The 144,179-nt window shown below is 40.7% G+C and overlaps 1 protein-coding gene and 1 long non-coding RNA gene across 5 annotated transcripts; one reads left to right on the top strand and one right to left on the bottom strand.

Moving 5' to 3' along the window:
• The first annotated feature begins 9,614 nt into the window (after nucleotides 1–9,614).
• LOC139073716 (uncharacterized) lies at nucleotides 9,615–16,936 on the top strand. Its single transcript, XR_011522698.1, has 3 exons — nucleotides 9,615–9,755; nucleotides 13,285–13,390; nucleotides 16,750–16,936. It is a non-coding gene; the product is annotated as an uncharacterized lncRNA (long non-coding RNA).
• Nucleotides 16,937–42,878: 25,942 nt separating this feature from the next.
• HTR1E (5-hydroxytryptamine receptor 1E) lies at nucleotides 42,879–116,724 on the bottom strand. 4 transcript variants are annotated; one of them, XR_011543915.1, is made up of 5 exons: nucleotides 115,928–116,704; nucleotides 68,428–68,587; nucleotides 51,386–51,505; nucleotides 46,928–48,263; nucleotides 42,879–46,252 (listed from the first exon to the last, which is right to left on the bottom strand). XR_011543915.1 is itself a non-coding variant. In XM_070633569.1 (2 exons), exon 2 carries the CDS (start codon nucleotides 48,075–48,077, stop codon nucleotides 46,980–46,982), a length of 1,098 nt encoding a protein of 365 aa, XP_070489670.1. In that variant the 5' UTR covers nucleotides 48,078–48,263; nucleotides 68,428–68,587; the 3' UTR covers nucleotides 46,737–46,979. The 4 variants fall into 4 exon arrangements, 1 of the variants encoding a protein (XP_070489670.1); XR_011543914.1 differs by lacking the exon at nucleotides 51,386–51,505 and having other exon boundaries at nucleotides 46,877–48,263; nucleotides 115,928–116,724; XR_011543913.1 differs by lacking the exon at nucleotides 51,386–51,505 and having other exon boundaries at nucleotides 115,928–116,719.
• Nucleotides 116,725–144,179: the final 27,455 nt, after the last annotated feature.

Raw genomic sequence — 144,179 nt, 5'->3', positions numbered from 1 at the left:
TATTCCTCCATCCTCCTGTTGACGGACACCTGAGTTGTTTCCAGTTAGGGGTTATTCTAAACACTGTGCTGCAAATATTCTTGTATGTCTCTTAGAACAAATGTGCCGTTTCTTCTCTGTGGGCCACGGAGGTACTCTGCTCAGATGTCCTGCAAGAGAATCTGTCGTGAATAGTGTGGCTGATTGACAGCCCCTGCTACGGCATCTTTGGATCAACGGTGGGTTCACATCAGCCCCCTTGCCGCCCCCCAGTTGCCCCCAGCCAGTGACTGAGCGCAGTGTAGGAATCAGCAAAGGAATGCTCTGAGGAAGAATTTTAGTTCAGCGCCTTCCCATCAGCCTGGCTGAGACTTCTCAGAATTGCACCGCTCTCTGAGGCTCTTCCTATCCAATCTTCCCCACCTTCCTTGCCAGACCCCGATTAGATCCTCGGTCCATAGGTTAAGAGCTGTTACAGGGAAAGGCAAGGGGAAGCATCTAAAACTGCTCTGCTGCCTGACTCCAGCCACTCATCAAGACAGTAAGACAAAAATCACATTGCATCCCAGGGGCTGGTGCCACCAGTAAGAAAGGATGCAGAGAGGGCGGTCCCTACATCTGTTTAGTTTGCTGGTATGGCTTTTACATGTGTGCAAGCTGAAAATAGACGGCAACTGCATTAGGGATGGTCTTGAGAAATCTTCCCGACTGGCAGAACCCTTCTGTCCCTTTTAGATCTTAGATCTTTCATCTGAGGTAGTTTTCCTTCTGAATAAAGTACAATCTTTAGAATTTTCTTTAATGAGCATCTGTTGGTGGCAGTTTCTCAGGTTTTGTTTGGCTGAAATGTCTCATTTTGCCTTAATTCTTAGAAGTTTCTTTTTTCCTTCTCTCCGCCGGCGCTGCCCCCCTTCCTTTCTTTCATTCTTGGATGGAGTATAAAATTCTAGGTTACTAATCTCTTTCACCCCACACATTTCAAGAGATTATTTCACTTGTTCTTGGTGTCTGCGGTTGCTGTGGAGAAGTCAATTTTTAAACTTGTAGCTCTTTACGCTGCTTTTAAGATCTGTAGTTTCAGTATGGTATGTCTGGCTGTAGATTTTTTTTCTTTTTAATTCTTTGGATTTGTTGGTTTCTTAAACCTATGGATTGTGGTTTTCCATCAGTTCTGAAACGTTCTCTGCCATAATCCCTTCAAATATTACTTGTGCCCCATTCTGTCCTTCCTCTTGAAAACTTGGAAGAAATCAGCATAGATAACCAAAGTGTTCAGATTTGAGAGAATTAACTTGTCTGAGATATTTTTATTTTGGTGGAAATATTTATAAATTGTAAACTGGAGCTCCCTCGTTTTTAGACAAGGATATGGACAACCAGGTAACCATTTACTGCAGTGGGGGCAGGAACCAGCTCTTATACACTTAGGAGAATTATTGTTAAATATTCAGGAATTTTTCAAGCTGATCGTTTACACCAGAATTCAGCAAATGCTAAAAATTAGAGCTTTTTGTTTTGTTTTGGGTTTTCTTTTCTTTTCTTTCTTTCTTTTTTTGAGGAAGATTAGCTCTGAGCTAACATCCGCCGCCAATCCTCCTCTATTTTTGCTGAGGAAGACTGGCCCTGAGCCAAGATCCCTGCCCATCTTCCTCTACTTTACATGTGGGACGCCTGCCACCGCACGGCTTGACAAATGGTGCATAGCTGGTGAACCCGGCTGCCGAAGTGGAACCTGAGAACTTAACTGCTGCCCCACCGGGCCAGCCACCTGCTTTGTTTTTTTTTGAAGAGCTAGTTTACCAGCATCCCACTGGCTATCATACTTTAACATGTTCTCCACATTGAAGCATATAGTGCAAATCTGTTGGGTTATTCCTCTTCAAATGACTCTCCTTTATTAGATGGGGATCTACATTTTTTAGCCCAAAGTGGCAGCACCAGGAATGGCTTTTGGCAGGACTTCAGCTCTTTAGAAACTCTATTAGTCTTTCTCCATCATTTGATTCTGAAAATTGATATTTTTCTTATTGATAGTACAAAGCCGCTGTATTCCCCTTACGAGCAGACTGCCAGGTGGTCTTTCCTGACTCATCTCCTTCCTCCTTCGCACCTCCCACAGATATAATACACTACATGTTTCTCTAATTCTGTACTTTTTATGTCATACAAGCTTTTTATGCCATCGCACGGCAAGCTACATAATTTGCAGGCCCCAGTACTAAATGAAAATGTGAGGCATCTATTTTCAAAAATCAGGAAAAAATAAATAAAACTTTTTCCTTTCTTCCACAGTCTCTCTCTCCAGTTGTTATAGTGTTTTTTATTTGCTACTTAATGTCATTCTAAGTAAAAAAACATTAAAATTTTAAGTTAGCATGAATTTTATCATTCATCTTTATATTGTGTGATTCCAGTTTTTAACTATAAGGGCATATATTTTGTATGCTGAATCACTGAAATTACATAATTTGTATTTCATAGCTTGCACATGCATGCATATTTGGTTCCCTTCAGTACAGTGGAAGCACTTCACAGAGATAATTCAATGGTTTTTCTTTCACTTTTTGATACACACACATTCTACGAATGCGTCCTATCTTCATTTCCTGACGAGTAAGGAAGGATTGAAACGAAAAAGAACCATGAGGCACTCTGTCTTTCCCTTTCTTTCAAAGTCATCATTTTCAGCGTAAGTGGTTGGCTAATACAGAGAAGTAACAGAAAGAAAAGACATCCTAGGGGTCCCTGGTCACTGATGTTTCTTAGAACGCCATTGCCTCCTTTCTGCTTTTGAAGCAAGTCCTGGTTGGAACAGAAAGTGTAGCCTCCTGGGGCTGTCCAAGTCCCCACCCACTTACTCAGAGATGCAACATGTTTATTTCGTACTTCCTCTGAGTCTCACTGAACTTCCACATATTTCGGATCCGCCGAAACTCTGTGCTGTCAGATAAATGCTCCCAGCAAATGGAGCAGCAAAGGATGGTGGATACCCATCGTGTGTTGTGGGTATCTCCTCTGTTCAGGTGCGTGCTCCGTTGTCCTATTGGACTTCATTTACAAGACACAAGTGTGAAAATAAAGTTATTAAGAATTTCAAGACAGTGAGAGCAGAATATTAAAGAAGTCCGGCGGGGGGGATGGCTTCTGTGGACAGACTGTGGGCCCATAAAGCCGACCCTGTGCTGTCATTTGCCTCTGGACCTTTGCACGTACTGTTCTCCACGCTTGGAATATTCTCCCTCCTGCCTCCACTTTCCCTGCTAGGTCCTACTCAGCCCTCAGGCTCTGGCGTGGACCCCAATTTCTCTGGAAGGCTTCTCCTGAGCTTCCACTACTAGGTTTTGTGCCCTTCCTCCGTGGTGCTATAGCTTTCTTTGCCTTTCTTTATTATTCTATTGTAACCAACTGTATTGTATTAAGATGACATGAATTCTCATTTCGATTAAACCTTCCTCATGAACAGGAACTTTGTCTCATTCATGGCTGTATCTCAAGCAACTAGCCCACTTCCTGGCACATACTAGATGCTGAATAAATATTCTTGACTATATAAATGAATGAATCAGTTGAGAAATTCTTTCATTATAATTTCTTCTAATTGAATGATGTCATCTGAGCTATGGAGATATGTAAGATTTTTTTGCCTTTAGATGAAATATTTTCAGACTACTAGTCTTCTGGTTTTTCTCTGTGTCCTCCCATGACATTAAAGGGCTGTCTATTAGTCCTTGTGGAAGATAGTGTGTCCACCTTTCTCCTGCTTCCGACCTGTTGAGGGCTTGGAATGCAGATCTTACACTTGGTAGAATTTTGCATGAAAGAAGGGTAAGTGGATACAGAAGAGAGCGTGAGTCTCTTCTCTGAGGAAGAGCATGAACTGTGTGGGTGAGCTGTGACATAGTTGTATTGGCTGCTCCGTGGCTTTTTGCTTATTTCCCAGTTCTTAGCTACATTTGGAGTGTGTGATGTGTTGCTCTGTCTTGAATTGCTTTGTTCAGTTCCACTCTCCATTCCTAGCCCACCTCGGGAATTTGCAGGCTGCACCTGTCGGCCCTGTGCTGTATGACAGGAGGAGGTGTCCCGGCATGCCTGACAGAACTTCTGACCCCAACCCCACGAGAAATTCAGCCTGCTTATCCTAACTCCACCTGCTACTGGTTCCTTTCCTCCTCTCTGTCTTAAGCAGCAAAGTTTCTTCTGAGTTTTGAATCTAATTTAAGACAACACAGGCCTTATGTAGGATTGTGGCTTGATGTCGCCTGGAGCACCTGTCCCTTCCTGGCCCTGTGTCCACCCTCCTCCTCTCTCTCACTGATTGGCAGCGATGTCTCCCATCCATAGCTCCGCCCCTCACCAAGCTCTTTGTGTTGTACTCAGGGATGGCTGGTCACCTGAAAAACTATGCCAGTCAGAGAAGATTAGGCAAGTTCTGATCTTTTTCTCCATCCCTCTCATGATTTTTTAAACAATGCTAAATCCTTTTATTTAAAAATTCCTGTCCTGCTTAATCAGTCAGCAGTAGAAACTCGTACCTAATAACCTAGACCACAGAGAAAGATCTTCTGTTTCCTCTTTAGTCTCTTTCTCTTCGCGTTTCTAGGACCTTTCCTCAATTCTTTCCTCTCCTTGCTCACAGAGCATCTCATTTTCTCGTGAAACCACACCTTTAGGGAGAGTTTTGAGATGGGGCCTGTTGCCTCTGCAGACTCCGGCTCCTGTTTCTGAGTGTGCACATCCTTCTCTGGATCGGCCGTCTGCTGCAGACCAAGCTTCTCGGCAGGAATTCCCCTCTAACCCCCCAGTGGATATCTCGGGTGTCTCTCAGCCCTTCCTTTAGTTTCACATACAAGATCCACTCTTCTTTTTCTTTTTTTTAACTTGGCCAACTTACTTTATTTTATGTTTCTGAAATTATTTCATTGAGATCATATTGGTTTATAACACTGTGTAATTTCAGGTGTACATTATTATATATCAGTTTCTGTGTAGACTGCGTTGTGCTCACCACCAACATCACTCTTGTGTTCTGAGTTTTTAGGTATGAATTTTGGAGCTGTCATAAACACATCTAGTTTCTCTAGTGCTTTCCTTGTTCAGAAAGAAATATTTAGCATATATTTACTGACATCTACCAAGTACCAAGCACGGTTCTAGGGACCAGGATTTTAGGGGTGAAGAAAGCAGATAAATTCCCTGCCCACTTATAGCTTATGTTTTAGTTAATATGTATATTAGTTTTGTAGTTGGTTAATATGCATATATGTCAATATATGTTAAATATATTATATATTTTATTATATATAATTATATTGTATATGATCTATATTATATACAATGTATAATACGTACCTATATATTATAAACAAATAAGTCGCTATATAGTGTGGCAGATGAGACAGGGCTATGGAGAGAAACAGCAGGATAGAGGGGACAAGGGCCGTCGGGGGAGGGTATGGAGCAGATTCATATTTTACACAGGGACTGGCAATGTGATGTTTGAGCAGAGGTGTGAAGGAAGTGATGGTCTGTATGGGGAAAAGTATTCTGGGTAGAGGGAACAGCAAGAACAAAGGCCCTGAGACAGGAATGTGCTTGTTGAGATGACATGTTTGACCCATAAATCATTTAGAAGTTTCTCAATCTTCAAATGTTTCTAAAACTTTATGTGGCAGAATTTCGAACCCAAAATACAATCACCTCTCTTTCACATTCAGCTTATCTAGAGGTAGAATTAAAGTGTCCTGTTCAGGGTTTGGGAAGGTGTTGGACTTGGGCTTAGGGAGTTCAAATGCCCCTTTGTTTTCTATGTCCCCCCAACATGAGACTTGAGCATGCATTTCTAGGATTCCATCCTTACCGTGTCACCTGGAGGGTAGTCTTAGCTCCCTTCACCCAGTGGAGTAGGATCTGGGCATTTAATGAGCTGGGTTTGGACCCCCTAGGGTGTTGGATGGGGGGATAGGATTAGCATTTGAGTACTTATTCCTTTCTAGATGGCCATGATGGCTAAGGAAGGCAGTATGGTGCTCTGCCAAAAGCCAGGGCACTAAACTCAGACTGCTGGGTTCTGCTACTTATGGCCACCTAGTCATACACCTGACATATCCCATGGAGGCTGGCGAATGTGAGTGCTCTGGCATGTAAACCATATACAAGACATGTTTTACTGAGATAAACGCAACGGGTACATCTGAAGCAAAGGATACCAGTGGACGTGAGGCTAGGGGATGTTCAGTGAGTCTCTGAAGTCAGAGTTCATATAAAAAATATTTCACAATAGAAAAGGCACGGACATCGTCAGCCCATCAGGGTGACTCTTAGAGGTTTCCTGCTGTGCAGATGTTAAATCTTTCGTGATTGGATTTTGAGGAGAGGGGAAGGGGACCAGAGGAAAGGGCTGGGGCAATGGCAGTTTATGAAAAGAGGTTGTCAGCTCTGCTTTTCATTATTCCGATGAGAAAACCACCAGATTCACAGGACCAAGGGTTATGCGTACAGGGATGGGGAGGAGGGGCAGGCAGGCAATCTTGCGGGCCACCGAGAATTGTGCCTCCCACACTGCCAGACTTGTTTTGAAGATTAAATCGTAATGTATGCAAAGTACTTAGCACAGTGCCAGGAGCACAGTGCCTATTATTGTTATTATTATTGGTAATTTCTTTGAACCTTAATTTTCTCATTTGTGAAATAAAAATAAAAATACTGGAGATATTATAAGAATTAAATGCAATAATGTAGGTGAATGCACTTTTAAAATTGTAAAGGGTTATTCAAATTTAATTGTATTAATCTTCATGTGGGGAGGAGGTTGGGTAGAGGGGGAGAGACAAGGTCTCCGAGGACTTTTAGGGGAGTTGACATTTCCAGACAACATGAGATTAAATTGCACTGACTGGGCCCCGGGTAGGAAAGGAGTATGGGAGGAGGGTTAGAAATGCCCTTGCTCACCTCTGAATCTAATGAGTGCCATGAGCTAAATTTCAAGAGTGATTCTTGTACCCTGAGTTCAAAGGGATGAGAATTAAAATTTATTTGGAAATGACTCAGTGCCGGGTCCAGTGTTAATAACAATTATAATAATAATAATAGCATTGAAAAATAAAGATAACTTATACTGAGTGCTTAGTCTGTAGCAGGTGTTTCATATACATCATGCATTATAATTTTCTCTAAATCCCTGTGGAGGAAACAGAAAACCCCATTTCGCTGAAAAGAAAACTAAGACTAAGATAGTTGTAGAATGTAGGTGTTTAAGGCTGAGTCCGTGCTCTCGCCTTTCCATTTTGTTTCTGTGCTCAGTGCTTCTTGCCCACAGCACAGTCAGACTAACAAAGTCAACCTTAGAAGTTCACAATGCTTTCCTTTTTCTTGCTTGTTTTGGTTTAATAAAATCTAGAAGTTGCAAACAAGCTGATTCACCCTGAATTCAATCACGTTGGTGGGAAATTTCTCTGTCTCTGTGCAATGGTTCCATTTAACTTCAACAGCACCGGAGAGCTGGTGCAAGCGCTTCCCACCTGCCAAAAACTTGATACGTTTATTTATTTATTGGCATTAATAGAAATAAAAAATTAAAGCTAATAGGAATCCCCAAATATAGTCATGTGTTGAAACTTATAAGCAATAAGTGATGCAAATTTCAACTCTTTTCAGAGACATTCAAAGAAGATCAAGGTAAAGCACTGGAAATGCAAATTTCATTAAGATGGGCTGCTGGCTATGATAGCAAGAAAGAAAACAGAGCCAGCGTGAGCAGTCCCAGCCAGCAAGCCCAGAATGCTGCCTGCCGCTTTCCTTGTGCTTCCTGAATTGTTAGATAAGATAGATTTGGAAATTTTATTTTTTTCCCAATGGTAGGTCTTTGATAAACAATCTGGAATCACAAACAGGCTGTATTCATTAACTTTCTACCCAGCCTCACTTTAGGAAAAGTCACTTTATTCATTTTTATTTGTAAAATAGTTCTTTCAGAAGAATACATTTTGAATGAAATAGATGAATTAGATGCATGCAATGTGTACACGTGCTCTTTCTTGTCCGAAAATGACCTGAGTGTCTCAGCATCGATGGTGTGGTGTTAGCATCTCCGTTGTGAGGACAGATTGACCCCGACTGAGCCTCATCCTCTCTTTTTGGCCTATCGTCACCATCGGATGCTTGTGCAAGATGCCCGGCTGGCAGTGGAGTACATGGTGATGATAAAAGCTCAGAGACGTAGAAAAATATAGAGGGAAAGCATTTTAGATAATATCTATCCAGGGTTTCCAAGCTAGATTAACGTATGGGCCCCTTTAATTTTTCTTTAATTTTTTTTTTTCTGAGGAAGATTGTCACTGAGCTAACATCTGTGCCAAACTCCCTCTATTTTATGTGCGATGCTGCCACAGTGTGGCTTGATGAGTGGTGCTAAGTCTGAACCTGGGATCTGGACCTGCAAACCTCGGGCCACTGAAGTGGAGCCTGCAAACTTAACCACTACACCACCAGTCCGGCCCCAGGACCCCATTTAATGGCAAAATTCTTTGGGCCCTCAGTGTTGACTGAAACTGTATTATGATAATTTTTAAATACATATATTTATAACATGAAGGCCAAAACTAATTATTAATTTAGTATGACATACTATTTTGCTAAAACAAAATTTAAATCATTGAATTTAATATAGAAATATAAAAGATGTTTGGGTTTTATGTATCATTTGTGGATCTGATTCTTTTGATCTTGAACATAGTAGACCATTATTTGGGTCTTTGTTATTATTATTGATATGATTTTGCCTTTTAAAAAAAGGAATTCATATTAAACCACCAACCTATTGAATGGACCTATCAATTAAATGATATAATTCAATATTGGAGATATAGAAACTGTTGTTCAACTGAAAAATTTCCGTGAGTGTTGGCTGCTACATACATCCTAACGAACTGTTACCGTTGATAGACATAGGCAATATATTTCCTAGCAAAGTGAATATGATTCTGAGTGCCCCAATGTTTTTTCGTTTGTTTTTAGTTCACTGTGTTCAACCCACTTTGTGATACCTGACTTCTAGTACCTCTATTCTCTATTCAAACCACTGAACCCTTCATTTCACAGTGCCACTGCGGTACCATGTAAAGACTTGGGAGAAATTGAATTGGTTGTCTATTATGTCTATATCTGTTTTCTTGCCAATTAGCCTGTGGCAAGAAACACATTATTCTGCTTTATTATATTGTTTTTGCAATGTTAAATCAATTCCCATTTAATAAGTAAATTAAGGGAATAAATTCTTATTTTATAAAAATGTCTTTAAATTGCAAAGGAGAGAAATTTTTTTTTATCTACAACTGGTAAAAAAAGGTAAATGTGGACCAACTGTAGTCATTTTGATGTTAGAATGGTGGCCATACTTGCTGACCAACATGTGCATAAGATAAATACCATGATTATGGGTGATCCTTGGGCGCTACAGGATTGTAAATGCAAACACAAATGTAAGTACTGAATTACAGGCAGTCTTGGTAATATGGTAGATAGTTATCCAGATGATTCAAATCAAGGGATTTTAACCTTGGCTAATTCAAGGATTCAAGGAATATTAACCTTGGCTAAGTTATTATTGTTGATTGCAGAGGCTTGTTTATTTATAGACACTGGAACCCTGCAATGCTGCCTCTTTCATTTTAAATGCATGGAAACTTAAGCAGTAGACTTTTGAGGATGCGGCCACACTCCGCCTACACAGAGGACAGCCTCTGGCAACCTCTGCTTCTCAGAGCACAGCCACGAAGTAGGTAAGAAGTCTTCTGAGCAGTTAACAGACGACTTGAAGTCCACACACTAAAGCTTAGAGACTTTACTCAGGGGAAACCACTTCACTTAGCTTCTCCTTCAGGTACTATTTGCACAGTCCTCTCTCTCTCCCTCACGTGCTCCTTTTTCCTCTTCTTCTGGAGCCCAGCTAGTTGTTACTATGGAGAAATCAGAATCCAAGTTAATTCCTTCAACTTGATTAAGTATAAACATTTTATTTACACAGCGGTGTGCAGCTTAAGGGCACAGACTGGAGTTCAGTTGAGTTCAACTCCAGGCTTGCCCATGTAAATTGCTTGGTAACTGTAGGCAAATTTATCTAACTTCTCTGAGCTTCAATGTCCCATGTAAAATGGGGATAATGGTAAAACCTACCTCATAGGACTAAGATGATTAAATGAATAAAATATATAGAACAATGCCTGGCACATAATAAATATTCAATAAATATTAGATACTCTTATTATGCTTTGCAAAATCTGAAATGTGAATTTATCTAAAGGGGGCAAAGCAGAACAATTGCACCGTTAGTGTGAGAGACAGATACAGCATCCTTATTGCCAACCTCTGCTCTGGAATGAGCTGGACCGCACATTTAATGGACAAGTGTATGTTTAGGAAAGGGAGATTTATAGAGAGATGTTTGTTAAGGTTTCTGTCAGTTTTATTTTTGATGTAATGATCCCCACTTTAGAGTCTTTGGAGGCAGTATGGAGAACCTGGAACTTCAGGCCACAGTTGCCTTTATTCTAACTCAACTGGTCCGGGGTAGGGTTCAGTCAGGCATGCCTTTATTATCCTTTAAAGCAGCCAGGGTTAAGAATCTTTGCGTTACATATTCTATGTATTCAGATCATTATTAGCAAAGCTAACATTACCTTTCTCTACCTCAGTTTTTTCATCTGTAACATGGGAACGTTGGATGAAATACTCTCCAATTAATTTTTCAGTTCAAGCATCCTGAGTTTGGCTAGCAACCATTAATCTTCTACGTATGAACATTTCAACAAACTTAACACTTAACCCAAGTAATTCAGCTTCATTGTAGAAAAATTAGAAATAAAGATAAGCAGAAAAGAATAAAAAGCCATTTATTGACATTATATAAGCTTTCCTTACTTTCAGAGTTGGTATATGTGTGTGTGTGTTAAACTTATTATTTTCATTAGTTGTTTGCGAGACATTTTTAACAACACCTGTCTGATATATCAGCTGAAAAACTGAGTAAATAACAGAATGGTTTACTTTGCACTGTTGGTAAGAATGTAAATTGGTTCAGCCACTATGGAAAACAGTATGGAGTTTTTTTAAAAAATTAAAAATAGAACTACCACACGACTCAGCAATCCCTCTTCTGTGTGCATACCGGAAGGAAAGGAAAACACTAACTCGAAAAGGTAAATGCACTCCATGTTAATTGCAGCATTATTTACAACAGCAAAGACATGGGAACAACCTAAGTGTCCATCGATGGACAAGTGGATAAAGAAAATGTGGTATATATACAATAGAAAATTATTCAGCTATAAAAAAGAAGGAAATCCTGCCATTTGCAACAACATGGATGAAGCTTGAGGGCATTATACCAAATGAAATAAGTCAGACAATGACAAATACCATATAATCTCATCTATATGTGGAATCTTTAAAAAAAACTGAACTCATGATACACAGAGAACAGATTGGTAGTTGCTGGAGGTAGCAGGCAGGGGGTGGGCCAAATGGGTGAAGGTGGTCAAAAGGTACAAACCTCTAGTTATAAAATAAATAAGGCCTGGGGATGTAATGTACAGCATGGTGACTATAATTAATAATATTGTAGTGTATATTTGTAAGTTGTCAAGAAAATAGATCTTAAAATTCCTCATCACAAGAAAAAAATTTGTAACTATGTGTGATAAAGGATGTTAACTAGACATTGTGGTGATCATTTTGGAATATATAAATATATTGAATCATTATATTGTACACCTGAAACTAATGTAATGCTATGTGTTAATTATATCTCAATTAAAAAAAATCCCTGCCCTCAAATAGTTGATCTTGTTATTTATTTTTTTCTTATTTTCTTTCTTTCTCTTTTTTAAAGATTTTATTTTTCCTTTTTCTTCCAAAGCCCCCCAGTACACAGTTGTGTATTTTTTGTCGTGGGTCCTTCCAGTTGTGGCATGTGGGACGCCGCCTCAGCATGGCCTGATGAGCAGTGCCATGTCTGCACCCAGGATTCGAACCAGCAAAACCCTGGACTGCCGAAGCAGAACACACAAACTTAACCACTCGGCTACAGGGCTGGCCCCGATCTTGTCATATTTAATGTCAATCTTCCTCCAAAGATTCAAGGACTTTCAATGCCTGCATAATAGAAACCTATATTTTTAATTACTTGGTTTATGGTAAATCAAAGCAAATGATTCACAGCTTTATAAATGGTATCTTTTTAAACCTTCATGTATCATATTTCTTCATTTCCTTAAGGATAAAGGTACTGCCTTGATTGTATTCCTCACCTTAGTCATTAGAATTTTGTCTCCTCATACACACTCTGTGATGTGAGTTTCTAGCTAATGTATTGCATGTGAAATTTCATTCTGATGTGCTTTCTCTAAATGGATCAGAATGTTTACTCTGAATTTAGAGTTTGCTTAACTGTGTAATCAAAGAACTGGACATGAGGCAAGATTGGTGAAGCTTTGAGAAATCTGACTTAATTCTACTTTTTGAAATAGGATGCTGTACATCCTTCATAATGGCTTGAGGCACAAGATGCTTCAAGGGAATTCACAAGTGTTTCTTCAGTCACAAGATCCACTGGACTGGAACCATGAACATTGTCTCTTACAATATTGTCTTCTGCTCCTTTTTCTTTCATATTTGGTCTCCATCTATACAATTTTCACAGGAAGACACTTTCTACCAAAACCTCCTATATTTGAATTGCATTAATTTGCAGGGCTATTATTCCTCCTCCAACTGCTCTTTTTAAATGTGTAAATCAATTTTGAAGACTGAATTTTAGAGGACAGTTGGTTCTTTGACTAAATTGTCATCTAGTAGTGCCATCTGTCATAGATGACATTTTTTCCCCTCACTGCCTAACTAGGAACTTGCAAACATTATTTGAGTTGGAGCCAGGGCTCTGGACTGGAATGAATGTTACTTGACTTCACCGTTTAGCACAGTCATCAACTGAGATCTTTGTAGGTACCATCGGAAAAGATAATTTATTAGTTTAAGGAGACCGTCGGCATTCTTGACTCCTGTTACTCTGTTAGCATGTTGATTCAATGAGGGTAGACTTTGCCAGGAAGTGTTAGAATGTGAAATACACCCCTACTTATTCAACAAACCTTCAAAATATGTATTGAGAACATATTTGTGTTCAATAAGAGATGTCTTTTATCTCTTGTTAATTGACAAAGAAAAAATTGATACAAAGAAATAAAATTATAGTTAACAATCCAAGTGTAAATATAACCCCAATTTTAATAAATTTATCGCTTCGTTTTTCAGATGCTGTCCACAAGTCTACATTTTTAAACGTTCTCTTATGACATCCATATCACTGGAGCTTCCCTTCTTGAAGTCACCGATGATGTCCATGTTGCCAAATCCACAGGTCAATTCTAAGTCTTTGTCTTGTCTTATCAGCAGCATTTGGCAAAGTTGATCATTTTCTCATTCCAGAAATTCATTCTTAAGACATTTGGCTTCCAGGATTGCAGATTCTCTCGGTTTTTCTCCTACCTCACTAGCCACTTTTTCCTTTTTTTTTTTTTCTGGCTCCTCCTATCTTCCCAATCTTTTAACTTTGGAGTTGCCCATGGTAAAATCTTTAAGCTTCTCCTCTTCACTTTCTTCACTCTCCTCATTGATGATTTTATGCAGTTACGCACTTTCAAATACCAACCATACACTAACAACTCCTAAATTTATGTCTCGAGTCTGGACTTCTCCTGAACACCAATCTGGTGTATCCAACTACTATCTTAGCTACTTGGAAGCCTAATAGACATGTCCAAAATCAAACTCCTGATTCACCACCTCCACTCCCCACCCCACCTGGTTCCTCTTGTGGTTTTCTGTCTCAGTGAATGGAATTCCATCTTTCCAGTTGCTTGGGCAAAAATCCTCAGAGTTATCCTTGATCTTCTTCTTTCTCATACACCCCACATCTAATCCCTCAGCAAATACCATTGGCTGTACTATCTTAAAAAGATATCCTTTTTTGACTACTTGTCATCATAGTGCCCTGGTCCATAAGGCTATTATCTCTTGCTTAGCTTATTGCAATAGCCTCCTACCTCATCTTGTCTCCCTACTCTTTACTCTGAACTGTAATCAGACTGACATTCTGTTAAAGCACTAAGTCAGATCCTGGTGCTCTTTTTAAGAACTGTGCAATGGTTTTCCCATTTCCCTGAGAGTGAAAGTTGAAGTCCTTATTATAGGCAACAAGGCCCTATGTGAGTTGAGCCCCATAACCACTGTGACTTTATATCTTACTAGTCAGACTGTTCTCACCTCCCCCACCCCTGCCACTCTGCTCCCCCTCAGCACTCTGGCGTCCGTGTAGTTCCTGAGTAGGTTGGGCATGACCCCTTCTCAGTACATTCTTACTTGTGGTTCCTCTTCTTGGATTGCTCTTCCTCAGGCATCCACATGGCTCTCTCTGTTCCATCTTTCAAGTCTTTTCTCCAATGCCACGTTCTCCTTCAAGCCTTCCCTGACTACACTGTTGAACATTTTAATGCACCTCCTGCTCAGAGCTGTGGCATTCCATCCTATTCACGCTTTGGTTTTCCCAATAGCATTTATCACCTTCTAACACAGTGTATAACTTATTCATTTATTTGTCTAGTATCTGTCTCCCCATATATAAACTCTAAGAGAGCAGGGATTTTCCCCCCTGATGTATCCCCAGGGCCTCAAAGAATGCATAGCATATGGTAGGTTCTCAATAAATGCTTAGTTGAATGAATGAATGAATATGGCAAAGTAAGTGCTAATAATGGTCTAGAAATAAAGATACTTAATTTTTTAGAAAAATTAAAAATTCTTCCAAAATATCATCTAGGATTGAGAACGAAGTAAGGGAGGAAGCAAAAGTACTTTAAAGGTCTCATTTGCACAGGTCAGGGGTCAGGGAGTTAAATAACATTGGAACAAATGGAAACACATACCTTTTTATTGGATTGAAAAACAATATCATACAATGTCAATGCTCACAAAATTAATAAATACATTTAAGGCAATCCCAAATTGAACTCCAGAGGAATTTTAGGGGGAGAGAGAATTGGAAAATTGAATAAAATGCTTTAAAAGATTTTATGGAAGGGGCCAGCCAGGTGGTGTAATGGTTAATTTCACGTGCTCCGCTTTGGAGGCCTGGGGTTCGCTGGTTTGGATCCTGGGCGTGGACCTATGCACCACTTATCAAGCCATGCTGTGGCGGCATCCCACATATCAAGTAGAGGAAGATGGGCACAGATGTTATCTCAGGGCTAATCTTGCTCAAAAAAAATTTATGGAAGAATAAATGTTCTAAAACAAAAAAGTATATATTTTGAAGAATAAGAAAGAATAGTAAAGGAAGATTTGCCCTTATAGATATCAAATGTTGTTGACCCGGGCATATGCAATGGATTCACGAGCCAGAATAGAGCAGAACAGAATCTAAATATTTATCCCACTATATGTGAGAATTAACAAAGGCAAAACTGCTAGATATATCAATTTAGTAAGAAAAGATGAAATATTTAATAAATGGTGCTGGTGCAACTGACTATTAATATGAAAAAAATAAATTTGCATTCCCACTTTCATCCTCATCTTAAACCATAAACAAAAATTTCGAATGGATTAAAAGCAAGGTAAATATATTAATATGCTGCAAGAAAATCTCGGTGACTATGTGAAAAATCTAGGGGCTGGAGACATCTTGCCCATGACTGGAAACCTAGAAACTATTAAAGAAAAGATAGAGTGTTAGATTATGTAAATATGACAAAAGATATGACAAAGTCAAAATGCAAATGAAAGCCTTGAGGAAATATTTGCAATACAGAGAGCCATCAGAGGGTTGACATTTGTCATCAAAGAGCTCTTACAAATTGGATCAAGTTGCCAAAAGACCCCAGTACAGATATAATCAAAAAGCATGAACAAAAAATTCTCAGAAGAGAAAATTCAGATCGGCAGCAAACATATGAAAAGATTCTCAAGCTCACTAGTGTAAGGAGATGCAAACTAACATAACACCAAGACGTCATTATATAATTCTCAGATAGAGGGAAATTAAAAAGCCCCCAAACTCCTACTGCTGATGGGGATGCCGGGCAAAGTCTTCTCCATTCACCGCAGGTGAAAATACTCATTGTTCCAGCCTTTGGGAATATAACTTTGGGCAAAAGTATTAAAATTATAAATACACATATGCTGGGACCAGAAATTTCACTCTAGGGAATCTAGCCCTTATGAAATGAAATGAAAGTACCACCACTTAACATTCGTGAAATCACGTGTATTGTAGTATGGCCTGTTAGTGGAGAAAATCTAGAACCAAAGTGAATGCCCATTATGCAACAGCTGGATCAGGGAACTTTATGCAGGCTTTACAATGAATGAATTAGATCTACCTGTTCCACTTGATTTGGAGGGGGCCTCACGAGGCAACATGAGAGAGAAAAGCAAGATGCCAAAGAGTGCCTAAAATAATCCAGTTTTTATAAAACAAATAGTTACAAACTCCTGTGTGTGTATAGGATTAATAGATTTCTTATATGCTTAAATGAAAAAGAAGAAAGTTGTGTAGACTAGATTGTTAACACTGGTTGCTTAAGGTACAAAGCGGAGCAGATGAGCGAAAGGGAGCTAAGCAAGGAAGAAAAAGAAGAAAAACGGTAATATAAAATAAAAGTACATTGATACAGTCACATCTGTGCATTTATACCCATGTCTATATATTGATTTGTAAAGGGAAATGAAATCCAGTGGGAAGAAACACAACAAGATGGACTGTATGGCATTGTCTGTCCTGCATCCTCCCCTCTCTTCTCACCAGTTTCCTGCGTCTTTGCTTTGTTTTGATTTGCTTATGTAAGTAACGATTCTATTTCACAGCTTGGTAGTTGCCCAACCCAGAAATGGGAGTGGGTAGGTGTGATGCTGGGAGTGGGGCTGTGGGAACTCATCTGTCACATGTGATTGTGGCCAGCACTATGAGTAAAGCACAGGCTGCTCTGATCTAGACTGGGGATACGGGGAGGCATTCCTTAGTGGGCCCATAAGCTGATCTGAGGGAGGAGTAGAAATTAGCCTAGAGTGTGCCCCGGTTAAGCCAGTGCCTCTTTTCTGGATCCTGTTTGAGAATTCTCTCTGATCACACTACGTGGAGTTTTCAGTATGCGCTCACAGTTCATTCAGCAAGTCAGCACACGTTTCCTCGGTGCCTGTATGCTTAACACTGGGCCAGGCACTATGACCCGTGTAAAGATAAATTATATCCACTGCCAGCCCTCAAGGAGATTTTGGTTTGAGATGAGAGATAAACATTTACCGTTTAAGATCAAATGGATAAGTGCTAAAGGTATTAACAAAGTGGGTGGGAGGTGGAGGAGAGAGAGACACCAGGGGTTGCTTTCAGAAGAAGCGACAGCTGAACTGGCCTGGGTGGCTGAGGGAACAACACAAGCAAGGCTTGGAATCCTGATAGCGGTCCATGGCTTTGGGATATGGGGAGTGGTTCAATGTGTCTGGACAGGCGGGGACTGCAGATCAGGTTATGGACAGCTTTAAATTCCCTGCTAAGGATTTAGACAGGGGCAGGATGTGTGTGTTTTAGGAACCTCAGTCTAGGAAAGGTGAAGGATGGAGGCTGGAGGTGGAGGCAAGTAAGGCTTGAAGTTATACAGCAGCCTCTGTGATAAGCACTGGGGATGACGAGGCCCTGAACCCGGGTGGGGAAGTAGAAATGGAATAGGTAGGAAGGGGTGGGTAAGTGGGATTGTGAAACGACTTAAAATAATTTGACTTGACACATTATTGAACAAAGGGATAAAGAGAGAGATTGTTACAGTGACTAAGAGTTTTGGGCTGAACAAGCGGGAGGAGGCAGGTGCTACTAAACAGGTATGGGGAGGAGGAGGAGCAGATCCGTGGAAGCTGAGGGGCCTTACGTGACGTGCCAATGGAGCAATCATTCATTCACTCTATTCAGCAGGTGATAATTGGGTGCCCGCTTTGTACCAGTCACTGTTTTAGGAACCAGAGATGTAAAACTGAACAAAACAGACAAAAAATTCTTGCCCTCAAGATCTTGCATGGAGAAATAGACAATAAGTAAAATAAATAAGTAAAACATATGTTTTAGAAGTGGTAAATACTATGGAGAGGAGTAAGGCAGGGAAAGGGGACAGTTGGGTTGGAGTTTTAAAAGACATGGTTGGGAAGATCTCATTATTAGATACAGATGTGAAGGAGGCGAGGGAGCAAGCCAGGCACACACAGGGAAGCAGTGTTCCAGGCAGAGGAAACAGCAGATGCCAAGGCCTGGAGGTGGGAATGTGCCTGGCATATTCAAAACACAACATCGAGACTAGTCTAGGCCATTCTAGTGACTTAGAGAATAAGCAAGTGAACACATCGATAAATGAAGATGTCAAACACAGTAATGGAAAAAATTTTCTGGAGTTCAGGAGGGAAACTTGAGCCAGTGATACAGATTCAGGATCAACTCCATAGACATGATGGTTGAAGCCAAGAGACTAGGGAGAGAGGAAAAGAAAGGTAGGTGAAGGACAGACTCTTCTAGACGTCCCAACTGTGGGACGCGAAGGTCACTGAGAGGGAGAAGACGTGCTAGGACATTGTCATGAAGACTTTGCATGAAATTCCACAAACAGGACGGATTTAAGTTTCTTTACTTAGTGAATTTATAAGCTATGATTATTAAAATTATAGTATGGTCAAAATTATCCTGGAAAATATCCCTAGACAGTATCTTGTCTAATTAGAATAAGCTTAGCCAGAATGCTAAGTCCAGCATTGGCAAAGATTCCGCCTCCTTGCAATTTCTTTCAATTCCCTATGTTTTCCTTTTCTATCTCATATTATTAGCTTTGAACACAGGAGAATTAAGTTATTCTAAGCAGTTACTAGGTGAGTACAGATGGTTTTGTGTGGTTGCTGGGTGGCAAGCTCTGCGGCACAGATTTATCCTCATAAATCGAGTTTGTCGAAAGCGTGGAGAATATCCACTTCTTTATGGAAGCTCTGTTTCACCAACCTGTTTTTCTTTCTCTCACCCACTCAACTACAGCAAAGCACCCGAGTGAATGCTCACGTATCATGATCAATAATCTCTTACTTCTCCTGGAAACAACACATTATTTCTTCTGTTTGTTCCTAGGTACTTTTTGTTTGCAATAAATCCAGCTGACGTATGGTTCCATTGATTAAGAGTGTTGAAGCTTAGTGACTGAGGACATACAAGGAAAATATTGCTAGGGGTCAGGTCTAATATATTGCATGGGTTTATTTGTAATACAGATCAAGTAATTTTGATCTCAGTTTATGGACCAAGCAAACTAGTTAAATGTGAGTTACAGCCACAGAACTGAGGGTCTCCTGGTTTCCTCATTGCTACTTCTTTCATTAAGAGGAAGGTTAAGAATGTAGTTGTTGGCAAAACCCTTCTTTGGTCCAAATCCTGTCTTAATTATGCATAATCTTTATGATCATGGGCAAGTTATCGTCACTCCTTAACCTCAATTTCTCTTCTAGCTCCCAGGGCTGTTTGTGAAGATTAAGTGAGATAAGTCACGTAGAGCACATAATGTAGCGTCAGTAGTTATTAACATTTGGGAAGAGGTTAGACTTGCTGTAATAAGTTCACACCCACCAAAAAGAAAGTCCCACAGAGTTGCTTTCGTGTCAACCTAATTACTGGATTCTGAATAAAGGGGTTATAATTATTCATTACTTGTTAAGTGTCCTGGAGGTTCAGGTTGGCATATATGTAATGTGAGGCCACAGAAATCCCAGGTTGAACACGCCAGGCCTTCTCTTTTTCCTCTGGCACTGAAAGATTTTCTGTCATGAAGGAGGTTCGTTAGATTATTTATTTTTATAATGTGAACTCAAGCCTGTGATCACAAAGGGCCCAGCTCACTACCTAAGTCACAAGAAGTTGTAGTGTTTTAACTGTAGAAAAGCTAGAGTAAAATTTCCAACAACTTCCTCTTGCCTGTGTCAGTGTTGATTTCTTAGAATCATGAAATTAATCTGAGTCTGTTCCCTCCCAGGATATAATATGCTATTAAATAACACTTAATCATTAAATGATGGGGAGAGAGGAATCTGTTTTTCGTTTTTATTCAGTATATGCCCTTAAATATTCCCTCTATTTTTTCTTCAGTGACCTTTCCTCGCCTAGCACACAAGTAAAATTATTGCTGTTTTAGTATAAAGATTTGGGTCTGTTCAACTTGAGAATGTCACCTCGGTTTTTATTCCACCAAGCTTCTAGTTTTCTAGAAAACCAAATGGCTGGCTTGTAGTCAGAAACTTCCCGTATCTAACTGACCTGGCTGCCAGACACCCGCATTTTAAAGAGAGTGTGTCTTACTTCAGCTCATTTGGGCATCACATGAGCAGAGTTTCTAAACCCTGGGGGAAAGATATTCTTCAGAGAAGGACAGGTCCAGCATCTCACTCAAAATGTAACTGAGAATATTAAAGCTCCTCTTTGTCTTTTAAGTGCCCCAAATGAAACAAGCATAAAAATGGCAGGGAAGAAAACGTCAGTAATAATGACACTGACTGAATATTTAACCCTGAAAACGTTACAAGGATCCTCCTCAGCACATTTGTTTGTGATGAGTCCCTGCTTAAGTTGTTGGTTTTGGCCTCCTCATTCGCTGATGAGAAGAGTAATTCAATGTAAGTTATGGTATGAAGGTGGATTTCAGCCTGAAGAAGTTTATGCAGAAATCTAGCCAAATGTCCTAATGTTAGGCAAGAATACTCATCAAGTATGCAGAATTCAAAAATATCATATTAAGTGATAGGAATCAGAAAAAATAGATGTTATAATAATTGTAACTATAATAACGTTAAAATAGAATGATTTCTGTCAGTGATGTAAATGAATGGTTTCTTTTGGAAGTGCTACAACTTAGTTTTATGGTTTCCCCTTGGTTCAGTTTTGGAATCTCTAACTAGTACAAAAACTAGGATATGTGGGGGCTTTGATCCATGCTTGATTAACCCAGATAACTGTCCAACTTCTGTTGAGAGGGATTGAAATTTGAATGATTTTTTTATGGCAATAGTATGCCATCTGCTTGGTGTATTTAAAAAAAAGAAAAACAAAACTCTTGTTCTGCTTGCAAGCCTTCACTGTTTTGCTAGATTTCAAAAAACTTTGCAAGTAAGAGATACTGGACTTTGGTGCTTGTATTTCAGCCACTTGGAATACAATACATGGGAGAGCCGAATATTAGTAAGACCCAGCTGGTGAAAACTGTTACATTCCTATACTCTCATTTATGAGACAATCTCTTAAATCTCTCAATTGGTTTCTGGACTGCAATGCAATAATCCCATTGTGTTTGGGAAAAATAGAAGAGCTAGCAGTGACCAATTTACACGAGGGATCATAGGAGTTGAAGTCAAGCAGTGAAGGGAAGAGTAAGCTATTATTTGAAATCCCATGGTGTGTCAGTTAGCTTTTACTGATTAACAAACCACCCCAAACCTTAGTGGTTTAAAACAACGGCCACTTATTTAGCTCACACTTCTGTGCATGAGCAGTTTGGAACGTGCTAGAGATTCTTCTGGTTTAGGCTGGCTTTCGCATATCTGTAGTCAGCTGTTGGTCAGCTCTGCTTCCAGTAATGGGGTGGCTCTTGGCTTGGGTGGCAGGGTTGACTGGTCCAGTTGCCTTTCATCATCAAGTGGGCTTGTTTGGGCTTCTTCACATGGTGGTGGTGGTGGCAAGAGGGGAAGCCCCAATGCACAAAGGATTTTCAAGCCTTTGCTTGTGTCATGTTTGTTAGCACCTCATTGGTCAAAAGGTGGCCCATGGGCAAGGGCTCTCAAACTTACGTGACAAGGTGGGTATGGATTAGTGAGGGGAATCATCTGTGGCCATTTTTCTGACAATGCGTATGGTTTATCAAGTAAGATCAACCATTGAATTAAATGGGGAATCCTGGTTGTATAATTTTGGCACAACCCAAAAGTTGTCACTAAAAAAAATTCTGGAGATGGATCAAAAACAGGCTTAATGTCAAACATAGATATGTTCATCCAAAGTTAATACTTTGTCCAAAAACTTCTGGGGATGCTGTTTGGGTTATCAGGCTTCACGGAATTCAGAGGAAGTTATGAGCTCTCTGCTTGGAGTTACGTAGTTTGCATTAGGAAGTGCTGAGAATCTTTGTTTAGGTTCTAGTATGGCTATCTCAGGCAGTTCAGTGTGATCCATCCAATCCTTCTGTGCCTAGAGTCTTAGTAAAAGTGTGTAGTTTTAGCTTAAATGCTTTAAGTGTGAATATAATTATATCATAGATGACTTTTAGTGGAGTGGTAGTTATAAAGACAAGTTAGAATAAGATATTGCATTTCTAAAGGATTGAGGGGCTGGCCCAGTGGCGCAGCAGTTAAGTTCGCACGTTCCGCTTCTGGGCGGCCTGGGGTTCGCCGGTTGGGATCTAAGTGTGGACATGGCACCGCTTGGCAAAAGCCCTGCTGTGGTAGGTGTCCCACATATAAAATAGAGGAAGATGGGCAGTAGTTAGCTCAGGGCTAATCTTCCTCAAAAAAAAAAAAAGAAAAGGATTGAGAATTATTGATTCATGGAGCTAAAAGAGGCAATTTTCCATCCCTGCCTGATACTGTAGTGAGGCCAGAGTGTGACCCCTGTAACACATTTTCGGAAATGGGCAGAAACTGCTCTTAGGTGATAAGATTCATCTGAATTAAAAAAAAGGTGCAATCACTACGCCACCCCTCCATCCACCCCAGCCCACTCTACCCAAAACTTTAGTACTTCAGAAAATTCTAGAAGATCAAATTTATTTGGTTTTAAGAAGAGAAACTAATTTTGTTCTCATCTAAATAATTAGCACCAATTATCTAAAGTTAAATTATTTTCCCACTTAGTATTTCAAGTAAAAACTTTCTTTTCTACATTAAAACTTCCCTAAGTGACTCTTTCTTTGACGACTGCTCAGTGATTCGTTCCACATCTTTTAAGGAATTTGTCAATTTTCAATCCCCTTTGTTTAAAAAAAATTTTATTGAGTTAATAATAGGTTACAATCTTGTGAAATTTCAGTTGTACATTATTGTCTGTCAGTTGTGTTGTAGGTGCACCACTTCACCCTTTGTGCCCACCCCCCATCCCCCCTTTCCCCTGGTAGCCGCTAATCTATTCTCTTTGTCCATATGTTTAAATTCCTCATATGAGTGGAGTCATACAGAGATTGTCCTTCTCTATCTGGCTTATTTCACTTATCAATCCCCTTTTATGTTTCTTTCTTTCTATCACGTACCTGTTGCTCCAGAATTGGTTTGAGTGTCAAGCACGAATAAAACGCTGGATGCAGCGCAGCCTCAGTAATTAGTGTGACTTGGGGAGGTTGATTTGAAGTGGTGAAAGGTATGAACTGAAGTCACTGTGAAGAGAAAAACACTTATAGAATTATGTTTCCACACTGTGTTGAGCTCTTTGGATGTTTAAAAAACAGTAAAAGTCAATGGTACCCGACTTGGAAAAATTTAAACTCCATTTCAAGACCTGCTTATGAAAAATACCTAGGAAAAAAATCTGCACTGCTTAGCTAGAGGGGGTGGAATGGGATTCAGAGAAGAGCAACTCCATAAAAATGACTAGGAAAATAAGTCTTTCTTCAAGGAGGTAGGACTTGAGTAGAAACTCATCGGAAGTGGGAATTCTCAAGGTGAAATGACTAAGGAATTGAGATCCTAAATCATAGCTGTTGGAGTCCTACGCATGAGAAGCATCTCTAGGGTCTAGATTCTGCTCTGTTAGAATGCACTCCAAAGTGTGAGGTGATGAGGCACCAAGGAAGAAGGGCCAAGTCAGGAATCAAACTACCATGGGATGCCCAGGGGCCAAAAGCAGAGAGGACAGATGAAAGGAGGGGGTCCTACTGGGGAATGATGGGATCCGGTGGCGGATACATAAATAGAGCTGGAGTAAGGAGGGCCTTGACTACCCAAAGGAAGATCTTGGGTGTGATTTGTATACATAAGGAACTCAGGAATGCTTGAAAAGAGATACTTTTTAAGATTGGAGCACTGAACATATAATTATTGACTGAAGATGGCAGTGAGCGCCTGAAGGGACAGCCTACCAAGCTGCTTTGATGACCGGATAAGGCTAATTAGAAACCTGCTTGTTACTTATATGCCATTGGTAGCAGTTGAAATTTATTCTCTGTTGGTTGCCCAATTCTTCTGCAATCTTGTTAATACTTGCAATTGCCTCAGTAATTCCTTTTGCACATATGGTACAAGTAGAAGCTTCTGATTCTCCAGTTCAAAACACCAATTTCAAGTTAGTGCTGTCTGAATCCAGAAAGCATGACTTACGTTGAATAGTCATCTTAGAACACTGGAGAGCTAAAGAACAGAATTAATTTCTGCATTTCCATTGCAGGCGGTCTTAATAATCAGAGTGCTGTTTTTGCAGAAAAGGTAGTGTCACAGACTGAATTGCGTCATTCCCCCCTCCCCACAGATTCTTATGTTGAGGTCCTAACCCCAGTGTGACTATTCTTGGAGACAGGGCCTTCAGGGAGGTAACTAGGGTCACATGGGTCATAAGGGTGGGGGCCTCAGCCAATAAGATTGGTGTCTTTGTGAGGACAGAGAGAGACATCAGAGAGCTCTCTCTGTGTAAGTACAGAGGAGAGGCCATTGAGGACACAGTGAGAAGGTGGCCATCGAGAAGCCAGGGAGAGAGACTTCACCAGAAATTGAATTTTCTGACATCTTGATCTCGGACTTCTGGCTTCCAGAACTACGGGAAAATAAATTTCTGTTGTTTAAGCCTCCCGGGCTGTGGTGCTTTGTTATGGCAGCCCTAGCAATCTAACACAGGTAGGAACCCTCAAAATGAAAAACATCAGGGCATGTGAACTGTGGCTTATAGCTGATTGACTTGCCTTGTTGTCTGTACTGGGTTCTAGGCATGGGAAGCGCCTAGGGTTGCAGGTTTCTATTAGAATTTCTTTAAAGAGTGTGAGGTCCCAGATCTTGACTTTGTCATCCTCGTGTACATATAGCTCTCCAATGTCAGGGAATAATTTCTTGACAATACATTGACAAGGACTATTGTAAATTTTGGTCATCAGTGAGAAATTCAGGAGAAAATTTCCCCGAGGAAATCTACACTTCTGTGCAGACGAGAGTAGTTATGTTTCTTAAAACAGAGTATTGATTCAGGGGCTCTGATTGAAGCTGGTGAGTCCTGCTCTCTTGACAACAGCAGGGACTGACGCAGTTATTTGTGTAGTGGGTAGATAGTCATTTGGTTGAGGGGTATTACTTGATGCTATGCCAACAAGCTCTTTCTCCTGATCAAATCTGTATTGCAATTTGTATGTGTATAATAGTTGGTTTCCAGGCAGAATCAATAGGATTTTGAAAGGTAATTCTCACCTATGTTTCCTAGAATGCTTTCAGGTTTTCCATCCCCTTAAAAATCAATTTGTGTGATTCTAAGGTTAAAGCTGGTCTGCCAGAAACTATTTTGTGCCACAGGATGTATAATAATAATAATATTGTCTCCCTCCTTTCTTTCCAAAATGATAGCTGTTTTGAGTCTCTTTGCCATAGGAAAAATCTATTAATTCAAGCAGAATCTATTAAGATATCTTGCTTTCAAGCTTTTAAAAAATTTTATTTTAGTAGCATAGTTACTGTAGTTTCAAGATCAGTTCTGGTCTTTGGAACGGAAGGAGTTCTGCCTTACCTGGGATGATTGTAACTTGGAATTGGTATTCTCTGTGTGGCTTTTGCCCAAATGCTGCTTATTTCTCTCCTAGCGTATTTTATGGACTTTTCAGATGCCTTCCTCCCACCCCACCCCCCAACTTGGCCGAGAGCCTTCAGCATTTCCTGAAGTTGGCTTGGTATTCCCTGGCTGATCCCTTTTGATGCTCACTCTTGTCTATGCCACACAGTCTCTTTCTGCATGGCTCGCTTCATCTTTCCAGCAGTCCTCTGGGGCAGGGTCCCTTAGAGGTCACTCAAGCCTGACCGTCTTCTGCTGTGTCCACTCTAGCCCTTTGGATACACGCCCCCTTGGCTCACTGTGGGTGCAAGTGCAGCTTTCTTTCATCCCAGCCTTCTCTTCCTGCTCCTGCAGTTGAAAGCCACTCCGGCCAGCCTCTCACCTTGAGATTTTCCAGGTAGGAGCACGCCCCAGTATCTGCACTCTGAGGCCTCAGAGGACACAGGTTAGATTCTCCCCTGTGGCTGGACCAGGCTGACTAAAACATGCCTACTTCCCAGTAACATTCCCCTGGGCGACCCGCCTCATTGTTCACCCTTCGTCCTCCCAGCAATCACCACCATTCTCTCTGAGTAGTTCTCTGACAGCCCTGTCCTTTGGCTAGTGGCAGGGCGTGGTACTCCTCTAATGAGGGTTGGGGTGGGAAAGCTTGACACTCTGACACTTCTGTTCAAAGGGCTCACCAATAACCTTAAATAATTTCTTAGCTTTCTTCCCTGTATCCTGGAGATTGGTGATGTGACAAGGATTGTAGATTTCATTTTTTTGGAAGCTTCTTAGCTGGTCCTGTATGTGTATTTCACACCTCTCTTTAGAATGCAGGGATCCCAAAAACCTATTAGTTTCAGCTGAGACTAGGAAATGTGCCATTTAACATTCTATTTCAAGAAGAATGATTGGAATTGAGAAGGGGAGGGAAATGTCATAAGATTAATCAAAATGAAATCTAAATACAAGCCATCAACAACTTACGAGCAAAGTAGAAAAGCATAACAGAAAAAATACGTTTTAGTATTCTGACCATTGCAATGCATGATGCTGGGGAGAGTTAAGCATAGATAATAAATACACCATATGCTGTCTTACGCACCTATTTCGAGAGCTCTTTATAGGACACATACATGAAGTGCCAAACACCAGGGAACATATTAGAAAGGAGAACTTAGCTGAGCATTCACACTGCAAGAGCAGCATTGGATTCTTGGGTTTATTGTCACATCTAAGGTGACAGGATTGTTAATTGGGTTTACAATTAAATATGTGTAAATGAATGAGTGAAATGCACTAAAATTTTATAAATAATGAAAATTTGATAGAACAGTAGCAGGTATTCTTTTTAGATAAATTTTTATTTTTGAGTAGTTTTGGATTCATAAAAGAGTTGCAAAGATAGTTTCCCAAGTACTCTGTACCCAGTTTCTCCTACTGTTAACATTTTATGTTAGTATGACACATTTGTTACAAGTAGTGTATATAATTAGTGATACATTATTATTAATGCTTTATTCAGATTTCCACAGTTTTTAACCTAGTGGTCTTTTTCTGTGCTCGGCTCCCATCGGGATACATCATATTTAGCTGTCATGTCTCCTCAGGCTCCTCTACAGCGTCAGTTTCTCAGACTTTCTTTGTTCTTGATGACCTTCACAGGTCTGGGGAATATTGCTCAGGTGTTCTGTAGAATGCTCTTCAGTTTGGATTTCTCCTGATTAGACTGGGGATATGGGTTTTCAGAGGAAGACCGCAGAGGTAAAAAGCTGTTCTCATCACATCATGTTAAGGCTATGTGCTGTGATGATTGCTTGTCACTGTTGATATTAGCCTTGATCGCCTGGCTGAGGTAGTGTTTGTCAGGTTGCTCTACTGGTGCAGTCACTTTCTTCCCCCTTTCTGTAATACTCTTCTGAAGGCGGTCACCATGCACAGCCCCTACTAAGCAGTGAGGAGCTATGCTCTATCTCTTTAAGAGGACGCTATCCACATAGATTATCTGGAATTATGTAAGGCAGTTTTCCTATTCCACCTCATCTACCCATTTATTCAATAATCTGTTTATATCACTGTGGAATCATGGATACTTATTTCATACTTTGGGCTATTATCCAATACTTCATTATTTATTTTGTTGCTAAAATTGTTCCAGCTTTGGCCCTTGGGAGCTCTGTCAGTCGGCTCCTGTGTCCCTTTGACATACTCCCATCACTGTGTTTTTGAACACATCGTTGCTTTCTGGAGCTATAAATGCTTTAGGCTCATCTTGTATATTCTGTGCCCCAGCCCTGGAATCAGCCATTTCTCTAAGGAGCCCCAGTTCCTTTTATTGGAGAATGGTATTAGAAAGCAAGATCTGGGCACCGGGTGTGTTCATTGCTACTTGGGACTGTTGTATTTTTAAACTTTGGAATTTTTGTGTCAGAAACAAAGTAAACAGTTGTAATGGTTGTGCCTGTGGATCTGTCTGTGAGGGTCAGAGATCAATGAAGAAATTTCCAGCAACACTGGCACCTGGAGACCACAATCTGAGAGAGGTTTTAAGTTTTAAAGTTGAAGATCGTCAAGGCAATTAGGATAGACTTTCTGGGTCGGGGGTGGAGCCTTTTGCTTTGAGGAAAAGTAGGAAATGTTCCAACCTTCAAGAGCTGAATTTCTCGAGACTGGGAGGGTACAGAAGTGGTTGTTTCATGAGTGTTAAGTCCTGTGTCCTACTTATGTGTAGCCCCAAAGAGATGGCAGGACCTTGGATGGGGACCTGGTGTGTACCTACTATGTGTGGGGGCCTTGGGTACATCAGAAGTCACCACAGCAGAGTCTGGTGTGAGGGAAATATGGTGACGGTGGAAGAAGACATCTTCAATTGTCTATATACTCTGGGAAAGGAGAATGGACTGAGAATGAGGGCTCTCTCCCATGTTTTTCTGGAATGCATAAACCCTAAGTTCATTTATATTTCTCAGTGTATTCATTGCAGACAGCAATATTTATTTCTTCTTAAAAAATAAAAACCATACAACGTGATGATTATAGTTAATACTGTTGTGATATATAGGAGATATATCTTGATATATAGGAAAGTTGCTAAGAGAGTAAATCCTAAGAGTCCTCATCACAAGGAGAAAATTTTTTTCTTTGTTCTTTACTTCTTATTTTATCAATGAGATGAGGGATGTTAGCTGAACATATTGTGGTAATCATTTCACAATATCTACAAATCAAACCATCACGCTGTATGCCTGAACCTTACAGTAGTCCCCCATTATCCGTGGTTTCAGTTACTCGCTGTCAACTGCAGTCTGGAAGCAGATGACCCTCCTTCTGATGTATGATCAGGTCAGTAGTAGCCTAAAGTTATGTCACAGGCCTATGTCATTTGCCTCACTTCATCTCATCACGGAGGCATTGTATCGTTTCACATAATCACAAGGAGAAAGGTGAGTACAGTATAACAAGATATTTTGAGAGAGAGAGATCACATTCACATAACATTTGTTATGGTGTATTGTTATAATTGTGGTGTTTTATTAGTCATTGTTTTAATCTCTTACTGTGCCTAGTTTATAGATTAAACTTTATCATAAGTATGTCTGTATAGGAAAAAACATGGGGCTCAGTACTATCCGAGGCTTCAGGCATCCACTGGGGGTCTCGGAATGCAGCCCCGATGGATAAAGGGGGACTACTGTATACGGTGATGTATGCCAGTTATTTCTCAATAAAACTGGAAAATAATTCTTAAAAAAAATTAAAAACCAGTCAGCCTAAATTTTAGAAAGTGTGTCTATATACTTTCAATTTTCATGAGTTTCCTGTTTTCTATGTGCTTTTGTTGGAAATGTATCTAACAAACATCTAAATGACAGATGCAGGTGGTTGCTAGAGCTTTCCTGTGTTTGGCACACTGGGATAAGGTCAGGAACTTGGAGCAACAAAATAGATTAAAATGGAGAGGGGTAATGTTCTGGTTACTATTGCTGCATAAGACGTCACCCCCAAAATGTACTGGCTCAAACGACCGTTTTATTTGCTCACAATTTTGTGGGCAAATACTTCGAGAATGGCTTGAGTAAACAGTTTCAAACCTTTGCTATCAGATGTCAGCTGAAAAGAAGTCATCTGAAAACTCAAGTCAACTGGACATGCGATGGCTCACTTTCGTGGCAGTTGATGCTGGCCGTCAGTGAGGAGCTCATCTGGGGCCATCAATTGGAGCACTGGCCTGAACTCCCCAGCATGGTGGTCTCAGGGTAGATAGGTTTCTTTAGTATGGTGGCTGGCTTCCTCCAGAGTGAGCATCCCAAGAGTACCAGGTGGAAAACTGATGGTCTTTTCTGACCTAGCCTAGGAAGTCAGAGTACAATTTTGTCTGACTCTATTAGTCTAGGCAGTCACAAACCCACCCAGATTCAAAAAAAGAGGGCATAGACCTCACTTTAAGATGGGAGTAGTATCTTATAGTTTGGGGGCTATGTTTTAAAATTACTGCAAGCAACAGCGTGTTTTCAATTTTAAATATATTTCTTACCCTAGTCTACGTAAGTGTGTCTGTCTAGGATTTCAATTTTGGTTTTGAATGTCATAGAACAGTGTTGACTTGTTCCATCTCTTTGAAACGTGGGCTAATGTCCAGGGATGAGTCATAAGACACAAGGTGGAAGATGGCATGGCTCTTATGACTAGGAGTGTGCACGAGGCATGGCCGTGCACGAGGCATTGTGAAGAGCCTGGGCTTTGGTGAGCCCCACACTCTGCCACTTCCTGACTATGTGACCTAAGCAAGTTACTTAATTTTATGAATTGACATTTTCTTATCTGTAAAATGAGGACAATTAAAGTCTTCACTCATCAATTTCTTCATACAACTATTGGGCATCTATTTTGCACCAAATTTACAGCATTATGGAGAGAATTATGCAGGAGAAGTGCTTGTCACAGTGTCTGGAACATGGCTAGAAAGCAACAAATGTTTTAACTATGATTAGAATAAAGTAGTAATAGTAATATTTTGGCAACATAACGTAGATGAGGAGTTAGAGGAACCTCTGAGTCAGCCTGAGACCCACCCAGTGGACCAGAGGAACCAATGTAATGGTCAACAGAAACCGTGGAGCTGTTACCAAGGTTGATGAGATTTCGTGTTCAGGGAAGAGGTTTTGGGTGGAGTCAAGCAACAATCAGAACCTCGGCTTCTGTGGGCAGATAGGGGGTGCTCAACCTATGGGCAGAGCATCGGGGCGGGGGATCCTCAATCACACGTGGGCACGAGGTCTTGCTCCCTGAGGCCCATTAGGTATCCGCTGGTGTTATGGGCTAAGTTGCATCCCCCCAGATTCATATATTGAAGCCCTAACCCCCAGTACCTCAGAATGTGATCGTATTTGGTGATCAGGCCTTTAAAGAGGTAATTGAGTTAAAAAGAGGCAATTAGGGTGGGCCCCAATGCAATCTGACTGGTGTCCTTACAAGAAGAGGACATCTGGACACACAGACATCAGGGGAAAGACCCTGTGAGGACACAGCCAGAAGGGGTCCATGTGCAAGGCAGGGAGAGAGGCCTCAGGAGACACCAAAACTGCGGGCACCTCAATCTGGGACTTCCAGCCATGAGGAAATAAATTCCTGTTGCTTAAGCTGGCCAGTCTGTGGCATTTTGTTACGGCAACCCTGGCTGACCTATACAGACATTGGGCTGGGATGTGGGGGCAGGTAGAATAAGGGAGGCAGGGAGGAACCAAAAGAGGAGCCTGGGACCAGGAATGGGAGTCTCCAGGGGCAAGAAGAGCTGCACTACAGGGAGCATGGGTCTCAGGTCTGACTGGCAGCAAAGATGACCTCGGGAGCCACACAGCCCCCCTTAGACTATTGAACTGGACTAGACAGTGGGCCTCAAAAATGGTTGTTTGGGAGGTAGAGTCCTCTGGGCCTTCGTGTTGGAAGTTATTGATAGACTTACCTGAGAAGGGCTGGGGAACACAGGGATTCCAGAGATGACGTGGTGGGGATGGGAGTGGGAGTGGATCATGGGGGCTCATCAGCGATTTAATTGGGTATGGCATTAGCTGACCATAAATTTGGCTTATTTCAGGGTTGTGATTTTCCTTTGGGTCAGAAGCATGATTTTATGCTTTGCAGGGTATGCATGAGTACGTGTGGGCATGTGTGTTTATATAAAACTGTATGGGACTCAGGAATATATTTTAGTTAAGTTTATTTTAGTCTTAAGGCAATCTGAGTGGTTAGTGCACTTACTTGTATTTTTCTGTTGTCTGCACTTTTAAACCTGCCGTCTCTCAACATTTGATAATTTAATTTGAACAATTCTGGTTTTCTGTGTCAAATTCAGATAATATATCATTCAGTAGACCATCCTTATAGAATCTGGTACAGTTGGCAAATTTTAAATTAAGAACAAAATCCACACCCTAGTTACTAAATTTGGTAAGTCAAATGTTAGGTGAAACTAGTTGATGTCATAGCTGTTTGACATTCTAAAAATTTATCCCAGTAATGATTTGTTTTGGGTTTATGTCATTGCCTAAATGTTTTTGATGCAGTCTTGTATGTCATTTCTTCTTTTATTTACCTATATTATCCCCAAAGCCAATCTTTCTAGTGTTCAGGCATATTATGAAGTAGATTAGTAGGCCATGAGAAATAATTCATATTGTACATTGGATAATAACATTATGGCCAGTAGAGGGCATCAAGGAATTGTAACAGTACAGGCTTTGATAAGACAAAAATATCGGTGTCAAAAAATATTGCAGGACGATTTCAGCCCAAGCATCTGTATTAAAATAATTCCATGATGCAAATGTGTTTGAAGCATCCTGATTACATGACTGAGTGATAATTTTGGGTCTCAATCACTGTAGACGTACCTCAGTTATACATTTTGAAATAAGAGTAACACATGTTAAAAAGGAAAGAAAACGGTTGAATTTTGACATTCTTAGGAAAAACACAAAGTGTTATACTTCAAAATAAATAGTACGATTTCTAAATTTTGAAATACGTACATAACAACCTTTTAGTGCCTCCCTTTCCTCATCTCTTAAAAGTGGGAGATGGAGGAAATGCTCTTCAAGGCCCTTTCTGGTTATATCATAATGTGACCAGGAGTCTATTTGTCTTCTGGGAACACCACTGCCAACAGGAGAATTCAGATGCGTCCTGTCCATCAGCCACTGGAGGGCTCCCTGAAACCAGTCAGAACTTGGATTAAAAGTGCCAGGCTGTTTCCGGACATTGTGTGTCTGATTTCTTAGCATTATTTATCAAAATAGAACTTGTATTGCATTGTGTTATCTTAGGCAGTTTTAGAGATTTTCTGACTGTACTTCCTTCCTCTTCAATCTCTCTCTCTGGCTTCGTAATTCACCTTTTTGATTATTATGTCATTGAACTCCCACAACAACCTCGGGAGTAAGTATTTTTACCCTTATTTTTATAAATGAAGAAACCGAGGCTCTGAGAGATTGAGCAACTTTTCCCGATGTCACTTAATAATTTTGGGATGGAAATTTGAATCTGCGTTGTCCTACCCCATGTTCAGTATTTTTTCAGCCTACCAGAGTAAGTCCCAACCTAATTCCAAATATGTTACTTGAGAGAAGTAACTTATTAAACTATAATCACTCATGGATGTATTTTCAAAAATCATACGGTTTTAGAGGTGCAAGGAATTAGCTGTTCTAATTCCCCATTAGCAAAAATGCTTATGGCTTTCTCCGTATCGCCACCTCTCATTTCATCTTCTGTCTCTTGTGTTGGTCTCATTAGCTCAGTCTCCTTCAAAGAGCAGAGAATATGGCCAGTTGGTTCTGACTTTTACAATTCTCAGGGGCCGTGCATAAACCTCAGGAAAGGACTTTGGCCAGGCCTTGGCACATGCCCACCCCTCTCTGGGGGTGCTGGTCAGGTGCTCGCTGTGTGACAGCCTCCCTGGAGCCACATGAAATGGGGGCTGGGGGACATCTCTGAGCTATTGAGGAAGCTGTTTCCAGAGGAACAGAGAAATAAAATGGCTTCTGAGGATGGGCTGTTGGCCCCGGTGGGTGCTACAGGGAAGGTCTGTGGGCAGCTGGCAGCAACAGGAGGCCCCTGGTGTCTGATGGTTTTCAAAAGAGTGGAGAACACAGAAACAGGGGCTGGCCCCGTGGCTGAGTGGTTAAGTTTGTGCGCTCCGCTGCAGGCGGCCCAGTGTTTTGTTGGTTTGAATCCTGGGCGCAGACATGGCACTGCTCATCAAACCACGCTGAGGCAGCGTCCCACATGCCACAACTAGAAGGACCCACAACGAAGAATATACAACTATGTACTGGGGGGCTTTGGGGAGAAAAAGGAAAAAAATAAAATCTTTAGAAAAAAAAAAAAAGAGTGAAGAACACAGAAACAAATTTCACTGATCCAACTCCTTTTCTGGGGGCCAGTCGATGAATGTAACCAAGGGCAAGTGTAGGAGAGGCCCAGAGAGTCTTTCGGTGGTGCTAAGGATCGATCCTCAGAAATAGTCTGTAAGATAATTTTTGGTTACCAACGTAACAAAAGCCAAGGAGTGCAAAACTGTAATTCTTGGCTTTCTTGACAGTGAGGGCCAATCCTTCGTGTCAGGAGGTGTGATGGGCCTGCTCGCCTGGAGCTCATGCTCTCTGTGGGGACATTTACCAGGACACACACGGCTGAGAATTACTGCTTCCTGGAGGGGTGCAAGCTCCAGAATCTGGTCTGGGGGAGCTCTGGAAGGCACGTGAGCCACTTTTCAGGAGGCTGACTTAGGTGCACATTTAAACAACTTCTGTTAATGGTATAGGTATAAATCTTGGAGCTCACCCACACGTTTTGGATTCTTTATACTATATTAAAATGCAAAGTGAATAGCAAAGTAAAATGCAAAAAGTGTCTTTTATTGATGTCTCAGTATCACCTGGTTTTTGTTTCCGTGTCTTGCTGTTGCATCTGTTAGGAGCCTGGGTTTGCAAGGTCCCCTACAGGAAGGAGCAACTTTCCTCCTTTTCCCATTTCTTTCTGTTTCTCTTTCCTTTTCATTTCATTTAGAAAGACAAAGTGCCAAAGCATTTCCATCATCTCAGGACCCAGGTAAGTTAAATTCTCCTAACTCAGGTCCTCGATTTGTTGTTGCCTGAAGAGGATCTTTAAGATCTAGAGTTTTGTTTGTTTGTTTTTTGTGAGGAAGATTGGCCCTGAGCTAACATCTGTTGCCAATCTTCCTCTTTTTGCTTGAGGAAGATTGTTGCTGAGCTGACATCTGTGCGAATCTCCCCCTATTTTTTGTATGCAGGAGGCCATCAGAGCATGGCTTGATGAGTGACGTGTTGGTCCGCGACTGGGATGCGAACCTGGGAGTCTCGGGCTGCCGAAGTGGAGCACGTGAACCTAACCCTACGCCACCTGGCTGGCCCCTAAGACCTCGAGATGTTATTAGGACAACAAAAAGGATTAGTTGAGAAGATAGGAACCCATGGGATAAAGTACATTTATTGAGAGAATAGCTAAGCATAAATACACACAGAAAATTATTTAAAAATTACTGGTGTAACTTAATTTTTGGCCAGGGATTAAATGCTAATTCCTCTACACTGTGCTGTGGGCGAAACAATGACAGCCTGAGAGCCCAGGCGAGTGCTCTGTCCTGGCCTTGTTCCCTTATCTTTTATCATGCTGCTTCCACGTGTGTGCTTGAGGTCCAAGTGTGGAAGCTTGTCCTCACTGCCTCTCTGCCTCAAAGACGCTTTCTGATTTTCCGCATCAGCCCCGTCCAGGTTCTGCGAGTACGATTGTATTGTGCTTCTGGTTTCTTTTTCTGTTATTAATTGCTATTGCTCAAATGATGAAATGCAAGAGATTTCCTTCTCCTGCCAACTTCTCTTCAAATAGCTTTGGAGGAGAATGGCCTAGACCAAGTGACGTGACTCTGTGTTATGCAGAGTGTGGTCCCTAGAGCGGCACCATCAGCATCACCTGGGAATTTGTTAGAAATGCACAACCTTGGGCGTCACTCCAGATCTATCAAATCAGAAGGATGAGAAATATTGCCTTTTACTGCACTTTAACACACTGTTGGAAAATGCTACTTAAGTGATCTCTCTTCCATTAGACTGAAATCTGAGCCCGGGAAGGAATCTGTATTGTCTACTTCATCATTGAATATCTGGGACCAGCATAAGCCTTGGCAGATAGTAGGTGCTTGGTAAATGTTTGTTGAATGATAAATGAGTGGATATCTGCTGGAATGAAGGTTGTTTGCTTAACTGAGCTAGTAAGTAACCAACATGTTTAGAGTGGCTCAAGGAAAGAATAGTGCTCACAGTGGAGACAAATGAGGTGTGTAATTAACACCTCTGATCTTAGTGTTATTTCCTAGAAGAGATTTTTCTGCCCAGTTCTCTGTGATTAAACAAGGGTAGACAATTTCCATCGTGGGAAAGGATTGGTCTATTTGGCAAAGCAGGTGACTCTTGCTCTACTCTACTGTGTTCTCGAATTGCGAGATTTATGATCTGCTGCTGAAATTACCACACTGCCCTTGGCAGTCTGAAACTTTGCTCTCTTTCAATTTTAAAAGGTCGTCTTCCAGGTAGTCTACTGATTAGTCTGTCCTCCAGTTTATCTCTGAAGTCTGAGATTCCCCCACCCTCCCCTTCCCCTGACTTTCCTTCTGTTCCGTACTACAGACTCCCCCTTACTGCTCTCTGGCTTATGTCAACACCTGTCTACCTGGTCTTCATTCTTCCATTCTCTTTTATTCAAGGATGTTTTCAAAACTGCAGGTCTGATCGTGTTCCCGTTTAGTTAAAAACCTTGGGTGATTTTCTGCTGCCTGTAGGACAAGATCTAATGTCCTTAGTGAGGCATTCGAGGCCCGTCATGGACATGCCCGCCCAGACAGCCTCCTCCGCTGCCTTCCTCCTACTGCACACTCTGGTCACTTCTCATTCCCAGAACACCATTTGTATCTTTGCATCTCCATGCTTTCGTTCATGCTGTTTGTCTGAATGAATTGTCAGCCTACTGAACTCGCATCACGTTCCAGTTCAAAGTTTCAGTGAAAGCTCCTCTCCCTTATCTCCCACAGAACCGCTTATTTCTTTTTCTGCGCTCACCCAGCACATTGTGCTTCTCTCCATTACACAGGGTATCACACTCTTGCAACCACTTACTTCTTTACTTGACTTTTCCCTTCCATTAGACCCATATCTTCCTTAAGGACTGGGGCTGTGTCTCATTCACAACACAGAGTGTTGCAAAGCTTGACACACACATGTTAATAAATGTTTGTTGACTGAATGAACTTTATCTTCAAATTATGTTTTAGTAGACTAAATCCATCCCCTCTCATGTTGGATTTTAGTAATTTTTTCTGGTTATTTTTATCAAGAAAGGGCTCATCTCACTGGAAATATGCAGATCTACAACATTTTTATAAGATTAAAGGAGGTGATTCTATCCCCTGCGATGGTGACTGTGCCAAGCCTGGCTGAGCACACAGTGGTCATTAATGTCATAACTCTGCTCCCCAAAGCCCTCAAAACACCAGAAAGGATGCAAGCGGAAATGGTGAAGCCTGGTTCACAAGCCCTTTAAAGATGCTTGTTAATATCTGTCATGGGCTCAGTATTGTGTCTTCCCTAAATTCGTATATCAAAACCCTCTCCCCCAGTGCAATGGTATTGGGAGGTGGTGCCTTTGGGAGGTAGTTAGGATTAGATGAAGTTAGGAGGGTGGAGTCCTCATAAATGGGATTAGTGCCCTTGTATGAGTCATGAGAGAGCTTGCTTCCTGTACCGCTCTCTGCTCTCCACCATGTGAGGATTCAAGGAGAAGTCAGCAGTCCGTAACTCAGAAGATGGCTCTCTCCAGACCTGACTGGGCTGGCACCCTGATCTCACGCTTCCAGCCTCCAGCACTGTGAGAAATACATTTATGTTGTTTATAAGACACCTAGTCTATGGTATTTTTCTTATAGCAGCCTGAACAGACAATACTTCGACCTCTCCGCCCACTGCCCTCCCACCGTGCCCTCCCTACTCGTTCCCACGCCCAAGGCTAAGACTTGAAATTCAAAATCAGCTGCCCTGTGGAGAAAGGGTGGGTCACATTATCCTAGGAGCCAAAACAAAAAACAGATAGCAACCACAACTTATTGAAAAAAAAAAAGACTATGATGGATAGAATTGAAATACATGGAGTAAAAAGAAAATGGGGAAATTTAGCTTCATGAGGGGAACTGAAGGGTATCAGGGACTAGCGGAAACTGTGTACATTCAACACTAGAAAAGTCAGTGGAAATAACAAGACTTGAATCTGGTCTAACTGCACTTACTGTCCACACAGAGCCAGCATGCCTGTTCCAGAAGCTCATGATGCAGAGACTGAGCAGCTCTGTGTGTTAGGGCTCCTTTAGTTGGAAGAAAGAGAACAAGGCAGGTTACCTCACGTGGTGGAGGTTGAGCATAATGGTAACTGCTGGAATAAGAGAAAAAGGCGTCTCTGGAATATATATATATATATATATATATATATATATATATATATATATTTTAAAAGACTGACACCTGAGCTAACATCTGTTGCCAAGCCCCCCAGTACGCAGTAGTATATTCTAGTCACAGGTCCTTCTGGTTGTGCTATGTGGGACGCCACCTCAGGATGGCCTGATGAGCGGTGCCATGTCCATGCCCAGCATCTGGACTGGCAAAACCCTGGGCCACCAAAGCAGAGCAAGGGAACTTAACCACTTGGCCACGGGGCTGACCCCTGGAATAGTCTTACAGCTAAACCTCCAGGATCTGGAGCATTGTTTGGGAACCACAAGTCTGTCCAGGATTGTAACAGTAGCTCCAGAGGGCAGGTGACGTTAGTTTCTCAGCAGCAGGAATGGATTGAGCTTCATGCTTCTGCTTTGCTGTGGACTCCAGTTGCTGCTCTTTCTGTTTCAGCTTCACTTGTCTATCTTTCTACTTCTGCTTCCACTGACAATGGAATGTCTCTTCATGTACTTTTTGTTCAAATTCTTGAGAGGTGAGAATCTCATCATTGCAACTAGTCAACTTCCGCCTGAAGGGAGCTTTTGTCCCAGACTGCCTCATAGCTCATGGTCAGCCTATAGTTCCAGCTGTTCAACTGCAGATAGGGGAGGGGGTGGAAGGGTGGGTGTCACCTAGTGCCACATGGTGGATTCTGTTTAAAGAACCATCTAGAGCTGCTTTACTCAGCAGGGGCTGTGTCCTGTAACTCATTTAGAAGGAGCTCGTGAGCAGGGGAGCATTCTAAGGCAAGATCTCTTCAGTATAGACATATTTTGGAAACTCTGATCATGATTTCTCCTAAGTATTACCAATGAGGCTGATATCTTCATATCCTCCTATTCCAGTTTGTAAAGTATCCAACAATTATACATGAACTAACACATGAAATGTACAAAGTACACCTGACACAGCATTTCTAACTGGACTCTCGTAACGTTCAACTAATGACACTTGCCTGTCTCGAACTTGCCCTTGCTTTCCTTCCTGGGGTGAGGACATTGCTTTCGTTTCTATGTGCATGTGTATGTGATTAGAAAGGGAAGTCAGGCCCTAGTTTTTCGTTAGTGAGAAACTGATAAATAAGTAATCAGGTAAAGTTGTCAGGTAGAAAGCTGCTAGCTGCCTCAAAGATTTTATAGTAAATGTCAACACCATTTACATGATGGTTCTTATTGTTTTCTGTAAAACACCTCTTCTGCACCCTTCCCCAAAGTATAGGAAGAAAGATGGCTGATGAGTTAGCTTGCAGCCTCAGCTTTTTATATGACTGCTTCATACCTCTGAATGCATATTTTATTTCAGCATCTTTCTTACTGACTCACACAAATACTTCTATTATATTGCCAAGTTGTCCTCCTTTGCCATCCAAATTTTAACTCAGGCTTGATTGCTTAACTGAGTAATTGATTTATTCATTTGCCAATCCCTTACTGAGTGCTTAACCGTGAACCAGAAACACTTGGGGTCACTGGTCTGCTTATTATTAGATTGCTCCTAAGTCTAAATTTTCCTCAGGGATCTCTTTCCGCTATCATTCCTTAGGATGTCTTCACATCAGCTTTTCTTAAATCATCCCTTGATGTTGACTGTTTGATACCATATAAACTGGAAAAACATGTCCATATGACCTTATTTCTTGTGTCTATGTTGTTTATACATTTTCTTTGAAGAACCATCCCTTCTCCTCCACTCTTCAGAGTTTCTGCTATCACCTTCATTTTCCCTAAGATTTGGATGTGCAAAATGGTCTCTCTGTCTCTTTTCTCCCCCACCCCCTTAAGCAAAGGTGATGTTATAATTCCCTCTAAAATGCTGTTTTATCCAAATAGAAAATAAACATAATCAGCTTTCTACAAATTTGCTCTTAGATTTGGGTCTCATGGTTTTCCTCCTGCATTATCTGCCCTCTTTTTCCTTTTATTTTCCTGCAGAGATCCCAGGGTCTAGTGTGAGGGCAGACTCATGGCAGACGCTCACTCGTGTATGTGGACCCAAAGCCACCACCAATATTATCTTCCAACCTCTGCTCTTTCCATCGCTACAGTCTTGCTTTCTGCATATTCTGATACTTCTTTTTCTTTTTCAATTAAAATTTTCATAATCTACTCAAGCTCATAGCAGATGGTCAATATTTTTTTGTTGATCTAAAACTCGGCTTATATTCTCCCCCAACTCCTCCTGTTGCTGTTTCTTTTGTATTATCATTGTCCTCATGCCCCTCTTTCCTTAAAAAAATTTTAATATTTGACAACTCCACTTCCATAAGAGAAGGAACCCTCCTGACCCGTGACATAGCTCTGCTTCTAAATTTCTTGAAACCTGTAATCAATGTGTTCATTTTAACTAACTTCAACAGATATGTAAATTATGTAAATTGAAAGCCACCGTGCACCACCCCCTGTGCTGGGTGCCAGGAGCTTCCAGGGAGCCAGCGGATCACTCTCCTGCAGGAAGTCTCCCCTCAGAGGGATTCCCTTCTATTCCAGAGGAAATAATTTCAAACTGTTTTTGTGGCAAGGCTGAAACCTGCCGCGTATTCTCCAGGGTGAGGTTTATGGGGAAAAAAGAGTTCCCCTGTATAATTTAAGTGTCCCAGGCAACAGCCAATACCTTCCTTTCTACCATTTGAAATCTCTCCTCCTCATACTGACAGCTGCCTGAGGTTCCCTGTTTTTCATAGAGAGCCTAGAAACAGGCGTTAGATTTTTTTTTTTTTTCTGGGACAGATTCACTGTGAGCTAACACCTGTTGCCAATCTTCTTCTCTCTCTCTCTCTCTCTTTTTTTTCTCCCCAAAGCCCCAGTACGTAGTTGTAAATTCTAGTTGTAAGTCCTTCTAGTTCTTCCATGTGAGCCACCTTCACAGCATGGCTACTGACAGATGAGTGGTGTGGTTCTGTGCCTGGGAACCGAACCCAGGCTGCCAAAGCAGAGTGTGCTGAACTTTAACCACTAGGCCATCACGGCTGGCTCCTGAGATTCTCTTTTAATTCCGAGTCTGAGTTGACTTACGTGAGATGATACGTACTGTCTTTGAAAGCCCTTCCATCTGATGAAGATGCGAATCAATTCTCTGAAGCATCAATACCGTGCATACACTCCTTCTTGCAGATAGACATTTTATCGGGTCCCTTTTCCTAAGGATCTCTGCCAATGTCATGGGAAACTCTTTAACCAGCATGGTGTCAGTATTTGTTGGCCTGACTAGACCTTGATGTTGAGCAGATTCAAATCGGCCTTAAGTCTTTGAAACCCTCCATGACTTGCAATAAAAGTTCATAAGCAGCACTTTCACCATGTTTGGTCTTTAATTCCTCAGATAATTCCTAGCCAACTCTTGAGTTAATACTAGGCTATTGAGCAGCCCACGTTGATGCTGATACTCCTGAGTTTCTCTGTGGGTGGCGATATTGCGATATTGGTATTTTGGGTGGAGCAATTCTTTGATTTTTTTTTTATTGCAGGATTTAGCCTCCTTGTCTCCTACCACAGAATGCCATTATTTAGATAACTAAACATGCCCATCCACATTCCCAAACATCTTTCAGAACTACTGTGTGACACTCAGACATTTTCCCATTTTGTTAATCACTTCTCCTCATTTCCTGCTGATTGTAGTCAGTAATTTAGGCACAGCGCTTTTTCACATGTTGCAGATGGTGGCCCTTGACAACTAAATAAGATTTGATCTCACTCTCATATGCAATGGTTGTCATTTTTCTCAGCAGTTTTAATTAAAAAAATTACCTTTACTTGTATTTCTATTATATTCACATGCTTCTTTCCACTACTTTCCTGATGCTTTCACAGCTTTTGCAAATACTGTACACAATGAAGTTAAAAGTTGTGTATAGTAGACCTTAAAAACTAAGCAAGCACAGCAAATACACATTTGTAGACTGAGACCAATGTGATGGTTGAACCTAAAATGACTTGTGCTGGTTACCAGCACGGTTGCTGGACCTCGCTCTGGAACTTACCTTGCACATAATTATCAGAGTTTTCAAACTGAAATTCATAAGGATAGGAGGCCTATGCATTATCTTAAGCAGAAAGTGGTAGCAATGCTAAGAGGGATTCTTATTGCCACTTGTCATAACCAAAGCATTTACTGGGTCTACGAAGGAGTGACTTACCTCCAAGGATTCTTTCACCAAGTACACAAACTGGGAAGTCCTAACTTATCAGTTAATGCAGGTGACTGAAATGTCACCACTGGGGTTTACTTTTAATGTGTCAATGCTTACACTGGAAAAACTGACCATATCAGAAGATACTGTTACTTCACGCAAGTTTTAATTTAAAAGGGCAATAGTGGTCAATAGCAGCTAGCACTAACGGTTAAATGAGTAAACCAAATAACAGATTTTTTTCCAACAGGTTTGTTTTATACTAGGAAATATATACAGATTTTTCTTTGCTAAGGGCAGAGGTAGGTAGAGGTGAGAGAAATGCATTTAATTACGACTTATGTAGTAGGAAATGAGTTAGTGAAAATGAGTAAGTGAAAATCCGTTATGCATTTTCTTTTTGTTTTTTATTTACTTAGACTCTTAAAATTTTAAAACTCTTATAATTGCCAAGAATTTTCAATGATATGTGGAGGATGATGGAAAAGCAAGGGAGTTGCTCATATAATTTCTACATATTATAGTCATGACAAATTCCAGATTTTCAGCATATGTACAATCTCAGTCAAATCACCTGTAATTTAAATCTCAAATCTTTGTATACAGATCACCACTGGCTGGGAGCCAGTTTGACTTGTCCGGTAATATTTGAGCTGCACACTCAGAAACCAATATCTCTTTGCAGCAGAACTGCTCATTCTCCCCTTGCATTCATTCTCTTCTTCCTTTTATTATGAGGTCCTCAATTTCAGCAAGGCACGTGGCTGGCCAGCTAGAGATTTACTCCCCTGTTCTCTCTTGCAACTTGGGGTGGTCATGGGACCAAGTTATTGTCAATGGAATATAAGCAGAAGTGATGTGTACAATTTCCACATAACTGCCTTAAAAAGAAATGGTTTGCTCTCCGCTTCTCTCCCTTCCTATGGACTGGAATGTGGATGTGATGGTATGTCAGCTTTTGCCATGCAGATGGGATAAGCCTTGTGGGCAGGACAGAGCCACAAGATGGAAGGAACCTGAGTCCCTGGATAATATTGTGGAGCAGAGTCCCCCACTCACCTTGGGATGCCCTTCCACCTCTTGACTGTCAGGTCAGAGAGAAAGAAACTACCTCATTTAAACTACTATATTTTGGGGTCTCTTCTTTGAGAGCAGCCTCACCTGAATCCTAACTAATAAAGGACATTCATTTATATTCAATGAGAAATCCACTTTCTTTCCATGTGGAAGTATTTTCTAGCTTTTTTGGGAACAAAGCTGGGAAAGGTAGGGTAACTTTTGGGAAAAAAAGAAGTCAATATTGCACCATAGGATTTTAGAAGTTTGGTTTTCTCACTGAAAGAAGACGGCACATTTATATTTTCTTTTCCAGGGACATAATTCCACTCACATTAACAGACATTTATCAAGTGCCTAATGTGTGTAAAACACTGTGGGAGTTCATAGGGATACAGAGATGAAACAGACACAGTTCCTGCCCTCAAGGAGCTCACAATCTACTAGGGTAGACAGGAGAAATACACAATGAAATGCACTGCAAGATGGGATGCATATAATAATAGAGATACAAATGAGGTTCAATGGGAGCATAGAGCCTGGAGAGAGGACTTCCTTAGTAACAGAGAAGAAAGGAGGATCTCAGGAAGACTTTACAGAAGAGATTGCACTTGAGCTACATGAGGAAGGATTGGTGGAAGAAGGATGGGAAGCCATGGGGTCAAGCTTCTGGAGCAGTGGGAACAAATGTTAGAGGAGCTCAGAAAACACAGTATGAAGAGTATGAGGTGGGTCAGAAGAGTGACGAGATATAACCCTGGAAAGGTAATGTGAGGCCACATAGTGAAGGAGCCGTGAATATTATACTAAGGAATCTTAATTTATTTTATACTGACGAGGAAACAGTGGAGGATTTGAGTACTGCAATTAAAAATCAGCAGGTCTAGGATAGTGCTTCTCACTTTAGAGTGCACCAGGTCTCCTGGAGGGCCTGTTAGAACAGAGATTGATGGGCCCCTACTCTCAGAATTTCTGCAGTAGGTCTTCAGTGGCGCCCTAGAATTTCCATTTTTGATAAGTTCACTTGGGAACTATGATGCTAATGCTGCCGGTCTGGAGATGCCACTCTGAGCACCACTGTCCTAGGAAGATGTATCTGGCAGGTGTGCGGGAGCAGAGTTGCAGCTTGACGAGTCCAGTGGTAGGTGGATCAGGTAAGATTGGTCTGGGTGAGAGAATCAAATTATTGGAGAAGAAGGGAGCATACACAAACATTTCTGTAGAGGCAAATGGACAAGACTGTAAGACTGTCTGTGAGAGACAAGCCACAAAGAGAGTCACATTTTTCTAACATGAATGACAAAAAGCATGGTCATCTTGTTATCTGAGACTGAGAAGGAGGAAGGAGGAGAAGGTTTGAGAGTGGGAAAATGATCTTGAGTTCAGGTTAGAAAGGTTGTTTGAGGCATTGACAGAGTATTCATAGGGAGATGTTCACCAGACATAATTCATGGGTCTGGAGTTTGAGAACTAAAGACGCACTTTTAAGAACCATGGGCATGGAACTAATTGTTGAAATGATGGAGGTTGGGATGGAGTATGAATACACAGGAGATGAGAGCTAAGGACAAAGCCCCAGGATGAAGAAAAGGAGGCGAAGAATAGGAGGTAGTTGGAGAACCTGGAGAGTAAAGTATCCTGGAAGCGAAGGGCTTAAACAAGAAAGGGATGGCTAGCTGTTTTAGCTGATGTGAGAATGGGAAGTAGATAGAGACAGAGGCAACGCCACCAGATTTGCCTATTGGCAAGTCATCAACGACCTTTGGGAGAGCAGTTTTGGGAGGACTGGGAGGGGCACATTCAGATGGTAAAGAATAGAAAAGTCAGTGGAAGGTGAGAAGGGAAGGCAGAGCGAGCGGATTGATGATTGGAGAGACTCAAGGGAGGGAGTTAGGAGAGAGATGAGGCAAGAGCTTGAGAGCAAAGTAGGGCCAGAGGAAGTTTATTCTAGTGTCCAAGAGACTTGAGCAAATTAGTAGGTGAGATTAAAGAAGAGTGGGGAGAGAAGGGGGTAAGAAGGAGAGCAAAAATAAGACAGAGAGAGAGGAAGAAGCAAAGTTAGTAAAAAGTTGAGAGGGGATAGATTTAAGGGCTAAAAGGTGGAGATGGAGAGAGGGCAAATCAATGTCTTCTCAGTAAACAAAGAGAGACGATCTGAGGACAGTGAGGAGACGGACGGGGCTGTGGAGGAGAGATGAGGAGCAGATGTTTAGAACAGTCACTTATTTAGGAGTGTGCAAGAATTTACAGACTTTCAGTCCTTTCTCTCATCACTCTTGACTTAGTCGTGAGTTCCTCCACATGACTAGAGCGGTCACTCCAGGTCAGCTGAGGCTGAGTCCGGCCATGCACCGTGTGGCCTCGGGTCCCCCCCGCAGTCTCCTGGTCCCAGGGTGCAGTCTAGTGTGGAAGCTACAGGGATTCCAGGAGACACAATTTCATCCTCATTTCCTGCTGGGTGGCCTCTGCTGTAAACATCGATTGTCAACTTTTAATTTTTTTTCCAAGTGCAAAACCAGTAATTTAATGCGTAACATTCTCCAAGAAAGTTCTTCAGATAATATATTCCCTCGTTTGATGACTGTACTCCATTAAGCTGCTTTAAAAGTTCTCCAAATTTGACGTGCACTCCCACTTTAATCCTGCTGTAGAGAGAGTGTGTTCGAGGCTTAGCTGGGACTCAGAATTGGAAGAGGCCCAATGTGTCTGTCAGGAAACACAACAACACATCGACCAATTTAGATTATTATTTTATAATCTTATTTGCTTATGTTTCATATTCATAGTCAAAGACCTAGGAAAATGCCCATGCATTCATTCTAGGTTCTTTTTAGAGAATGAGGAAGCGTATTGAATTGCGAACTAAAAAGGGCATGCCAGCTGTACTATCTGTGCCTGAAAGGAGTGGGCTATTTAGTCATAGTAAATGACTTTAGTTCAGGTCTGCAAGCAGTAGATGACAGCACACCACTTTTTTTTTTATGCTTTATGTAATCATGCAATTCCCAGGGGAATTTGTAAGCATTTGGAGACATGATCTCAGATTTAATGCCACACAGGGGCAAATTATCAGATATTTGAATTATAAGTAATAAGAAATTCTGCAAATAAAGATTTATTTTTGCATTTTTTAATTGAAATGGCTAAAAAAAAGTATTCACTGTTTCACCTTATTATGACTTCCATGAAATTCTGTTTTTGTATGATAACGTTTATTTGAAATTAAGTACCACAGATAAGAGCAGAGGTAGAAAACAATACACGAAAGAACAAGCCTCCAACAAAACAGAACACAACAGACAAACAAAAACCAAGACCACACATACTTACAAACTCTCCTGAACCAATTATGTTCGAGAATTAATGAGTGGCACCCCTTACCCCCGTCCACTCTCGAGGCTGGTAAAAGTCATGCCTTCTGGCTTTTTACAGTCTAAGTATGTTCTCGGCACCTAATGAGCTTTTTAAAAGCCAGCTTAAAGTCCTCATTAAAACTTGTGTAGAGCAGAGGGTTGATCAGAGAATTAACATAACCAAGCCATGTCAAAAAATCAGCCACTCCGGAGGACACGGTGTAGATGCTCAGACCTACAATCAACTCTTTGATGAAAAATGGCAGCCACGACAAAATGAACGCCCCCAAAATCAGGCCCAGGATGCGTGCTGCCTTGCGCTCCCTGGTACTAGAGATTTGCTGGCGTTCTCCCGGATGATCGAGATCATTGTCAAAGGGAGGGATCCTGATGGAGGTGTGGATCTTTTCAAACTCTGTGGTGGGGTCTGAGGTGGAGAAGTCAGACACACAGAAAGTCTGTGTAAGTTTACAGCTCGCAAACGAATTTTGGCTGTCTGTGCTTCTGTTGCTTAAGTGCCGGCTTGATCCTCTTTTCTGGTAAAGACTCTTGGCTGCGTGGTAAATCCGGTAATAGAGAATCAGTATCAAAGTCAAGGGGATATAAAATGCCCCAAGTGTGGAGTAAATGGTGTAGATGACGTGGTCATGCTGGATGGTGCACTGACTAAGGGGCAGGCTGAGTTGGCGGTGGCTCCTCCAGAACAGAGGGGGCATGGAGATGAAGACAGAGATGGTCCAGACGGTGAGGATCATCAGTCCAGCCCTCTTGGCGGTCCTCTTCCTGGCATACTCAATAGCGTTGGTGATGGCCCAATACCTGTCCAGGGCAATCACACAGAGATGGAGGATGGAGCAGGTGCAGCATGTCATGTCCACACTCAGCCACACCTCACAGACGAAGTACCCTAGCTTCCAGCTGTCCATGACAATGTACATGATGCTAAGGGGCATCACCAGGACTGCTACCAGCAGGTCCGTCACAGCCAGAGAGCAGATCAAGTAGTTGGCAGGCTGGTGGAGCTTTTTGGTGGTGCAAATGGCCATGATCACGGCTGAGTTTAGCAACATGGTCAGGGAGGTGATGATCACCAGGGTCATGGAAATGAGCATCTTCTCAGTGACGGTCTTGGGTCTCACAGCCACGCTGGCATCTGTGGTACAGTTAGTGATGTTCATGTTTTCCCCGTTCCAATCTATGCTGTGGAGAAGCTGTTGGTTATTTATCTTTAGCTGGAGACTACTTAGACTTGAATGTCTCTCATTTGTAAGGAGGCTATAACTTCTTCAGCTATGTAGTCTCTTGTGTTCCATTTTGTGTGGGTAGAGGGAAGCACCCCAGTATTTCTTCTGAATGGTGGGTTCCTGGAAAACAGTACGCTACTGGTTAATGAATGAAAAAGCCATATTCTTTTCAGAAAAACAATAATGTTTTGGCATTCCTAAATTCTTTACATATTTTTGATATGATTTTCCTTTTCCTCTCTGATTGTAAACTTCATCTTTACCTTAGTCCTGAAAGAATACTTTTTTTTCAAAGTTCCCAAACTCCTTCTGCTGGAGACGTTACCAAATTTTAAGTCTATCTTGCCACCTGAATTACTTTCTTATTATATTTATTCTTTTATATATATATTTATGTACAAAATATTTATGTATATTTTATGTGTATGTTTATATATAAAAAGGCTTTTTTACATTTGGAGACTTATGTTCATATTATATTGCTTTAAATTCTGGGACCATTACATTAAAGAAAAAATTATATTGTTTATAATAAGCAGCCTTCAAACCAGATTTGAAAGTTTCACAGCAGATATTCAACTCCAGAGGTATTTTAGTGTCACAATGGGATTGTGCTATTTTGTCTAATTATTTCTGACATTTTACATATCCCACTGTGCATTTCTTTGGAGAAAAGAGAGAAAAAAGCATATAACATTACTTTGATGTTTATGGCAAATTGTTCTCAGAGTAATACAGTAAATCGACTGTGAAACAGCATTATCTCCAAGCTCAAAGATCTCTACGTTTTAAAAATGTGTTTAGCTTTGGTTAACATTTGTATTCTAGCTCTAGCTAGCTAGCTAGCTAGCTATCATCTGTCTATCAGCTGTCTGTCATCTGTCTAGCTGGATGGTTGTGATTAAGCTGGGCAGTCAATGAGACAGTCAGTGACATTTACTGAATGCATAACTGTAAGGAATTTTTAAAAAGTCAAGTCAAATATAAGCATCTATTCATGAGAACAAGACAATTAAAATCTGCATAGGAATATTCACTGCTAATGGCTGTGGTTAGAACACCAATCAACTCTTCTGATTTGACTCTGTGAGATTAGGTCCATGAAAGCTTCAAAGAAAAAATGGTGTTTCAGCAGTTTTAAGAAGGGACTCAGGGGGTCGGCCCTGTGGCCAAGTGGTTAAGTTCTCGCACTCCGCTTCAGTGTTTTGCCGGTTCGAATCCTGGGCGCGGACATGGCACCGCTCATCAGGCCATGCTGAGGTGGCATCCCACATGCCATAACTAGAAGGACCCACAACTAAAATAATACACAACTATGTACCAGGGGGCTTTGGGGAGAAAAAGGAAAGAAAGAAAAAAAAGACAAAAATAAGGGACACAGGGACCAGCCAGTGGCTGAGTGGGTGGTTGTGCTCTCTGCTTGGGCGGCCTGGGGTTCACAGGTTGGATCCTAGGCATGGACATATGCGCAGCTCATTAAGCCATGCTGAGGTGGCATCCCACACAGAAGAACTGGAATGACTTACAACTACGATATACAACTACATATGGGGGCTTTGGAGAGGAAAAAAAAAAAAGGAAGATTGGCAACAGATGTTAGCTCAGGACCAATCTTCCTCACCAAAAAGCATTAAATAAAGTTCTCATCACAAGAAAAAAATCTTTAAACAAAAAAGAAGAAGGGAAACAGATTGATGTGGATTAGGCTGACAGACCCAATGATGTTAGTGAAGCATGACGGCAGGAGCAGATGAGATGCATGAGGTGGGAGTGAAAGCGGGCGGGGTCTTTGGGTGGAATGGGACTGGAAGTCGGGGGTGGGGGTGGGGGCAGGAATGGGAACCTGCAGCCTGGGTGAGATCAGCTCTGGATGCAATTTCTCCTTCCCACAGGGCAAAACCAGGAAGAGGGGAAAGGGTGCCATTTATTCTTTAGATGTAGAAAATATAAGAAAATGATGATTTCACTAAAGAGCAAAAATGAGGCAATTATTTTTAAAAGAGTCTGTATGTTTCTGCAGTTACATGAGACTGGCCCTGCCTCTGTTTGCATTAGGCTCTTACAGCGTCTCTGTGGACGTTGCTGGTTTTGGGTGTGCCTAGGGTTTCTCTGGTTCTTCCAGGCGACTTGCTCCACCAACAATCACCTCTTTCTTGTAAACTGAATGTTCTCTTCTCCATGGGTACCTTTCTCTCCTTTGATAGTCAGTTTAAATGTGCATTTATATTTGAGACAGGCTACAAAATTGAAAGAGTATGGGCTTTGGAATCAGACAGCCCTGGGTTCAGATTCCAGTCGTCCGCTAGCTGCTTGGGGTGCTTATCTACATTTCTCGCTGTGTCCCATGGTTTATTTTGATCCCTTTCTTTTTAGTGAAATGAAATAAACTTGTTTCTTCCTGCAAATATGAATCCTTAGTTATGCTTTCCCTGGGTTCTGGAGGTTTGTTAGATAGAGTAGTTCTCAATAAAAAGGCTTTCCCACTTTGATTGTAAGATTGAGAGAATAGAGAATAAATAGCATGGATAAGGCACAGAGAGCTTTAGAAATTTCAATTTGATAATAGAGGCAATTGGGAAATGCGGTTATGTTGAAAACATGCAGTAAAAAAAATCAGAAATAATTTCGCTTCATAGAACTCAGAAGAGCTGCTCTATTTACTGAGCTCCCATAACTCCTAATTGTCATTTCTCTGGTGACACCATTTTGTTGCTTATTTTGTAACTATTTATTTTTCATTCCCCTCAGCAGAGTGTCCGTTTCTGGAGAGTGGGATGGAAGCCTGATTGATCTTTTGAACTGCCTCTAGTTAAACGAGCAAAAACATTACAGTCTGGGGGGACTACGTTGTCAGCTCTTTAATGTGACTTACTGTTTTACTCTGTGCCCAAGCCTTTCAGAGGAGGAGTTAAGTATTCTAATCTTGTGTTGTTCTGTCCCAAACTTCACACATCCATCTTGCCATTTTTCATTTAAAAAAAGCCCTGAAAGTTTGCCCCATAACGACATGTATCACACATTCTTTTGAATGGCTGGGTGAGATTCCCTGGGGAGCAATGATAGATTGGACAAGTCTGGGCCTTGGATCGCGTCACCGTTTAAAGGTCAGGTCGGTAGGAAGACCCCACAAAGCAGAGGAGAACAGCTCCTGAAGTGGAGGAGAATGAGGGGAGAGAATTCTGTCCCGACACCTTGGGAAGAAAGTGTGTCAGGTAAGAAAGAGTGATGAGCTGTGTACATACCGCTGACAGGCAGTGGGCGGCAGGGACTTGACCATTTGGCTGGGCAATATGGATGACCGGGATGAGAGTGTGGCGCAGCGGTGGAGACGAAAGGCTGAATGTGGTGGTTTCAAGAAAGAACTGGAGGAGAGGAAACAGAGACAGTGAATGAGGGCAATTACTTCAAGAGCTGCTGAAAAGGGGAGCAGAGAAATAAGCTGGTAGCTGTGGAGGGAGACGTGAGGCCAAGGTTGTTTTCCTTTTCAGATGGGCGATTGTTTCTTTTAATGAATCTGTTTACAGTTTTCTTTGCTGCTACACTCAATATCCTTTACATCGGGAGAGAGAGCATTTTTGGAGTGAATGAAACGTAAAAGTGGAAGCAGGAGAGCAGTAGTTGGGGAGGCTGGAGTCAGTCAGTGGGGCCTGGGGACACCAGGTAAGAATTTCTTGAGCCATTTAAGGGATCATGTTGAGGGCAGGGAAGGACCAAAGATACAGCCATACTCAGGAAATGATCCAGCCTCAACTGACTTGGCTTCCTTTTACCTTCTTAAGAAAATAACACAGGGTTTTATAATCATTACCGACTCCTTAGGAGGCAGGATGCTTTCTAATTAGAACAGCGCTGGTTAAATAGAGTCGGAACATCTCTTAAATCTCTTTAGTTTTCACGTAGTAGGGGAGGAGAAACTGTAATAACACTTAACTCAAAACGCTTTCTGCAGAATCAATCCAAATGCTAATATCAACACATCAAACTTGTATTAGTCCACCGGAATGGAAAATTAACTGCAATAACCATAGCTGAAAACGGACACATCCCATCAGGAGTTGATGCGGGCACTTCTGGGGGGTGTTTAACCTTTAGTTTCTCCTCTAATTATGACACGGAAAATACCAGTGCAGGCACAGCCACATTTAAAGGTTTTTCATTAAAATTATGAATAAGAGAGAATTGATGCAGGGTCGGTGAGCCGAGGAGTCGAAAGAAAGATTTCTTAGACTCTTAAGATCTGGCAGTAGTGCTCTTTTATTTAGAGAATAGTATAAAATAGCATGGGGACAGGACCCATGGGCAGTCAGAGCTTCTGCTGCCCCAAGTTGAGGGTTAGAGCTAAATTTAAGGCATAGGTATGTGAGTTATCTCTTTACGAGACAAAGAAAAAAAAGTTAAAATTGTACCAGTGCCGGTAGGGTCCGGCCATTGGGCAGTCCCACAACTTTTAGATAAGAATCAAACGGGATTGAGTAAATGGCAGAAGTCACCACTCAAATATTATCTTCAACTAAAGACAAAGGAGGATTTTGGGGTAGGGGGTCAGTTACATGAGGTTGCCATACAGTAAACAACTTAAGTTCTTGCCTTCCCCATTAAGAGTTTACAGAGATAAGGCCATCCCCCCTTCCTCCTGGCGCAGAGAGGGAGGCATGGAGATTTCCTTCACAAATACAACTGTCTCTGATCAAAGGGCAAGCAAATTCCACTCCTCGGAGCCTGCTTCTTATCTGTAGTTTTAAAAGTAACCAGCCTACAAATCCTCGTCATAAACCGTTTTAAAATTAAGCAGCCTAAAAATCCTCATCAAGAATCACTTGAAACCAACCAGGTCAGTGTGCTGCTCCGTTTACTGGGGTGCTTCAGAGCCTCTGATTTCTACCACCCCAGGGGCAGGCAGAGCACCAGGTGAGGCGGGAATGAGCACGCAACTCATTTTTAATTTCATCATCTTATCTAGTCTTCTATTGGTTTTCAATAACTACTAATAATTCACCATAAATATTCTTTCATCTCTTCTTTGATTGTTTGTATTTTGCCCAAATTTCTTCAAATCATTTTTTAAAAAAATCTCCAATATGTGCCAATGTCTTCTCTTTTGTTATTTCAGGAATGGCAGCTTGCCCTCATATTACTAATTTTATTTCTCAACTTGATCTTCAGTGGAAGCAAAGGAAGATGTAGAGGAGATACTGGTGTGTGGGGTTCTTTTTTTTTCTTTAAGGTATGCTTTTTTTTTTTTTTCTTTTGGTGAGGAAGATTGGCCCTGAGCTAAAATCTCTTTTTTTTCTTTTCTCCCCAAAGCCCCAGAACATAGTTGTATATTCCAGTTGTAGGTCCTCCTAGTTCTTCTATGCAGGACGTTGCCTCAGGATGGCTTGATGATTGGTGCCATCTCCACACACAGGATCTGAACCAGTGAACCCTAGGCCGCTGAGTGGAGCGTGCAAACCCACTCACTATGCCACCAGGCCAGCCCCTAGAGTGTGAGATCCTTTATTCCTATTTTCTTATTTATTTAAATTGTGATTGGGACATGACATGTGGTTATTATGAAGTTATCGTATTCATAATAACAGGAAAACATTATCATTGTAAAAATTCAACCAAAACAGAGCACATAGAGTTTTAGGAGATGTTTATATATTCTGGACACAAGTCTTTTGTCAGAACAGTGTTTGTGAGCATTTTCTTCTACTCTGTGGTTTGCCTCTGTATTCTTTAACAATGTCTTTTGATAAGCAGATCTTAATTTTGATAAAGTCGAAGTTATCTATTTTCTCTCTGTGATCAGAGCTTCCTGTTTCCTAGGAAGTCTTCTCTAACCTCAAGGCCACAAAGATATTTTTCCAAATTTTTGTCTAGAGGCTCAATAGTTTTAGTCTTTATGTTCAGGTTGGAGGAGGTCACCGTGAGGATGTGACTGTGGCTGGCCATGAGCTGGACGCAGGAATCGGAGGCTCCTCAGCCCCTCCCCTGTCCTTGGAACGTATGCTCTGCCCACTCTTTCCACAGTGGGAGCCATTTTCAAGGATGCAGCTTTGAGAGAGCAACGCGGCTGGTAAACGGGACTGAGCCCCGTTGAGGCCTCTGATAAATTTGTAAGACTCTGGCAGGTACATACAGAGATCTACTCACCTCATGTCGCCCAAGACAAGCCTCATATGTAAGTCCTCTTGCTTGTTAAATGTGTTACCTACCAATCTGGAGTGGTCTGTCTCTTTCCTTGGTCTCTCCTTGCCCTCTGGGCTTAGGGCCAATTTCAGATTTCACCCAGGAAATTCCAGAATTTGCAAACCAACAGCTCATGATCTCTTTTGAATAAATGTTTGCATTTGGATGTGAGGTAGGTACTGAGGTTTGTTTTCCCCCCATATGGATGTCTAGTTATTTCAGCACTTTTTTGGGGAAAGACTTTCTTTCCTCATTGAAATGCTTTGGTGCCTTTGTTAAAAATCAATTGACCACATATGTGTCAGTCTATTTCTAGACCCTTTCTTCTATTTCATTGGTCTACCTTTGTGCCAATACAACATTGTCTTTATTACTGTAGCTTTTAAAGTCTTGAGATCAGGTGGTGTGAGTCCAACTTTGTTCTTCTTTTTCAAGATTGTTTCGACTATTCTAGGTTCTACAGATTTCCATATAAATTTTAGAATCAAATTGTCAATTTCCACAAAACCTTGCTGGAATTTTAGTTGCAATTGTGTAGAAATTATACATTAATTTAAGGAGTTAAAATTTATCCATATTGTGTGTCCTCCAGCCCATGAACAAAATAGCATTCTCCATTTATTTTGGTATTTCTTAATTTCTCTCAGTAATATTTGTAGTTTTCAGCACAGAAGTTTTGCATGAGTTTCTTTAAATTTATCCCTTTGTATTTTAATATTTTTGATGTTTTTGTAGGTGGTACTTGTATTTCGATTCCATTTTTATTGCCTGTATAGAGAAATACAATGGATTTTTGAATATTAATTTTGAATCTATTATCTTGCTAAATACTTTTATCAATCCTAGCGGATATTTTGTAGATTCTTATGATTTTCCTATGAAATCAATCATGTCATTTGCAAGTAGAGACAATTTTATTTCTTTTCCAATTTTATCGTTTCTATTTCTTTGTCTTGCCTTATCATACAGACCAGGAGCCCCTTAGAATGCTGAATAGAAGTGGTGAAAGCAGACATTCTTAACTTGTTCCCACTATCAGAGGGGCAAATGTTCATTATTCACCATTAACATGATATTGGCAAAGGTTTTTCTTAGATCCGTTTTATTAGTTTGAGGAAATTTTACTCTATTCTGAAACTGCTGATAGTTTTTATAATAAGTGGGTATTTAATTTTATCAAATGTATCTTTTTCAACTATTTAGATGATTTTATGATCTTTTCTTTGTTCTGTTAATGTGGTAAATTACAGTAATTGACTTTACCAATCTTGCATTCTTGGAAAAACCCCAGTTAGTTATGATATATTGTGCTTTTGTATATTGCTGGATTTGATTTGCTAATGTTTTGTTAAGGATTTTTGTGTTTATCTTTACGAGAGATATTTGTCTGAAAATTTATTTGCCTGAATTGATCTTCCATAGTTTTGGTATCAAGGCGAGGCTGGCCTTAAACAAATGAGTTTAAAATCTTTCTGAAAGAGTTTGAGAAATATTGATGTCATTTCTTTTGCGAATATTTGATGGAATGTACATGTGGATCCCTTTGGATCTTGAGTTTTCCATGTGAGAGGATTTTAAATTTTATATATATATGGGACTTTTCAGGATTTCTATCTATCCTTGTGTCACTTTTGGTGATTTAGGTCCTTTAAGGAATTTGTCCATTTCATCTAAGTTGTTAAATTCAGTCATAAAGTTAGTCATAATATTCCTTTCATATCGTCCTAATGCCTGTAATATCTATAGTGATATTCCCTCTTTGATTTTGATATTGGTAATTTTGGTTTTTTGTTTTGATCAGTCTAGTAGGATTTTTCAATTTTATTGATCTTTGCAAAGAATCAGCTTTGAATGACTTGATTTCCTCCACTATCTATTCTTTATTTAATTACTTTCAGCCTTTATATTTATTACTTCCTTTCTTTACTTACTTTGGTTTAATTCACCCTTCTTTTTCTGGTCTCTTAATGTAGAAGCTAAGATAATTAGTTTAAAACTTTTTTCACCACCAATATAAGCATTTAGAATTATAAATTTTGCTCTAAGCACTATTTTAGCTGCATTCTACAAATTTTAGTATTTATATTTTCATTATCATTCAGTCAAAAATATTTTCTAATTTCATTTATGGTTTCTTATTTGACATATAATATTTAACAGTGCATTTCTTAACTTCAAAATATTTAAGGATTTTATAGATTCTTTTAAAATGATTTTTAATTCTATCATAATCAGGCTCACAAAACAGTCTGTTCGATTTCAATCATTTGAAATTTATTGAGGCATTTTATGGCTCAGCTTATAGTCTATCTTGGTGATATGTGTGTTTAAAAAGAATGTGTATTCTGCGATTGTTCCATGTCATTTTCTTGACAGCATTGTTCAAATCTTCTATACATTTACTGATGCTCTGTCAACTTGTTCTATCAGTTATTGAGAGAAGAGTGTTAAAATCTCCAGCTATGCCAATCTCTGCTTTAGTTCCGTCAATATTTGAGTCATGTATTTTGAAGCTCTGTTATTAGATGCATACTCATTTATAATTGCTACGTCTTCTTGATGAATTGACTGTTATATCATTATGTAATGTCTCCATTTATCCCTGATAATGTTCTATGTTTTGATGTTTACTTTGTATGATTTTATTACAGCTACTCTAGCTTTCTTTTAATTCATGTTTGCATGGCATGTCTTTTTTCTATACTTTTACTTTTAAACTATCTATGTCTTTATGTTAGGTGGGTTTCTTATAGATAGCCTCTAGTTGGGTCTTGCATTTTTATTCAGTCTGACATTTTTTGCCTTTTAATTAGAATGTTTAGATCATTTACATTTACTGTAATTATTGATATGCTTGGTTTTAATTCTACCATCTTTTTATTTATTTTCTACTTATTTGAGTTTTCTTTTATTTATTTCCTTAGCATTTTGTAATTTTTAGCATACAAGTCCTGCACACATGTTATGATAGATTTATACTCAAGTATTTTATTTTCTTTGGAGTGATTTTAAATGGCATTGTGTTTTGATTTTCAGTTTCCACATGTTTATTTTTAGGATATAGAAATGTGATTGATTTTGTGTGTTGACATTGTGTTATGCAACCTTGCTTGACTCACTTATTAGTTATAGGACTTTTTTGCTAGATTCTCGGAGTTTTCTATATAGATGATCATGTCATTTGCAAATAGGAAGACTTATTTCTTTTTTCTTATCTGTATGCCTTTTCTTGCCTTATTGAATGGCTAGACCTTCCAGTACTACGTCAATTATCAGTAGTGAGAGCAGAAATCTTTACCTTATTCCCTATCTTAGGGAGAAAGCATTCAGTCTTTCCCTATTAACAGGATAGCAATCACTTTTTGGGATGGAATGTGAGCAGCAGTGGTGTGCGCCCCTTCTAGGCCTGGCCTACCAAAACTTCTAATGTATTATCCTTACTCTCAATCTCCATCCATCATTTGGATGGAATGGAAGTATCCTGGGTCCTGAATGACCATGTGGGGCAGAATACTACCTCTCCCCACTTCTGACTTCATTAGATGGTGATATGAGTGAGAAATAACATTTTATTTATTAAGCTACTGATATTTTGGGGTTTATCAGTTAAAGGAGCTAATATTCTTTACCTTCAGTAACACACCAATTATCCTTGGGTGACTTAATCTTTGGAAGCTTGGTGTCACAATTTGAAAAATGAGGATAATTATATCTACATTACATGTTTATAGAGAGAATTAAATGAGACAGCACTTGCTGAAGTGCTTGCACATTTCCTGAGACCTGAGAGATAGTCAATAAACATTTGTTCAACCTACTGCTTGCTGCGCATGCTCATATGTTGATATACTAATGGATTTATTATCTCTCTATTGAACTAAGGGATATTTACTTGTGTTTGTGTCTTTGAATGTTTAATCCATCCAGTTAAAACTTATTCTTAAGCAATAAAACTGATGTAACATAATGTAAACCCAATACATATTGATAAAAATATTACGCATTGTCAGTCTATTCAACCTAGTTCCTTAGTAAACATTCATAGTTTGCTTGTGCATTTGATTTTAAGAGCTGTTTTTAAGAAAATCTATACCACTTGTATCACAAGCTATGCCCCTGTCTTCCTTGGATCTTTTGGAAACAGAATTGTATGTTTCTATGCAAAGATGAGAGAAAAAGGGCAAGTTATACAAATAGTTTTTCCCATCTACACAAAGATCATGTGGCAAGTAGATATATGCCTCCTTACCCATTAAGTCAGTTATGTTCACTCACAAAGTAATTTTGAAGGGATTGTTGTTTAGAAGACAAATCCAGAAAAGGTGTCAAAGGCAAGAAGGTGAATGAAATTTCTTTAATGAGGCCAGGAGATGTAGGTGGGATGGGTAGAAGAGGAAAGTTGGGTACAGAATGAAACGTCCAGGTTTGAAAGCAAAATATGGTCTGAGTGGGAATAGGAAGTAATCTAAAGGACTGGGCGGCAGGAAGATGATACAATTTATTGTGAAAATGATTTCACTACTTTTGAGATAATAGTATAAAAGTCAGATATTAGTATAATATCCTACATAGCTCATAAAGAGAATCTAGAGAAATTTCCCAAATTTGAAAAGTTTGTCTAAAACCTATATTTTTAAATTGAATCTTTTCTACTGTTAAACATAGCCACTATTGGCCAGCCAGCACACATTTGTGTTTCTGTGAACTCTGATTAGCTTATAGGTTTGGCCTTTTATCTTTATCACTTTTGTTGACCCAGATGGGAGGGCCTCAATTTTTGTATGTTCAGAACATGTTCTGTTTCTCAGACTACCACACCAATAATTCTTAGCTTGTTCAGTGAAAACATTTGCTTTCCTTTCATTCTCCAGTGTGTTGTTGCCACTCCACCCCAGCTGTTGAACTCATTTAGCTTTCCCACATCTTTGTAAACTGTACTTCTTGGATTTGGCGATTCGTTAGCTATAAAATTCTACCATGCTCCAGGCAAGAGCATGCAGGAAGATAAATTTGCAGCATGTATTTTTTTTAAATAAACTTTTAATTTTGGTATAATTTTATATTTATAGAAAAGTTGTACAGATATCACAGAGAGTTCCTGCATACCTCTCACCCAATTTTACCCATTGTTAACATCTTATGTTACCATAGCATACTTATCAAGACTAAGAAAGCAACATCGGATCATTACTATTAACTAAACTCCAAACTTAATTTGGATTTAACTAGTTTTTCCATTATTGTCCTCTTTCTGTTTCAATCCAGGATACCACATGGCATTTTGTTGCCACAGCTCCCCAGTCTCCTCTGGTCTGTGGCCGTTTCTCGATCTTTCCTTGTGTTTCATGACCTTGATGGTCTTGGGGAATACTGGCCAAAGATTCTATAGAATGCCCCCTGATCTTGGCTTGTCTGATGTTTTTCTCATGATTATTATGGGGTTATGGGTTTTTGGAAAGAATACCATGGAGGTGAAGTGCCCTTCTCATTACATCATATCAGAGTACATCACATCCCCATGACATCACTGGGGGTGTTAACCTTTATCACTTGGTTACAGCAGCACTTGCCAGGATTCTCCACTGCAAAGGTACTATTTTCCCCTTTGCCTACTCTATTTTTTGGAAGTGAGTCACTGAGGCTAGGCGTCCCTCAAGGGTGGGGAATTAAGCTCCATTTCCTGGAGTGGGTGGAATACGTACAGATATTATTTGGAATTCTGTAAGGAACATTTGTCCCTTCTCCACCACTTATTTACTCATTCAGTAATTTATAAGTCTATACATTTAAGATTCAGTTGCAAGGGGATAGGAGCCTCTAGTTTTTGGGAAATTACCTTTATAAAAGTGCTGTTGATGCCAACTTACATTATTTATTTATATTAGTATGGACTCATGGATATTTATTTTATTATTTATTCTCTGAGTTATAATCCAATACTCCGTTATTAGTTTTATTGCTCCAATTGTCCCAGTTTTGCCAATTGGGAGCTGCTTCAGGAAGCTCCTGTTGAACGATCTCTTTTATCAGACTGTTTTCCTTTGTCCTGTATGGACTGTCTACTTCTCTTTAAAGGTGATGGGGAAAAACAATCTGTCCTGTGAAGTATAGATAAGGATTTAGTTAATAGAGGGTCTCTACTGAGGGCAAATAAAACCTTTTAATATGAAGGACACCTGTAGAAGTGTTATTTGCTTTTCAGCTGAGAATAATAAAAATGAACTTTATGAAGTACCTGTCACTTAAGCTAGCTGGTGTTTGAGGTTGTATTAACATATTTAAAATAAATGAAATGACTTTTTTTGACCCAGCTTAATGACACAACTGAAGTACTCAATTCCTCAGAGAAGATCTGGGCTCCTTCCTGTGCTGTGCACACGTTTTTCTTCTAAATCTTCTGCAGTGCGATGCGCCTCTGTGGCCGACTCGAGGGAATGAGCACTTTAGACCTGCAGAGTTTAGGTTTCCTACTGCTCTTCCACCTGGGCGAGCATTGCCGCCTCAGACCGCCTGGCTCCACTCCAGCTGCCTCCAAGGGCAGGTTCCATAAGAGGGAGGTTTTCTGTTTTTTTGGCTCAACCTACTTTAGGTTGAAAAGCAAGATAGTCTGTTGTATGGAAATGGAAGGGTCAAGAGTAGAGGCCTCCTGTGAATGCATCTCAGACCTTAGATTGATGGCTGGTTGTGTGGCCCTGAAAAAGACACTCCATGCCTTTGGGTCTCAGTTTTCCTATCTCTATAATTGGGACCTAACTATTTCTGAGCATCTTTCATGTTTAACATCCTGAGATTTTTATGCTACAATTTTATGGTGACTGGAAGAAGGCTATGTGCATATATTTATGATTCAGTTCCAAGAGAGAAGTAGCCTCTAGTTTTGGGGACATTATATTTATAAATGTTGATGCCCAATAAAAATGCCAAGGATTTCTGACATTTATATAGCAGTATTACTTTTCAAATTTACTTTCACAATAATTTTCTGATTTTAACATTAATTCTCTGTTTTTAACTTTGGACACATAGAATCTTTCTATCAAACATACACGTTTATCTCTATACTTTGACTCTCATGTTGATCTTTAGCCATGTCTCTTTTCTTGGCTGGTTTTCTCCCAGTTTGTCCCTTGTCATAGATGTGGTGTGTGATGTCTCACATTTATGCAAGTCTTGGGATTGCCTTTGTCCCAGACTATCATTTCAAGGGTGTTTGTATAGGGAATATCCTTGAAACATAGAGACTGGGAAAGGGAAGCCTGCTTACTGTCTAATATGATAAAGATAATGCCTCTGTTTAGAGTAGGGGACAGGATGCTTACTGCCCCTTATAAAAGATTTGGGTTCCCTAGCTCAGTATGCAATCTGTAATGCACTTACTGCGTGTACAAGAGTCATTTGGCCCTCTTTGCAACACTCTATGGGAATTAGGGCTTGGGAAGTTGGTGCAAGAAAATGCTAATACTCTGGATACTGCTATTGCTGTATAAAGTCGTTACTCCCTGACCCAGGAGTTTCCTACCTTCTGATGGCTTCCATGAAACTGTGATGTGCTAATTTGTTAGCTTACAAGTATGGTAAAATCTCAGATTTTCACAGCTAGCTCTTTGCAGTGTACTACTCATTGTGAACTTCTAGTGGGTTGTATAGAACCCCTAGTCTTGGGGGGTGGTCTTCTCTTGATTCATACTTGTCTTGAGCTTGATGTGGTACCACAGAAAGAGCTGAGAATTCGGATTCTCAAAGAACTGGATTCAAGCATGCATTTGGTCACTTTCTAGCTCTGTAATGTTGGCAAGTCAGTTAATATCTTTGCACTTCTTTTCCCTCTCTTTTTAGTGGAGATGGCCTGCTTTACAAGGTTATTGTGAAGATAGAATAAGATAATATATACCTGTGCTATCCAATATGGCAGCCATACATGGCTATTAAAATTAAAATTAAGTTAAATTAAAAATCAGTTTCTCAATTGTACTGTTGCTACTTTTCAAACGCTTAATAGGCACATGTGATTCGTGGCTACTATATTGGGTAGAACAGATATATAACATTTCTATTAATGCCCAAAATTCTACTGGACACTGCTGACAAAGCTCTTTATGCTATGGAATGTCATAGAAATATAATATTATTTTTCTTGTTCTTTTGCTATTATTTGAAGGTTGAATGAGACAAGTTCACCTGCATTATTGCTAACTTGTAGCAAGTTTTAAGACTCACGTGTACCACAAAGACCCCTGGCTTTTTATATACAGTAAAATCTTAGGAGGAGTTTGGCAATAGAGACGAGACTGGGAATGACAACTAAGCTTCATCTCACGGGCCAGCAGCTGCATGGACCGCTGTTTTGAACTTTCTAAGGTTGCATCTGGGCTCGCATGAAAGTGCTGTGAATGGCAGTGATATTTGCTATGGGTGTGGGAGGGGCTAGAGAGCATGCATCCTATATATTTGCTTTTTTTGGTGCTATATCTGTTTGTTTACTTTGTATTTGACTGTCTTGCCTCAAAAAGTAAATGTGTTTTGACTTTCCCATAGTTATATTGTCTGACTCCCAAATTGACAATATTTACTTTGTCAACCTTTGCCTCCTTTTCTTTTTCCCTTCCTCAGTATTTTGGTTATTAAGGGCCCAAGGGGAGTTTGTTATGTTCCTTTTTACTCCTGATGAACCCTCTTAGATGCTAAGCTATTATCAGCCACGGTCCCTTCTAGAATATAGTTAATTAGATTTCAATATTTTCCAGCAAAGTGTTCAAAGACTTTACAGGGATTAGCAGCACTAATCAGAATTTTAAAGGGCACTGATATCTCTGTAAATATTATAGGATTATATTTATTTTTTCTTTTAAACTTCTGCAAGTGAGGTACTTCAGATATAATAGGAAAGGCAAATAATTTCACCTCATATAAACTCCACTTCATGGGTCCTGGCTGCTGGAGTGCTGGGCTGAGGATTCAGAGGTGGTATCTAGACTCAGCAGAAGAGAGTTATGACTGATTAGTGATCAATCACCAGTAATTAGCCTAGATTGGTATCTGCGAAGCTAAGATTTTTTATTTCCCTAGAATTAAAAGAAAAGTCATTGTCCTTCCAAATGGCAGCAAAGGTCTTGAGGATTGCCATCTTGATTCAAGCTAATTTCAATGTCAGTTCTACCTAGAGAAAAAGAAGTTCTTCTAATCACCATGTTATGAATTCAAGCCTTTATGAGAGAACTGATAGAATTGTGGCCCTTCATGCTGCTTTTTATTGTTCATAAGAAGCACAGCAAGGTAGTGATATAAATTTTCCCCCTTCTACCACAGCACAAATAGTAAATAACATCCCTCTAGATATTGGAAATAATGAAAATTACCAGAGTTTGTTCTATAAAATGGGAAGAATCCCACCATGAATTTTTAACTAAGACTGTTTCTAATTCTTCAGATGTTAAGGACTAACAGAATAGATCACAACAGTTTTCTAGGGTGAGGATTATTTGGGGAAACATATCTCATACTTATCACACAAAGTAAGAGGGGATGACAGAAGGAGAAATGTGCAGAGAAGAAAAGATTCTGGTAAATTTAATTTGTGATGAAAATCAGAAGCATTCCAATCCTAGACAGATAAGAATATTCACCTTCCTTTCATTTCAAACTGACAACACGGTTTTCAACAACATGGTTCTCAAAGTCAAGATATGATTAAAAAGTTTCCCTCTCGGGGCCGGCCCTGTGGCTGAGTGGTTAAGTTTGCGCGCTCCGCTGCGGCGGCCCAGGGTTTCGTTGGTTTGGATCCCGGGCGCGGACATGGCCCTGCTCATCAGGCCATGTTGAGGTGGCGTCCCACATGCCACAACTAGAAGGACCCACAACTAAAATATACAACTATGTACTGGGGGAATTTGGGGAGAAAAAGCAGAAAGAAAAAAAAAATAGAGTGGCAACAGTTGTTAGCTCAGGTGCTAATCTTTAAAAAAAAAAAGTTTCCCCTTGTTGTAACATATATTGTAGAGTTTATAAGAAGCAAGTGGATGCACACATGCAATTTTATTTAATTCTCCAGATGTGGGGAGACACTTATAATTGGACAGATACTATCAGAGTTAAAGGTTGACTATGGTCCTTGTCCTTGAGATGCTCACAGTTCACCAGGGAAGGCAGACCTGATTCCTCTACATCATAGCCTGAGTGAAACTAGGCTGATAAGAGGACCCCAAGTCCCCCCATGTTAATTGATCATTCCTAGCCATAATGGTACCCTCAACACTGGCTACTGACTAGCACTATTCAAGTTCCTTTGACCTGGAACACTTTCCCTCATTTCCTCTCCTCATTTGAACCCGACTCTTTTTCCAAGTCACACAAATCCCATCCCATTTGTGAAGTCTTTTCTGACATTCCTTAAGTCATTTGTTTAAATATCCAAGATCCTTAACAAGACAGGAAACAATAAGTGTTGGAGAGGATGTGGAGAGAAGGGAACCCTCATTCACTGCTGGTGGGAGTGCAAACTGGTGCCACCACTGTGGAAAACACTATGGAAATTCCTCAGAAAATTAAGGATAGATCTACCATATGGTGCAGCTATCCCATTGCTGGGTATTTATCCAAAGAGCTTGAAAACACAAAGGCATAAAGATACTTGCACCCCTATGTTCATTGCAGCATTATTCACAATAGTCAAGACTTGCAAGCAACCTAGGTGCCTATCAAGGGACGAACGGATAAAGATGTGGTATATACACACAATGGAATACCTCTCAGCCATAAGAAATGATGAAATATGGCCATTTGCGACAACATGGATGGAACTTGAGGATATTATGCTAAGTGAAATAAGTCAGAGGGAGAAAGTCAAATACCATATGATCTCACTCATAAGTAAAAGATAAAAACGACAAACACACAGAGACAGAGATTGGATTGGGTGGTTACCAGAGGGGAAGTGAGGAGGCAGGAGGGTGAAAGGGGTGATTAGGCACATGTGTGAGGTGGTGGATTGTAATTAGTCTTTGGGTGGTGAACATGATGTAATCTACACAGAAATCAAAATATATAATGATGTACACCCGAAGTTTATGTAATGTTATAAACCAACGTTACCACAATTAAAAAAAAAATATCCAAGACCAAGTTGAGACTTTATAGGGCTCGGGCATTGTAAACATACTTTGATGTTCCTTCTACATGTAATTAAAGAATGATAAATAGTTTAAATATAAGAAAGTCCCACAAAGTACTTACTTTTCTTTTGATGACCATTTTAATGCCTTTTAAGGACATCTCAAGGATCAAATTGTCTCAAAAGCTTTCTTTTAGAGAAAAAAGAGACAGAAAAGTCTTTATTTTTCATGCTCCTGCATTGGAATCCTAAAAGGTCCTTGATTTCCTTTGGGGTAATCTAGCATCGTTCAGGCCTGCCTCCCATACTGGACTGACAGCACTATCCCTGTTTCCTTAGTTCACAGCCCAGTAAGTGGCACATAGTAGATGTTCAATAAACATCTGAGTTAATAAAACATCTTTGTTCAATAAACAAAATGACTGAGTGAGTAAATTGTAGTTAATTACCATCACTTCACGTATGCTGTCTTTGACTATTAATGCAGCATTCAGAACAAAATAGGTGTTAATAAATGGTTGTCTGATGATGTTTGTGGCAGTGATGATTAGCTGTGCACCAAACTCATGCTTCTCATTCCTTAGTCTAGGTTTATCACTGGGAAGTTGCAATCCAATCAAGGACTATATTTTCCATGCCCCTTTTCCTTGCACCTGGGTTTGATTCTGTGGTTATTTCTTAATCAATGAAATGTGAGCAAAAGTGATGTTTTTTACTTCTGGGCTTTGGCTTTAAAAGAAGCAAGAGTATTTCTCCATGCTTTCTTCTTTCATTGGCTGAATGCAGAAGATTATGAGGCCTTGAATGGCAGGACCAAAACACAAAGGAGTCTGTCTGAAATCACTGTGTAGAGGAGAGCTATCTCTTAATTCAGAATTCTCGCGTTGGACCATTATTTGAGCAAGACATAAACTTCTGCTGGGTCAAGCAGAATTATAGGACCTACTACACTGGAAGACAATTTTGTATTTTACACACGTTTTCTGAAACCACTTCTGCTTTTGTTTCTTAAGTCTGAAGAGGTGTCCTTTTGAGGCCTAAATACATATGCCCAGTCACAGAATGTATTAGAGAAGTGAGGCTGTACCTTAAAAATCAAAGCCATCAAAACAAAGGCCACGGCAACTAAGATCCAGTTACCTCCAGGAAATGGATCATATTGGAATTTCTTACAGCAACAGGAAGGATGAACCATGTTAAAAAGCCCAATTTGGAAAATTTTTTATAGTATTTCCAAAAATAAATGTGAGTATAGGCCAATATGAACTTGAATTTAATCAGGGGGGATTGATCAGGAAAAGTATTAGTTAAGTAAAAGTCAAATAACTCTAGAAGTATACACATAGTTAAATAACTATACTATTATTATAATTCGAGAGATGATCTTTGATTTTTTTTGAATTTTATATATTGGTTATTTTTGAAAACTAATTGCTTAGTGAGATGGATAGGTTTTTTCAATCAGAAATAGAGAAAGAATTTGATTTGAAACATTTTCATACTATTGGAATGCATTCTTTGATGATTATTAAGCTTTACTATACTCTGCTTAAATTTTCTTTGACTATGAAATTATTCAGAACTAGATGAATCTAACAATGGACACACTGTAAAACTGACCAAACTTCTTGGAAAACAAAATTAAGATGAGTGAGCTGAAAGGATGCTCTGGTTCTAGGAGTGTTAGTTGGAAAAACTTTTGTTGATTTTTAAAAACAAATATTGTATACTTAAATGGGGCCCCTGAACAATAACCACCAAATCAAATAATCAAACAAACAAACAAGAAACATTTCAAGGAGTACCCAGGAAAATTCGTCCACCGAAGTAGAAGACACATGAGATAGATGTCATTGTTCTCAAGTAATTACTGGCTTATTTAAACTCAAATTATTTTTCTCATGATTTTATAAGGTCTTGAAGTTAGTTAACATTTTTAATTTTTTGCTTGAACCGGAAGCATCACAGCAGAAACAAAAGGTATCCTGCTCCCAAAGACACACTAACTGTGTCTCAGAATCGGCAGGGCCATGGGATCGTCTTAATTCCCATCCCACCCCACACCTCAAATTCTACTGTAATAAGCTACAGAAGCTCTTACCATAATCGCAGTTGGAGAGTTTATTGGTGGCAGAATAGTTTAAGACATCAGAGGCTACATGAGAGGGTAGATACTAAACTCTGAATTCCCATAGTGGAATTCTTAAAAAGGACTATAGAAATACAGTGAATCATTCAAGCTGATCATTTAAAAACCCACAAAGTGAATTAGAGCGAAGCCCTCTTCTAATTGCATTAGACTGATGAGACTCTTTCTTAGTGGTAACGTGCAGTCAAATTTATTCATACTCTTCAGTTTGAGCCTGTTAATAAACAGTAAGGTAAATACTACTGAACTAGCACATTTTGATTATGCATATATATTTAGCAGAAGGTAAACTAACAAGCACTTCCATATTGGTACCTGTTGAATGAAGATGGATGAAAAAAAACAAAGAGAATAATGCAGCATCTATTCCTGAGTCTGACATTCACCAAAGCAAAATATTAGTGCTTTTGGCACAATTGGTAACTGTATAAACAGAAGATGCTTTACTCTGTTATTCACTATGGTGAGTACTTATTGAATAATGGAAATACACCAAAGTCAAAAGAGTCAAACTTTAAGTATGCTGATGTGAGATGAAGTACAATTACAATCTTTTTCTTTTTCCTTTTCTCTTCTTCGTTGCTCACGTCATCTCTTGACTCAGAAAGAAATGGTTTGAATAATACATTTTCAGCATACATGGCAAGAAATTATGGGAAAAAGAGACTCTGGTTAAGGGATGAAAGCATTTCTAGAAGGGTGTTCTAGAGTTTTGCCTTCAGCTTCCACTAGACGTCTCTGAGGGGGCAGTTCCCAGTGTGTGGAGTGACCACGACGCTGTCAGGGCACCACAGCTTGAGCTCTGTCTTTGCTACCCGCCAGCTGTTTCCCTTTGAGGAAGATGCTCAGCCTACCTGGTCCTCAGTTTTCCTCCTTTGGCTGTTGGAGTTGTTGGGGGTAGGATGGATTGGAACACTCATTTTCTTTCCTGCAGTTTCTTACGGAGGCAAGGGGAGTATCTGCTTGACTTCTCAGAAGAGAGCAGCAACATCTTCAGTAAAAACTTTCCATCCACTGAAAAAACATGAGCGACTGGTGAGATGGGGGAAAGCCTGATATTCATGCCCACCCATTCCTCTCAGTTCATAGTCCTGCCCTGGTAAGGCCGGAGCTCACACAATTCAGGCTCCGTTGGTAAACAGACCATTGGAACGCGAGCCTATTCCAGCCTCACTTCAATTCTCTCTGTTCCAGCTCCATAGCGTGACACTGGCTGGAAAAGTCAGGGTGGTCATTCTCTGATTATCTCCAATTCAGGAGAGAGGGACAAAAGTGCAATTTTGGCATCAGGTGGAAACTGAATTTGCCAACTAACTTTAATGAAGCAGATGACTTGATTCTTATTTGAAAACTTGTGTTTGTTGTGAGAATTAAATGAGTTAATAGATGTAAAATCACGTAGACAGTACTTGGCACAAAAATAAATGCTGTTTAGGTACTAGCTATGATGATTATGATTATGATTATTGTTATTATTATTTTCAATGGGTTAGATTGCAAAAGGCTGTGGCTAGTTCGCCCAATCTTCCAACATGATTCAGTACTATTACCTGATTCACAAGGTTGTCCTGAGCATTAATTTAGATAATATATATTAATGCGCTTTGTAAACTTTAAAGGATATTATATAACAGTGATGATGACATAATATTTAGGATCTTCATGTGACTCCATGGGGTGCTATGCTTTGCCAAGTTCTCTCGTCTCTCCTGGGTTTTCCGGAACATTTCAATCTCTTGGTCAAATAACACAGTTAAGCATAACAGCGGAATTAGTAAGTACTTTGTGGGTTTTCCAGCATGAATAATTCATGGTAAAGATATTTCATAAACAGGCCATCTCTTAAGTCCCTATTGAAAGAAAGCTGTTGTGGTTCTGGGCTTCTGCCTGTTGTGCTATTTTAAAAGATTTCAGAACATTTATGTAAGAATCCAAGATTGTGACTAGAATTTGGACAGATGTCAAGAAAGTGTTTTAATGTTAAGCCAAACCTGGATTTAACTCCTTTGTGTTATATACCTGCTAGTTTTCTTTCTAAGACAAAGTATGGTCATCAAATGGCCAGGGCCATTTCTTGTTCTTAGTATTGTCTTATGTTTCTCACTAACTTTATCCTAATTTACTAAATAATCTCAAAGACCAGATAAATATCATCAGAAATTTATTGAGCACCAATTTTGTGCCAGTGAGTGTTCCACTTCTTGGGGATACGGTGTAAATAAAACAGATCAAAAACTGCCCTCCACAAGTTTATATTCTGTTCCTAGCGTAATTCATTTAAAATGAAGTTTTAATTGTGGCTCCCTTAGAGACAGACTTAAAAGAGCATTTTATATAATTCCTTGAAACTATAAATTATGGGAATAGCTCTTTATTTCTTATGTGGAAACACTCCCCAAAACTTTAGGATGTTTATTATGTTATTAATTTATTTGATCAGATTAACCTAACAGACTTATTTGCATGTTTATTTTATAATCTCCTATTAGGACAAAAGTAAATAATTGTTTTCAGCATAGATAATACCACCGATGTGTTTGAGTTGATTTTTTTTTTTTTTTAGGAAGACTAGCCTTGAGCTAACTACTGCCAATCCTCCTCTTTTTGTTGAGGAAGACTGACCCTGAGCTAACATCCGTGCCCATCTTCCTCTACTTTATATGTGGGATGCCTACCACAGCATGGCATGCCAAGCGGTGCCATGTCCGCAGCCAGGATCCGAACCGGCGAACCCTGGGCCACCGAGAAGGGGAATGTGTGGACCTAACCGCTGTGCCACCGGGCCAGGCCTAAGTTGATATTTTTAAGTTACATTTTCCTCAACGTCTTTCAGTCACTAACACCTCCTTATCCTAGAACTTGAGGTATATATTTTCTTTGAAAGAATATCTTTAAAGTTTGACTAGAAGAATCTAGCAATAGTGACATGTATGTTCCTAATTTAGCAGCTCTTAAATCAATATTTTGTAGAAATTAATTATGTCTTAGGAAAGGACTTTCTTTCTGGGTTTTGCTAAATTCAATTGAAACAATAGAGCTACATGTTAAGTTAGATCTGAAAAATGGTCCTGTGTTTTATAAATTGTGAATGGCTCAAGTTCAGGAAAGATGAAACGGAAGGTATTCTTACTAACAGTTTGAAATAATCAAACTCTGCTTATTTATAGAAAACAAAAGAGAGATTTGCATAATTTCTTTTACTTATTAAAGATGTTTCCGAAATTGCAATGCATTCTGCCATCCTTAACTAAGCTTCTCTTTTGCATGGCCTCTCTGTCTCTGTCTCTGTGTCTCTCTTTCTGTCTGCATTCTCTAATCAGGTAACACAGACTTATGCTGGAAGGTTTAGGGTGTGAAAATTGCAAGGTAAGTAGAATATAATTAAATCATGTGGCTTGATAATGAATCAGTAATATGCTATATTCCACATAGATTTGATTGGCTTTCATTCAAATTACCCAGTTTCATTCTATTAGTTTTAGAACTTTCATATTTTATAATCTTTCTTTGTTCCATTTGGTTTCCCAGGACAGTGAGCTCAAGATCTTTTAAATTCTGCATAGTCAGATTCCAGACTAGTCTTTAGAACCTTAGAACCTTTCTCCCTTTGTCTGGGAGAAAAACAGGTAATTAAACTGAAGACACTAAGTAGGTCGCCCGGTTGGACAGGATGTAGTGCACACTGTGCTGCTCATCCCACTCTCCTCTCCAGGCTGACCCATCCCAGGGCCCTCCCTCCCTCAGTCCTTCTTTACAGGTGTATCTCCTAAGAGGACAACCCAACCAACCTTCTGCACACAATTCTCCCTCTCAGTGTGTTTCTAGGAAAGACAATCTAAGACAGAAGGGGAGTGGTCTAGGGCATTGTCTCCAATCTTTCTTTGTTTCCCAAAGACCAGCAAAAGTGTAAAATTTTCGGGGCCTTCTCCGTGGCTGAGTGGTTAAGTTCGCGCACTCTGCTGCAGTGGCCCAGGGTTCGGATCCTGGGCGCGGACATGGCACTGCTCGTCAGGCCACGTTGAGGCGGCGTCCCACATCCCACAACTAGTAGGACCTGCAACTAAGATATACAACTGTGTACAGTGGGGCTTTGGGGAAATAAAGCAGGGGAAAAAAAAAAAAAGATTGGCAACAGTTGTTAGCCCAGGTGCCAATCTTTAAAAAAAAAAAAAGTGTAAAACCTTCTAAAGCATATTTAGAAGGTAGATGTTTTCTAAAGAGAATTGAAGTAGGGAGTAGGTTTTTGGACAATTGGGTAATTATGGTGGAAGGAGAGAGGAGATAGATACTTATGGGGAAAATGTGGTCTATAATTAAGAAGAGAGAAATGAGATAGGGCTTTTAATGCCTAAAGACACCCCACCTTCATGAGTGAATTGCCCTGTTATAGAGCTTGAGAACACTGACTTTTGAGGCCAAGCCCACCTGGTTCTCATTCCTGAGGGAGTGGTGGATATTGCTAAAGGGACATGTGGAGGGGCTCAGGGTGCAGAGGCATCACTCAAGGGAGAAATCAAAGTCAAGTGAAATGCTTAATTTTCTATGAAAAACAAATGAAGTATTTGAGATGTAGTGGTCTTGCCTGGCTAGTGTTGCTGGAGACAGTGGGTGACAAGAATGAAGGCACTGGCTTTAGAATCTTAGGTCCAAATCCTAGCTCTGTCCCTTACTAACTATTGTCTGGTTAAGTTACTTGACTTCTCTGAGACCAATGAATTGGAGATAATATCAAAAGACAGTTGTGAGAATTAAATAATATATGTAATACACTTAATACAGTGTGTAGTAAGTATCGAGTACATAAATAGTTATTGATTTATATCATGTAGGAACGTTGTTCAAATACCATGTGACAGCTTACACAGAATACTTCAGCCTCAGCAGTGGTTGAATAGCTCTTCCCTCTGTTCTAGGACGTTGAAGAAGATATTAAGGAGAGTTTCTTCAATGGAGCTGAATTACAAAGTAAAGCTCTACTCTAGGGCATAAATTATCCTCTTCATTCCTTATAGCTTTGTGGAGTCATTATTTAGGTATGCAAATATTTACCTGTGAATGGTAAACATAATTTATGCAATTCGGGGAAATGCCAAGGTTCATGGGAGGCTGTAACTGTTATTCTCTCAAAAAGTTACTGAAGACTTGCTGTATTTTAGTGTCATCTGCTGGTCTCTTTCTCTAAAATTTAATTTAAAATAGAATATTTGGCATTCTCTATATCCATTAAAAAAAGCCCTTTGTAAATTAAAACAACCAATAAGCAGCAAAACTGATGGTTCCTATTAGGCATGATAATTAGGGACATGCATGAGAAGTACAGAATTTTAAAGGCGGAAGTGACATCAGAGCCTCTGTTGCTTCAACCCCTTTTATGAAAATAAAAGAGGCTGGAGGCGTGAAGGGACTTGCCAGAGTCCTACAGCTTGTTAGTCAAAAGACAGATCAGAACCAGCGCCTCCAGACCAGAAGTCCAGAACTTTCTCCATTGCACCACACAATCTAAACCATCAATTCCCGAAAAGACACAGACGCGATGAGCTAGTGGCCTTTCAGACAGCCTGTACACAAGGACTCTCCACAGATCAGTTCAAATTACACACACACCAACCCACGCTCCCTGGCACCATTTATATTCACGACAACTAAAAAGAGAAATGCGAATTCAATGTGAATTAGTATAGTTTGGAGATGGAATGAAAGCAGATTGTCTCAAGCTTATACAAACACTTCGGTCTCCGACAGTAATAAAGTACTGCCAGGATTATAGAACTAGAAGGTTATTTTTGCCTGAGGGAAAAAGGATTGGATTTACTGTCAGAAAATTAATGATTATGAAACATGTATTTGTTTATATTCAAAAAGTTGTCAACATGAAGTATGATGACTAAAAACATTAACAAAATGGAAAAGATTCTAAAATACACATCTTTGCCCAGAATGTGTACCACAGCTGTTGTGGAACCAAACATCTCTGTTTCTTAATGAGAGTCCCTCCTGTGCTGTTACCAGGGCAGCGTCTGCTTCCCTGTCAGGTCCTTCTCCATCGTTGACCCTATTCAGGCCCCAGGGACTGACCTCTTCAGACAGGATAATCCAGCTCCCCTTCCCTCAGCTTTTGGGTGAATTTGGTCCATGAGAGGTTCTGGCAGGAGGTCAGAGGATGGGGAGAGAGTGAGGCTGGGGCATTTATGTTCCTGGCTCCTTTCCTCTTGGGCTGTCATTTGGCAGTTCCTGCATCCCTCTACCTAAGGTCATAGCTCTTCTCAGGAGCCCTTGTCCTCTAGCTCCCACCCTCACTGGGCTAGCTTCTGAGAAAACTCCCTCTTCTTGCTCTGCAGGCTTAGGAGTGCTAGTGGCTTTTACTGTTGGCAAACCTAATTTGATTAGGTAGGAGGATTCTGACTGTAAATACAAAAGCCCAATTCAAGGAAGAATTGTACAGTAAACAAGTTTATTATCTCGCATAACAGAGAGTCTGCAAGTGAAGTTTTGGTCAGGTTGGTGACTCGGTAATTCAATGATGCCATCGAGGATCCAAATTCTCATACTTTGCTCTGCCATCCTCAGTGTGACAGCATTGAATTCGGACTGGCTTGTCTTACGGTTTCACCATCGCCGTGGCTTCCTTTAATCCTGTCCACTCTTTTGTAAATATGCCTTTCATTAAAATCTCTTAAATTACCCTTTTTCATGGGCCATAAGTTTCCTGCCAGGATTTTGATTGACACAGCATGCCCCTAATTTGTACATGCACTGCAAAGTATTGTCATTAAATATCTTAAAGCCTCTAGTGGCTTCTTATGTGCTTGTTGTATTTCCCAACTATACTGTAACAGATTCAAATACATATACAACCACTTTGCCGTATCCAAGAGGCGGTTTCCTTATGTTGGTCCTCCCTTATATGCGTCCATGTGAAAACTCTAAACATATCTCATTTTATTCCTTCTATCTCCTTTCCCCTTTCATGGTAATTTCTCTGACCACCTACACTTGTCCTTCAGTCTCCAGCAATAGTTTTAACTTTTTTGAGTCATGACTCCTTTGTGAATGAGGTGAAAATACAATTTTTCTCCCCAGAACAGTATCTAAGACATACACAGAACAAATTTGCAGATGATTTATTTTACTGAATTGGAAAGTGATTTTGACCACAGAATGATTTATTCATGGAAAAAAATCATGTAAAATCTAATGGTGACTTTCTGGAAATAATTAAAATGAATCTAATTTGTGCAAAAACACTCCCAAAAAGTAAACATTAACTCTGCCCAAATTAAGGCTTCTGATGTTAAACTTAAGAAGAGGTTGACACAGCGACATGAAAGTTATCTTGGGCACCAACTGATTTTGACATTTTTATTTTGATGGCAGCCAGTGCTAAAAAATTGTGACTCAAAGCTAGGCTGCTGTCAGAGAACGTCAGAATTCTCCAAGACTCTTTTGGGTTGAATTTATGTAGCATCCTTCCCTTTGTCTTCAAATCAGTGAGTTCACCTTTGCAAGCTGGTATTTTTGATTGTCTCTATGCCAGAAAAGAATGGATTATCAGTCCATATTTACATTTTAAAGTTGTCTGGACAGAAGGAATCTGCAAGCAAATTCTCCAGTGTTTCCAGGTGTTTTCAGATTTCTTTCTGCAGTGAAACTGAGAAGGCCTTGTAACTCTTGACTCCAACCGGTAACAGCGCTTTCCCCAGCACTGCAGGCTGGCATGGATGTCTGCCTGCAAGGTCAGCTTTCAGACTGGACCTGGGACATGGTTTGATTAGGTAGGATGATTCTGGCTTTAAATACAAACACCTGATTCAAGGAAGAATTGTACAGTAAAAAAGTTTATTATCTCACATAACAGAGAGTCCAGACGTGAAGTTTTGATCAGGTTGGTGACTCGGTAATTCAATGATGTCATCAAGGATCCAAATTCTCCCCTTATTTTGCTCTGCTATCCTGACTGTGAAAGTATTGAATTCAAAGTGGCTTCTCTTATGGTTTCAAGAAACTTCCCAGCACTATCTGATCCAACATATATTCTTGTTGCCATCCTGAAAGAGAGAGAACGTTTTCCTCCAACTATGAATTGACCAACGCAGGGCACGCGACTTCTCTATCTACAGCAGGAGCCAGGACAACACCTTGTGCTCACTGCAGGAACAATGGGACAATGAAGTCTGTGTTCCCTCAGTCATTTCGGGGGGTGGGGGGATATCCAAACAAAATCAGGATTCTAGGAGGAAGGACAAAAGAGATATAGATGTTGGGAAAGTAACTAATGTTCTCTATGGTGTTTTCAATAGTATCTATAAAAGCACCAGTAGGAAGCATATAGAAAGATTTATCCTAGTAAAAATATCTGCTAATGAAACCAAACTAGGAATTAACTCTTTATAGAGTTATTCTGAGAACGGGTACTCCTTTTCTCTGAAACTTTTCCCTTAAATTCTATTATACTTTTGGAAATCCATCAATCATACATGTAGTAGAGAAGAACTTCATATTCTATTATACTTTTTTGAAGCAAAACTGATAAAAAAGCAATGGTTTAATACCCTGGCTTTGAGAAGGCCACAGCACTAGACAAGACATCTTTCTGGATGGTTGGTGGGGGATGGAGTCTGACGCATTGACATCATGAGTCGCAGGATGTGTCATTCCTTTCTTTATCAGCAAAGTCAGATGTGATGCTAACAGGTGCAGGGGCTCCATCTGTACGTATAATATCCATATTTTTATCAGTAAAGTTTTGATCAATCAAGAACCTTCTCACCATTTTGCAGATGTTGATGCCTGTGTAGTTTCCAAAAGTGACTCTCACAATAAGAATTATTTAAAGGTGTCAGTAAGCATACATGTAGACAGAATCCAGAAGTTGGCTGTACCAAGCTTCCGGATGTCAGTTTCATTCAGTTGTGTGTAAAGGAAGTGTGTGAACTAACAGTTTCTCCATTATTTACTTAGACATGTCAGTGATCCTGGAGTTGATGATTTTTGTCATTTTGACAGTAGCACTTTTTTGGGGCTGATTATAGTGCTGGAGCCCTTTGCCATGGGGTTTGGTGGCCAAGCCAGACTCTCCTCAATGCCATTCCACCGCTTCCGTTAGCATTGCTGTTGGTTAGCTTCTCTCTTCTGCCTTTTCTCCCCTAGGTCTCTTCTTCCCGTGCTCCTCTTTGCTGCCTTCCTCATTCTCGCCATTTCCCTTATTTTCTCATCTCTCTCCCTCCTTCTGTCTTCCATAACTCCTTCCTTGTGTGCCCTTTGTTTCTGCCATCATTCTTGTTGCATCAGAAGAATCTTTCCAGCAACAGAATGTAATAGGCAGTGATTTTCATTAAAAAAAAATAATTTGATTCTCTTTTGCCAATGTTTCATCCACAGAGGGATGAGTGACAGTGAAGGAAACTCTCATGGTGAAGGAGTGTGTGTGTGTGTGTGTGTGTGTGTGTGTGCATGTGTGTGATACGTAATGAAAAACGGATACATTTTCTCTTTTAAATGATGATTATGTTGATGACTGGTCTGGTGGGTAGAAAAAAAGGAATCCCTCTTCCTTGAGTGTGTTTCACATATTCAAATAAAGTCAGGGTTTGGCCAAGGACTTTAAGGTATTAAAATGTCCCTAGACTGAAAATTCCACCAATATCTCTTTTCCTTTAACTTAAAAATTTTCTTATTTGCAAGCAGGGTAAAGGGGATATCCATATATGGGACAGTCTAGTGGAGAGGGCACTCATGTAGGATGGCCTGGAGTTAGTTATCAGAGTCTAAGCAGAGGGAAGAGGGCATCCACGTGGGGGCCAATGGCCTGGCATGCGGGTGTCAGAGAATGAATAGGTTGGGGAGGGTATATCTACAGGGCGGCGGGTAAGGAGGGTGACATGGCATGGGGTTTCAGTGACTGAGCAGGGCGAGAAGGGCATCCAAGTGTGGTCATGCCCTGAGAGCAGAAAGGAGGACATCTCTCGAGGGGAGGCAGTAGTTTCAAAGATGAGAGACTGGTTACATACAGGGAAAGTGTTTAAATAAGTAACTATATTAAGGACAACGGGAGTCAGGTTTATCACTGTTGGAAAAAGGAATTGCAAATATGGAAAGCTGGAATAAACTCAGCAGAGATGGAAGATTTAAGTGTGAAAACTCATGGTTTTCAGTATATACAGACAGATGTTTCAATAACTATAGATGTAAATATGTGTGGATTTATATGTATGTGTGTACACCTGTATTCCCAAGCTTCCTGATCTCTGTCCACTGGGTGGTCCTGGGAGCAGTGACACTCCAAAAGCAATTGGAAGTCCTAGGGCTCAGAGCTTGGCTTCTAAATACCATTCTCAAGGGAACCAGGAGTCCTTGTAGAAATGGATGATTCCAGGTCTAGGGCAATGAGCTTGGAACATCTTATACCACAAAACAAGGAAATGCTCAAAGAATTATGAGGACATATCAAAGGACACAGGAGCCACTTTGAAGGGCCTCAGACTGGCCAAATCTGTGTCCATTTGAGCTTCAAAATAAATAAATGATAGTAATGGACTATGGCTTATAGAATAAAATGAACAGTGAGTCCATACTGATAAAAAATACATGCATGAATAAAAGTTTCAGATTATATCCCCACAAAATATTATTAATAACATGGGGAAAAGAGTAACTGCAGAGTTGAGAAGACTGGCAGAAATCATTGTAATCAAGTGATTGAAGTGAACGTAAGCAATAATAGAACAAATTGCAAGCACGCACCATTTAATAGGAACATAGCATAGGTTCTGTGATATTTTTACTAAAGATGTATAACCTGGATCTAGTCATGAGGATACATCAGACAAACCCACATTGATGGATATTCTACTGGCCTGTACTTTTCTAAACTGTTGAGGTCACGAACATGAAGATTGAAACACTGTTCCAAACTGAATGAGATTAAAGAGACATGATAATTAAGTGCAACACTTGATTCTGAACAGGACCTTTTTGCTGTAAAGAACATTAGTAGAGTGAGGAATAAATGGCATTAATGTTTCAATACTAATTTTCTGATTTTGATGGTTGTATTGCACTTATGTAGAGAATGTCTTTTTTTTTGTAGGAAATGCACACTAAAGTATTCAGTGGTGATGGGGCATTAGCTTGCAATACACTCTCAAATGGTTTACGAAAAAAGTTCTTGGTACTGTGCTTACAACTTTTCTGTAAGTTTGATTGTTTTAAAATAAAAAGTATACATATACAAAAAGGGCAAAAAAATGAAAATCAAAGGAAGGGAAACTATTTCCTGTTGTGGGTACAAGGAGGATTTTATGGAGAAGGAGATATTTGAGTGGAAGATTGAAGGATGGGAGGATGTGGTCCAGAAAAGATGAAGGGATTATTCTAGGCAGAGGATACCTGTGAGCTTTGTGGACTAATTGAATTTCACACACACACACACACACACGGCCACTGCTTTGGTTCAGGCTTATCATTTCTTGCCCAGACTATTGTAACAGGCTCCCAGCAGGTCTTCCTGCCTCCAGACAAGGAGCATAGAACCTACTGTGACTTTTAAGCCAAGGATTTAAGATGAGAAAGTGGATGGCAGAGTGGAAGAGACTTGAGAGAGGAAGATAGTATTTTTCTCTAGGAAAGTAAATCCTCCTATTGAACAGCAAAGGGGTATCTGGCTTCGCTAGAAAATTTCTGTATCACAGACCAAGCTACGAAGTACGGCCGCAAAAGGAACTGGCTAATTAGAAACAGCAGCTGCCAAACAAGCTCCAGTCCTGAAGGCTCTTTTCAGAAAACATCCTCTAAAGAGAGCTGTTTACTTGATCTACCTGCTCTGGGAACCAGGATCTAATTATTGAAATAAAACTCATTCCTATAAAAGCTATACATGTTTATTACAGAAATTTGTGATGAAATAAAAATTATCCATCATCCCACAACCCTAATATAATCACTGGCAAATTTTCTTCTGTACTCCACCCCACTCTATACTCATAGATGTCTGTGACAATTCTCTGCCTCTGTGTGTGTGTGTGTGCATGTTTGTGGTTTTTTCTTTTTTTACTTAATAATTACATTGTAAGCACTCTGTCTGGCTATACAATAATCTTTGAAAACATGATTTTTAAAGTTACAGGTATGCCATTATTGTCAGAAGTTTAGATTTTCTCCCCTATAACAGATAATGCTGCAATAACATATCTTTTTTTTTTTTGAGGAAGATTAGCCCTGAGCTAACATCTGCTGCCAATCCTCCTCTTTTTGCTGAGGAAGACTGGCCCTGAGCTAACATCTGTGCCCATCTTCCTCTACTTTATATGTGGGATGCCTGCCAGAGCATGGCTTGCCAAGTGGTGCCATGTCTGCACCTGGGATCTGAACCAGCGAACCCCAGGCCACAGAAGCGGAACGTGTGAACCTAACCGCTGGGCCAATGGGCTGGCCCCATGACATATCTTTTCTGAGTCTTTAATTATTTTCTTAAGATAACTCCTCAAAGTGTAATTGAGTCAAACGCTAAATATTTCAGGTATTTTTATACAAATTGGAAAACTGCCTTCCAGAAATAATATATCAATGTAGACAACCAGATCCTTGTAAAAGTTGGTCACTTCACCCAGCTTAGGTAACCTTTTTTTTCTGAGTGCCCAAAGTATATCTTCAAATATTCTGCTTGGCCTTTAATTAAACCCTTCATAGCTAAGAATATGAAGGGTGGTAAAATGCATAAAGAATGTGTCATATATTTCACTAACAGAATTTAAATGGCATCAACTTATGAATAGACTAAATAACGCTCCAGCCATCACTTGCTCTATTTTAAGAAGATGGTAATTGAAACACAAGATTATTCAAGTGGCATAAAATTTTACAGTTAATGAAAGTTCCACTAACTAAAATAGGTAAGATTGTTTTTAATTATTGTAAAATAAAAAATTATAATATGATGTTAAAAATCATAATACTACAGTAGAACAAAAAAATTCCCTATAGTCAGTTGACATTCACCACTCTACTTTGTGGATAATCTGCTTTGATGATGACATAAAGTAACATTTTAAAACATTTTAAAATGGTTTCTGTTCCCATCCAGCATAATGATTATCTTCTTTATCCTCCAGTCAACACATGCTCAGACAGTCCAAACTCATTTTGGTGCCACTGTAGGCAAAATGCAATTAGGAAGGAAAATTTATTGCTGAACCCATCATGGAGCAAGGTCCCCAAATACATATAAATGACTTTTGATTATCCACTACTTTGCATTCTCTTATTAGCAGAGACAATTGGAAGCTGAATAAAAACAGAATTGATTTGCAGGCATCAGAGTAATCTCTCACAGCCATGATGCCTTCCTGTTAGAGTTTAGAGGTCCATGTGGTTTTTATAATCCTTAAGATTCTGAAGAGCAATGAGCCTACAGGACAAAAAGGGTGAAATAATCAGTTTTAAGAATAAGTATTTGATATGGGTACTTATTATTATCATTGTGTATGTGCATGTGTTCCAATAAACCTTTACTTACAGAAACGGGTAGCTGGCCAGATTTGGCTCATGGACTGTAATTTGCCAACCACTGTTCTCGATGATACCCCGATGACCGGGCTGCCAGAGGGAACCATGCTGTGACCCAGTCTGCTCCTGTGACATGGAAATCGCTCCAGGGTCTGGGGCTGTGCTGAGTTGTCCATGTCGCAACATGCAGGCTGGGGCGGAACAGGGCACTGTGTTTTGGAGTTTCTGACCAAACCCTGGGTACAGGGGCCAGAATGAGAGGGCCAAGATGGAGAGGCTGAATCTTCCTCATAAGAGGCATCTATTCTAGATTGGGCCCAACACTCCTAACCACACACCCATGGTCCCTGGGGCCTGGGTCCACACGGTCCTTGCTGGGCCCCCAGGAGAACCAGTGCAGCCCCTCTTTGGTGACGGCCTAGTTGTAGCTCTTTGGGGAGTCCAATGCTTCTTCCAGGTTCTCTCAGGTGAGGAAGTTTTGTAACCATGGGCCTATTGAGAGCTGGTTCCAACAGACCCGATCAACAAAGTGATTAAGGATTGACTTTCAGAAAGTCTGCAAAGTCACACAGCCAGAGCACGGGCTGAAGACATCTTGACCTGAAATCACGGGGACACACACACAAACAGCCCCTCCCCCCCAAGATCCTCCTTCCCACGGAGCCAAATGACCGTGGCATCACCCGAACTTGAAAGTGGGCCTCTCATCAGAAGCAAGGGGTTCCTCATTCAGGAAGACCCCGTGTTCCCCACCTCATCACAACCGTTTAGAACCCTATCATAAAAGTTTGGAACCTCATGATAAATGTTTAGAACCTCATGATAAATGTTTAGAATCCTACCACAAATTCTTGAAGCCCACCAATCAAAGCCTGTCCCGCCAGTGTTTCCGCTGGCAGCCTGTTCTCCCCAACCTCTTAAATTTCACCCTAAATCCTGCATCAGGGAGACACAGCTGAGGGCACGGGTCCCCTGTCTCCCTGCAGATCAGTCTCGCAGAATAAGGCTGATTTCTCCCCCAAAAGCTGATGCTGTAATTAATTGGTTTTTTTATGCGCATCAGACAAGAGAACTCCAATTCGTGCGAAACAGTTTTCCGTCCCCCCGCAGCGCAGCACTTTGCGCTGGGAGCGGCGGCGCCCTGCCCGCCTCCCCGGCCGGGCCCGCTGCCCTGAGACAGCCGCTCCTGCTGGCGCTCGGCCGGCGCCCCCGGCGTCCCCGGGGCCTGCGCTCTGCCGGCCGCGCCCAGGCCTCGCGCACCTCCTGCCGCAGCGGAGCGCGAACTGCGGCCGGGGGCGCGCACGGTCCGCGGTGCCGGCGGGAACGCCGCACGATCCAGCCGGCGGGGAGGGGAGCAGCGACTGGGCCTAGGGGCCTAGGGGCCTGCACAGGGGGCCACACGCCCTCGTCCTATAGTATCATCGTTTTTATGTCATCCCTCAAAGTAGGTATTACAGTCGCCATTTTATAGATAAGAAAACCAAGGATTCTGACCCGGAGAGCCCTGGATTTGAAATCCAGCCTCCACCATCCGTTAGCCCAGTGATCTTTTGCAAGCAGAATATCAATACGTGGAAGCAGTTGTTACTGTAGGATTTAAAAGAACTTTGTCGAATTAGTTATTCCTTTTTTCCTTGTATATTTATCAAATGCTGTTATCCTTCAGGCATGGTGCTAGGAATATAATAACAGTAAAAGGCAGTTTCTTTCCTTAAGAAGCTTAACCTTTAGAGGCTGTTAAGAAGTTGTCTTGGGAGTGATAGAAAACCCAACTTAAAATGATTTGAAGAAAAATGGGTTATTTATTAGTTCACATAATATTACACAGTCCAGAGACAAGATAGCCTTCAGATTTGACCCACGGCTTCAAGTGATGTTCTCTGTCTTTCCATTTCTTGGTCCCACTTCGTTTCGGTCCATTCTGCAGCCTCCTGTTGTAAGATGACTTCCAGTTGAGTCTTTGTTCAGGTTCCCCAAACTAAGTTTCACTGTACCCTATTAGCCCTCCTTGGGCACACTCCCATCCCTGGACCGGTCACTGGGGCTTGGAGAATGATTGGTGCTAAGCAGCTTTGCTCTAGGTCTCGTTTGGGACGTCTATGCTGGGTGGAGTCTATGCCACCAGAACCACGGAAGCTCATGGAAAGAGAAGGGGCAGTCCCTCAGAGAAACTTAGTTACCAGGAGAAAGAGAAATAGAAGCTGAGGAGTGAAGGAAAATGTCCACAAAAGAGGTGAAAACATTAAGAGACTAGATTATTAAACTCTATAAAGTACAGAATCCTCTAGAGACGCATAGGAGAGTACCCAATCCAGTCTTGGCCAGGTCAGGGCAGTAGACCTGGGGAAATAATGCTCCCACTGAAACCTGAAAGAAGAGTAGGAGGTAAGCTACACTGGGCTAGAAAGGCAGGCAGAGGCCAGGTCAGACAGGTGCTGGAGCTCATGTGATGGAGTTTGAACTTTATCACGAGGGTGCTTGGAATAGGTTTCTTCCCATCACCTTCTGTATCTTTAAAGCATTTGTTTTGGAATCTTCCTTAATTTTTCCCTCATATTTTTAATCTTAACTTTTCTCTGTTCCGGTTTGCTATCTTAATTCCAGCTAGGCACTCTGCCTGTTTCCTGCATATTACTTTCTCTGTGTTCCTTGCCACACACATCTACTTGGGTTCAGTAGGTCATATCTAGCAGCAACTCTGGTGAATTGACCCAGAAGAATTTCCAGATCCCTAAACTGAATAATGGCCTGAACAAAGCACTACTCTCTATAGGGAAATTTAACATATGGCAGAGGTGGCGTTTCAGATTGTGCGGGAAACATGAACTATTCCTGAATGGAGCTGGGAGCACTTAGTAGCCATCAAGAAAAAAACCAAAGATCCCTACCTCACACCAAATAAATACCAAATAGATTAATACTTTACACACAAAAATCACAGTACTAGATGAAAATTAGGGAGTTTCTCTTAAAAATAATATTGTATTAATGAAGACTTTTATAAATACAAAACAAAGCCAATTTATTAAAACTAGACAATTCTTTGAGGCAAAAAATATCATTAAAGTCAAAAGACAAATGACTAGGAAAAATATATGCAATTCAGATTATGTATGAAGGATCAATTTCATTAATATTAGAAGAGTTCTTCAAAATCAATCCGAAAAAGAACCACCACCCAAAAAGAAAAACTGATAGAGGATATAAGCAGAGTTCACAGAAAGGAAATACTAATGCTTTTTAAGCTTTGAGAAAAAGAAGTCTCATAATTAGAAGGAAGGCAAATGAAACTACCACGAGATTCTATTTTTCTCTTAGATTATCAAAGATCACACATTTTGATAACGCCCTGTGTCAGTGACAGTGGGGAAATAGGAAGTCCTATACATTGCTGCTGGGAATTTCAATCAGTATAGATTTTCCAGAGGGGAATTTGGCAACAACTATCAAAATTACCAATTCATGGGGCCAGCCCCGTGGCATAGTGGTTAATTTTGTCATGCTCCACTTTGGTGGCCTGAGTTCACAGGTTCAGGTCCCGGGCGTAGACCTACACCCCTTGTCAACCATACTTTGGCAGTGATCCACATACGAAATAGAGGAAGGTTGGCACAGATGTGAGCTCAGGGACAATCTCCATCAAGCAAAATAAATAAATAAATAAATAAATTACCAATTCATGTACATGTTGGCCCAGCAAATCTACTTATAGGAAATCGTGTATATATATACTTGTAGAATTGTTTCTACAAGGATGTTTATGAATCACTGTAATAGCAGAATTTTGTAGAAATAAACAAAAAAATCCCTAAATATCCTTTAATTGTAGGCTAGTTAAAAAAATATGGCCCATTTATACCTGAAATATGCACTCATTAAAAATGATAATGCAGCCTGTAATAATCTCCAAAATATATCATAAGAGGAAGAAGTGAGGTGCAGAAAAATGCACATAGTATGATGCTGCACGTGTAAATTGTATGCTAGTAGGCATACTTGATATGTCTGGAAGGATATACAAGATATTGGTTTTGTTGATTAACTCCAGGGAGGGAAACTGGTGGCTGAGAGACAGAGTGGGAGGGACTGTCCCAAAAACCTCCGTCCTCCCTGAAAGTACAGCTGCCCTTTGACACTCTGTTGGCCGGACCAGGAGGCCCCTCTAACTTTTTTGGTCTTCTCTTGAAATAAAACTGTCTCTAACGCTCACATCTTCCAGAGACTATCTGCCAAGGTACCTAATGAGATACGTATGTAAAACCCTTTGTGAAGGATAGGACATTGAACACAGGTAAGGAATAACTATTATTAGTACTAGTCTAATATCTTGAATTGTGATAATTTGACAAGTGAAGCAAAGAAAAGTTGGAGTAGAGAAATAACTTTCCCCAATCCTAACTATTTAAGCTTTCCCCTCTTCTGTGTATTTAACCTTTCCTTGTCAGACAAAGAACCACATCTTCCCAAAGTTTAGTACGGTGCTTAGCTCACTGTGGATGTTCAATGAATGTTAAATAATAATAATAGCTATTTATGGATCATTGCACCCCTTGATAATACTTTCGCTCCATTGAATCATACCTCTTAGCAAGCCATTTTAAAAATGTATTCCTAACTAAATTAAGGTGCAATAACTCACAGAGAGAATTGATATTTATATAAAAAAGAGAACTGGCACAAAACCAATGATTTAAACTGCACCTTTCCAATTCCTTCCCAGTGGCATTAATAATGGTGCCCTTTTGAAATATCTTTTCTTCTTTCAAATACCGTATTATAATTGTGATAGGCTGGCTAGAGGATATAGTCTTCCCATTTGCTGTTTTTTCCTTTTCTTTGCTTTTATGTTTTGTGATGTGCCATGGGGTAAGGGCATCAAAGGGAATAATAATCTAATTTTAACCTTTAATTGTTCTTGCTCTTTAACGCTGTCTCTGGTTTCACAATCTTCCTGCTCATTACGCTCTACCACTCCTCAGCTATGCACACGTGTACATGGGGACAAGGTAAATGATGGCTAAGGGCCCCTCCAATTCAGATGCCATGTTTCTTTAGAAAAGATGCATATTTTAGGTGTCGTGTATTATTTTGGTTATAAAGAATTAGGTCTGTTTAATAAACTTGAATAAAATATTAACCCTTTAAAAGGAACCAAGATTCTCTAAGTCCTTGAAGAATATGCCCATGGAGCTGAGTTGCAGAAAACCCGGTGTAAAAAAAATGCATATTCATATCTCCAAGGCTTCACAAAAATTGGTTATTCTTACCTAGAATGCCCTTTGTCTGCCTGGCAAACTCCTACTCAGCATTCAAAACTCAGCCTGAACGTCATCTCCTTTCTGAATCTTCCCCTGACAGAGACGAGCCGGCAGCTCCCCTCTCTGCTTGCATGCCGCCCAGACCGTCTCCCGGTGGTGCGGCTCTTCTCTCCGGCTCTTCTCTCCGGCTCTGTCCTTGTCTGCCTTTGTGACTGGACCTCTCACAGACGGGGAGCTCCTTACCAGCAAGAGTGTCTCCTATCACCTCTGAAGGCCCAGTGGCTAGAACGTAGGGAGTGCTCAATGAACGGTTCCTGAAGAATGAATGAATGAATTATTCCAAGTAAGGAGCCCTGGGTTCTAGTCCCAGCTCTACTGCTAATAATGTGTGGTTCTGAGTGACTTGATGAACTTTTTTAGATTTCAGTTTCTTCAAGTATAAAATGAGAGGATGTGTTAGAAGCTCCCTTAGGTCTATCTGATGATTTTGTTTTCTTAACTAGAATGTCAATTCTTATTGGTAGGGATTCCATCTTCTGTATCATTTTGTGCGTAGCATACGGTTTAATAAATACTTATCAAATTTCTTAGAAAAACATAAATCTGAGAAAACAACCTCTAATTGAGTTGTTAGGCACATGATTGGTGTCACCTCAAACTACAGAGCTGGTCCTTCTGGGCAGTCAGCTTTGAAAGGCCATCACCATGCAGAGCGTCGTGTCCACATTCTTACGCATCTTCAAGTCTGAAGCGCAACTGTAGAGTGCGGCAGAGGCCAGGTCTCAAAGAGGTGGTGCTTAATGGAAACGAATGATAATTGTTATCATGAATTGATATCATTTATTGAGCACTTATTTTGTGCCAGATAAATTATTCACAAGGTTAGGTTGTATTGAATCAAAACCTTAGAAAACCATTGAACCAAACCTTAGAGAAGTTATGTAACTTCTGTTCCAATAATCCATTGCTATGTAACAAAACCCTCCAAACATAATAGTAGAAAACAACAACTATCTTTTTATTCTCCAGCATTCTGTGGATCAGGAATTCAGAAACAATATGATGCGTGTACTTTGTCTCTGTTCCTCTGTGTCTACGGCCTCAGCTGGGAAGACTTGAAGTTGGGAATGCCTGGAAGGCTGGGGGCTAGAATCAGTCAAAGATTTTCTTTGGAGGTTGATGCTGGTGGTCAGTCGGCACCTGAGGTGGAGCTGTGGATCAGAATACCTACATGTGGCCTCTCCATGTGGTCTCTCACTTCCTCACGTCTTGGTGACTGGAATCAGTAGCATCCCAAGGAGATTAGGAAAAGCTGTATTGCTTCTCATGGTGTAGTTGTAGAAGTCAGGTAGTGTCACAGCCACTGTAGTCATGGGCCCACTCAGATTCAGGGATGGGGAACACAGACCCCATCTCTCATTAGGGGATTTAATGCGACATTGTAAGAAGAGCATACGTGATCAGATCTTATTGTGGGCATCTTGGAAAATCTGCCACAATTGTCCAAGGTTTTAGACAGAGGTAGAGATGAGAGTCAACCTATCCATTTTAGCTCAAAACCTCTATACTTTTCATTCCACCTTAGGGGCTCAGTCATTTGATGATGCTAATAATTGGATGGGGGTTTCCTTTATTTGTAAGTATATTAATTTAAGTAAGATTAACCTTCTTTAAAACCTCAACTATTCCCTCCTTACTTTTCTCTCTTCCCTTGTTTTATCTTTTTACCCCCTTGGACTCAATTACTTCGCCTGACTTTTGTTTTCAGCTGTTTCTTCTCTTCTCTCTTCTTAGTAATATCATTTTTCTCCCTTAAATTCTACATGGCCAAAGTATTTCCTTTATTCAATTAACTTTTCCAGAGTTTGAAGAATTATGAAAGCACCCCATACTTTCATCCCTCACCACCCTCCAAGAAAGACTGTATCAGTTAGAACTACTTAGCTCTCGAGAAAGACCGCTCATTTGTTATCATTCCTTGAGTCATTTACTTATAGCAAGTCTAGTGTGTGTGTGGGTGTGTGTGTGTGCGTGCACTGGCAACCCTGGATGGAGTGGCCTGGCTGTTGGCACTGCCTGGGGAAGTGAGGCTGGGATTATTTGTGAAGCCTACTTGGGCAATGATCCTCAACCCTGGCTGCACATTAGAACCACCTAGGAAACTTCTACAAAATGCTGATGACTGTAGCCTACCCCAGAGCCATTAAGTCAGAATCTACAGAAGGAGAAACAGACACCAATATTAAAAAAAAGTAAAGAACTTCCTAGATGAATAAAATATGCAAGCAAGTTTGAGAACCACTGCACTAAGGAATTCTAGTGTTTTCAGTTGAGAATCACTGAGAATCCCTGAACTGGGACTCATGGAAGGTGGGGAGTGGGAGAGATTCCATGCCAGGAATGGGAGCTGCATTATCAGATAGGGAGCACTCCTGTAGAGGGTGACGAGACTCTGAGCACCGCCTGCGGTCAGTGGTTAGCTCTGGCCACACTTTGGTTCAGAGCAGCAGTGAGCATGCCCCAGGATTGATGGAGGAGCCCCTCAGACAGCTCCACTGAAAGGAGCAGACAGCCTTCGATGCTGAGTCCCTCAAGTCAGGATTGGTCTGGAAGGCTGAATATGGGGCATGGAGTGGGGGCAGGGATGGGGAACTTGGCCTGTAGAGGCAACAGAAATGAGGCAGAAGGTGATATTAATTGAGCAGATTTGGTTCTGAACGACACAGTCTGGGGGTGGATGAAGCACATAAATTTGGAGAATATGTCTATAATGATGTTCCTTTTAATTTCTTTTAATGGTACTCTATTGTTTCATTTATTAATTTTAGATTATCAGTTGCAATTTTATGTGAAAGTTATCATTCCTACAAATGCAACAATTCTTAATAATTGCAGAACATGAAAAAATATAAGAATGCTAAAATTAATAAACATTTGTTATCTATAAAGCTTCATTTTACTGCTGTTTCATTTAGTTCTTCGGTACTGTGAATCACTATTTTAAGGGAATTTGTTAAGATACTTCAAAGATTTTTGTTCAAGCTGTAACTTATTACTATTGTAAAGAGAAGTCAAAATAATACAGTGTAATCACATCACTTGCTCATTTAACTTAGACAAATCTAACTATCCATGCTTGAAAACACATATAAAGGCAGAGGAAGGAAGAAATAGTTGAAATACTGCAAACGATTCTGCTATATCACTGAGTGAGTGTATGACCCTCCATCACATTGCGAGCGTCTTGCCACCCTGAATGTGATTCTTGTGTTTATTGCCTAGCCCACATACTTATGCATATTTACCACTGAATATAGTTATAGCATAAAACTAGGCGTATATTCATGTACAAAGAATTTTATGGGCAACATGTGGGAATTTTATGAATAATTGCAAATCTACTTGATTTTTGTCTTGTGTGCTGATAGTGCCACCTACCCCACACCCCCAGATCTGATTCCAGTGCATATTATTTTATCCCTACTGATAACTAGATAAGGTTTCTTCAGAATCACATGACAATTTAGTGTTTGAACCGAGGGGTGGATGTTTTCAGGGAGCCCTCCCTCGCACACATTGCCGCAGGTGAGGGGCCTCTCCTCTGTACTCCATAGCACCCCGCACACACTTCTTTTTTAGGGTTTTCCAGAATTTTATCCTGAACTGTACAGTAACTTTTGCTTGTCTGTTTATCCTACCCCTAAGACTATGAGGGCCTTGACAAGAAAGTCTGTTCATTGTGTTTCCAGTACTGGACATGGTGTTTGGCGTATAGCAGGTGCTTCACAAGTATTTACAAGATAGACGATTCTACTGATCTCTTCTGATGTGTCTGACCGGTTTCACACAGCTGGTGAAGAAGACTTGCATTCAACCTTCTGTTTCTGACCCAAGCGACTTTAGGCGAATGGTTTCTGATTTTTTTCTTGATGTGCTCCAGGGTTGGGGCCACACAACCACATTTAATAAACTGTTCCATTGTTCTTCACCAAGAAATTCTCCTTAATGTGCAAACAGAATCTCACGTGCTTTATCTTTCCTTTCTCTTTGTCTGTTCTCTGTGAACAAGTAAAAGGTGCAGGGAAAAATGCTCTCAGGAAGGCAGTTCTTAGCTGGAAGATTAGCATTGGGAGTGAAAGGCAACACAGAAGCACAGGGCAGGGGCTGCCCATGTATTCTTTCTGCATGATTGACATTAGCCTTGGGACAGGTCTTGGCGGTGACAGTCCCTTTCACATGGACGTCTTCATGTTCATGCACCTGTTTTCCCACACAGTGTTCAGTATTGGCAGACACTCAACGTATGGGCTGAGCCATGTGCCCAGAATGTGCCTTTGGGAAGGAGAAAATAAACCTCCTGGGGGCTACAGTGGACCAGGGACATCTTCACACCTTCCATGGATAAGGGCCATATATACATTTTCAGATTTAATTTGTCTCCATTCTCAATTCCAGGCACTCAGATCATATTCTTAATTTTTTTAGCAGGTCTGACATTTCCCTCAATGCCAGTCATAAGCACGTCGGCCTGCAGCTTGATCTTGTGCCACAAGTTCATGCGTTTGCTGTTTATCTTCCCTGCTGTGGATGTCAGCCTGTGACTTTGCTATGACAGCAGAGGCACATAGGTAGCCAAGTGTTAAGGGAATCTGGAGTAATTAAAGGACTCAGATTTAAAAGGGGTTGGTCAGAGGAAGCTCTGCAAAGGAGCTTTGATTTGGACTAGGTTATACAATGTGGGATATGCCCACATCTTCACTTGCCACCCATTTCTGACATGAGGATACATACAACGATACACATATTTGTGTGCACACGTCTATTTGTATGTGCATGCACGTACATTACAGAACCCAATGGCAAAATGAAAGTGACCATCACTGCTCACTGTTATGACCTCACCCCTCTCCTCCTGCTCCTCACATTATTCCTGTTTCTTCATCCAGAGTCAGCTTCTTAACAGCCACAGAGACACCTCTGGCTCAGACGCACTTAGCAAAAGAAGGGCATGCGAGTGAATCATTAAATCCACTGATAAGAAGGAGAAAATTAATTAGAATAGCCAGATGCTCAGGAAAACAGTAATAAAATTTTACCCTGAGCTTGGGAAAATTAAATTCATATAATTGATTTAGTCACACTTTAGTCTTATTCAACTGGGATGTGAAAGAATGGGAAAGAGTTAAAGTCTGATAAAATAATAACCATGGTGAGAGAAAGCATTCTCTTTTATTTCATATGTGATCTCACATTCAGTAGGTTAGTGTTATAATTAGGTCTGACTTTTAATTGTAAAGACATGAAGAGAGGTTTAAAACAGATGAAAAAACCCATTCGACTTCCATAGCAACAAGAGATTTTCTGAATCGAGTAAGCAGCAAGAAAAATTGACTCCCCAAATATTGGAAACAATTTGAAACCAAAATATTAAAGAATATAATGGCATTTGGAAATACGACAAGGCTCTCTTGGTAGTTCCTAGCTTCATTTTTATCACTGGCACAGTATGATTTTCTTCTTATAATTAGATAAACATACAGTATATGTGTAAAGCGATTCAGAACCTGTATTATGACTCACGATTGTGGGGAAAATAAATGTTTTTTAATATGGGTTCTCCATGACTTAAGTGGTAGAAATAAAACCAACAGCAGCAGTAGTGGATATTGGAAGTCACACAGGGTTAGCATCCGGAGAGTGGCCTGAGGCCATTATGGCCAGCAGAGTGTCTGAGATTAGAAAACCCATGAAATTGTAGGGCTGGGAGAGAATCAGAGAGGAAACTAAGGCTTGAAGATTAAGTGACTTGCCCCAAATTACCCAGAGAGCTGTTGAAACCTATCAGAATTCTGCTCCCCGGACAGCCTGTCCAGCCTGTCCAGCCTTTCTCTGATTAACCCCCGCTTTCCTGGAGCGGTTGTCCCGATCGACTCCTCTCGCCACCTGCATCTCAACAGAGTTTAACAGAACACCTGTGCTAACAGAACACCTGCCTGAGCTGAGTTATAAAGAGAATCTAAGTGGTGAAGGTCACCAGCTGGAATAACGTGAACCCAAAATATAAGCTTTTCAAACTTGCCTGCCAAATCCTATCCTAATTTATCTGGACAACTTTTTCAGTGTGCCACTTAAGTTTTGCTTGTTTAGACAGTGTGCATTTCAATTTACTCATCTGTAAATGGGGTGGAATTGGTCGGCTTCCTTACCAGTACGCAGGAATATAGTGACACTAGAGAAGAATGTCACTACAGACACAGCTGGGGATTCAGAGCTACCCAGACTCCGCCAACAGCTCTGTCTCGGCTCTTGGCTGAGCTGGCACTGGAGATTTAGGGCTCCCATTGCTGGACTTGCCTCTATCTTCTGATTCTCTTTCCAATCATTGCATAAAAGAGGATTAAAAGAGATTCAAAATCTGTTAGGAAGTTACATAAAACTTGCCTTTTCCTCCTCACACATGCCCTTGTTTCTACTCTTTCCACCACAGGATGCTCTACCCCACCTGCGTCTGCTGAAGCCCTGTCATCCTGCCTGTGATGGTTAATTTTATGTGGCAACCTGGCTGGCCATGGTAGCCCAATATTTGGTTAAATGCTAGTCTAGATGGTTCTGTGAAGATAATTTTTTAGATGAGATCAGTATTTAAATCAGTAGACTTTAAGTAAAGCAGATTGCCCTCCTTCAGAATGAGGGTGGGCCTCATTCAGTCAGTTGAAGGCCTTCGGAGAAAACAGACTTGGATCTCCTGAGGAAGAGAGAAGTCTGCCAGGAGATGGCCTTTGGGCTTGAGCTGAAACATCCGCTCTTCCCTGGGTCTCCAGCCCGCTGGCCTGCCCTGCAGATTTTGGACTTATCAGCCCCACGATAGCGTGAGGCAATTCCTTCAAATAGATCTCTCTCTCTGGAGAACCTGATTAACACACTGCCGCCTACTGTCTGGGAGCCAGGCCCACATGTGGTGAGTAGACACATCCTTTCAGAGTCTGTGACTGCTAGGATCCTCTGTTGGGCAAAATTTCTCTGGGGCTCTTGAAACAAGTGTCCCTAACAAAGACAGGGATCCTGTGGAAGCAGATGCAAAACCTGGGCAAAATGCCACATCTCCTTGCAGCTCCTGCCCCTTTGGGGTTGTGCAACTGAGAACAATGGTACAAGCGCAAATGGACACCTGTCTCATTTGTTCAAACATTTATTCCAATATTTACTGACTATCCACTCCATGCCAGGTCCTCTTCTAGACATTGGAGAATCAAAACTGAACAGAGACTTCTGCCATCACAAAACCTGCATTCTGGTTGGGGGAGAGGCAAATAAACATTTTTACAGGTTAATTTTGGATTGGGGCAAGAGTTTTGAGGGAAAAAAGGGAAGCAGAGACAGACTGGAAGAAGACAGGGTACTTTAGACAGAATGGTCAAGGAAAGTTATTTCGAGGAGCTGACATTTAAGTCTAGGCTTGTTGACGACAAGTGTCCCTGTTGATCAAGGACTACATGTTCTGTTTCCAATTAAAACCAACTTAAAACTTTAAACAACGTGTGAATTAGCCTAAATGTAAAAAATTTAAATAATAGAGAAGTATACATCACTAAAGGCCATTAGTTACCGTCTCCTGCCCCCTAGCACGCTGTTCCCCTCCCACAGGTGACCAGCACTAACCATCACGCACCCTGCACACCTTCGCCCATGCATTTCCATGCACATGAGATCTTGCTATGCATATTAGTCTTCATTCTGCCAAGTGCTTTTTTTCCACTCAACAATATATCTTTGAAATCTTTCCAGGCAAATGCATATGAATCTTTCTTTTTCCCACTGGGAAAATAATTTATTTTGTGAGAAATTGTAAAACAAGTGAAAAGCACTATACATTCAAATCAATGGACTTGGGAGATAGGCCCCACTGTGCTTTTCCTCCAGTGCCACATGAGTGAGGTGTCGGGGCTGAGGTAGCCACCCAGAGTCCTTTAACAGTTAAGAGGTGAGGGAAGAGTGACAGTGCCTGGAAAGCTCACCTTGAATTCTGGGATTTAGTTCTAATGATGTTTCACAAAAACATGGATGGTCTTGGCCAGCATCTACCATAAAAGGAAACTTCCAAATACCCTAATAAATAGAGGTTATTTTATACAGCTATTAAGAGAAAAAGATTGATATTTCCTTTTCTTGCCCTTTGAAAAGGTTAATGTGAAAAATTCTTCTTAGTTGAGATTATTGGAAATACGCTGTTCAAGTAGTCACTTCAGAAGGCAGGAATTAATTAGCTTTGAAGAATGTTGAATGCTTTACCGTTTCTGAAAAGTCTCATGATGCCAGCTCTACTTGAGCAAAAATTCCCTCTGGGTTCATGCCTAAAGTTGTTTAAAAATGCCCCAAAGCATCTACTTCCAAGGTTTCTTAAATTCTGTTCGATAGATTTTATTAAGCTGTCTCAGTGTCATAGGCTTCTTGGGTGTCTGGAGACTGGCTGTTTCAACAATGGTACAAATTCCACGTTGTTTTATATACTGAATGACAAGGCTGACATGTAATGGAACTCAGCCATTGAACCCAGTGAGACCAATAAACACTCAAAAAAACAAATAAGCAAAAACCTGACTTCATAGTCTAGTGTGGCCAAATAAGGAGCTAGGCATATTTATTCCCTTATCATTTTATTTTCATAAAACTCTGAGGTTGGTGGGGTTATTCTTATTTTCAGAAAAAAAGAAAATAAAACTAAAAGAAAAAATTGTAAATAACATGTACAAGTCCACAGGGCAAGCAAGTAGCATCCCAGCCCTTTCTGACTCTAAAAAAACCATGTTTTTAAAAATATTTAATTTTTAAATGTGTTTCATTTTTCACGCACACACATTCTCTACGTCAAGCCTACACACACTCATAGACACTTAGGATTCTATTATTTAAAATGTTATTTTAGATTTAAGATTGAACACTGTATTAGTTGTTCATTGCTGTGTAATAAACTACCACAAATTTAGCAGTCTAAAATCACACGTGTTTATTATCTCATGGTTTTTGACATCAGGAGTCTGAGCACGACTTAGCTGAGTCTTCTGCTTAGGGTCTCACGAGGCTGCAGCCAAGGTGTCAGCCAGGGCTGGGCTCTCACCACAGACTCAAATGCAGAAAGATCCACTTTCAGGCTTCCTCAGGTTATTGACGAAATTAATTTCCTTGTGGCTGTAGGACTCATGGCAACTTGCATCCTTAAAGCCCACAATGGAGACAGAGAGAGACTCCAGAGCACTTTGTTTGTTTTGTTTTGTTTTGTTTTTCTGCTGGCTGTTGGCCAGAGGCCACCTCCAGTTCTCTGCCATATGGCCTGCTCTTTAGTTGGCAACATAGCTGTTCACTTCTTCAAGGCCAGTAGGACAGTGAGAGTATGTCTAAAAAGGTCTAGAAGCAATGACACCTTAGTAACAAGCACACCTAGAGCCCAGACTGTGGTTTCTAAGTACCCTTCTCCATTAAAAGAAACCAGTACTACTTGGAGAAATGGATGATTCCCAATTGGTGTAGAGAAAGTCCAAGATGAGCCCAGAACATCTTGTGACTTCAAAGAGTTCAACATATAGACATATATGAATATGCAAAATGTATTTATGTTTCACTATATATATACATGAGAGAGAGTCAGAAGACAAATAAATGTGGGAAAATGTTAACAATTGGAGAATCTAGAAGGATATATCCATGCTGGTTGTACTAGTCCTTCAATTTTTCTGTAGATTTGACATTTATGAAAATAAAATGTCGAATTAAGGGAAAAATTCCAAGAGTAAGAATTAAAAATAGTAGGAAAAGGTAATACATTCAGAACATAATTTGAAGATTGTCTGTTTTAGCATTTTAAAAGAGTCCTCTTGATATATGGGGGCAAATTCAAGGGTGAGAAAGCACGATCTGTTAAAGAAAAATTCAAAGGAAATCAGAGAAGACAATAATGACAAATTTAGGAGAAAACTGTGAGGCGATATCAAAACTGGGCTGGCCAAAGGGCTTCTAACTAGAACAGAGTGACAAGTTATCATTGAACCCACTGGAAAGCTTTCTGGAGGGTTTTTCTGGGAGAATCAAACTAAGTTCTCATGCCTTCACCTTCCTTCTGATGGATTTATTCAAGTGTCTCTACCTAGAGAGGAAGGCTGAGAGGAAAGCTCCGAGACACTGCAAGGGGCAGCAGCAGGCTGGGGTGGCAGAGCAAAAATTCTACATGTGGGCAGCTGCATTTCCAAGGTGGGATTTTACTTCTGCACTATGACACTAGGCATAAAATGACCTGTGACAATTGATCTCAATGCTAAGTATCTGTGAAAGAAGTTCCATTTCTTTTCACGTACAGAACATTCTACTCATTTCAAGGTGCTACACGTAGACATCGTCTCATTTGATCTTGATAACCAACATATGGAGTACCAGCAAGAGCAGATATTTTAAGTCTAGGTTTTGCAGGTGACAAGTTGACAGAGAAGAGGCTCTGATTGAGGTCACATGATTGGTAAGTGCAGATGGGAAGATAATCTGCATGGAGTCCATGTTCCCTCCCAATCGCTCTGCACAAACCAAGCAGTGATGCCAGAAAGAGATATCGTTTGCCTCAACAAGACTGGCAGGGAAACTAATTCTTTGCTGGACCTCTGGAAAGTGTAGGAAGGTGTGGTGAAGTCGTAAAACAAGGGCTCAGGGAAGCTCCTGGAAGTCAAGCTTACTATCAGGAAGTAGATAGCCAATTTGCTCTGGGTTATGCTGTGCTCTTTTCCCGGATGCATCCTGTGCTTGTGCTCTGGAATATTTTTTTCATTAGGGGATGCTCCCAGGATAAGATAACAGGAAAAAATCAAATGAAAAAAATATGCTCAAGACCAAATTTGACTTGTATTAAATATTGTTTACAAACCTTCTAAAAGAATAGAGAGTATTTACAGGAGCTTCAGATTCAGAAGGAATAAAAGAAAATGACAGCTTGTTTTCAGTTTTTGTTGCACTTGCCTGTTACTGATTTGGGTAATTGAGTACTTATTTCATTTGGAGAGTTGTCTTTTTCATGGCACGCAGGCTTTGTCTTAAAACACTGTAATAGAAAGTGCCTCCTGGGTCTCTCAACCTCTGAAAAGGATCCTATAACATCCCCTTCCACAGGGTGGGCTCCCAGCACCTGCGTGTCTATTCTGTGGCTCTCCACCCAGGCAGCGTGGATGGACTGGGCGAACAGCTTCCACTGGTCAAAAGACACTATTCAGCTGCTGTGTAGGTCACTCGAACTGAAGACATGCATGCTGGTGAACTGGGGGCCAAACTCCCTACGCTTGTATACACACACCAAAGAAGAAAAGAAAGTCACAGGACAAAGTTAGTTGTCATTGAGAGAAGCAGAGCAAGAGACCATATGATGAGAGGCAGACAGATAGCCTGAATAAAAACTGAAATCTATCCGCTGCTAGCTTTGCAGTTTCAAGTTTGAGCTGCTGTGGTGTCTGGCTATACAATACTATCCTTGACTTCCTTAAAATACCACTTGCTGGAGACTGCAAAAATATCCATAATGTTTTGCAGTTCCTCCCATCAAGAGGTGGGTCTGTTTCCCTATTCCTTGAATCTGAGCTGACCTTATGAATTACTCTGACCAACGGAACATGGCGGAAATGGAGTTGTTTGAGTTTTGAGTCTGAGTCTAAAGAGCTTTGCAGCTTCCTCCATTGCTCTTTTAGGAGCCCCTAAGAGACTACCAAGTGAAGACACCTCATCTAGTACCCTGGATGTTGAGAACCATGTGGCCCACCTGCTTTGTTAGCACTAGCTGAGAGCCTGCCAACCCCCAGAAATGTGAGAACACACTAGATCAGGCTTGGGGCTGACCTGCCAGCTGTGTGCTGAAGCAGAAGCAATCTTAGCAGAGACCAGCTGAGCTGGACCAGACCAGAAAAAGTACACAGCCAATCTACAAAAGTGAGTTAAATAAAGGCTGCTCTTTTATGGCATGAAGTGTTGGGGTCATTTGTTGTTCAGCAAAAGCTAGCTGATGCATTCCTGTATCCCTGTGATAAACTCTTACGTTTTCGCTAAGCTAATTTAACTGTGTGGTTTTGTATCTGTGTATGTTTTTACTTGCAAAAGAATCTTGACTAAGAGAGAAATTGTATCAATAGAGAAGGCTACAATTAACAGAGCTATGGAGAGAATGTGGAACTGACTGGCTGAGTCACTCAGGGGCAGAAAGAATTCCATTTGCATGATGTTACAGCGAAGCAGTTGATTAAGCAAGGAACCCACCCCAGCACCAAGGATGCCCATCAAATATGTTTACCTTTACCTTGTATGCCTCGTCTTGTGGGATGCAGTATATTCTGGGGTCTGGTCACCAACGTAGAGTGTTGCAGTGAAGATTTTTGCCTCTTGTATCTTTTTCTAAGTGGGAGTGTTTGTGGTTCTGATAGCTTTCTAATTTTGCCATTTAACCATTGCGTTTCAGGATGGAAAGGAGTGTTGTCTGAACAAAATGGAGTCTGATCTGGAGGGAAAATGGACTAATCTGGCAATCATTCATCTTGAGGAGAGGCCCTATGGATGATATTTTGGTTTCTCTTGCTGGATATGACTGATTGGATTATTTCCCTTTAGGAAGAGGGTGGGTGAGAGTGGAGTTCAATGTAGGATGACTAAATCACATATGGTAGGGAGACCTCTTAACAAAGAGGAAGACAGGTAGAGGTGTGTGTGTGGGGTAGGGGTGGGAGGTGATGCGGGCACTCGTGCATATGTGTGCCAGCCAAAAGAAAAGATAGACAACTTTTGGGGGAGTATCTCTACAACCCATATCCTCTTTTTTTCCTGCATACTATTCCCCTCCTGCTAGGACTAGATTCCCAGCATCCATGTCAGCATTCCATAATCTCACTCCCTGGCCATTGTTGATGGGGCCAGGGGTAGACACCCAACTACAGCTGGGCCATCAGTCTTTTTCCTAAAAATTTGGACCTGCGAGTGAGACATGCTTATTGGTTTTCTCTCTGAGTTGTTTGCATGTGGGCGTCTAAACTAAGGAGCTGCGGAACATCTGCATTTGGCCACTGTGCAGAAGCACTGAAAGCCAATGTGGGGAGAGGAGATGAGGTGGGGGAGGGGAGGAGAGAAAAGAGAGACATACACACACTGGGGTCCAGGTTCCCGATAACTTCTTAGCAGCTAGTTCTGGCTCTTGGGTTCCACCAAACATTGTACATAGCATCTTCTAATAAATTCCCTTCCTGATGAAGCTAATTTGAAGTGAGAATCTGTTACTTGTGATCAAGAGGGCCTCAACTTAGGAAAATTCACACCAATGAAGAGGCAGTTATTATGAGTCTCTTGATCGCATGAAAGGATATTGCCAATGCCTGGCTCTATCTAGTTTCTATTTTATTTGCTGGTACTTATGCCAGCAGTCAATCTTGGGGCCAAAAATACTGTGGGCCACTCAAAACTCAGGTGATGGGGCCGGCCCAGTGGCTCAGCAGTTAAGTACACACATTCCACTTCGGGGGCCCAGGGTTTGCCAGTCCAGATCCCGGGTGCGGACATGGCACCACTTGGCAAGCCATGCTGTGGTAGGTGTCCCACATATAAAGTAGAGGAAGATGAGCACAGATGTTAGCTCAGGGCCAGCAAAAAGAGGAAGATTGGCAGCAGATATTAGCGTAGGGCTAATCTTCCTCAAAAAAACCTCAGGTGACATTCTTATTTGCATTATTCCATTTATATTATTAGAAGAAAAACATTTTTCAATCTTGCAGGTATTTAAATAGACATATCTATTGCTTTTTCTTCCAGTGAATTGAGTTTTGAATATATCCTTCCTCAATCTACAAATCATTTTTAGAAAATGAGTAAAAATATCAGTAAACATATAAACACATGTTGTAAGAGGAGCATTATCATCAGTTTAAAAGTGTTGTATCTGCTTAACGACTAATGCTTGTCTAGCGTGTGATTTTCCCCAGTGGTAATTCTTCCTGGAGCTCATAAATCAATACAGCTATGGTTATTCACACAGAAAGTGGGACTAGTTTTTAAAGTTGCATCTTTTAAAGAAAAAATATCAATTTAGATTTAATGATGATGTGTGGAGGCTTTCAAAAGTCTAGTTGGAAAATAACACTATTAAAATTAATTTCTTACTTTGGAGTCTAGGCAAAAAAACTTAAAAGCTCTTCATGAAAAGAAAAATATAAATACTTCAAAGGCTGTGTGGGTGAAGTACAAAGCTAAGAACTGATAAGGAGATTTTCAGGTTAGCTTGATCAGTGTAGACAACTCTTAGATAGTGCACCCAACACCCACCCCACAAAAACAATGGAGAGGAAATAATCTATCTTAGTGATCCTTATTAACCAAGTTAATCCTTGCATTGGTTACTTTTGTCTGTATTATCAACATCATGAAATCCTTTGATTATAATTAGGATTCATTATGGAATCTGAAACAATGTCAATAATACTATTAAAGTTGTCATGATGAGGAAAATTCTGGAATGAGACATAAACTCTCCTCCCCAAATGAGGGCTGAAAACTCTGAGCACTGGATGGATAAAAAGTTATGAATAGATGAACTTGCTGTATCACCCGGGGGAATGATCACTCTTGGGGAATGGAGGCAGCTCCATTTCACTGTGGAAGAATAGGTTTGAAAAAATTTTCCCAACTTTGACACTGTTATAGATTTTTGGTTTACCCCAACACCCATGGGCACTGTCGTAGCATTTTAAACCTGAGAGGCATTTAAAACATTTCACACAGAATCTGATCCAATTTACTCATAAAGATGACAAAACTGAGGTCCAGAAAGGCTTGATAATTTTCCCATGGTTACAAAGATAATTCAGCAAAACTTCAGAGCCAGTAATAAAGCAGCTCTGAATATTTCTGAGGGCTTACTTTGCAGCAGGTACTGTGCTAAGAGTACTGTATATATTTCCTCATTTTGATTCTGACAATTTGATGAGGTTTGTATTATCATCATCGAGTGATATTATTACTATCATTTTACAGATGAGGAAATGAAGGCAGAGGGTAGTTAAGTAACTTGCTTGATGCTGAGCAGCCAAGAAGAGGCAGGGCTGCATCTGAACTCTCATCTGACTGTTCCAAAGCCCCAGGCCATGGACCTTCCTGCCACACTATCATTCCTCCCTACTCCGTCTCTATCAGAACTTTATAAGGCCTTATGGGAAACTCTCCACTCAAGGAAGAGTTTGTATTTTAATAACAGGCAAGGTAGCTGTCTGAACATATGGTTTAGTAATAGAATTTCAAAGCCAGCCTGGACTTGAATGGTATAACATTAAATCCTAGGGCATGTGTACTTTTTCAGTAGGATAGTGGGATTTTGTTATAATTCAAGGGAATGACCTGACTGTTAATATTTAACCGTGACGAAGAATTTGAACATAATATTCTTATTTAGCAAACGTTTTATTCAGAGTGCATTTAGATAGTAGACTAATTCTCGGTGGAGAAATTCACCAGGCAGCTGTGTATTCTTTTGCCATATGCCACATTCTCTCTGAGCCAGACATGATGAAATCTAATTTACATTTGGGAGAGACCAGCTGCCTCCCCATCAAACATGTTCACCCAGTGCCGAGTAGGTAACGGGGCCTGCTCACTGAGCGCTGAGTGATTCACGCATTCTGCAAGAGCAACTGGTTTAGTGGGAAGGTAGATTTTATTTGAAAACTAAAAAGGTGCAAAAGTCACCAAGTATTTATTTTTCAGTCACTTGTTATATTAGAAATTACAATAAAATGTGTTTGATTTTAATTACAACTAAATCAATAAATTTAATTAAATGTATTATAATAAAAGATATTCACTTACAAGTTATAACCTGCAGTCCCAACAACAGGGTCTAGTCACTGCTAGTAACATTATTCTGTGGGCTCAAGACTTCCCTCAAATGCTTTTGACAGAGACATTCAAATACGTGGACAAAACCTTCTCAAAGCTTAATGCTTAAATCTCTGTCATCAAGATGAAGACATGGTTAACTTTTGAGAAGGCCCACAGAGCAGAGAAGAGAGAAGACCTAAGTTTGAAATTTAGCTTGGTCAATAAACCTCTGCATGAGTGAAATAGGTCCTTTACTTTCCTGTTTTACTTTCAGCCTTCAAAATAACCCCACCTCATCACAGAGGTGGGGAAGTTGAGGCAGACAAGGTCATGCAACTTTGCCTCAGTTACATGGTGAGTGATGGATCCAGGGTTCAGCTCCAGAATCGATATAACTACAACTCATAAAGTTATAAAGTAGGTACGGACAGTAACTTAGTCACTACTCATGTTCATCAATTGAGAGTGTAAGATATCTGAATAAGAGACAATCCTTTCAAACACAGATGACAGAAATCCTCCTAAACTGGTTTAAGTGAAAAAAGGAATTTATTTGCTTGTGACACTTTGATGTCCTGGGTAGATCAGGCACAACTGGATCCAGAAACTCAAACACCATCATCAAGAATCTTTCTCCATCTCTTCTTTCTGCCATGTAAGGCTTTAGCTTTAGGAGGCGGTCCCCTTATGTCAGGTCCCAGCAGTTCCAGCCATAAACCCTCAAATCTCCAAAGCCAGTGGAGACAGAATGCCTTGATGACACCTGGAAACCTCTGAACTGAGTTTCCTTGATTCTAATTGGTCTGTCCTGGATCACAGCCATCTCTGAACCAATCACAGCGCCTGGGAGAACAAGATGTGAATGGTCTGGGTCACATGTAACTCTTGGAGTAAAGGGTGCAATCAGCCTGACCTGAGCCATATGGATTGAGAGTGAAGAGTTGTGGTTCTTCAAGGAAAATTAGGGCACTTTTACCAGAGGTGGGGCATGGATGCTGGGTAGGCAAAAACCGACAGATGGGCACCCCAATTAGATTGTGGCTTTGGCAGTTTCCAGCACTAAAGCCCATAAATCTCTGCCAAAGTGGGTGAAGGAAGGGAAGGGGGAAGAGAATGCTATGGTGTGAATATAAATCCTACTCACAATTACATTACTAATTTCCCTCTAGGGACTTCAAGGACTCTTTTGCCACAGAACTTTTACTAAAATAATCAGAATAATAATGGACAAAGATTTATGTAAAAAATTTCCTTTCACACTATAATTTCATAGTGTTTAAAAAAACTGGTGACAACCTAAATGTCCAACAGTAATGATGGTTAAATAAGTTTATGGTATATCCATACAATATTATATTGTATACTTATTGGAAGTGGTGTTTTAAAAGAATAGTTAATTATCTGTGCAAGTATTAAAGACAATGTTAATTGGAAAAAAGTTAATTGGGATACAAAAAACACATAGTATGGCATGCTTCTAATTTTATTAAAAAAGAAACATCTGTCTTCTGTCTACATAGAGGAAAAGCACCGGGGACAGAAATACATCAAAGTATCAATAGTGGCTATCTCTTGGTGGTGGGGTTTTGAGTAGTTTTAATTCTCTTCTTTATACTTTTCTGTATTTTCAGATGTTCTGTAATGAATATGTCATACATTTATAAGCAGGGGGAAAAAAAACCCTTAAAGTTGTTGAACAGAGGATTTTTGAACTTTACATGTTTTTTACCTGCTAAATTTGTGTCAGTGTACAGTGAGAGAAGAAATGTAAATAGCACAAGAATCAAACAGAAAACACACTGAGATAACCAAGAGTTGGTTGGTTATGTTTGCCTACTTCAAAAGGCTGTTTTGCAAGTTGTTTCTTTAATACTTTAAGCCTTGATTATACACTAGAAGAACATGTATACAGGTGTGCCCAATTCTAGAGCACTTGATAAAATGTCAGAAAATTCAAGCTAATTAGATAAAGACTATTTCTATTAGAAAAATAGTAGTTATATCACAATATCACATGTGCATTGTAAAATTCCATTAGATATATGGAAATCCTCTCATTTGAGGATTTGAATTACGTGCGTTTGAATTATAGGTCAGTCTCCAAAAATTCTATTTGCATCCACTTTTCAGGGCAGCCTATCTAATATGTAAAGCAAGGTAAGATTAAGCCATATAAACTCATTGTACAAATCGGGAGCAGCTGGATTTGATACACACATTTAAAACATAACTGATAAAAATCACATCTGCTTAGTTCAATTGCCAAGAAAGGACCAAGAAGCAGTAGTTGAAATATATAATCGTCTTTATCATTGTGGTCATCATTGTCATCATCTTCCTCCTCCTCATTATCACCATCACCATCTCATTTCTTTAGGTTTCAGCATAATTTAAAATATACTATTTAATTTTATCCTGGTAAGGCTGTTATTATCATTGCCATTATAAGAGAACTAAGGTCTGAAACAAATAAATGGTTTTTCCAAGGTCATTCACAGAGCAACATGTAGAATTCAGACCTCTTAATCCTTGGTTTGCTGTTCTTATATCACTACCTTTATTTTGGAACTAGATTCTCAACATTAATAAAACTAATAAAATCTAGATTTTGCATGGATCTTTGTGTCTTACAAATTTCTTTTACATAGATTTCCTAGTTTCAGTCTAAGAACAGTACTATGAGGTAGCAACAGCAGCTGATACTGAACTGAGTCCTTATCAAGTAGCTTTTTGTATGTTATCATACTGTGGTAGGCAGCCTTAAGGTGGCCCTCAATGATCCATTCCTCCTGGGATTCACGCCCTTCTGTCACCCCCTCCCCTTGAGTATGGGCTGGAACTAGTGACTTGCCTCTGATGAATGTAGTACAGCAGACGTGATGGGATCTCACTGTGGCTTCCACTTTGGAATCTCTCACCCTCAGCCCTTGCTCTGGGTAAATCAAGCTGGAGCATTTGGGAGAAGCAAGCTGGGTTGATAACAGCCCTGCAGAGAGGTCCATGGGGCAATGAACTGAAGTCTCCAGGTAACAGCCAGCCGGGATCTGAGGCTTGTCAACAGCTACAAGAGTGAATTTGGAAGCATATCTTCACCAAGTTGAGCCTTGAGATATTTGCAGTCATGACTGACACTTTGACTGCAGCCTTGTGAGAAACCTGAGCCAGAGGACCCAGCTAAGCCACGCTCAGATTCCCGACCCACACAAATCATGAGATAATACAAGTGAGTTGTTTTAAGCCGTTAGGTTTTGCGGTAATTTGTTATGCAGCAATAGATAACTAATACATATTTTGAATTCTCATAATAGCCCTATGAGGTGGTACTATTACACCAGCCCCGTCTAACATGAGGAAGTTAAGGTTTAGAGAGGTGAGTAATTTTCCCCAAAGCAAGCAGTTAACAAGGGGCACATCAGGGATTTGAGCCTGGCTCACTGGACGCCAGAGCTTGAGCCCTGCGCTGGAGTGCCCTCAGGGCAAGATCTGCCCCCAAGACAAGATGCAGTTTGACTAAACACAGGTGATAACGAAAGGATGAATTCCAACAGTGCGCTTTGATTTGAGAAACTTCCCTAAGAAGAGGCTAGGGTCGGCAGGGCAGGTATTATTGTCCTAATGTAATGATGACAAACCATGCAGCTCACCTAGCCAGGAGGCTGGGACGTTAACCCAGGCCCTCTGACGCTAAGACTCTGCTCGATGCCTCCTCGCCCTTAGGTTCATACTCATTTTTATTAAACAGGCAAACTATATGCTACAAATACCACACATTAACATAATAACAGTAATGTGTAGCAATCATAATAACAATAATATGGAACCATCAATTATTAATTAAATGCATGCTAATGCTATATAGGTCTGAGAAAGAGGCACTCAGTACACTCCAGGCAATGTGAGAGATGATCCAACAGTTAGAGGAACCTGGCTGGCCACCTTTTCCGTAGAAGGTTATAAATTGCCACGGATGCGCTGGGGAAAACAGCTCCTTCTGTGTCACAGGAGCAGTGCCTCGACCAGCAAGCTAAAACTAATCAAGTCTTGTGAGCTCTGAGACTTTTGTTTCCTCTAAAGTCATTTTTCATCCCTTCGTGGTAAGATGCTTCATCTATATGTAAGTCGCCAAACCCTGGGGTCAGCACATTTTGGTCCTCCAACGCCTTGGGCATAAAGTAAGGCCTCAGGTGGCCTTAGAAACAGCTTATCATATCGCAGAAAGGGTGAGATTGGATCGCTTTACGAGTTTAGAATCTATGAAATAGGATATGCCTGCCAATATGAATGTATTTTGTAAATTTATTTGCAAAATTGTTAATTACTACTTAAATGTCCTATTTAATACTTGATTTTCTTAGAGCATTTGTGTAAGGCACTGAAGTAAGTTCAGAGGGACAGAATGATCAGAAAGTTAAAACAGATCAAATGAAAACATAGTAAAAGAGGAAACCCTGCTTCTTTCCCTGAATGTTGACTTAAATTATGCTGGACTGTTGGTAGGAGAGTATTTATGGATTACCAAATGTCAAATTCTCCTGCAAGGTGACAAAAATTTCCTTGAGTAGAGAAGAGTTCAACATTAAAATTTGCACTATGTAATAAAGGTTTAAGATATAAGCTACTTAAGGGGGTATACAGTTCTTGTTTATTTATAGTAACGCTGGCGAGGATTGATTACAAGGCCGCACTGCTGTCAGAAATCATGGAAGGATAAATTTTACGGAATTCATAAGGACGAGTTTTGGAATGTGGAGTCCTTTCCTGCAGGCTCTCCTTCCTCCATCTTCCTCGGATAAGGTGGGCTTTCACTTCTCATTCTTCCGGGACTCGGACAGAATCTTTTTACATTTCTCAGGTGTGTTTTCTCCCCAGCAATTTGTAAGTTTAGTGCAAACCCCTACAATTAAATTGCTGCTAATCAGGCAAGCTATCAGCTTTCATATACTTTGCAGCTAGCCATCTTATTGAATTTCCCCTTATTTTCAATGGCATTTTCATTTATTCACTTGAGTTTTCCTAGTAGACAATCACATCATCTGTAAGAACTAATACAGCTATTGCCTGACCAGTATTTATGACACCCCTTTTTCTCTCTCTATTCCTGTCTTCCTTCCTTCCTTCTTTCTTTCTTGTTCTATTGCATTGATTAGAACATTCAGATGAATGTTAAATAATGGTGGTATTAGCAAGCATCCTTCTTGTATCTTTACAGTGTTTTACTAATAAGCATCATGTTGGCTATTGTTTGAGAAAGATGTTCTTATTGTGAAAAACTGTTCCTTTCTATTTCTAGTTTACTAGTTTTTAAAAATTATGACTATATATTGAATATTGTAAACTTTTGGTGGCCTTTGAGATGACTGCTGGCTTGTTGATATGATATTCTTGCTCACTTTTTAGGCAGTTTGCTTTCCCCATAAAGAAGACTCTGGTAATAAAATATCTACAACGTGACAGCAACATGTTTTCTTGCCTAAAGATTACAAGTCTTAATCAGGGCTGTAGTTTTCTGAGAGTAAGTTCCCTTACATATTTTTCTGTTTCTTTAGCTGTAACAGAAACATTTAGCTTTGTGTCGTGCTGACCCCATAGATCCGTGTCACCCAAGAGTGTGGTTTGCAGACAAGCAGCACTGTGAGAAACGCAACTTCTTGGCCTCACCCCACCTACTGATTAGTATAGTTGTGCAGGTGGGGACCAGGAATTTGAGGTCTAACATGCTTTCCAGGTGATTATTCAGCACACTAAGGTTTGAGAGGCACCACCATGGAGCATGCAGAAATCACGTGGCTTCCTGGATGCAGAGTTACTGCAAATGGAACTTCAGAGTCACATACTGGGAGGGGTCCCCTCTCCTGCATCTAGTAAGGAGGGATTTGTGAGTGGCATCAGAATAGGGAGATTCAGTGGTTGGAAAAAGTAGCACCCAAGGGCATTCTCTGGGGCTTGAGGACATACTTGATCTGAGGCGATGTTTAGTTATTAAAGAGAAAAATTTTTGCCAACAGGGTTCAGGGCAGTGGAACTCAGCCTGGACTCATCTGCCTTTGTGTTCTAAATGGCCAGCACCACATCCTTCATCTAAATTTAGGTCAGCATTATTTCTACAACACCCCACACAGCAATAATAGTGAAGATAACAATTGTAATAATACCTACCATTTCTTCACAGCCTATGTTGCAATATCCTTTCTTTATTCCTCACAATAGGCCTAACAGGCAGGAATTGTCATCCACATTTTAGAGATGGGACAACCCTGGCACAGAACCGTCAAAGAACTTACTTTAGGTAATAAGGGAGGAGGAGCATCAGATTATAATCATGAGCAGCAAACTGGAGAAATGCAGCAAGAAGCTTACAGAAAATTAATACACGAAGAGCAAAGAATTTAGGGAATTTTCTTAGAAGACCATGTTTCTTTTATAATGATGCTTTTGCACACACTAAAACTATTTCTGAAAGGAGACTGAACTATGGGAGAAAAAGCAAATAACGCCTAGGAATGGAGCCGGAATGAAGGCAGAAAACAGAGTGTAATTCTGCCCTTTCTGCGCCGTACAAACTCTGTGGAGTGGCTCTTGGTAGAAATTCACTAAACATAGTTGTAGGAAAATCTGAGTAGCGGCCCTGCATGGAAGGCAGAGACGGAATGATCCCGAGTTCAGAGGCAGCATCTCCAGCTCAGGGGCTGCTGTGTGTGAAGGAGAGCAGGGACTTCCGCAGCAGAATCTGCTCTGAGAGGGTCTTCAAGCTGACAGGTATCAGCCAGCCCCTTGCCAGAAGTGGACAGGATAAAATCCCATCGCAGGGTCCCATGTTATTGACTTGAATAGGCAGGGATAGTAAGGAGAGCTTTGTCATGGGCACTTTTTCTGATATATTTCAGTTGTCATGCAGGTCCAATCATAAAGGAGCAGTTACAGCAAAGTCTTTTTCAAGAATTAAATACAGGTATTACATAACACATACACACACACACATACTGTCACTTTGTGACCATCTAAAAAGTTCCTTCTGAAGACAGTTGGCAGTAGACCCTCTCTACCTGCTTATGAGAAGTTCTCCATCCAGGGGCCATGGATGTTCATGGGGAGACTTGCCTCCCATGCACTTTGAGTGGTTCAAGTGATAGGTTTACTTGCTGAAATGGGAGGGAAGAGAGATTAAAGGCAACATGGCAAATTTACAACAATTTGTAAGCTCTTCAGTGGCTTAGAAACCTAGATATGATGAAATAAGTAAATGCAGATCTGAGAGTCGGAAGGAGTCTGGAAAATTATCTAGTTTAATCCTCTGTAGTTGAAGGCCATATTAAAAAAGTCCTGAGATGAACATAGGAACATGCTGCCCAGATCCCTCCGTCAAGAAAGGGCTTGGAGAGGCTGGCCAGTGGTGCAGCAGTTAAGTTCGCATGCTCTGCTTCAGCGGCCTAGGGTTCACCAGTTTGGATCCCAGGCACAGACCTACTCATCCTTTAACAAGCCATGCTGTGGCAGATGTCCCACATATAAAATAGAAGAAGATGGGCACAGATATTAGCTCAGGGCCAATCTTCCTCAGCAAAAAGAGGAGGATTGGCTGTGGATGTTAGCTCGGGGCTAATCTGCCTCAAAAAAAAAAAAAAAAAAAAGGGCTTGTAGTCTAGCTGCTGGGTGTGGGTCAGGACAGCCTTCAACTGTCAGCCCCTTCAGGGATGTCCTCACCTTCGGAGAGCTGCCTCCCCCAAGATTGCGCTCTTCTTGGGGCAGGCCACATTCAGTGCCTGATGGAGGAAGGGGTTAGAAAGCCAGGCTCTTCTGGCCTAGCTTGGGACATCTCATGGATCATTTTAGCTCAGACTCTCTACGGGGTTGTTTGAGGCTGTTGAACCCACTTTGAGCTAAACTTCTCCCTCTGCCCAGCCCTGCTTCCTTCCTTTCCCCCAGTGTGTCCCTAAGGGCATTCCTTAATAAATATGCTGCACAATAAGCCCCATCTTAGAGCATGTCTCTCTTGGGAAAGGAGAACCCAACCTGTGACATGCTCCCAAAGACGTCACACTTTCCAATGGTGCAGAGTACACAGCTCTTAGGTGGTCTAATTGCATTTTCAGATCGTATTAGCTCTTCCATGAAGTATTGGCATCTGCCTCCCTGCACATTTTAACTGGCTCTGTCCCCCTGAACCAACCAGAACAAGGCTAGGCCCTCTACATTCTGTTTCCTTTATTTCCATTCGTTTACCCTGAATTCTGTCTTGTAGTCTAGAAGATAAAACAAAGTTTTAGCTGATTCATCATCATCTCCTTTTTGTGCAATTGTGCTGCCGAGAGGAGACAAAATTGAAGGAAACAGCAAATGATTCGTAGGTCAACAGTTCAGGAAATACGAAGGAGTCCATGCTGCTTTTTAGTGACTACCCATTGCAATTTGGGGTGTGAGGTGTGCTTTTGCAGGAGGAAGGGGCATGGTGGGAGCCAGGTGAGAAGCAAAGGGCTTTGTAGCAGAAGCACAGACTTGGAGGCACCCTGGGCGATTCTTTTAACCTTCCGAGATCTAACAGATATGTTCTCGTTCATTCTCCTGTGCTCTCAGTCTTGGTGAAAGGAAACATTGTTCACCACGGTTTAGAAACCTGGGTGTTGTCCTGCATTCCACACTTTCCTTTGCTCTTACATTCATTTAATCTCTGCATGCTATCGTTTCCTTCTCTCCCTACATCCTCGAGTCATCTCTTTTCTGATTCCCTGTCTCCATGTCTACTGCTACAGCTTTTGTTTGGGCTCTCATTATGGTACCTGTCTCCTCCAGACCCATTCCCTTCCCTCCTTATTGAAGCCAGAGTGAGCTCCCTATAAGACCAAACTAATTATTTTGGTCAACAGCTTAAAATACTATAATGATGCATTATTTATTATGCCCCAACCCTGGAAACAACCCAAATGCCCATCAATGGTAGAATGGATAATTAAATTATGGCACATTCATACAATACAGTGCTGTAGCACAACAACAAATTAACAAGCTACTGGTATAACCATCCCCAAGAATGAATCTCATGAATATAACATTGAGCCAAATCAAAGAAATCATTCTGTATGATTTATGTGTATATAAGCTCAAAATAATCCATGATGTTGGAAGGCAGGTGGTGGTTATATTTAGGGAGGAGGGTGAGGTAATGACTGGGTGGGGACATGAAGGGAACTTGCGTAGTGCTGATGCCCCATTTCTCATCTTGGTGTGGTTAGTTACCTGGGTATGTTCAATTTGAGAAAAGTTACTGAGCTTAAAACTTAACGATTAGTACACTTTGTGTATGTACATTATTCTTAATAAACACACTTAAAAATCCTATAGTGATTCCCCCAGGCCCACAGGGTAAAGTCCAAATTCACAGGATCTCCTCTCTGACCAGCGTACTTCGCAAACTTTCTCTCCAGCTATGCCCCCTGGATGTGTTCACGTCAGTCACTCTGGGTTTCTTGCAGCTCCCTGAAAAGGACAGTGGGTCTGGTGATTGGAGCACAAATACAGGTTTTTAACGAATGAATGAATTGTGGGGCTGATAATACTTACCCTGCCATGTTTTTGTGAGGATTAAATAAAAGAATATCTGTGCAGTTCTTAGCACAGTTCCTGAAGCATGGCAGACACGCATCATGCGTTAGTGCCTTCCTCTTTTCCTCTCCCATCACTGCCAACAAATGGACCATGAGAATGCAACATTCTTAGGGGGTTGCAGCTGAAGTAGCTTTTTGGGAGGTATTGCCTATCAATCTCACTATACATTTGATGGAGTTTACTCCCAAATGTACTGTGGCTTGTCTTCGATACCCAAGAATACAAATCTTGACACAAATTTGACTTTCTTGGGCATGCTGTTCCTTCCCAAATCCCCTGGAAATATCAGCACATGCCCATTATCTGATAAAGGGATAAAGAACAGCTGCAGCTAAGGAAAGACATTTCAGGGAGTCTGCTTTTACTTTATTTGGGCACTTTAGGTAGATGAGGTCATCAGAAGGATCTGAGAGTTTTTGAACTGCACGCTGCTGTTCCTACTAGTTGCTATTTTTCAAAATATTATCTTTTTGCTATAAAAATGCTTCCCTTCTCATGCCAGATTTCATAAAGACCTTCCATCTGGTCTGCACTGATAACTAGAATCTTGAGATGCTCATTCCTCTTACAATTTGTAGTTTAAAATGATCCAGATGTAGAAGGATTGGGTTTTGCAGCTTCTTTAAGGGATTTTGTCTTCCTAATCCTACAACTGCACATGTTAAGAACTGATCAACAGGAGACAGCTCTAACAAAGAACCTATTACAAATGTTTCACTGGCTATGTGTATCTTTCATTTGGCATGTCTTAAGGAAATGCAATCATGAAATAAAAGCACTGAAATCTATTAGGACAAGGACCGCAGTGAACCAGGTAATCCACAGTGGAGGAGAGAGGAAAAAAAAAGAGAGAGCTAAAAATGAAAAATAAAATTAGAATCAAATTGTATTAAGAATAGAATTCTCAAGGATTTTGCCAGTTTGTTGTGATTCAGGAATATTCCAATTGACTGAGCGATCTCTATAAATTCTGGTGCTCAGTTTCTTAATCCACAAGATGTGGAAACAGCGACAAATTATGAAAGTAGATAGGATAATGATGAAAGTCCTTTCATTCCCAGGAGGGCAGACTTTGGTAAGTTGACTGAACTGGGCCCCCAGCTTTAGGGGCCATAAGACTAGTTCTAGAAGTGACTCAGGGAGGAGAAAACAAGGGAAAAGTCAACCGCTCTAAGGAGCCGCTGCCCCATTTCCAGCCTTTCTCTTCCCTGTCCACCCGCCTGCGCCCTCCTCACCCATACAGCATACTCATCTTCCGCGTTTCCCCACAGTTAATGTTCACGTAATTTCACACGTATAATGATGTGGGAGGTAGAGAAGAAAGGAGCATTCAGCATGAGATGCCCAGAGTCACCTCTGCCTTGAGCTGCCCTTGATAACATACGGCAGGAGCAGTAAGTCCTTATTTGGTTGAAATTCACCTCTTGAGTAGCTTCAAGCCTACTTTCTCATCTAAACAAACCTACAGAAATAGAGGGAAGGCCTCCCCATATTAAAATGTTAGATTTAGATCTTTTACTTTTAAAAGGTAGCATAGACATTAAATTCCAAGAAGGACCACAGAAACATAAGAAATGACCTCTGTGTAAAGGTGAGGCGTAGGAAATGGGATGCCTGAGTAATGGGAAGATAACCCAACAGGTCAGGGCATGAGGTTTTCCGTAAAAGGATCTACTTTCATTTTGAAGCCTTGGGATCTTGGTAGCGGTGGGGACGGTAATATGTTGACAGAGAGGCGCTTGAGCCAGATGGGGACCAGGTACTGCTACCAATACATCTCACATCACTCCCCAATAACAGTCTCTCCAAATATTAGGGAATGGAAACATATTGCAGTGTCACCTGGGCTAGAGATGTGTCCTGGATTTTGTCTCTTCCTAGACTCCATCTATGAAAATTCCTGACTTGGTTATTTTTGTCAAAAGGATAGAAATTTATTTGCACGACTGATGCTGACCAGGCATCAATAAGAAGAAATGGGAAGCAAACGTTTTGAATAGACAGCAGAATGGCTAACAAAGGTGACATCAGGGTGAGTTGCAAGGGAGGCTGCAGCTCATGTCTCAAGTGCCCAAGGGAATGGCGCGTCCAGGACGATACCCGGGAGCACTTGGTCTGGGAATGTGCCCCGAGTAAAGTCACCATGGGCAGGAGAAAAGCATGAAAACTTGAGTTTATATTTGTGATGTCGATTTCTGTGGAATTTTAAACTTGCTGGCTGGTGGATGAAAATGGTTAATTCCGAATACTTTTTAATACATATAAAAATAATCTGTGAAGTCTTCATCCCTGGAAATCTTCATGAAAGGAACAATTACCACCTAAAGGGATATTTAGGCATGCTTATACCAAGACTCTGAGGACCACGGTCTTGGCTACGTTATTTTTTGAGCTCCTTTCCAGCTCTTTCATTCTGAGTCTCAATTTATACAGAGATCTGTAGCAATCCTTGGGCTTCTACAGCCCACATCAGGTGATGATGACATAACAGTGAAGTTCTATCAACAATGATGAATCAGTATTTGAATGAGTTTCTCTGTATAGCTCTCTAGAGATGAAACACCTGGGCAGAAGCACTTCTCCCACCTCCATGCGGCAAATGGTTAGTTGTGGAGGTGCTGTGCAATTTTAGAAACAAGCGACAACCTTTGCTTTAAACACGATACAAAAATGAGCTGAGTGCCACTTAGGAGGGCTGCTTCATTTTTGCAGTTCTGTGGTCTGCGGGCTAAAGTTCTGAAGGGAGGAAAAAGGCAGGTGGGCATATTTTCTGCATTTGCTAAGTGAGCCCCCAAACACCTCCACTATTTATTTGTTGAAGACAGGGTCATTTCATCTAATTTAGCAGGATAACCAGTGCACCAGCAGAAGAAAGGCTGCCTCATAATCTCCTATTTGTATTTCAAATATGTATTTCAAAGGCATTTCAAATATTCTCCCAGTGGAAGAGGCTGCACAGGGAGCCAGACACAGGCCCCTGCTCCCTGCCCCATGAACAGGGTTAATTCAGGAAAGTCTTGGATTCATGAGTCCACCCTGGATGTTTTAGGTCATGCACATCGTATCTGAATGTGTAACTATGGCAAATACACATTCTGGAGCAAGTTCAGACCAGAGCACATACTACTTGGAGCTGGGCGTAAAAGAAGAATGGTAAGAAAACTCTGAATTGTTTGGGGAAATACCCCTCCCCCACCGCATTCGCCCATCTATTATTCCCTCTGGACTCGGAGAGATTTGGCGCAGGAGGCAAGGAAGGACAATAAGGAAGGTAGGAAGACGCACCCTAGGATGCTGACACCCTCTGCCTCATCCTTCTAACTCAAGGACAAGCAGGGTTAGGTTGAATACAAAGTCCCATTCAAAATTGGACGCAGGCAGAAACACACAAAAGTACATATATTTTAACAATGCAAAACCTTGTATGATCCTGTGATAGGAGCAGGAACCACCTCCATTTGGCCTCAATTCCCTTTCCTTTTCACTACCTAGGGGGCCAGTCTCTCACCTTGCAGGACTGGGTGTAAATAGCTTAAGACTAAACTTCCCGTCTTAACTTGCACTTCCAAGCTTTATTTTGCAATTTAAGAAAATGAGTCAGCCCTATCGCCTCCCCACCTGGATATTTTCTTTATTAGGACGAAGCACACCGTTATTTTCTGAGGGCTGGAGCAACCGTGCAGTCCTTCCTAATCAAAGGGTTTTCAATCGGCCTTGGCTTTGAATTCACCTCGTTCTCCAGTGGTCCCCGGAGCACATCCATCTCCGCGTGATTTCCACCCAAGTTTTTTCCTCGTAGCACCCCTTCTACATTTATTTAATCTTTAAGCCGCCTCAAATCCTTTTGTAAGGAATCAGGATACAATTCTTAAACTACAGTTATACCCCACGTCGACACTCAGGGGCACACGTTTGGGAGACCTTTGGACCGAGGAACGCATTCCTCACTCAGAGGTCTGGGGGCAGGCGCAGTGCCCAGGCAACCCCCGGCGTCTCCCTCGCCGTGCCCCAACGCCCGCCGCCGCTGCCCCTTAGAGGAGCCGCAAATCCCTAAACCAGAGCGTGAGCCCCGACTTGGGGTGCAGGTGAGCAGGGAAGTGGTCCCTGGAAAGCGTGCGCCCCTCACCTTGAGGACGGTGCGTGCAGCCGCGTCGCACTGGGCGGACCGGGCTCCCGCTGGCTCCAGAAGTCTCACTCCGAGTCCGCTCCTCTTCCTCCCGAGCTTTATCAAAGCATAGCTTCTCGCAACAGCCAGCTGTGGGCTACGCCGAGCCCGGGACACTGTCCCCTCGGCGTCCTGTGCCCGCGCGGGTGACCCCGAGGCTGCGGCGACACGGAGCCAGGAGCGCGGGGCGGGCGGCGGGCGCTGCGCTCCGCCGAGTCTGGGCGCCCGGACTAGAGGAGGAGGCGAGAGCGAGCGCGGGGAGGAGGAGGAGGAGCGGGCGCGGGCGCGGGGGGCAGCCCACGGAATCAACCAGCAGGTTGCAGGCGCCCAGGACCCCGCTGGACCGAGAAGAGGGTGGGTGGGATGAAAAGGTGAGCCAGGGTGCAATCCAGGGGGTCGTGGTGGAAGAAAACTGGGAGGTCGGAGCTCCAAGGTGCTTCAAGACTTGCTTCGGCTGTGAAAGAGAAATTCTGCAGCTGGAGGCGCCCTCCGGGCTCTCGGTTGCAAACGCTAGAGGGCAGCGCTGTCCACGCTATAAACCTGGCCTACGGGTTGGAGATGTGGACAAGGGTCCCGCCCCCTGAGCCCTTTGCTGGCGGCGGCCCAGGTGGAGAAGGGGCCAGTTGGTGCAACGAGAGGCAGACCTCATTCCCGTCTCCTGTGGGCAGTCTGGGTTGAGGAGGGACAGGAAAAGAGGGAGTAGTCGGCGGGTTTGGAAGTTGCCTCTGCGGCTCCTCCAGGCAAACCCTCGGGAGGGCAAAATTACAGTCAACATGCGTAGGATGCTTTAAGGAGGGGGATGGGAAAGAGGGAGTGAGGGAGAAGTGGAGGAAAATAGGGGTAGAAGAAAGTGGAAGCGGGCAGAGAGGTGGGGAAAGCAGTGAAGAAAGAAGAAGGAGGTACGGGGAGGGGGGTAGGTTGGAGCTGATATTTCAGGTCGGCAGGGGGCTTTGCGCTCTTCTTCCTGGGGTTCCTGGAGCATCCACCTGCCGCAAGGCCGGAGAAGGTACCTTTGGAGGGACATTACAGAATCGAGGCACTGCTGAAGGAGGCTTCCTGAGGGCTAGTTGAGTGGCTTAAAACCTTGAAGCTGTACATGGATTGAGACCCTGATATTTCAGGGGAAAAATCAGATTATTTGAACTACTACCCTGGCAGGTGGGACAGGAGAGATGGGAGCCATAAAATGAAATAGAAAATCTTCTGCAGACACTATGATCTGTGGACAGCCTGATACAATCTTCAGGTTGAAAGGACCTTGGAGCCCCTGTAGACAGCTCGTGAAGTTCCCCCAGATACCAGCCTCACGCTCGCTTTTCTTGTCTGTAGTCTCACGGCTGAATGGAGAAGGCCTCCTTTTTTCCCCCCCCCCGGTAGTTTGGCAATTGTAAAACAAATGGAGTCCTTTTTCTTTAATTCAGAAAGCAAGCATGTGTGCCCTCCTTCCTGCCTTCTGGAGCGCCTCTTAGGATCAGGAGCGGCTGGGTTATGGGTGGGAAGGGGAACTTCACTGAACAAGAGAAAGGACGGTTGGTACGCTGTAGTCTTGAGCTGTGATTTGCTTCTGTTAATCCCTATTACACTTAGAGAAAAGGCTTAAGTGGACATAACAGGAGGATGGGATGGAAGGATATTTCCCTGCCAAAGAAAGATGGTGCTTCTATTTTGAAAAGTGTTTGATGATGGAGGTGTTATGTAAAAATAAAAAGAATAAGAAAAAACAAACAGAATAAGAATCATTCCTCATATTTAAAAAGAATATCCTAGGATCAACGTGTTTTAGATACCCCAGGAGAGGACATGGTCTTACTCTGGCACCTCTGGAGTCCTTCCAAGAGATAAAGGAAGTTTGAGTTCATTCTGTTCTTTTTGAAGAATTTAGCTTACCTATTTGGTTATTACAGCATCAGCAACTTAGAAAACATGTTATTCACTGGGAAACCCTCCTGAACACAGCTCAGAACATCCCTGCTTTGGCAGATCTCAGCTTCATGAGGTTCATGGTTATTCTCAAGTTATTAATTAACCCCTGGGATATATTTTTACTAGTTTTAATGAAAGTCAACATCCACTTAGTTAGGAGCTGGTAATTCAATTTGTGTATTGCTCATTTGAATTTCCATGGGCTCTGTGAGTGCTTTAAGATTGTAGGTATATGTAAATCACATGTCGATTTCATAACGGAGAATTCCTTGTCAGTTTAAAAATATCTATAAGGATTGAGTTGGAGTCCTGGGTACAGGGCATAACAAATTCATTAACTCAAAGTGAGAACTCAAAAGTCATTTATGAAGGAATTAACTGATCAAATTCATTCATTCACTCAAAAAATGTTGGTAAACATCTACCCTGTTCCAGGCATGAGCCAGCTTCTAGGAATACAATAAAGAAGATACAGTTTCTTCTCTTACAGACCCTAGAGTCTAGTGGAAAGACTGATTCACAAACTGCTAAGTCCAAACCAAGGTAACAGTTGGGTGAAGGCAGAAGTACAGGTGCTGTGGGAGCACAAAGGAGGGCAGTCTCATCCAGCCCTGAGGATCAGGGACTAATAGCTGGAGTTGGGGGTGGTGGTTGTGTGTGTATAGGAGGAGGAGTGGTTGATATTTGTGGGGAGTGGGAAAAATGATGAACAATGGATTGCCTCCATCCCCAAGACACATCTCAGTCACATTTGTTAGCTTTCCACTTGGATGCTGGAAACTTACTTTCATATATGAGGAAGCAAGCATGCACGTGCTGCATTTTCCTGCTAGGAGTTAGACTAGAAGCTTCTTAAGGTAGGGACTATGTATGACTTGTTCATCTCACCGGTGCAGAGAAAAGTCAAGACCCTAGTAGACATTTGTCTGTCATTTCCTCCTCCACTGTAGAAGTGGAAATAAAATGGGAAGGGGAGGAGTTGTGATGGGGAGGGAGCTCACAGATATTGAGCTTGCACCTTCCTAGGTGCACTCCATATGTTATTGCATCAAACAATCGCAATAACCCCATGACATAGTTCTTATCTTTTTCACTGTTGGTTTCACAGAATAAGCTTCAAATTGCATTTTATGTCTGTGGAGTGACAATGGCCAGAGGATGAAATGTCTATAGGTAGCTTTCTGCATTAGTCAACTTCCAATAAGTTATGCTATGGTAACAAAGCATGTTGGCTGTGGATCAACTGCAGGTCGACTCAATGTGTTCAGTATGGGACACAGGCCGGTGAAGCCAGACCATTCTCATGGCATAGGGAAGAGTAATGGTGGAATATTATAATGGTCCCTAAAGATTTTGCTTCATTGCAGGATAAATCACTTCTGCTCACATTCCATTTGCTAAAGCAAGTTATATGGCTGAGCCTGAATTTTTTGAATAAAAAGTATATTTCCTCCACTGGGAGGAATCCCAGGGAGGGGTTCTGTAGAGATGAGCCTGAGAGTGACAAAATATTGTGAACAAATTATTCAGTTGACAACTGTCTTGAACAATGCTTTTGAATGAAGGTATTTTCTCTTTAAAAATGCTTATTTATTGACTGTTTTGGTTCATGGTATTCACCAACCTCAGGATACAGAGAGCCAAATAATGAATCTAGGTTGATTAACTTAGTTGATTAGAACATGTCATCAGGGTCCAAACTTTATAGGAACAGTTGGCCTTGCACTAAGAAAAAACTCCATTCTCTGGCCACAAACTGGCTATTTCTCATGTTGGCATATGTTAATATTTGTTCTCATGAAGAAATAAGTAAGGCAGACTAGGTGGATTAGGACAGACCCAACATGGAACTAAACCTCAAGCTCTGATGGCACTGACACTGGCTCATGATCAACACACATCTTCGTGGAAAGTAGTCATGAGAAGCAGCTCACTCAGTGATGAATAGAAATAGTTCACACATTTTCAATAAATGTTTCTTGAATACCTCCAACCTGGAAGTTTGAAAAACATATACGTGGTCCCTGCCCTCAAGAAGCTCAATGTGAGGGTAGGTGAAGGCACTTAACATGAATTCCACGTGAAAGAGCTGAAGGAGCAGAGAAGCCTGTAAGGAGGAATTGGGGCAAAGCTGGATTTGGAAAGCTATGTAGAGTATGACTGGGCTCTCTTGCTGTAGGGCTAATCTTTCTGCTTTGGTACCTGTCTTCCTGCTCCCGGGAAAAGCAGCTCAGGGGTGAACACGTTGTCTATGGTCATAGAGATGGGATGTGCTGAGCTGCGGTTGGAACCCATGCCTGGCTCTAAAGCCTGTTCTTCTCCATTCCATTGCCGTGTGTTCCAGAGAGGGACTGATGGAGCTCCAAGGAAAGCTTGGTTATGGGAATGAGTGTGCTGGGGGACTCAGGCTCACGAAAGCAGCGGACTCCTGTGGGAGTGTTTGGCAGTGAGGGTGGGTGTGCATGGGGGTGAACCAATCACAGAGTACCTTAAAATGTGTTCACTATTTTTAATTTTTATTAGTAATACGATTACTTTCTGTAGAGATTTACAACTTTCAAAGCACTTTCACTGTCTTCACAAAACCCAGCAATTTTAAATTGTTTGTAAAGAAATAAATATGGTTTATAACATAATATATTAGGTGACAATAACATCTTAACCTTATATTTATTTATTTTTATAGCTTTGTTGAAGTCTAATTTATATAACATAATGTTCACCCATTGTCAGTGTACAATTCAATGGTTTTATTAAATTTACACAGTTGCGCAGCCATCAGCACGATCCAGTTGTACCACATCTCCATTGCCCTAACAAGTTCCCTCATGCCATTTGCAGTCAATTTCCCCGTTCCCAGCCCCCAGTCCTAGGCAACCACCGATCTGCTTTATGTCTCCATAAATTTGCAGACCAGTGTGTACAAATATGCAATATTTTGCGTCTGGCTTCTTTTACTCAGCAAAATGTCCTTGGGATCATTCGTATGTAGCACATACCAGTAGTTCCTTCCTTTCAACTGCTGAATTGTTTTCCATTGTATGGATATGGCACATTTTTAAAAATCCAGTCACCAGTTGCTAAACATTGAGCAATTCCTTAACTTTACGTAGCACTTTTAAATTTACAAATCACTTTGACATACATTATCTTAATCGACCTTCATGAATCGTGGGAAGAAGTTGAAGCAGGTTGTTATTCTCTTTTTATAATGACAGTAAAGATGATAAGAGTAGCTGACATTTATTGAGCACTTACTATTTGCAGCACTGCACTAAACATGTGTATTAACTCATTTAATCTTTGCAACAACTTTATGGGGAAAGGGCTATTCTTAGGCTCATCTCTTAGATTGGTTGACTGGTTCAAGGAGGTTAAGTAACATTCCCAAATCTTTGCAGCCGGTAAGTACAAAACTGAGGTTTAAAACCAGGCAATCTTGGGGCTGGCCTTGCAGCGTAGTGGTTAATTTCGCACACTTTGTTTCAGTGGCCCGAGGTTTGAGGGTTCAGATCCCAGGCATGGACCTAGACATTGCTCGTCAGGCCATGCTGTGGCAGCATCCCACATATAAAATAGAGGAAGATTGGCACAGATGTTAGCACAGGGCCAATCTTCCTCACCAGAAAAACCAAAAACCAAAAACCAAACCAGGCAATCTGGCACTAGTAGTGAGGCCTGGAGAAGTGAGATGACTTATTTAAGCCCATTGCTAGTAAACAGTGTTTCTCTCCTTCTCAATATAGATATATTTGATATAAATTTATTTCTCAGATCCCAGAGAATTTTAGAGAAATTAGGCGCCTAAGACATTAGTATATAGTAACTTCTTTTTGTATAGATGATGATACGGGCTGAGAAAAGAAAGATGCATATGACCTCTTTCAAAGTCACACATCTGGTCAGAGGCAGCGCCTGGATTAGATCCCAGTTCTCTTGACCCCAAAGTTGGTACTTTTGTTGTGAGCTACCTCCTTAAAGATGGATTCAAAGCCTGATGTGATGGGAGACAGAAAAAAGGTGAGCTTGTGTCAAGAAGGATACTGAAATGGGAAGGAAAAACATGAAAGAGACATAATTGCTTTTCTTTGAGTTTGGAGCACAAAGAATGCATGTCTGACAGGGCCCCAAACCCAGTTTAGATGCAGCAAATTCTTAAATTCACAGGTGACTGGGCCAGCGTGAGAATTCCATGTGTGTCATGTGTCTATATGGAGAGAACTGGCCACAATCCTTTCAGAAAGGGTTGGTGTTAAAAAAAGGGTTTTAAATTTAGCTGCGTCAGGCTTTGGAAACTATGACTAACAAGTACTCACTAAGTGAGTCCTTGGAAGGAAAATAGATCAAGTTTCCATGAGAGCTTCTCTCAAAATTTCAGCTCTAGGAACTTCAAATATCATAACTGCAGTGCCAGTAGTGGAATACTGCAATAGTTACCTTGCTCTCAGTGAGTTTTCTCTCCTTCCTTCCTCCTCACATTGTGAGTAAGGGGCCCTGGTGTTACAGCTTAAATGGTCCCTCCCTTGGAGGATGATTCAAGCCTTCCCTTTGGGGCCAGTTACATGGTGGAGGAAAGTCTGTGCATCCTCCAACGCTACTGGGGAGACAAGGCTGAGGGCTGCCTCCCAGGCACCGGAGTCTCCCTTCATTGTGGCTTCATCAGACTCTGCTTTACCTCCCAGGCTGCAGAGGCACACATTCAAAGCTTGGTTTTTACTTCTCTATGCTCTTCTCTCATCAAGGACAGGCCTGTTCAGAGATTTGAGTTATTCACAAAAACTGATTTGTGTTTTTCTGTTAACCCTCTAGGGAAAGGTCTGGAGCAGTTCATGTGGGAGAGAGCATTCAGGATGGTCTTGAAGGAAGGATGAGTGTGATTGAACAAGTTTTGAGGCAGTCATATTCCAAGCAGGAGCGCATTTTCCAATAGCGAATGTGTGAATTCATTTGAGTCGTGAGATAAAGTGTACGGAGAATAAAATAGCTCAGTGTGGCTGGCTCTGGGCATTGTTTATGGGTCAGGGCAGGGGTAATGCTGTGGAAGGTAAGCCTGAAAGGAGAAAGCATCCTGCCCGTCACTGTAAGGAGTTTGAAGGACTTTTATCTGGATTGGATCATAGAAGGTCAAGACTGCAAGCCAGGAAAACCAGAGCTACTGCAATAATTATGTGTGAAAGGATAAAAATCTGAAATAAGGCAGAGGTTGTGGATAGAAACAGAGGTAGGGAAGTATTTGAGAGAGACTTAAAAAGGAAGAATCAGTAGGATTTGGTGACCAACTGGAGAGGAGGCACAGGAGGCAGGAGGAATGTTGGAATTTTTACTTGTTTCTAGGCTTGGAGACAAAAACTATGGTTTTACAATGCAAAGGGGAAAAGAAAGTAAATAGACTAATCCAGAAGGGCACTTTGAATACAAGTGTCTGGAGAGGTACAACAGACCTGTGGAGCAGACGGAATTGATTCGGTGGCTTGCTGAGGTTCTTGTCCTGCTCTTGTGCGTACCATGTAATTGTTGGACCAGAGAGTGGCGAGTTTCTTGTTCTTCATCAGATAATTTCTATGCACCGATTCCAATTCAACACTTTGACTAATTTAAACTTATTTTACTGGTAAAAAAAAGAGTGGGCGAGGGGTAAGAAGGTTTGGGGGAAGGAGAAGACAACACAAGAGGAAGGGATTTCATTCATTACCTCTACTAATGGAGGTGTTTTGCTGGTGGAGTGGTTTCTAAACCTGACGGTGCATTCAAATCATCTGGGGAATGTTAAAAACACTGCAACCCAGGCCCTACCCTAGACCTAAAGAATCAATAGCTCTGAGACGGTGGCCCAGGAATATGTATCTTTTGAAGCTTCTGCAAATGATTCTTTTTTTTTTTTTAAAGATTTTAGTTTTTACTTTTCCTTCTCCTCAAAGCCCCCCAGTACATAGTTGTATATTTTTAGTTGTGGGTACTTCTAGCTGTGGCATGTGGGATGCCACTTCAGCATGGCCTGATGAGCAGTGCCATGTCCGTGCCCAGGATCTGAACCAGCGAAACCCTGGGCCGCCAAAGCGGAGTGTGCAAACTTAACCACACGGCCACAGGGCCGGTCCCCAAATGATTCTTTAATGTGTTAAAAAGAAAACCAAAATATTGCTGGAGACTCAAATACGATATGTTTTCAAGGTGGGGATTTTGTCCTGGGACAGATTTTCTCCAACTGCTCACATGGTGCAGGCTTTCTTTTACCCTGCCTAGTCAGTGGTTGTCTTAGTCTGTTCCGGCTGCCATCACATAACAAAATAATGCAGACTGGGTGACTTAAACAAAAGAAATTTATTTTCTCATGGTTCTAGAAGCTGGAAAGTCCAAGATCAAGGTTCGGGCAGAGCTCAGTTTCTAGTGAGACTCTCTTCCTGATTGCAGGTGGCCGTGGTTCTTTGTTTTCTCACTTGGTGGTGTTGACACAAATAATTCATAACCAATCTATAAATGAAAATTTAGGTGAGTTTATTCTGAGCCAAAATGTGAGGACCATAGCCTGGGGCCTTCCTTCCCCAAGGAAAGAAGGGTACCAAAGAAGTGGGGTGCACAGAGTGGTTATATACCCTCAAAGAGGATATTTCACATGTGATTGAAACGTCCCTCTTACAATAGTCACGAGACTGCTCTGTTGGAACAGTGACTGATGGGCACAGCAAGTAGTAGGTCTGCTGTCTCAGTGGACACAGCAGGTGGCAGGTCTATTGTGTCAAGCTGAATGGTCACAGGGTGAGCACAGCAATCAGTTCCTAGCCTAGAGAGAGATGCTTATCCTTAAGGAAATCCTGATGTGGGGGAAGTTGCACCTTTCTCCTAAGGGCATTTGTTCTTGCCATTGGAAATACTTAAAGCAGACATACAATGCATGTTCAACTTTGGAAAAACAAAGTCAGGCTGAATTAGGTTTACACTAAATGGCTTCCTCATATACTCCAATATATCTTATTGCTTGCCATTTCTGTTTGTTGGTGGCGAGAGAGAGAGAGAGCTCTGCTGTCTCCCCTCTGTTATAAGGACTCCAGTGGTATTGGTTCAGAGCTCCATCCTTATGACTTCATTTAACCTTAATCACCTCCTCACAGGCCCTACCTACAATGCAGTCACATAAAGGGTTAGGGTTTCAACATGAATTTTAGGGGGACACAGTTCAGTCCGTAGCAGTGGTCTATAGAGCTAATCTCACTGTCCCAAGTGAGACTGTTGACAACAATAACAGTAAGATGCGCGCGCACATGCAGAATGTTTTCTAGCTTGTTTTCACTACAATTATTGACACTTTGTCTCCTTTCTCACTACTGTTTTAAAATTTGCAAAGTGGAAATTTTAAAAAAGTCAGTGAAAACAAGAAACGAAGTTCTTTAAAAAGTGTCAAAGTGATAGAGTCAGTCGTTTGGTAGGACATATCAGAGTAGTCCTGGTAGTCTAGAATAGCAGAGAAGTCCAACTCTTTTGACTCCTGAAGCACTTGCATAGAATTATATACTTTTACAATTTGTTTAAGGATTTAAATAATCATTTTGTAATTCAGGTAAAAATATTTTAAGTTAGCATATCATAGTAACTATAATATACATGTAACAGGGTTGTGGCAGAACCAAGATCCAAATCCAGGTTTTCTGAAACAAATTTCATGTTTTTTCCCAATCCATCCTGGCTCCCGTTTCTGGCCATTGTTATGATACAGTATGATTGTATTAGCTTCCTAGAGTATTGAAATAAAGTACCAGAAAATAGATAGCTTAGAACAACAGAAATTTATTATCTCACACTTTTGAGCTTACAAGTTCAAAATCAAAGTGATGGCAGAGTGACGCTCCATCTGAGACTTTGGGTAGAATCCTTCCTTGCCTCTTCCCAGCTCCTGGTGGTGGCCAGCAGTCTCGGCATTCCTTGGCTTCAGCTGCATCACTCCAGCCTCTGCCTCTGCCATCATCGGGTGTTCTCCCTGTGTGTCTGTCTTCACACGGTAGTCTACTCTCCTCATAAGAACACCAGTCACATTGGTCAGGGCCCACTCTAATGACTTCATCTTAACTGGATTACATCTACAAAGATCCCATTTCCGAATGAGATGGCATTCACAGGTACAAGGGACTGGGACTTTATCATATCTTTCTGGGGACACAGTTCAACTCAACATTGGCTAGCCCAGTAAGAGCTCCTAGATTTCTGCACCAGGCAATCGTCTTTGTCTCCACATTAATACAGCACGCTGAACCACTGAGGAGACTGTTCTATAAGTTACAGAACATTATTAATTTTAAGAAATCTTTAAACTAAAAAGAAAATGTCTGGTTAATTTCTGCTTGATGGCTATGCATTCCTTTTAGGAGTAGAAAGTATTATTTTGTTGAAGAAAAAAGATAATCAGAACTGTCACCTCCTTTATGAGCTTAGATCCAGCTGGCCAAGTGTCTGAGTTCAGAAGGGTTTTTATGTATCTATGGGAGCACAACTCTGGAATTACGGAGTTAAAATTTTTGTTCTCAGTCTAACCATAGACATTGATCTTGATGGTACCAGTGATAGTAGGTTTCTTGCTTATTTTTTTAAGCTTTTATCAAGTCTCTGCACTGTGCAAGGATTCCACCAGAACAAATAAGATGCTGTCTACTTTCAAATGACGCTCACCCTTGCTTTCCCTCCAGAGGTAGAAAAACACCAAGAAAAACTATCTTTGCCCTTGGCAAAACATAACTTAAAAGGACATACTGTTCCAAATAGGAGAGAAGTAAAAGATAAACAGAGAGAATGAGAGAGAGATGCACACACAGGCAGCAAGAGAGAGAGAAAGTTGAACTCTAGCAAATACTAACACTCCTGTTGCATTTGTGTTAGAATAATTTATTCTGTTGCTTAGAGAAGCATTGATAATATTTTTTTGTTTCACTATTTTTTAATATTCTTTTTTACACTTGAATCCATCTTTGCTTCTAATTCTCTTTTAAAGCCAGGCCTGATGTTCTCTCTCTGTGACCCAGCTTCCTGAACTGGTAGATCAAATTTAGAATCTGGGGATGACGGTTCAGAGGCTGAGATGATGGCACTGATATGGGTATAATGGTTGTTCACTAAGTCACCTGAGATTATACCACATTTCAGGATCACATTGTCTAAAATTTAGAGAAATCCCAGTACATTGCCAGAGAGATGATGGACATAAATGAGCCTGAATAAAGACAACGTTTTGTATCCTGTCTTGATTAAGGCTTATAGAAAGCATACTATACAAATCAATGCAAAAAATTCAAGCTTTCTTAGTAAGCCTAGAAGAGCTTCTGTCTTTGTATTTGTTTAGGCATTTTCAACACGTTTATAAATTATCACTTAGCCACAATTTGAATAGATTTTGATCCAGATGGATGAGTCACAAATCTGACTCCTGATGCTCTTAGATGCGTTCCAGTGCTGATCTACTGTCAAATAACGATGGAGAGAAAAAGGCAGGATTTAAAAAGTTCTCAGTTGGCAAGGAACATACATAATATGCTACCAAAGTCCCCAAATTGGTTAGCCTGATTCTGTACAAAAGGGACTTGCTGCTTTAACCACTGGTTTACTCCATGTTGCTTATTCATTCTCCTCTGTTGAACTTGCGCTGTTTCCTACGGGTCCTAGCTGAGTCTATGATTTAGCTTTGGGTGTTGCTATACTACTGTACAAAAACAGTGTTTGTAAGCATCCCATTGTTTTCTACGAACGCTTATTACCTACAGGACAAAGTCCAAATGTCTTAGCTTTGCACTCAAGGCCGTGTCCAAATGTTCTTTCACGTGCTTCTGAAGCTTCAGCCAAACCAGTCCGTTGTCTTTGGACAGGGCCTGAACCTTCTCCCCTCTGACCCTTTGTGCATCCTGTTTATTCTGCTTGAAATAAGTCAGTTGCTTTAAGTTCTCCCCATCTTTCAAGTTTCACCTTCTTCATGAAGTCTGCAAGAGCTGATCTCTTTAATTTAGTCTTGTGATGATCTCATCGAGGGGATTTAATTGAAAAAGGCAAAGTGGACTTTAATCTTGGCATAGATGTCTTCCTTTGCCTATTTTTTTTCCTCCTTTGAAAAGAGTCAAAGACCAGCATTCAAGTCTTTTGACTCAAAAGGTCTCAGTGGTTATGAGGTAACTGTATTGGTCAGCAGGGCCCGGCTGGAAGAACCATCTGATTTAGTGAACTTGTCGTTGGTCCAGCCAATGGCAGTTAGACCTCTCGGTCTTAGGAGGAAGAAAACCAGTGACAGATTTCCTCCTTGCAGTGTTTCTGATATAACTGCTTTAAGGCAGACACCTGTAGCAGCTGGTTTTCCTCTGGAAGATAGAAGTCAGGGCGGTAAGGAGAATTTTCACGGCCATAGTCCTGGGCTGCTGCGGCGGCATTATGTCTTTTCTAAAAAGCATGGTACTACCCCGGCTCTCCCATAGGTAGATAATTCTAAAGCCTGAAGAGTTTCATCTTTTAGTTTTGACTTTGGAGTTCTCTCCAACACTCTCAACTTCAAGGCAGATGTCTTGAGGATGTTTGAAATAACGACTCCAATGGGAAGGCACATCCTCAATCTTGTCATTGCCAGTAGATGCACCTTTCGTCTTAAATCCTGTTAAGGCTGCAGTTTTACAGACACCTCTTATTGCTGCTTTGGTTGCAAGCGCAGAAGCAGTGGTCACTCTTGTAGCTTGGAGGCTTTGACTGTGGGCCTCTCGTTCAACTCTGATTGCAGACCTCAGGCAGAGGACACTTCCTTTGCCAAGCCGGTGTTTCCTTCGATCTCAGTTTGCAGACTTGATAACTCTGGTTTGAGTTTCTCTCTCTCTCATAGGTTTTACTGAAAGTGACAAGAAAGACCAAACACATGGATCACTATGAATATTCCAATCATTTCCCTTATCACTGGAGTTTCTATCAGCACATGCCATTCTTCCAAAGTACAGAGGCAAGCATTTGACTATGTATGTTGCTACCTCACTATAAGGATCACCAGCTTTCCAGTTGGTTTGCTTCCACTGAGCCCTGACACTCCTCCTTGAATAGGAGCACTCCAATTTCAGGTACCAGTTTCTATATCACAAAGATTTTATTCAGCTCATTACAAGAAAAATCCAAATAAATAGCTCAAGCAATATAGAAGTTTATTTCTCTTTCATGTGAAAGAAGTCTAGAGGCAGGCCATTTGGGGCCAGAACTTAGTCTGCTATTTATCTGCTATGCCATCCTCTGTACATAGAATCCAGCTTTCGAGGTTGCTTCATGGTGCAAAATGGCAGCTGGGGTTCCAGACATTTTGCTCAGATTTTACATGGAAGGAATGCAGAGTACAGAGGGCAAAGGGATCCCTTCCCTGTTGTGTCTGCCTCCCTAAGAGTAAGTGGAGAATCTAGTCTTCCAGCTGGTGTGCTGAGGCCTGTAATTAAACCAGGATTATCTAAACAGGTAGAAGAAATTGGATAATGCATAGACAACTATTACATGATCTTAATCATTTCTCTAGTGTTTAACCATCTGTAATGCCAAATACTGCAAAATTTGTAAGCCCCTGAAGATATACCTTACAAATACAAAACAAAAATGCCCAAAACTGCTCATGGCAAATGATTTCTAATAGTAAAATGCTGAAAACAACCTAAATACCCACTCTTAGATTAGTTGGACAGCCACAAAATGGAGTAATTTACCACCATAAAAATGACAAAGAAGACCATTATGAAACTATATGGAATGATTTCCAGGCTATATCATTAAATAAAGAAAGCAAGGTACAAAAGACGGTATGTAGTGAACTCTCTTTCATGTAATAAATAAAGAGAAATCACACACACACACACACACACATTTTGCTTGGTTTTTCAAAAACGAAACACACGAAAGACAAACTAGAAACTGGTGGACATGTTTACCTAAGCAGGCAGGTGAGAATTGAGGAAGGGATGGGGCTGGGAGCTAGCCTTCTCTGAATATACTCTTAACTAGTTTTGAGTTTTGAAATGTGATATTTATGTAAATATTTTATATATTCAAAAATAAAAAATAAAAAGAATGAAATAAAAAGCAAACAAACACTAAAATGGAATACAACCACAAACAGTCTTCACTGTATATAAAGTTGGTATCATCATCACACTGAGAAAGGAACTAATTCAAGTAACTTTTGAACACAGTACTTTGATCATAATCACTTAGAAAAATATTCCAAGGACAAAAAGAATCCCAAAACACTTCTGAACTCTTCTTCTTAGGTTTGCTGTTGTCAATGATATTGATTGGTGTTATAACTCTCAAACTATTGTGTTTGTGTAGTGAGACATGGCAAATGAGTGAATATATAGATTTTGGGGGGAAACGAGGATTTTCATTGTGGTAGAAGGCAACTACAAATATGGAATGGGGGAAGTTAAGGAGGAACGCTGGGATGTTGGATTTGAATTGGAGATATCAGAATGAACTAATTGAATATCTGTCTATCTATCTATGTATCTATCTATCTATGTATCTATCTATCTATCTATCTGTATTCGTTCCTTGCTCTCTTCGCTGAAATGTCTCAGAAGCAATTATACCCCAGGAGCAACAAGCACACCACATTAATTTTCTTAGGTGAAATAGTGGTATTGTGGTTAGGTAAGAGAACATTCTTTTTTTTTTTTTTTTTTTTTAAAGATTTTATTATTTCCTTTTTCTCCCCAAAGCCCCCCGGTACACAGTTGTATATTCTTCGTTGTGGGTTCTTCTAGTTGTGGTATGTGGGACGCTGCCTCAGCGTGGTCTGATGAGCAGTGCCATGTCCGCGCCCAGGATTCGAACCAACGAAACACTGAGCCGCCTGCAGCGGAGCGCGCGAACTTAACCACTCGGCCACGGGGCCAGCCCCAAGAGAACATTCTTATTCTTAGGAGATGCCTGCTGGAGTAGAGGTAAGTCATGATGTTAATTTTTTTTCAAATGGCTCAGTAAAGAGTTAAATAATGTAAACCAGTTAATCCATCAGTCTGTCTATCTGGAGAGAGAGAGTAAGAGGAAGGAAATACAGAAAATTGTGAACAATTGTTGAATTTAGTAGAAGGCTATATAGGTGATTTACTGGATTATTCTTTCAACTTTTAAGTAGCTTTGAGGATAGCTGGAATCTCAGGTTTGGGAAATATTATCAGGTTGATGGAAGATAAGACACTATTAAAAATGTTTAATTCATTCAGAATTTACTGTAGAATTACTATGCTTAACTCCCATGCTTTTTCATCCTAAGATCTCGCCTTCTCTGACAGTTCCTATATTCAGCTGTTATATTGTCTGTTCCTTCCACCTACAATGAGCTCCACGGAGCAAGGATTTTGTTTCAGTTATTACTATAGACCCAGCATTTAGAATGGTGCCTGGCACCTGCTAGATGCTCAAGAAAGATTTCTATAGAGGAAATGAAAAAGAAAGAAAAGAAAATATGGATTAGAAGATAAACTGGAATTAGCACATGGCTCTTTATATCCATGAATCTTCTCTTTATTTCTTAAAGATCCAAAATTTTACAATGATATAACATGGCACATATACATTACTGGTGCTGGACACATGGATAGCACTGTCAGCATGGACACGTCCACCCGTCATCTCTGGGAAATTCTCTATTATTTCTCTGATTAAAATGTGAAGTCTCTAATATTTTAATTTTTTATGTATAAAAACAACATGAAACATGGACATATTTTTAAAAATTGCTTAGTCATAGAACACTTGCAATGAAAACTAGTAATCCACTGCCTGTTGCTACCCCCGCTAAGAAGCAATCATTTTTTCCTTTTTTTATTGAGATATCATAATTGATATATAACATTGTATAGTTTTAAGTGTATGAAATAATTTGGCATATGTATATATTGCAAAATGCTTCCTATAATAAGTTAACATCCATTGCTTTACATAGTCGCAAAATTTTTTTTCTTGTGATGAGAACGCTTAAGAAGTAATCATTTTTAGTGCTTTTATTTGCTTTATTTTCAGTGCTTATGCCCTTACTTACAATGATGTGCTTAGACTATTGTATTCTTATTAATCGAGTTGAGAGTACCTATTGACTTCCTGTTTTGATTGGTGGGTGAGGATTGATCTCTTTTGAGACGCTGGCCACCTCTCCTCCGGTCTTCCCAATATGGATATATTACTACTTTAAGTAGTCAGAAATCAATATTTGTATGAATATATTTATTTATTGTATATGTAAAACATTTTCCTAGAGTTTTTAAGTGCTCTTTTCTCTTTTGTCCAATTCCATCCACATACCTTTAATTTTTCTAAAAGTTCTACCATATTTTGTATTCCATTGATCTTCCTCCCTTTTTTCCTTAAAGACCTTGGAGTCAGCTTGGCATCCTGTCTTTTTGCTCTTGATTGTTGGCCTGATTGCTCTCCAGACCTGCTATTCAGCTGCCTTTTTGGGACTCTCCTTCATCACTTTTTTAAGGTTGAATCCACCATTTCAGTTTTCCTTACCTTTCTCTTTCTTGGTTAGCTTATTATTTTGTTGGAGCATATTGTCAAGAAGAATCCTTAGAGAAGATGGGCCTGAGGAGAATTTGTCTGAATTCGTGCATTTACAGAAATATCTTTATTTTATCTCACACGTGGCTGATAATTTTGCCGAGTAGAGAATTAACTGCTGAAAATCATCTTCCCTGATGTTTTTGAAGATTTCGGTCTACTGTTCTCTAGCATACAGGGTTAGTTATGAGCAACTCCATGCCATTCTTATTCCTTGGTAGATAACCTCTATTTTCCCCTTTGTGTTATTCAGATTTGGTGTTACAAAATTTCTAATAATGTGTCCTGGGTCTTTTTGTTTTGTTTTGTTTTTAATTCAAATTTAATTTAATTTTAACTCAGCGGGAATTTTCAATCTGAAAACGTGTGTTTATTATTTCTGGGAATTTCTCTAGTATTATTTCTCTGATAATTTGCGTCTTCTGATTCTTCCTTTTCACCTGTGAAACTCCGATTAGCTGGGAGAACCAACATCAGATTCGTACAGATGCCATGTCTTTTGACTATCTCTGGGGATTTAATCTATGGTCTCAGAGATTATCTTTTCTCTTGAGACTCTCAGTTTTCCCAGAGAAGGTTCCCTCCAGAGAAGGGACAGCTGCTTCCCCAGGATTTTATATCTAGAGTGTGGGAGGCAATGGAGGAAATGGATGTTTCAGATACTGACTTTTAACCAAAGTTCTTGTTTCAGCCTGTCCATCAACTCTACCCTATTCTGTATCCGTTATCTCGAAGGTCAGAGCAGCCTTAGTATTTGATGAGGAAAATTGCCCCTCTTCTAGTCTTTATCTGCTCTGTGAGCCATTTGGCCTATGGTTTTTTCTGTCTTGATTAATCAATTCCCAGAAGCTTCCAACTGCTTTCCTTTTTCCAAAAAATGTTTTTGAAATGCATTTTTTTGCTTATGCGCACTTTCTTTTTCAGGTGTCTTTTATTCCTTTACTAAAATTTCAGAGGACTCTCACAGCTATATTATATTCTAAGTTATAATCCCATACTATGTTGTTCATTTTGCTGTTGAAATTGTTCAGCTCTGATTATTGGAAGCTCTTTCATGTTGGCTCCTGGGTCCAAGATCAGGAACTGGATGTGCTAACCGCTACTGGGGTAGCATTGTTTCTAGGCTCTCTCTGCAGACAGAGCTGGGTAATACGCTATGTATACTAACCCATGTATATACACATATCTCTAGTTGTTATTGTGTCTATCCATTTGTATTTACATTAAGCTAAACACGAGTTCACACTGATGTGTCTGACTCTAACCCAGTACTGCAGGCTTCATTCTAACTGAGGGCAGTTTTTAATAGTAACAAGTCTATTCAACCATTCTACCCAAAGCCCCTCTTAATTCTGAGAGAACACCAAAATTATTACTAATTAGCAGTTGAAAATTAGTCATAAATATATCTTATTACATTGTAGACATTTAATATATTTCCTTTTGTTCTGAGTACTTGATGAGCACAAAAATGTATGCCCATTTTCTGGGACTCAGGGCATGTTGACCTATTTACAATTATCATGGAAGTTTATAGCTTATAGTTGCTTGCATTGCTAATTTAAGTGACACACAGATTCTGAAACTTTTTGTTTAAGCAAGGAATATTACAGGCATAGTTTTTAAAATCTTCCTCTAGAGGAAACAATCTAAGTGCCAATAATCCTCTTCTGGGTTTACAAAGAAAATTTGCATGCATTTATACCTTCCAGAAGACAAGGATGTCAATCAGAGTGACCAACTGCCTGGGTTTACCTGGGATTGAGAATTTTCCTGGGAAATGGGAATTTCATTGCTAAAACCAGGAAAGTCCTGGACAAATAGGGAAGAGCTTGTTTAAATATTAACACCTGGACAATAAATTTTTTAGACAATCAATCACAATTATAGATTTTTTAGTTGTTAGAGGTTATTTTTATAGGGCACAGCAGTTATCTTTGAAGTCCAGTTGTTTCACAAGATTTATTTGTTAGAAATTACATTTATATGTTCAGTTTTATGTCCCAAAACTAAATCTGCTTTTCTACAACTATACAGGAAGAGAGAATAATATTTTCTTCTTATCATTTGAAAATTTTTTTATTAGAAATTCAAATGGCCTACACTTTCAAGGCAAAGTGCTGGAATTCTATTAGTAAACATTAGAGGAGAAAAGGCTGGCCTGAGAGGCTCAAGTCATGAGCAGTAGCCAGAAAATGGGGCAGACAATACTTTGTACCAGCACCATCCCTTAATCACCTGTAGCTGGTCATGGATGTGACTGGCTTAGTGCTAATTCCTTGACAAACACTGAACACCTAATTATGATGTAGTTTCTGAGCTTGTTTAATAATGTCTTTTCCAGGATCACATCACAGCAATAATAAAATATTGACATATTATATATTAAAATAACTCTTCAAATTGTGTTTTAATTTAAAAATCATTGATTTGTATCTATCTTGGACACAATAGTGAGGAAACTATTGTGAATCATGGTGAAATGATTGTCTATCTCTTAGAAGCATGGAGGGAAGAAAACAGGTATAGGAGAAAGCTGAAGGAGTTCTGTGTGGGAACGGTGGCTGCATCCTCTCTGCAGAAGAACTTGAGGACGGCCCAGTGCCACAGGCTCCAGCTGATCTGTTATTTCTTTAGTTTTATGTGATGCTCTGTGTTGACTTGTTATCCCAGAGTCTTTAGTAAGCCTTGGTGGATGTTTCAGGTTTTTTTTCCATGTATGCTCTTGGTTTTTAATGGTGGTCAATGCTTGAAAACAGCAAGTTGGTAGCAAAAATACTCAAAAGGGCATCTTGAGATAAAGGCTGGGACTCCCCTCCCACGAGGAGATTACCCCTTTATTGGGAAGCTTGCAGTAGTTGGCTGTTACGTGTTAACAGGAAGTAGTAATTCCAGATTGACGTGGGTGAACGGCCTCAGCTTACTCATCTATATGGAACACAGAAGAGATATTCATCTCTATTTCTAATACAACTTAAAAACTTGAACCATTAAAAAGAAAATTTTGGTCTTCTCTTGCTATAGAACTACAGTCTTCTTTAAAAAATATTCTCTCATTCCAGCAATAATGAATGACATGTTTCATGAAATTAGATTCTTGTCAAACAGTCAAAGGTACTCTATAATTAGAGGACAGCTTGGCTGTGATTACTTTACCCTAACTATCCTTTTTTCCCTGCCATATAGTATTTTGTAACAAAAGATTGCTACCTAAATCAGAGTATTGTAGAGAACATTATGTGAATTCATTGTTAGTTTCCTTAACACGAATTTTTCAAGGTCCTTGACAATAAGAAATAAATAGGAATGAAGTTAAATAAAACTATAACACAAATAGCTTATGTAAATGGTAATATTAAGAAAGAACAAGATAATTGCTATTTTTTTAAATGTCTGAATTAAAAATTTGTAGTTTCAAGTAAATATCTAAAGCTCTTCAAAGGGCATAAAAGAATGTAATGATTTCAAGGATATATCTAATCTCTCAGTTCCAACTCAAATATCGTCAACTTTAGGAGTCTTCTCTGAGTCCCTGTGCTATAGAAATATTTGCGCATCTTCCAAGAACCGTAGCTGTTACCGGTACCCCACAGAGCTTTGTACAGTCTACTCCCTAATGTGATTATATCTGTAAATGTTATCTCTTCTTACCAAATCATAATTCCTTGAAGATGGAATCTGCATCTTAATCACCTTTGATTCTCCCTTCATATAGCTGGCACTAGAAAAAAAAAATTGAATGATTGGTTAAAGAGACAATTTGGGGTCGGCCCAGTGGCACAGTGGTTAAGTTAGCACATTCCACTTTGGCGGCCCGGGGTTTGCTGGTTCAGATCCCACCTGCAGACCTACACACCGCTTGTCAAGCCATGCTGTGGCAGGCATCCCACATAGAGTAGAGGAAGATGGGCGAGGATGTTAGCTCAGGGCCAGTCTCCCTCAGCAAAAAGAGGAGGATTGGCAGCAGATGTTAGCTCAGAGCTAATAAAAAAAAGACCATTCAAATTATCTATTTTGTAGAAGAGAGATTCATGAACTTTTCCTAAAAAGGGCCAAATAGTAGATGCTTTAGGCTTTGTGAGACATACGGTCTCCATCTCAACTACTCAGCTTTGCTGTTGTAAAGTGAATGCAGCCATGGGCAATATGTAAATGATGGACATGGTGGTGTTTCCATAAAACTTTATTTACAAAAACTGTGGGTGGGCAGCCAGATTTGGCCATAGGCTCTAGTTTCCTGACCTCTGGTGTAGAAGATATATCATTGAATCTCCAAATGGGGAATATGTCAACAATTTTATAAAATATTATAAATTCTATATTTCTATCCCCCTTAGTTGTACTGGCACAATTCTCCCTGCCTTTCTTGCAGCCCCCCTCCCACCACACACACGCACACACACACACACTTCTCAGATGTGTGGTGGTCTCTGGCTTTCTCCTCATGTGTGTAGAAGGGGATCCGTGTAGGTGATCGGAGGCTGCGTGCATGCAGGCAGGGCATGTTGATGGAGCCCTTTACTGAAGGGAGACCTGGCTGGGCCATTTCCTCAGGGAATTTGCTGGTACCTTTAGGTTTTTCTCTTGAGCTGATCAGAAGAAACTTCTAAATGCTTTCTTATGCAAGGAATGAGGAAACCGAAGTAGAAATCTCAGAATATGGTGACTTCGTCCTCATTACATGAAGATGAAAGACACTATGGACTTATTTTTCTTTACCATGAGACTGCGAACATTTTGCAAACATAAACTATGTCCCCTTTACTGATGTGACACTGCATACATAGCAAGGCACCTAACACAGGGGAGATGCTCAATGGATGTTTGTTGAAGAATTGGAGAATGTGAGGCCGGGAAGGCTGGGAAGGATACTCTCTGTTCCCGATCACTGGGAATCTAGACATCTGATCTTCTGATTCTGTCATGTTCTCCACGTCTTTCTCAGTTGTGATTCGACATGCGAGTGCTGATGAATCCATACTTCTTACATGTATATCTTCATGTGGGGCTTGTCAGAAAAGACTATTAAATCTATGAGAATGGGCAGAAATAGGAAAAGAATTATATTCAACTAAAATGCTGATTCCTATTTATTCTTTCATTGACTTTTATTTCTTAAGTACTGTCTTCTTAATTGGCTGGTTGTTTAGAACTGCTTACAATCATTAGTTGGAATTAATTTAGGATACTTTAAATTTGTTTAAGCAGTTTCTCCTCTATTGTTTAAGATTACTTAATTCAATTAGATTTTAACTATGTGGCAAATAAAATGGTAACTTGGCAACCAAGTTTGGATATGTCCTAGGCTTTGATAAGCTGTTATAGGACTCAATCTCCAACTTTCTTGAATTAATAGTAGATTAAGGACAAAAAACAAGAAAACATTTTTTTGGTGAGGAAGATTGGCCCTGAGCTAACATCTATTGACAATCTTCCTCTTTATGCTTGAGGAGGATTTGTCCTAAGCTAACATCTGTGCCAGTCTTCCGTATGTGTGATGCTGCCACAGTATGGCTTGATGAGTGATATGTAGGTCTGCACCCAGGATCCAAACCCACAAACCATGGGCTGCCAAAGCAAGGTGCGCAAACTTAACCACTATGCCACTGGGCTTGCCCCCAAAAATCCTTTTAATTAGTACTCAGTTAATCCTTTTATTAATTCATATGAGACAGGCCAGATATGCTTACAATCTGATTTTCTATAACAAATGTTAATTACCTTATTCATTTGACATCTGTCTAATGCATTGACTGGATAAAGCAGAGTCTGCTAAGAGTCCCCTGTTTCTGGTCTCCCCTTCTTCCTTTTCATAATAGAAGCCCTGAGGTTTCAATGGGACCATGGCTACCCAGTCAGAGACTATCTTTTGCAGACTCTCTTGTAGACAGGTGGGTCAGCAACTGAATTCTGGACAAGGTGAGAGCAGCAGTGACGTGTGTAACTTCTGGGTCACGTCCCTTAAAAAAGAAAGTGCTTGCTTTCCATTTCTTTTTTACCCCTTCTTCTTGAAGTTAGAATGTAGACAAGATGCTGCTGAGACAGTTTTGACTATGCTGTCCAAGAGAACACCCTAAGGAAAGATGGAGCCGCCAGCTGGGGAATCTGAGCGACTTTGCAGCACTACTCCAAAGGAGAGAAACCAACAATCCCTTTGAGGCACTTTTTAACAATGGACTTTCCTATACCATAACTAATATACCCAGGAACCAAATTTTATATACCTTTTATTAAGGCAGTATTTATGGCGGTATTAAGCACCTTTAGATCTATGTTATCAGTTACTTGTGTCAACAAAGTGCTTATGAAAATTGGTTTCAATCTTTCATTAAAGAATTTACAATATTTGTCATTATTCCAAGTAATTCTAATTAATTAGTTTGAAATTTCTTTAAAATACCTGATTTAAACCTATAATAAAGCAGGCTAACTTACTAATTCTGATTTAGTGAGGTATTTAGTGTACTTACACAATCTAATATACTTAAATATATTTCTCTGCCCTGCTGTCTATACTGTATACGCATACTCTCTCCTACGTTAGGATAGAGGAGAATAGTGTGTTTGTGTGTACGTGTGTATTATTATGTAACAAATAAGAATGAAAGAATCCACACATATGCTCATTACTAATAATTTCATCTTTACTGGTTTTCTATGCTAAGGACTGTTTAGAGAAATCTGTTAAAACTAGATATTACTGTCTTATTAAGACTATATCAGTCATGCCAAATAAAGAAACATCTTTCCAGGAAATACAAATAAACAGCAGATTCAACACACTTGGAGCCAGGGATAATAGACAATGAACTTGTGAGGTATCTAGGCAGAGTGTGTGACCAAGTGAAAATCGAGCTTGTGGCTTTGCCTTATCTTTTAAAGTCTTAGAAAACGAGCTCCAAGTGGATAAATATTAGTTATACGTGGCATTTAGCGGGCTACTTTTAGAATACAAACAAAATAAAAGTTACAATGAGGTACTTTTCTCCTCTAAGTTTGACAAAGATCAGAAAGGTTGACAAATAACCCACTCTTGCTAAGCAGAACAATCAACTGCTATTTTTTTCACCTTAACTTTTAATAGATAATTCTTTGACATGATACATTAGAAAGTCCAAATGGGTATTCAGTGAAAGGTCTAACAAGAATGAAGACAACCCTACATTAAAAGTATGTCTTGGGGCCCGCCCGGTGGCACAGTGGTTAAGTTTGCACGTTTGGCTTCTCAGCTGCCCAGGGTTCGCCGGTTCAGATCCCGGTTGCAGACTTGGTACCACTTGGCAAAAGCCATGCTGTGGTAGGCATCCCACATATAAAGTTGAGGAAGGGATGGATGTTAGCTCAGGGCCAGTCTTCCTCAGCGAAAAGAGGAGGATTGGCAGCAGTTAGCTCAGGGCTAATCTTCCTCGGAAAAAAAGAAAAGAAAAAAAAATTGTCTTATGGGGCTGACCTCATGGCCGAGTGCTTAAGTTCACGTGTTTTACTTCGGCGGCCCAGAGTTTTGCCGGTTTGGATCCTGGGCGTGGACATGGCACTGCTCATCAAGCCATGCTGAGGCGGCATCCCACATGCCACAATTAGAAGGACCACAACTAAAAATATGCAACTGTGTACTGGGGGGCATTGGGGAGAAAAAGGAAAACAAAATATGTTTTGTTTTGAGGGACCCAGTGATTTGAATCAGGAAAGGATTAATTCTCTTGTATATTTGTAGATAGGAAAGAGTTTAATGAGCAATTTTCCATAACTTTCTGTGGCAGACATTGCTAGTTCTCTCTCAACCATTTCCCCCTTCTTCTGTTGTTACTGATTTATTTAGCTGGGTACTATGGCTGTAAAACTAATGACTCTATTTGCCAGCTTCTCTTGTAGCAAGGTGTGGCCGTGTGACCAAGTTCTGGACAATGAGATGTAACCAGACGTGTCTTATGGTAGCTTTGGAGAACATTCTTTAAAAGACAACTATTGCATGCCTTTACCCTACACTTCTTCATCCCTCTTCAGTCCTGCTGCCTGAGACATGGATGCAGTGGTTTCATTTTGGACCTCACAGAGTGTGACTTCTTCTTACAATGGCAGAGTGGTGAGCTGGAAAGAGCTTGGGCTCCTGGGAATTTGGGGAACATAGCCCCATTCCAGTCCTGCACTTCTCACTCCACATTTTTATGTGAGATGGAGCTAAGTTCCTGTTTGTGCCATTATTTGCATCTCTATAACTTGGAGACAAATCCAATTTCTACTGATAGACTGACTGTGACATTTATAAAAATTGCACCTCATAACAGGAGAGAGAGCACTATGAACACATTAAACACAATGAAAATAGATTCTGAATAGATATCTGAGTACTTAATGATGCCCGATAAAGAGGAATTTGGAACTTCCCCGGGGAAAATGTGACAGCATGAGCAGTTAATACGCTTTCCTCCCAGGCACTCACCATCCTGCCCAAGAAAGATGACAGGATCTCTGAAAGGCCAAAGAATGGTGTCCATGTGGTCACAGTGAAAGCACTTGTGTGAAAATGCTACACTCTAATTAGCAGAAGGAACATTCCCCAGGCTGCCTCTGATTCTCCTGCCCTGGGTCCTTGTTGGTTGAGGCGCTGGATTCAGAGAGCTGACACACAATCACCTCACTTGAACCTCCCCAAGTCCACTCCAGAGCCTCAGGACAAAGTTCCACTGGCTGGTTTTACTCTTTTGACAAGATGGCTGCTCTGGCTCCGTTTATCACATCCTGTGCAAATTCAGAAGAAGGAGGTACAGGGAGCACCCTTTGAAATGGAAAAGCAAATCCTTCCTATAACCTCTGGAAGTCTTCCCCTTATATCTCACCAGGCAGAACCTTGTCACATGGCCACCCTTAGCTGCAAAAGGATGTTTTCAAAGGTGAGTATTTCACCGGGGGCTGGGTTCAGTGCTGCCTCAAAGAAAACTGGTTTATTCGCAAGGAAGAAGAAGGGGAGGATGCCTGCCCACTGTAGGTAAGGATATAGGGAAGGGGGAGGACAGAGAGGGCTGGAGGGCACACGCTCCTTTTGAAGGGAGCTGCCCTTATACAGTGTTCCCAGATTTGCCAATCTTTTCAGAGAAGCCAGAAATCTAGATTTCTCAAAGAAATTTTCTGATTTCTAAAGCATTGTGCATACCAAGTAAAATATTTTACTGGTTAGATGTGACCAGCTTGTGACCTTTGACCTAGGCATTTAGGCTCAGGGGTATGAGTTCACACTCTGAATCCCAGGTCTTCTCCACCCCCTGGTACCCTCTTTGTAGGACTCGGAAGTTGTCTACTGCAGCACAGACGTCCTGGGCGTGTTGACTACGTGCATAACACCCACTGCCCAGCCAGCCGATCCTGCTTAGAGAGTGGTTTTTCTCTCTGAGGCTTACCATCCATCTAGGTGCCACTTCTGTGTCATGCTCTAAAAATAACTCACTTCTTTTGCTTGGTCCCAGTGCCTGCTGGGATGCGTGGCTACCTACCTCATATTTCAAGTTGCCTTCTTGTGTAAGCGTGTTAACCAGTTGCCCCACAGTGGCTGCTGAACCCTCAGAGGATATGGTCTCTGCCGTTGGAACATGGCAAAGACCTCGAACCAGTCTCTGTTTGTCATCCGTTGAGTTTCTTTTCCTTCCAGGGACCCTAATTTCTTAAGAAATATGATGTCCATGGAATCTGGGTTACTAATAGATTACCAGTTTCTTTGGCTTCCTCAATTTGGTGAACTCGTCAAGCAAGCTTAGTGTCCATCACTTCCCTCTGCCTCCGTGTTGATCTCTAAGAGTGGTCACTTTGTACTTCTGTGCTCTGCAAGTGCAATGTTCCTTCTGTCAGAGGTCGAAGATGCTCTCTTTGCACAAATAGGAGGTGATAGTTTGTCTGAGTCCAGGTGAGTACTGCACTTTAGGTCCCAAATCTCGAATGGTAGCTACCCAATAATAACACAAATAAGGCCAGTGTTAAGACTCACATTCAAAGAAATCTGGCATTCCATGAAGAAAACAATTAAAATTTTTACTGCCTCCTTTTGAGAAAACACAAAGCCGTTGTTTCATATGTTTCCTCCATTTTTCTGGTTGTTTTGGCAGAAGGATAAATCCAGTCCCGGTTAGTTCAGCATGACCAAGGGCAGTCAAAACACTGCTCATCTAAACCTGTTTCCTCTTTTATAATAGCCATTGTTTTCCTCCCAGAAGTAGCTCTATTTCCACTCAAAATATCACTAACGTCTCTGGAGTTTTGAATTTTTCTTTTTCTTTCTGTTATCTTGCCCGGTACTTCCACTGACATCATAAAAAGATAAATATCTGCCAAGGTGACTCAGGAATCTTTGTCTTAGCATGGAAAAAAGCTGGAACTGAGGCTGGGCGTCAATGGTGGGAAGAACAAGATGGCAGACACCATTTAACGTCTTTTTTTTTTTTTTACCTCTGTTTTCCTATTTCTGTTTATATTACTTGAATATTCTCTCTCTCCACCACTAGCTGGCTTTAATCTCTCTGAGGATAGGGACCATGTGAGTGGCATTTACTTCTGTGTCCTTAAGCAAAGATGTATGTGCTTTGCTCATAGAAAGAATTCAACATATTTTTTGCATGAATACGTATCATGGGAGAATCAGTTGGTGGCACATGTGAATGAAGCTGAGGCAGAAAACTTTGAGAACTATTTGTGAATAGTTTTTGTTTTAGAAGCACTATGACCTACATACTAAAACTTGTAATAAATTTTCCTGTATTAAAAAAAGGTCTAAGTTAATTGCTATTGAGTTGGAGAAAATTTCTGGTCTTACTACAATTATACAATGCTTCCTGCTTACAGTTCTTATGTTAATCATCTTTGGTAGAAGCGTTAGCATTTATTTGCTCATTGCAGGAATGATTTTATAAAAAAATCATAGATTTTGAGACCCTACTGACCTAAAAGGGTGTATAACTTATAATGTTGGAATAGCTTGGACACAGGAAGAACCAGGCTTATTGTCTGATAATATTAGGAATGATATATTTAAATTGACCATGGAGAAGGAAAATAGAATATATAACGGAAAGGAATGTTGCTATTTTGATCAAGTAAATTAATCTTGGCAAGGACTTTGATAAATCATTAGCTTTGCAAAAATCTAAAAAAACCTTCCTGCGACATTTATAAGATCCTTGGGGATTTGTTGTTTGCTTGTTGGCTTGTCTTTTATAAAGGAAAAGAGAAAATGAAGGGTTTTGCACTGTGTGTGATCACCACATTGTATATGGTATTGATCCCTACATGGTCTTTCAGATGTTGGCAGAAGTGAAATTCATTTCCAATGCAGAACAGTATTTCGAATGCCTGGAATATCATAATCAAGCCATCACATTTGACTTTCATACAGAGTGAAGCAGGCACAGTATAGTAGATATTGCGTGCTGGAGGAATGGATGTCTTTCTTTAAGAACTTACATAATGATTTCCTTTCATATGTGAGATGGATGAATGCTAAAACTTCACACTTGTCAAGGAAGTCCGCTATTAGCATTAAATGCCTCTAATAACAAGTCTGAGGGGTTTTTTTGTGGATGATCTTTGTCTCTCCAGCCTTCTGCCCACTGGAGCTGTCCCTGTCTGTCTCGGGAAAGGCTAGGTCCATAACGTCTGTGCTGGAAGGGGCCATCTCCTGTCTCTTTGACCCCTCCTTTGAGAGGTATGGACACTGAGGTCCACAATTCGTGGCTACCTCTGCCATCCCTCAGCTCTAGTTTCC

This window comes from Equus przewalskii, chromosome 9 (assembly GCF_037783145.1).
Source record: "Equus przewalskii isolate Varuska chromosome 9, EquPr2, whole genome shotgun sequence".
NCBI classification, from domain to species: Eukaryota; Metazoa; Chordata; class Mammalia; order Perissodactyla; family Equidae; genus Equus; species Equus przewalskii.
The sequence above is the reverse complement of the archived record's forward strand: the minus strand, read 5'-3'. Positions and strand labels throughout refer to the sequence as shown.

What these genes read in the sequence shown, in the direction of transcription:
- HTR1E (XM_070633569.1), bottom strand. Translation starts at nt 48,077, where the DNA reads ATGAACATCACTAACTGTACCACAGATGCCAGCGTGGCTGTGAGACCC.